Here is a 144,179-nt window from a genome sequence, read left to right as displayed (position 1 = left end):
GTGGTTCCTATGACTCAACAAAGAAGAAAAGGAAACAACTAACCAACTAAGTCTTCGCGCTCCATAGTCTTCAAACGATGTCTTCTCATGTCATAGTCTTCAATGAGAACATCTTCACATACCACCATTGTCTTCAATTTCTTCATACATTTTTAGGGGTCATCTCCGGTAGGTAAACCGAATCAATGAGGGACTACTACCTGTGTTATCCTGCAATTCTCACAAACACATTAGTCCCTCAACCAGGTTTGTTATCAATACTCCAAAACCAACTAGGGGTGGCACTAGATGCACTTATAGCTTGGAGGCCCAATACGTGTCTACAAGAATAAAGTTGCGTAGTAGACATCAACCCTACTTGGAACACAAAGACACAGAGATCCACCAACGCATGACATGGTCCGGCTAGACGAAGTGGCACGAGCCATCCTCTAGTACGATTTAAGCCGTGTAACCCTAGTTCGAACGAGTATACAAGGTGAGTTAGGGCCTCTCAGGAGATACCTAAGTATGTAATACATTCTGGAGCCATCTAACGCTAGATTTTCCACCTAGCCCCTTCTTCTGCAGTTGCCACCCCGGCTAGGAACTTGTAATCCAAGAAACACCTCTCTCCAGCGATCTTCTCGATCATCAGCGACCACTTGAGTCATGCAACAACCATAGGCAGGAGTAGGGTGTTACCTCTCCAAGGAGGGCTCAAACGTGAGTAATCTGCTTATCTCATGTCACTACAAAAAAAAGACACATCCGTGACATTTTGGGCCGAACGAAATTTTTTCGTGTGATACATATGACACTTCTATGACAATAATTGTGACAAAACCCGGTATCATCATAGATGTGGTGGGCTCCTACTTCTATGACAAAAAATCATGACAGAAAATGGGCTTTTCGTCCTGGGCGGGCCGGAGACGCAGCTGCATGACATTCTTTGGGCCATCCATGACGGAAAAAACCATGGTAGAAGCGAGGGGGAGGAAAATTTCGGGGAGTTCCCGGTTACGGTGGGAGGTCGGGGGCCGAGCGATGCGCGTTTCTCTCGTACACGTACGCGCATGTGTGCGAGGCGTTGGCTCTAACTGAACCCGAGCGAGGCGTTGGGCTCTAACTGAACCCGAGCGATTGCACTGCAGGCTACGCGTTACTGAACCCGAGCGATCGATCGATGGCTGTTAACTGAACCCGATCGAGCGATTCCTTCGCTACTGCTGCTAACTGAAGCCGATCGATTGGATGAACAGTGAGCGTTGCGGGGGGGGGGGGGTGGATGAACTGTGAGCGGTGGCGTTGCCTCTGGATGAACAGGACCCCGTGGTGTGAAGGGCTGGATGAACAGTAGACGGTGGAGGGGTGCCCGTGGAGGGGTGGTTGAACAGGACCCCGTGGTGTGGAGGGCTGGATGAACAGTAGATGGTGGAGGGGTGCCCGTGGAGGGGTGGTTGAACAGTAGCCGGTGGAGTAGCGCGCGGTGGAGGCTGGATGAACAGGAGCCCGTGGAGGCTGGAGGAGGTCGACGGTAGCCCGTGGAGGCTGGAGGAGGTCGACGGTGGAGATGAATAGTATCCCGTGGAGTCCCGTTTTGCGGTACGCCACACCCCTCCCGATGAACAGGACCCCCGTTTCGACCGTAGGAGGTTCGTTTCGTCCGTTTTGCGGTACGCCACACCCCTCCCGATCAACAGGACCCCCGTTTCGACTGTAGGAGGTCTGTTTCGTCCGTTTTGCGGTACGCCACACCCCTCCCGATCAACAAGACCCCCGTTTCGACCGTAGGAGGTCTGTTTCCTCCGTTTTGCGGTACGCCACACCCCTCCCGATCAACAGGACCCCGTTCCGAACATAGGAGGTCTGTTTCCTCCATTTTGCGGTACGCCAGGCCTCGTTTCCATCACCTGTTCCGTCCAAGCCCTCCCGATGAACACGACCACGCATTCCGTTCCGACCTAGCCGGTTGGCTCCCACGCGTTCCGTTGCCTCCCGATGAACACGACGCATTCCGTTGCCTCCCCATGAACACGACGCATTCCGTTGCTGTTGGGGAACGTAGTAATTTCAAAAAAAATCCTAGGCACACGCAAGATCATGGTGATGCATAGCAACGAGAGGGGAGAGTGTTGTCCACGTACCCTCGTAGACCGAAAGCGGAAGCGTTATCACAACGCGGTTGATGTAGTCGTACGTCTTCACGATCCGACCGATCAAGTACCGAACGTACGGCACCTCCGAGTTCTACACACGTTCAGCTCGATGACGTCCCTCGAACTCCGATCCAGCCGAGTGTTGAGGGAGAGTTTCGTCAGCACGACGGCGTGGTGACGATGATGATGTTCCACCGACGCAGGGCTTCGCCTAAGCTCCGCAACGGTATTATCGAGGTGTAATATGGTGGAGGGGGGCACCGCACACGGCTAAGAGATCTCAAGGATCAATTGTTGTGTCTATGGGGTGCCCCCTGCCCCCGTATATAAAGGAGCAAGGGAGGAGGAGGCCGGCCCTAGGAGGGGGCGCACCAAGTGTGGAGTCCTACTAGGACTCCCTAGTCCTAGTAGGATTCCACCTCCCATATGGAATAGGAAAAGAGGAAGGGAAAAAGAGAAGGAAGGAAGGGGGCACCCCCCTTCCCTAGTCCAATTTGGACCAGACCAAGGGGAGGGGTGCGGCCACCCTTGAGGCCCTTTTCCTTCTTCCCTGTATGGCCCAATAAGGCCCAATACGTATTCCCGTAACTCTCCGGTACTCCGAAAAATACCCGAATCACTCGGAACCTTTCCGAAGTCCGAATATAGTCGTCCAATATATCGATCTTTACGTCTCGACCATTTCGAGACTCCTCGTCATGTCCCCGATCTCATCCGGGACTCATAACTCCTTCGATACATCAACATACATAAACTCATAATAAAACTGTCATCTTAACTTTAAGCGTGCGGACCCTACGGGTTCGAGAACTATGTAGACATGGCCGAGACACGTCTCCGGTCAATAACCAATAGCGGGACCTGGATGCCCATATTGGCTCCCACATATTCTACGAAGATCTTTATCGGTCAGACCGCATAACAACATACGTTGTTCCCTTTGTCATCGGTATGTTACTTGCCCGAGATTCGATCGTCGGTATCTCGATACCTAGTTCAATCTCGTTACCGGCAAGTCTCTTTACTCGTTCCGTAACACATCATCCCGCAACTAACTTATTAGTCACAATGCTTGCAAGGCTTATAGTGATGTGCATTACCGAGTGGGCCCAGAGATACCTCTCCGACAATCGGAGTGACAAATCCTAATCTCGAAATACGCCAACCCAACAAGTACCTTTGGAGACACCTGTAGAGCACCTTTATAATCACCCATTTACGTTGTGACGTTTGGTAGCACACAAAGTGTTCCTCCGGTAAACGGGAGTTGCATAATCTCATAGTCAGAGGAACATGTATAAGTCATGAAGAAAGCAATAGCAACATACTAAACGATCGGGTGCTAAGCTAACGGAATGGGTCAAGTCAATCACGTCATTCTCCTAATGAGGTGATCTCGTTAATCAAATGACAACTCATGTCTATGGCTAGGAAACATAACCATCTTTGATTAACGAGCTAGTCAAGTAGAGACATACTAGTGACACTCTGTTTGTCTATGTATTCACACATGTATTATGTTTCCGGTTAATACAATTCTAGCATGAATAATAAACATTTATCATGATATAAGGAAATATATAATACTTTATTATTGCCTCTAGGGCATATTTCCTTCAGTTGCCTCCCCATGAACACGACGCATTCTGTTGCCTCCCCATGAACACGACGACAACGCTGTTTCTCCGTTCCGACCCAGCCATGTACACGAGCCTTGGCCATACGTATGCGCGAGTAGGCGTTCGAGACCCCGCCCGTATGTACACATACGTGGCCGTATTTTCTTTCTTGCACCCTGGCCGCTGTACGTACATGTACATGCTACGTGCGCGCCTCTACTACGACACGTGCGCGCCTCTACATCCACCAGTATATATGTACATACACGTTCGTGACCAGAATGACAACGCTACGTACGCTTCGACCAGGTGGGTCCTGACTGTCAGGCACTTCCTTGCGTGCGAAGATGTAGCTGGTGGGTCCCAGCAGTCAGGGGGGAAATGTTTTTTTCGCGAAATACGGTGGCCCGTCCGGTGGGTCCCCACTGTCAGGTGGAGGAATAATTATTTTGCACGTAATAAGGAGGCACTTCCTTGCTGCGGCCGTGGACCCAGCTGTCAGCCTCTCCACGTACAGTCCACGTCCGATGGAAGCCGTTCCTTGACCATGTTGACCACGCCGCGCCGAGAGCACCAGGGCGGTGGACGACGGCGAGGCTTAGGAAGGGGACAACACGGAGCCGGGGAAGACGCGGCAGTGGATGCCCACGCGTAGAGGAGTACGAGGGTTCACTGGTTCGCTACGGTGTGAGGATGCCGTCGCCGCAGAATAACAGGGGGTGTGGGTGAGTAGAGGGATGGCCTGGCCAGCAGTGGGAGTAGTAGGGGCGGTGAGGCCTCCGCCGCATCGCAGCTGGCCACGGGAGGCAGGAGCACGAGGCACGACCGGCGCTGGTTTGGGCAGATGGAGCAAGAAGACCAGAGGTTGAAGAAGCACTACGGCCGTTGGATGGACATCGTACGGTCACTGGAGCTAGAATCGTGCATATTGACTAAGTTGACAAAGCCCTCCGTCCCCGTCAACTTAGTAGGCCCACAAGTCAGCCTGCCACTATACTGGGTCCCAGCTAACAGGGGGAGTATTCATTTTTTTGTGCGTAATAAGGAGGCACTTCCTTGCGTGCGAAGATATAGCTGGTGGGTCCGAGCTGTCAGCGACGGTAACGTTTTTTCGCAAAATACAGAGGCCCTTTCGGTGGGTCCCTAATGTCAGGTGGAGGAATCATTATTTTGCGCGTAATAAGGAGGCATTTCCTTGCGTGCGGCCGTGGACCCAGCTGTCGGCCTCTCCACGTACAGTCCACTTCAGATGCATGTCGGTCGTTGACCACGTTGACCAGGCCGCGCCGAGAGCACCAGGGCGGTGGACAATGGCGAGGCCTAGGAAGGGAACGACACGGAGGCAGGGAAGACTCGATAGTTGTTTCCCACGCGGAGGGGAGTACGACTGTACAAGGGTTTACTGGTTCGTCTGCCGTTGCCGGAGAATAACAGCAGGTGTGGGTGAGTAGAGGGATGGCTAGGCCAGCGATGGGAGTACGGTGGGGCGGTGAGGCCTGCGCGGCAGTAGAGCCGGCCGCAGGGAGGAGGGAGCAGGCAGTCCCGCTGGCGCTTGTTTGAGCGGCTGGAGCAGGAAGAGCAGAGATTGAAGAAGCACGACGGCCGTTGGATGGCCATCCAACAGTCACTGCTTGTGCGTCAACCTTTTTTTAGGAAAGCCTCGAATCTGTGGAAAACAGCATACAGCCCATCTGCCATTATTTCTAATAATTTACAGCCCATTTGCTAATTATTAAGGGTTTTTTTGGAGCCCATATTCTTTTTGTTAGCATTACAGCCCATATTGTGGCCACGGTTAAAAAATTATACGAAATTTTGCATATTTCGGTGCGGTCTGAACTGTTTTTAATCCCGAAATTTCGACTCACATTCAAACTGATTTTAAAAATAAATGTATATCAATATAAAATCCAACAAATTCTCCACTCATAAAAATTAATGTAATTTAAAATCTCAAAATGAAAAAAAAGATATTTGAAACTAATTGCCGGTTTGATGTGTTTTAAAAATGTACAGCCCATTTCTCATTACTGATGGGCCATTTTCTCGGCCAGCCGAATGAAAGCTTTCCTCGTCTTGAAAGATTTGCAGCCCAACAGGCCTGACAAAGCGACTTACTTGGCAGATCACAAAAAAACTGGGCTGTGGCCGTGGACCCAACTGTCAGCCTCTCCACGTACAATACTCTTCCGATGGAATGTCGTTGACCACGCCGCGCTAAGAGCACCAAGGCGGTGGACGACGGCGAGGCCTAGGAAGGGGACGACGCGGAGCCGGGGAAGACGCGACAGTGGATGCCCACGCGGAGAGGAGTACGAGGGTTCACTGGTTCGGCTGCGGTGTGAGGCTGTCGTCGCTGCAGGGCCTGGCTAGCGGTGGGAGTAGTAGGGGGCGATGAGGCCTCAACGGCAGCACAGCCGGCCACTGGAGGCAGGAGTAGGTGGTCTCCCTGGCGCTGGTTTGGGCGGCTGGTGCAAGAAGAACAGCGATTGAAGAAGCAGCAGGACCCTTCGATTCAAATCCAACGGTTACTACTGCTAGAATCGTTTGTTGACTAAGTTGACAAGCCTTGCGTACGCGTCAACTTAGTAGGCCCTCAGGTCAGCCTCCCAACCGGTGCGCCCCAGATGTCAGTGGGAGGAATCATTTTTTTCGCGTAATAAGGAGGCAGTTGATTGCGTGCGGCCAGGCCAGCGGAGGGAGTAGGGTGGGCCGGGGAAGCCTGCGCGGCATCACAGCGGGCCACAAGAGGAGGGAGCAGGTAATCCCGCCGGCGCTAGTTTAGGCGGCTGGAGCAGGAAGATCAGAGATTGAAGAAGCACGTCGGCCGTTGGATGGACATCCAACAGTCACTGCTGCTAGAATCGTGTGTTCACTGACAAAGCCTTGCGTAAACAAGTCAGCCTCGAAATCTGTGGCATGTAGAGCCCATTTGCTATTATTTTTATAAATTTTACTCATTTTCTAATTCACATGGAATTTATTGCAGCCCGTTTTCCATTTTTAGAATTGCTGGCCATTTTCTGGTCAGTACCAGGGTCAAAAAATTAACTAAATATGTGGGAAATTTGAAAATTCGCAAAATTTTGCTGGGGAACGAAATATTCTTAATCCAAAAATTAATAGCCATACTAAAACAAATTTAAAAATAAATTAGTACTATGTCATGTTAAATCCAATGAAATAGGTATAAGATATCAGTGAAGAACAAAAACAAAAAAAGAAACTTATATCCCGTTTGCTATAATTTTTTTGGATTTTTCAACCCCTTTTGATATTACTTTTAACAGACACTGACCATACTCTTAAGCCAGGCCGGAATGCATCCCTCCTCATCTTGAAAGATTTGCAGCCCAGTAATTCGGAGAAAACAAATAGGCCTAGCTTGGGTATTCTTCAAAAAGAAATACTGGGCTACCTATTTTCCCAAAGAACTGGTGCATGAGCATTTAGCTTTATTTATTTATTTATTTACTTATTTATGTTTAGGGGACCACGAGCATGTTCCTGGGCCGGATTCATGTGAGAGCCTCCCTTCCAGTTAATTATGGGCTTCTCTATTGGGCCTTCATCAGTGGGCTGCATGTTATCAACAAGTGGAAAATGTGTTCCGTACGAAAAATAGCGTGCGCTATGTACGGTACGGGACACTAAAGGATCGAACCGTGCAACGACTTCCGAAACATTGTGTTTGTCGTTCTAACAACACATTTATTCAACCAACAGACAAAATATACTACCGATTGTACATTGAAAACAACAGCAGCAACAACCAGGGCTGGGGGTGTAACAGAAGCAGTAAGCAGGCCAGAAGAGTGAAGACGCAGCTCTCTCTTCCAAACCAAACATCAGCCATCATTACAAAAGGGCTACCAAAAAAGAACAAGTGTATGCATCAAACTAAATAAAGATTCTACTACACCAAGTGTACGCATCTAACTAACTGGCTCAGTTAGACGTTACTATTTATTAAGCTGTGGAGATTGGCTGACGGCTTGAACCAGATGGGTGCCTGACGGGGGAAACTCCAGCCAGCAGGTCGAAGTCTGATACTTGCGACCCTCTCTCCTACTTTGGGCTGCAGAGCGTGGCGGCACATATCAGGGTATGGTGCATGCAGAGACGCATGGTACGCTGTGTACACACAGTTTTGCCTGATGAACGAAACCGCGCTGCCATCATTATCCTTGCCGTCGGTTATCTCCTGGTTAATCAGATAATTCAGTCTGACAAACAGAGAGCGTGTACCAAGGCTACTTACCAGCCTCCAGTCAAAAATTCCCGAAGGCCCAGAGAAGCTAGGATCCTGCTCAAAGACCTTGCAGTGACTGTGATTGTATTCCGTGAAACAACACGTCCGGTACGTGCGAACGATCATCAATCTTTCGCCGTCGTCTGATCGAGCCAGGAACCACCTGCAACAGCCATGCGCTTTTCTTTGAAAGGTTCTGGGATTAGGAAGGGTAGGGACACCAGGCGGCCTACAACATCATATCAAGTTGGAGTCGAATAAAAAAGGGCTCTTGATTTAGTCAATCTTAAGAACAGCATGTTATGAGCATGAATATTTTTTCAGCAAATGTTGACAGTAATATAAGCAAGCCATCATGATATCATAGGAAAGTAACATACTGCTGTAACAGCCATTTGTAGCGATGACTGGAGTAGGCCAGCAATACGTCCAGCCATAGAAGGAGTCGACAGCGTAAATGAAGCCCTTGTGTTCAATGGCATCAGAGAACCATGGAGGATGTATGATCCTGCGACGGACGTGTAGATTTATCCACTTACCGCAGTGACCTGTCAGATAGGCGAGACCGCGGTTGAAGAACGCAATTAGCCTGAAGTCTTTATAATTCGCAGATCTTGTGGGCACTTGGCAGATTACAACCTTGAGCAAATCAAACTTGGTATCATGTTGGCTACTGTAAGATTCCGAGTATTCTGGGCCGCGGTGCCAAAGCAGTGCAGTGTTAATTGAAGGAAGGGGGATCAATCGCCGGGTGTAGACCTCCACGAGCATCCAGCTGCCGCGACCGTCGACGAGCACCATCCAAGACATGTTCATGCCGACCCAGTACATACCGTTAATGTAGTTGAGGCTGACGGGGATCGGATCACAGTCAAGGGGGTTGATGCTCGCCACCCTACGATCGTTATGCTGCATGACACGCCGTTTCTGAAGATCAGGCGGCATCAGCAAGCAAGGAGCTGGCTTAAAAAGCTCCGGCCTGAGGGCTTTGAGTAAACGGTACAGCCCCGACGAGCACGCGGCGAGCGGCATGGTACTAAGATTGTCCACATGCGAAACAATGAGCTTGATTACCTCTGTGGGGAGCGAATTCCAGCCACTCTTTCGTCGGACGCTGCTCGGTTCTGCCATTGCTAGTGCTTGGGTTTCGGACGAGGGGGGAGGCGCCTTAGCGGGCATGGAAGATTGGACGAGATTATGTGCGGACAAAGATGGAGAAGCGAATATGTGCTGCGGGAAGTGGACAGGTGATGATGACTACAGCACGCCGCTTGACTTACGAGGCACATACCAGCAGCATAGGGTCATGTCGATGCCAGACAACTTGCTTGAGTGATCACAGTACTGGTACTCCCTACAGTGCTATGCCCTAACTTGCTTGAGTAGAGTAGTAGAGTAGGACTCTGCTCTACTACTAGCACCGGAGGAGTAGTATATTCTAATCTAAAATAGTTACAAACTTCAATGCCCGAGCGTGGAACGACTACGAGCCGTGCTCAAAGACCGTGTCTACGTGGTGTTTGGACATGGGCGACAACCTCAACGCCAACGGTGCTGCTCCCGTTGCACCGTATGTGTTTCTGTCCTTCCTGTTCGAAATCGTGGTAGAATTCATGTTTCTACTCTGTATCCTACTACTATGCTAGTCCACATGATTAGTTTCATCTCTGTTATAGCCGTAATGATTTATTTTGTGCTTATTCGAATTAAATCTCGTAGTAACTTGCTCATATATTCAACTGGCGCAACGTCCCCTACAGCCACTCCCATTTCATGGACGGCCTGGTCGATGCCTCCAAGGAGCCCTTTGTCCACTGCTATGAGTGCCCGATGCCATTTTGTGGCTCGCTGGCGGACATGGTGCATCACCTCACGGATGCGTGTAGTGGTCACTGCTGGCCCTTGGCGGAGAACATCAAGTACGAGACATGCTACCCGTTCACCATGCCGGAGTCGCTGGAGGATCAGCGCCGCCTGCTAGTCTCAGAGGAGGACGGCAGCGTCTTCCTCTTGATCGTGGGCACCGACGAGGCCCGCGCAGGCCGCCGCCCCGTCTCTGTAATGTGCGTCAGGGGCGAAGCCGCTGACGCTGACACTGACACGAGGCCGATGTATGGGTGCGTGGTCAGTGTTACTACCCCTCCGGGTCGCGTGGGCGGAGACACCGGCCTCATCGAATGGACTTGGACTCTGGGGAGCTGGGACTATCCCGCCAATGTGGACTTGGAAAACCCATGGCATCCTTTACCCGCCGACGCGGTGCACGGGGACTCCAAGGAGGTTCACCTGGACATACACATTATCAAGTTAAATGTTGATCATTAGTTTTCGCTCAATGTAATCCGCTGTCTAAGCATGTGGAGACTTCCATGCAGGATCTTGCTCTATTGGAGTATCGCTCATGAATAAAAGTGTATCCGTTTATGGTTTAGTCTAGAATCTTCCATGTATGAATTTTTACTACAGTACTGGTGAAAGACTTACGATGAACCATTTCTTACATCTCCTCTGCCCCCTTGCAAGTCATCCTGATTTAATCCCTCCGTCTAGGTGTATAAGGGCATGGTTAATATTACTTAATAGTATAGCCAACTGTTGACTATAAGAAAGTGCCATGTCATCTGTAGCCAACATGTATAACAATCGATACTCAAAAACTAATTCTTAAAGATCATTTCTTGCAAAGCACAATAAGTGTTATTTCTTCACAAGTTTTGGATGCTGGTTGAATAGTTGAACGCTTTTGTTTGCAAAAGATACCTTTTTATCTATTTCACCCGGATGTTTGTGAGCTCTAGAGATGAAATAATATCCGAAGAAACCTATCGATACCTGTTACACATGAGATGACCCCCACATCCTTTGTCAAAAAAAACAACTCCCCGATCAATGCATTTCACTCTTCGGTGCAACGCACGGGCACCTTACTACTATAGATTAGTACGACCAAAAATTGAACTAACATTATATATAGTACGATAAATGCTGATGCATGTCACCTAAAATTATATCATTCAAAACTATGTTCAAATACGAATCCAACGATATAGTTTTTGTTGACATGCACTAACATTTTGTTAGTTAAATCTTCAGTCAAATTCAATGGGGGACTAATAAACCACGACTGATGTAGTACTCCCTCCGTTTTTATTTACTCCGCATATTGGAGTTGACTGAAGTCAATCTTTGTAAAGTTTGACCAAATTTATAGAAATGAATATAAATATTTAGCATAACAAATCTATATGATGTGGAAGTACATTCAACAATGAATCAAATGATATTGATTTGTTATTGTATATGTTAATATTTTTGTCTATAAACTTTGTCAAAGTTTGCAAAGCTTGACTTTGACCAAAACTAATATGCGGAGTAAATAAAAACGGAGGGAGTACAAGTGTAGAGGGCGGCGCTGCACGGGAGTCTCACCTCTCCCCCGCTCGTGGCGCGGCAGTAAAGCCGTCATATCACAAAACCCAACCACTCCCAGTAATAAGTGGCCTGGTAAAATAAATGGACAAGCAACCATCACATCCCTCCGTCTTTTTTGCATTTCATCTCTCTGCATTTACTTTCTCCGGTTCATCTCGCACACTCGATCCCTAGCTACTACTCCTAGGGCTAGTTCTTTTGGCAGCTTCCCCAGCTTTTCCCACAAGACTAGTCACAGTGGAGAGTAACAATAAGGCACCTCACTCATTTATTTGGGCTTCTAAACTACTACTCCGTCCTGGTTTATTCCTCACCATTGTAATTTGTGCTAAATTTTGACCAAAGATTTAACTGGTTTATTCCTCACCATTGTAATCCCTTCGTCTAGGTGTGTAAGTCATCTTACGAAAACCAAATAATCCCAAAACACTTAGGCGCGGTGCATTAACTTCTACTCCGTACCTCGTTTCTTGTTTCTTGACATATCAACCAATAAGAGATAAAGAGTGTGCATGCTTTTAATGACTTGAGATATCAAACACGACATGCAGTGGTTAGTTCATTGCATGCAATACTATTAATTAGCAAATAAACATTAACGTTTCTCGTTTTCTCCTCCTTGGTCACGGTGCACAGCCTAAGATGACTTACTCACCTAGACGGATGGAGTAGTGCATGTGACATGCACTAACATTTCATTAGTTAAATTTATGATCAAAATTTGACACAGATTACAATGGGGACCAATAAACCAGGACGGAGGTAGTAGTTATGGGATTACTAATCTAGAAGCCTAAAAGAACCGGCCCCTGGTACTCCTACTAGTAGTAGTACTCAAGTTGGAATTCCAATTGCACGGCACAACTTGTTAGGCAAAAAATTCGATACAGGGTGTAGGAAGCGGTTTGGGAATTTGCATGCCTTTCCAACCAGTGAGATACTCCGTACAAAGTACGACAGAGAAATAACCACAGAGAAGGAAGCTAAAAGTAAACAATCAAACGAGCATTTTTGCATTTGTTTTGCATTGAATCGTTTCACAAGCTTGACTAGTGTTGTTTTTCTACTTTTACAAAAACCGCATCGTAATGTTAAAACGTGCATTTGCACGTACATAAGTAATAGTAGTACTCCCTCCATCTAGGTGTATAAGTCTTCCCTCGTTCTTGGTCACGGTGCACAACCAAAGATGACTTATTGACCTGGACGGAGGGAGTAGCACAGTCTGCAAGCATATATCGAGAGAGACGTGTAGTGCGAACGTACTTGCAAAATGCGTACGAATACACAAGGTTTCCAAACTTTCCCTTTTACATACTTAATTAAGGACGCTAAAAATTCCTGAACGTTCGGGATTTATCATTTGCGTCCCAGAACTAATGAGATCGCCTTACAAAACAAAAATTATAGTCCTCCTAAAAGCCACGGCGCTCGCAGGAGCGCTTGTGGCGCGCCACGAGTGCCCTGGTGCACGGCCGTTTCCCAGTGCACCGACACAACGCCTCTTCCTCAGCCTCGCAACTCACGAGGTGCTGATTGGCGGCTTGCCGGCGGGCGAGCGCGATCTCACCGGTGTGGTGATCCGGCGCCAACAGGTACTCCTCCTCGCTGGAAGCGTGCACCTGGTCCACGTACCGCCAAGCGTAGATGAGGCGCTTGGGCCCGACTGCACTCAGGGCGTCGGCACGGGCGTCCTCCGCCACCCTCACGGCCCTCGCACGAGCCTTCTGCCAAAGAGCCAATTGCCGACTCTCTCGGACGCGACATAGGCCTCCCAGGCAGCTTGTTCCGCGGTGCGCTTCTCTTCCTCGGCCTTCTTCTCCGCCTCTATTTTGGCGCGCTCTGCTGGAGGCAAAGCCTCCCACAAGGCGACATCCATTTCTTTCCAAAGCTCCTCAAGGCTGGGGGGCTCGGCGGGCGGCGCGGCGTTCTCCTTGTAGCGGGGAGCTGACGCGTCCTCCGGCGCGCGTGCGGGCGAGATTGGGAACGCCAACGCGTCCACCTCGACGCGTCACGGCGAGGAGCGGAACGCCGACGCGCCCTCCTCAACTAGTGGCGGCGAGGAACGGAACGGCGACGCATCGCGTCGCGGCAAGGAGCGGAACGCCGACGCGTCCTCCTCGACTAGTGGTGGCGAGGAATGGAACGGCGACGCGTCGCGTAGCGGCGAGGAGCGGAACACCGACGCGTCCTCCTTGACTAGTGGCGGCGAGGAACGGAACGGCGACGCATGACCGTCCGCGTGGTGCAACGAGGGGCTCCTAGGGCTTGGGAGGGGCAATGCCATGGTGGTCGACGTGAGAGGGAGGGGGTGGAGATAGCGATGAACGTGAACGTGAGGGGGAGGAGATAGCGATGTCGTGGGAGGCGCAGTATTTATAGCGAGCAATGGCACACCTACGTAAGATATGGACTGAGCTGCACTGACTTAACTGCAGGTCCAGTTGCGTCACTGACATGTGGGCCAGACCCCTGTTGGGCCCATATGTCAGTGACCCAATGCACCTCCAGTTAAGTAACAGCTACGTGGGCATATTTGTTGGAGTAAATTACGGGGGAGCGAAGGGGTGGAAATATTGCTGGTCACAACGGATTGGACGAGCGTGGGGGGAGTAGAGTCATGCATGCAGATTTTTTCACACGGGGTGGAGTGGTGGGACTGCCGGAGGGAGAAGGAGAGTTTGGCAGGCATATTGTTTCCACACATGGAGAGGAAAAGATTTGGAGACGAACGGGCTTCCTGCAGGTATGGGGAACGGTGCATAATAAGTCATCTTGCATGCCAGGCTAGGTATAGTCTCAAGTCATTAAAAACATACACGCCCCACACATGTTCATATTTCAAGGTGCACTAAATTATTGCATGCGATGATTAAGGCTGGCCATAATGGTGGTATCTTAGCTAGTATCATGCACACGGGAATAGCAAACATGCTGATGTGGCAAAGAATTAAAGAAGAGAGGGGGGGTTAGAGTAACTAGTGTTCATGCATGCATTGGTAAACACATTTTTTTTGTGAAGAACGACAACACTAGTTGAGTACTTTTGCAGACTTCAAAAACTATTCCACCGCCTCTACTATCTTGCTAAGAGTAGGTGAAATTTTTGAATCGAGCCCTTTAAACTAGAAGGGAGGTAGTGGTACTCTAAGGCTGGTCATAGTGGGGAGTAACTTAGACTAGTAACATGCATATGTTACTAGTCTATGTTACTACCTCTATAGTGCATAGTATCATAGGTGGTCTCATTTATTGCCATGCATGACACATAGTAGCATCACATTTATTATGTTACGGTATCTACCTATGTTACTATAACCATCTCTCTCTTCTTTAATTGCCTACCACATTAGCATGTTTGCGAGTCCCAAGTGCATGATACTACTTATGTTACCCCCACTATGGCCAGCCTAATAGCTAACCTTGTTGTGATGACAAGATAGGACATGGCACGCACCTGGACGGAGGAACTAGTCTGCATTGTGCATTTAAGTTTTGTCTGAAGTCAATGTACCTCTACTTTCACCAGACTTATAGAAAAATGTGTCAACATTCACAATGTCAAATCAATATTTTTACACTTATTATAAAACGTAGTTCTTATACTCATTATAATCAGTATTGTAGATATTGATATTTTTAGTATAAATTTGGTCGTGGGATTTCATTGATGCCTGTCAAAGCGTGGAGGAAGCGGAGCTTAGGGCTTGCATTGCCAGTCTCTACATAGGTATTTCTCTTCATAATCCTGTAATTTTAGAGACTAATTGCGCTTTTGTGGTAGCGTCTCTTGCATCGGGGGACTATGACAGGTCTGCTATGCGTGACCTGAAGATGAAAGCGTTGAGCATCTCGAAGTTGATCAACAATCTTCAATTGTCAAAGATTAGCCGTTCAGCCAATAAGGTGGCACACTTAATCGCTAAGTATAGCTTTGACAATAGATTAGATGGTATTCTTGTAAATAATGTACCGCCCTGTGTGGTGAATATTGTATCGAATGAGTGTGGCTGGTTAATTAATATAAGGTGGTGTTCAAAAAAGTATAAATTTGGTCAAACACTTTGCAAACGGTTGACGGGAGTAAAGAGGACCAGAGGGAGTATCATGCATGCGGAGTAGGCAAAAAAATTGCTTGTCTAAAAAAAAGGCAAAAAAATTTGCTCATTTATAGCCGGTCGAAGTCTCAAAGGGCGCGACTGCGCGAGGGAGGCGAAGGTCGTGGGAGGCGCGACGTTTGATGGAATTAAGTGAAGTTACATCCACGCGCCAGCATGGCGTGCGAACAGGCAGAAGCTATACCGTCAGGCCTACGATATGGGTCTAGTAGACATGACATCTAGTGGGTCCCGCATAGTTCTCGAGATCTCTTTGGGGGCTTGCAGCCGTTTATCCACCGGGCAAGCCAGCAACCCCACGCCGTTCGCACGCCCTACTCATCCCCGTCTTCTACCTTACAACAGTTCGCTCCCAGTCGTCCCGTCCTTTCACATTAGTTCGCTCCCAGTTTTTTTTGCGGGGTACAACAGTTCAACTTCTGCTAACCCTCCTCCAAAATCCATGGCCTCCCAAATCTCCATGGTCGCCGCTGAGTACCAGGTTAGAGCCACCACCGGCGATCAGTTCATCGTCATCTACACACGTGGATCCGAGACGGTGAAAGCATGGCTTGCTCGCTTCCTACGCATGTTCAACAGTTCAACGGATGAGTGGGTCGCTGGGCTAGATGTTGAGTACACCACAGTCCTGGGACGAGAGAAGGATCTAAAGGACGAAGAGAGGAAGAAGTCCGCCGTGATCCAGGTTTGCGTACATAACGTTTGCTTGGTCTACCACATATGCCATGCCGACGTTGAGTGCCAGGATTTTAAGAACTTCCTCAAGGACAAAAGAGTGAAATTCGTTACTGTAGGCTTTAAGAACGACAGGGATGTCCTGCGTCGGATAGGTCTCGTTGTAGGCCAGCCCTTCGATATCCAGAAGGCAAGCCTGGTGTCCTCCTCTCAACCTTCAATGCTGACCCTGGCAGCAGCCATGATTGATCCTTCGTACGCTAAACTGAAGAAACCTCATCACGAGTTTCATCATGCATGGGAGTCGAAGACATTAGATGAAGATCACATCCTGTACGCAGCAATGGATGCCTACCTTTGTTTAAATATCTACAAGGGTTGGATGAAGAAGCAGAGCCCAGTGTCCGGTTCAAGCAAAGAAGCGTCGGCGAAGAGGAAGAGGAACAGGGACGAGGACGAAGTCGAGGACGTGGACTCGGACTCTGAGTAGGTGGCAGTGCCATCGCTCATGCCGGTTCTACTGCAGTGTCAAGCGGACTAGTTGCTTAGTTTATTTTCAAGGGTGTGTTGTGCTGAGGCCCCAGCAGAACTATGTTTATGTTCTTTCTTGTTATTTGAACTCTTTAGTACGTACAGTAGTACTAGTAGTATGTCTTACTATTGTTCTTCTTGCAGTTGGTACTACTGCTCGTATCTTCGTGTTCCTACTGTACTTAATATGTTCGTACTAGTAGTATAATTTGGGTCAGTCGATTTGTGAAAGAAGTTCGACGGAGCAAAGGAAGAAGACGGCAGAAGAGGTGAAAGAAGCCCTTCTAGCCATCCATGTTGCATCAAACGGCTCACATGAGTCGACTGACCCAAATTGCTCCTTCAGATTGCAGGATCCACGTGGCATTCAAGGTCTCGAAGGTAGATTCCGCGTCCGCACCCGGTTTGCGGGCTCGACGCGAGCGCGACCGGCTTCCGCCGCGACAGCCACCATGCGCGCCTCGTCCGCGCGGGCGGAGACGACAATGACACGCTAGTTCCTCCTCGCCGGCGTGCTGGAGCACGCGCTCGTTCTCCTCTTCGTACGCTGCATGCATAGACACGGCTCCACGAGCTGCTCGCGTGCTTGGAAGCGCGGCGGCATCGCGAGGAGGGACTGCAGACGACGTGAGCGGGCGAGCCTTCGGCTTCATGGCACAGGGATGGCGGTGACACGGCGGTGATGGGCGAGAAATTGTTGGCCGGAGCAGGCGGGCGCCGGCATGCGCAACGGCGGCGGCATATTGATGAGTGCACGTGTGGGAGCTTACTTTAGTTTTATATATAAGGTTGGTCAAACTTAAAAGAAAACCGTACTAGTACACGTAAACATTAGACTTAGGCATCGCTTTTATTAGTTAGTACCACAGCCACGATACGGAATCCTGTGCAAGCGCGTGAACCGCGGCCGCGTGGTCGATCGAACGGTGCGTCACCGTGTCGCGCTCGAAGGACATCCATCGAACCTTTTTGTGTGTGTGAAAACAATCCTCGAATATTACTCAACTTTTTTTTCCTGTGAAAGTTCTTGACGCTGCAATATTTCCATATATTTGAATTTAGCTCCAGTTCGTGTTTATTTGGATTTGGACGTTTTAGGTGCGCCCTAGTTTTTTAATACTGATTTTGTGTGTGTGACTGAGAGAGAACGTGTGTATGTGTCCATATGTGTGTTGTGGCGGAAGGGCAATGTGGAGACGGTGTGCGTGTGATACAGACATAGAGAGGTGTGAATGTGCAAATGATCATGCATGAGTGAGAGATAGACAGATGCCGATACGTTGTGTATACATGAGAGAACGGTCTTCTAGTTTACTTGTGTGTGTGTGAGAGAGAGAGATAGAGGGAGGGAGAGAGAGAGACAGAGAGAGGAGCATCCGTAACACAACAACCATCTCTCTCGATTCGTCCGTCCCTCGCACGGTCACATGCAACACATGACTCAACGCGAACATTTTGACACCCTCACCCGGCCCCTGCCCACCTCAAGGCCCGCACAATCTCTTCGTGAATTCCCATTTCTCTCCTTAGGTTTGTTTTCCCTCATTATCTGACACACACACACAGAGAGACACACGCAGCACAACACACACACACACACTCCCCCGAGCACACGATTCATCCCCATCCAAGGTTATACGGCGACCACTCTCGCTTGTGCTTCTTTGCACCCCAACATGCACAACACCTCAATCTTCAAAGAGGGCATCGAGTAGATCGAAGACGGCGACCACACCACGCTAGAGAATGCGGGGTCATTTGGAAGCAGGGTGATGTGACGATGGCTGACTGACTCCTCCCCCCACCCTCTCTCTCTCTCTTGCACAAAATTACCAATCCCTCTCTCCCCCGCACAAAATTGTCAATCCCTCAACCCACGAGATCCTTCCCCTCTCGTCCATGTTTTTCCAGCTCTCTCATCAAACATGTTGTCTCTTCTCCTTCCACGTATACAGAATCCAGATGCACACGCATCTCATGTATATTACATGTATCCATCTTTCTCATAGACCTAACTTCTTCCTCTCTATTTCTCTCTCTCTGTCTCGTTAGGTTTGTCTCCTACTCTCTCGTCCACATACATACAATCTTTCCCGCCCTATCTGCTCCATCTTCAAAAGCTCTCTCTGCACGTTTCATTCACACATTGGGATATGTCAAAATGTTGCTTCTATAATGGCTGATGTAGAGTTATGGTTGTTTTTGTTGCATCCTACAAAGTAATAACTATGAAATGCATTTAGATTCTCATTTGACTGGGATTATGAGAGTTTGAGCATGTTGTGAAGTACTATATACCTTGTATACATCTTGGGATTTGACAATGATTGTAACTATTGAATTGTATAGACCATTACATTCAAAGTCAATAGCCTAATATATTTATTTCACAATTTCAACAAATGATTAGTTCACTACAAACTAAGAAAACAAATGTGTACTCCGTCCGTTTTTATTTAAGTCCGCGTATTAGCATTGGTCAAAGTCAAGTTTTGTAAACTCTCCGAAAGCTTATAACAAAAAATATTAACATATACAATAACAAATAAATACCATTAGATTCATTATTGAATGTACTTTCACATCATACATATTTGTTATGGTAAATGTTTATATTTTTCTATAAACTTGGTCAAACTTTAGGAAGTTTGACTTCGTTCAAACCTAATATGCAGAGTTTACTACTACTACTCGCTAGTTGCTTAGCCGAATCACTCAACACGCCACACGGGGAGTCCAGTGTCACAAAATTTTGAGGTCAGCGGGGAAATCTCCCGCGACCCCGATTCGAGCAGTGGGAAGTTACCATCATAGCCTTCGGAACAGGCCTACGGATGACGCTTGGTAGGGGGCTGTTTTCGTAACTTCAGGTTCACCCTACCCAGCCAACCCCACCCCGGCACCCAGAGTAGTACACCTGAATACTCCCCATTTTCTATCCCCACCGCAAAATCGACTTCTCCATGGCACCGCAGCCTTCGTGCTCCTCCCCTTTACATCGGCGCACTCGTCCACCACAGTGCATATGCCTCATCGACGACCTCGTACGCCGCACTGGAGCCGGTCCACCGTCGTCGTCGTACACGGAGCCTCTTCCCCGGCATCGTCTTCCACGGTCTCGGATCTGCTTCCCGGAAGCCGACGCCAAGCGCAGAAGTACCACCGTCGTGGACAATGAACTGACTCCCGTTGCCGACCATGACTCACAGAGGCCGCAGCGACCATCGTTCTCCTCCTCGATTGGTAATGTGTGTATTGAATCACTTAGCAGTACATGTGCAGTTCCAATTTTGTTCATACCTACCCTTCAAATTTCCTGGGTGCTATTGTTCCCGTAAAAGTAATTGGTTATAGCCTCCATTGTCCAACAGAATATCAGCTTGTAATTGTGCGTCGCTCCTGTATTGCGCTAGTAGAGAAGAGAGTAGAGATAGCAGAGACGTCGGGAAAGGATCGCGCGCGCGCGGGAAAAAGCAGCCGGGCGTGCGCTAGTTTTGGCGCGCGGTGTCCGGCGCGCTTTATAAAATCCAACGCCCTCCCACCGCTCTATGCCTTGCCACCGCTCTCTCCCCGCTCTGTACCTCGCCACCGCTCTCTCCCCGCTCTCTCCCCGCTCTTTTTCGCCTCGCCGCCGCGTCGCCGGGAAACTTGGGGATACCGCGGCGTCCGCGCGCGCCCCTCCGGCGGCTTCTCCGCCGAGATCCGGTTCCGCGGGATGCGCCTCGGCCTCGGCAATTTCGACACCGCCAACGAGGCCGCCCGTGCGTACGACGCGGCGGTGTGGCGCCTCCGGTGGCCTCATAGAACATTGAACTTCCCCAACGTGCCGACGCGGGAGCGGGCGCAGGAGCTCGCGCCTCTGCCGCGGCTTAGGGAGCTGTGGCACCAACATTTCCCGCAGGACATCATCAACGAGCGTGAGTTCTACGCGCAAAGGAGGGCGGAGAGGGATAAGAGGAGGGCGGAGCGAGCCGCCTATCACGAGGACAAGCATAGGCGAAAAGCGGACGCTCAATTCAACATGAGGCTAGGAGCAGCGTCGCCCTGGGAATCCGACGACGATCGGTATCTTCACGCCTACAGTCAGACGTCGGAGGAGGACATCACCGAGGAGGAGTCGGACGACGAGGAGTAGTTGAATTATCTTTTTTTATCTATCTATGCTGAGAACTATCCTCTACTCTCTAGTATCTACTTGTCGATCTCAGCACTGTAAACGCTTTTCTAAAGCGCCGCGCGTTGCGATTCTGTTGGAGATGCTCTAACATGGCAGACGAGTGCTTTAATGTTGCCCACAAGATGCGCGAGTATTACTAGTAGTATATTTTTCTTGCCATGTTGAGATTTTAAAACCACGAGTGCGAACATGCAGAGGAGCAATGAAGACCAAACACGGGATATTCGGGACATCTTCAAGGAGCGTGGCAAGTTAAAGAGGAGCTGCACCGAACCTGTAAAACGAGCTTTGGTAAGTAACACCCTTTCAATTACTTTCGTTTAGCCTCGTGTTCTTCGATGTGTATATGTTGTAGTTTCTGTTTCTCTTAAGCGTGGTGTTCTTCGATGTGTAATAAGAAGAGTCTTAATCATCCTAATGCTTTCGTTTTTAGCTTGATGTAGGAAGTGGGTGTTCTCACCTTGTAGTCTGTTTTTATTTTTTTCCTTTTGAATTCACTTCTCCGAGTTCTGTTTATCTGGCTTCTACTAAATGGATCTAGGTTGCTCTGAGTATTGATCTAAAAAAGAAGTAACTTCATGTCAGGATGCAGTTCCTGCGTGGAGGGAAGTATGGTCAACCTCGAGATCAAGTTTCCAAAATGAGGCTGGATTACACACAAGGTGCCAGTTCCCTAATGATGCTGGATTAGACACAAGGTGCAAATTCCCAGATGATGCTGGATTACACACAAGCCAGGTGGAGTCGTCAGCTGTTCGTGTCCTCGTGGCATTAGTAAAGGCTGAAAGAAAGCGTGCAGCAGCCCTTGAGAATGTAGCTGAGTTCCTGAAGAAGCGAAAAGAGCAATCAGATGCTCTCTTCTCCCAAGCCAAAGAAGAGATGGAAGAAGCCAGAAACAAGCTAGCAGAGGCAGAGCAGGCTAGGCGCCTCCTGCTATCTAAAACTGTTGTCAATACAAAATTTCCTTCATAATAGCTAGGTTCAAATGTTTATCCAGTCAGCATGCCTGTTGTGATGTCCGTGCATCTACTGATGTGGCACAAAATGTTTTTTTCGGGTCATGTAATAACAACAATTACTTTCCAAACAATAACAGACGAAGCATTGGACATGGTATAGTTCACGCGCAAGCCCGACATTCCAAGTTCAACTTCCACATCAAACTCATGTTCACAGATATCTGCACATTCATACATAATGTCCACAACCATGATTCACTTCAAAGTCAAAAAAAAAATGTGAGGAGAGTTATAAATAAAGAAAATCCTCTACTAGTTCCTGCTACCAGTGCGAGCACAACAAGTCAAGACCATGCGTAAATTAATTATATTTTAGTCATTTTTTGTGTTCTAAAATGCCTGCCGGCTCGCGGAAGGACGTGTTGCCGGCACACGCATGGATTCAATGAAGGCAGGCGGGGCAGTCTTAAGCTGGTTGCACGCGGCGAGGAGGCGTGCTCAGCCGGGCCTGCAGCGAGTGCGGCCCTCTTGGCCGGCGCGCCGGTTCAATGCCTGCGCTATGAGAGGTCGCGTCCATGTCAGAGCAATCACTCCCTCTAGTCCTTTTTTGTTTGGGTATAACAAAATCTCGTTTTCCATTCACATTTTACAAGTAAAATTCGTGGACAAACTTTGACCCAAAGTACGATGGGGACTAGTAAACCAGAATGGAGGTAGTAGTTTTTTTAATCAAAGAAGGGTTTCCCCTTCCGATTTTCATTACTGAAAACCAGCATCTAAATCTAAACCATAGTATTTGCCCTAGAACTACCAGGTTCAACATCTCGCAACATAAACCCATACAACCTCCATCACAAAAAAAACCATACAACCATACGCCAAGGAGGTACGTAGTACTATGAATTCCATTTTCGCTCCATACCAATCATTCTAAAAACTACTTACTACTTATAACGCGCCATTGAAAATCGGAACTCTTAACCCCGCTAAAAAATGATATTTTAAACGTGGCTACTCGATCTGTGGCAACTGGCGAGCCACCGCGCTCCAAGTCGTTCACCTGTGGTCCCGACCATCAACTCCTACGGATCAAATTATCACGCGAGCTGACTATTCCTACAAAGGTGCTCCACCACGTAACCGGTAACCGCGAATGCAGCAATCGTGCACCTAGGGTTTTAGGGTTTATTTGTTAACGTCGCCTTTACGTAACACTCATGTGTGCGAGACAGCGAGAGGCCGACTGCGTGCGTGCGCCTCTTCTCTTCGTATATGTACTCCACCGTTTGTCTGGTGTCCAAAAAATTATAATCACTACTAGCAATTTGCCAATGCGTTGCCACACGATCAAAGTAGATTAATACATATTCACCGATTTGATAGAAAAAAAGTCTAGTTTTGAAATACGTATATCACTAAAAATATGTTATGTTTCACTCAAAATATATTCCTTTGGCGGTTTTGATGAGATAAGGGAGGAATGTTGTTGGTTTCAAGATTCGAGAAGTGGTATATGTCTAATTTCTACTCTTACTAGCAAGAAGCCCGTGCGTTGCACAGAACATCAAGATCTTGTGGGAGAAAAGGATGAACGAGGGAAGGCCTTATCTGCAAATGTGGTGAAGAGTGCGGGTAAATTGCCATATTTTCCTTCCTATCCGTCAGTAGAGACGTGAGAGATAATGAAAACCGTGTAATGTATAATGATAGGGAGAGTGTGATACTTCTCAAGGGAGACGTCGAGAGACCATGTTTGCGAGGATAGGAGAAACACGAAGTGAGCGTGCGGGTGAGCTGGAGAAAAGAGAGTGATAGCTACCTGAAGGAGCATGCATGCGAGAGAGATGGGCGTGAAAGGAGTGAACAAAAAAGGGATTCAAATATTTGAATTCGAGATGATGATACATGTAATCCATACTCGAACCAAAATTGATCTATCAAACATGCATACTCATATGAATTCACGCACATCTATGTTATTTAATATGTAGATATTACTGATCCATACATTTTAGTAGAACATAATTTGGTTAAAAAATTTCGAATTCAACCTTAAGATTTCGAGATCGTTGTATTTGTAAATCATATTATACATATAAAGGAGTAGAATTCTTTATTGTGCTTTTGAAAGTATATATAAAAAAATGACGTATATAGAATGTAATTCCAATTGAAAATGGATCCTGCCCGGAAAAAATAGAATACAAACGGGATTCGAATTGAGTTGGCACGGTAAACGTGCACTCTGCAAAATTTGAACAAAGCGGGGAAAGTCGCAGTAACCGCCCGAAACCAAAATCCGCGAGATGGAAATCACTACTGCCTATCCCTGCCACGCAAAGCCTATCTGTTGGATTTCTATAGGTTTCGATAGGGGTAGGTTTGTAATTTCACCCAAACATGATGTAACCGCCTCTCACCCGGATTCATACACGGTGGGCGCCAAAACACAGTGTGTCCTCGGCCGAAATCGACTCCCTCCCCGATTCATATTCATACACGGTGGGCGCCAAAAACAAACTCTCCTCGGCAAATATTCGGTGTATGCGAGATTACTGTCCTATCCCCAACCGACTAATGTTGCTGTGTGTAGTAGAAATTTGAAACGGGGGCTAAGTTTGTAAATTTCCTCGCATTTGAGACAAGCGCGCCGTGAATACATGGTTCCCCCCTTCCTCTCTACCTCCCTTTTCCCCATTCGTACTCCGTGGGCGCCAAAACACCCTCTCCACCCCACCCTCCTCCGTCCGCCGCCGTCCACCACCCCATCCACCGCCGTCCTCCTCCACCATGCCGGAGCTGATACCCCGATGCCGCCGTCCATTACAAGAGATTGACCTCTCTCATCCACGGCTTCGGACCGGGATCCTTGCATCCCGTCCTCTCGCTTCATCCCCGCCGTCGTCCACCTTGCCGGCGCCGCTCCTACGACCGTCTCGTCCACCGCGCCCCGCCGCCACCGTCTACCCTCCTAGATCTGCTTCCACGCCGCCGACAGCCATCGCTACCGCAGCACCGTCAAATTCTCAGCAGATGCGTACACGGCGCCGCACCAGAGGCGGTACTCTTTCGTATCTGCTCAACTTATTTATCGCAGCAAGAAAATAGATCGCCACTGCTTTACTATACTCCATGGCACGCTCAACACTATACTCCCAATTCTTATGGTTTTCCCCTTTTATATTCCACACTAGTTAAATCACAGTAGACTAAATTTCAAAATTGGGTCAGTCAATTTTTCAGAGCTCGCCGGAGTTCGCCGGTGCGATCGAAGGGGCTCGGGTGGTTGTGGGGCCTCGCCGAACGAACAAAACTCGACGCGGGTGGGGGTTGGGGCGGGGGTGGGGTGTGGGGGTGGCGGAGGAACACAGGCGGTGGGGGCCGGTGGTCCGGCCGGCGGCCCGTGCGGTGTTCTGTATGGGAAGAATCAGAGACGAGGAAGAAGAAGGGTTAGGAGACGTATGATCTTCATCCAACCGCCTGAAATGGTCGAGAGACAGCTGGGAGTTACATTCTTAATGCGCTCTGGTTCATCATGTGTGGGCACTGCGCAACCAACATTTTATTATCCAAAATCTGCTTGCTCTTCTTTACCATGTTCCTCTTCCGTTCTTCTTTAATATGTACTCTCTCCGTTCCTAAATACAAGTCTTTGTATAGATTCCACCATGGACTACATATGGAGCAAAATGAGTGAATCTACACTCTAAAATGTATCTGGATACATCTGTATGTGATCCATAGTGGAAATCTCTACCAAGACTTATATTTTGGAACGGAGGGAGTATGATAGTAGTACAGTATGTTCCTTGTACTGAAGATGAGTAGGGACATTTGCAGTGTAGAGGTCTATACGGTCGGTTGTGATGGACACTTTGAGCCTCTTTGATTCGTAGGATCTTGTAAACATAGGAATAGGATTTGTAGTGGCCTGCCCACTTGAATCCTATAAGAATAGCAAGGAAATGCGGGGAGCTGTGTCGCCTTTGAGAGTTACACTGATATTAACAGTACCACACCTTCACTTGAAGAGAGCTGGTATCCGAAGCCTTTCTAGCCGTACCGGCAATACTAGCACATATATTCCAGCAAGTTCCACTTTGCTGATTTTACTCTGATGCTTAAGGTTTTCCCGTTATATCTACACTATGATCTGCGTAGCTGCTTTGTGTCGCACTAGCAGCAGTCCACTCTTGAATCTAAACACTGCAATGACTTACAAAATTGGCACCAAGGCATTGAGTGCCATTCTGGATGCAATGAAACTCATGCACTCCCCACCTATTGATTCTTGTTCAGAATATGATCCTAATGACTATTCTAACCTTGAGGAGTCAAAGGCAGATGGCCTGTCCTGTTCACCCATCAAGGTGCCTGTTCTAATTTGGCAATGTTTTATTGATTGCGGGTATCTTGGATATGTTGTCTTGCATTTCTTCTACTTTGTTGCACCGCCATCTGCTTAGTTTACTCATCATATATGTCGAGATGCCATGCCCATCCATTATCAATACATATTCCATCTGTCATCATACCATGTTTTTCCACTCAAATGCTGTTCTTGTGCATCAGACATCAAAAAGGAAGAGGGTGATTGCCGAACCTGAAGGAGCACCAGCAAAGTCCTTGAAAAACGTGGTGGTGCCGGAGAAATCAGACAGCACCCCACTTATATTGGCTGTACAACCAGTGACACAAAACGTAGGACCGACTCCAGCAGACTGTACCCGGCCAAGTGTGTTTTTGGTGTTCCTGCAGGCAAGCTCTTGGGTTTCTTGGTTTCTAACAGAGGCATTGAAGCTAACCCGGAGAAGATCAAAGCCATCACCTCCCTGGCTAAGCCGGCGTGTATAAACAACGTCCAGCACTTGGCGGGTCGTATCGCTGCTTTAAGCCGTTAAGGCCATGCCATTATATCAGTTGATGAAGAAAACTGATGACTTTGTCTAGAATGATGCAGCTAACACTGCTTTTGAGGATTTGAAGAGACAGCTGGCCGAGCCCCCAGTCCTTGCTGCTCCGGTTGACAAGGAGCCTTTATTGCTGTATGTGGCTGCTAACACACGTGCCGTCAGTGTGGCCGTGGTGGTGGAGCGCAAGGAAGAGGGTAAGGAGCATCCGGTTCAGCGGCCGGTTTATTATGTCAGCGAAGTACTCATTGAGTCCAAGCAGCGGTATCCGCATTGGCAGAAGCTTGTTTATGGTGTGTTCATGGCAAGCCGGAAACTTAAGCATTATTTCCAGGGTCACCCCATCACTGTGGTCAGTTCTGCCCCCCTTGGAGATATCATTCAAAACAGAGAAGCCACAGGGAGAGTGGCTAAGTGGGCTATAGAGCTCGGACCTCATGGTCTGAAATACGTGCCACGCACTGCTGTTAAATCTCAGGCCTTGGTGGATTTCATCAATGATTGGACAGAGCTACAAGTGCCCGAACAAAAGCCGGATAACACATATTGGACTATTCACTTCGATGGGTCCAGGCAATTGGAGGGCTCGGGGGCTGGAGTCGTATTGGCTTCCCCTAAAGGTGACAAGTTCCATTATGTGCTACAATTGATGTTTCCTTGCACCAACAATGCAGCTGAGTACGAGGCCTTGCTCCACGGTCTTCGGATGGCTAAGGAGATGAGCTTGAGCCGGGTAAGGTGCTTCGGCGACTCAGACTTGGTGGCTCAACAAGTATCAGGAAAGTGGGACTCCAAGGACCCTCTCATGGAGGCTTATCGCCGTGAAGTTGATGCCATTGCTGGGCACTTTCAGGGTTATCAAGTAGAGCACATCGATCGCAGGAAGAACGAGGCGGCGGATGCTTTAAGCCGGCTGGGCTCTCAGCAAAAACCGGTGCCGCCTAATATTTTCCTGGATGTCTTGCATAACCCTTCTGTTAGGTTGCCTACAGAGGAAGACTTGGCTGTCCCTGACCCGGAGGCACGACTGGTGGCGGCTCTCCACATCATCCCGGACTGGACATTGCCCTATCTGGCTTACATGACCCGGGGAGATTTGCCTGAGGATGAAACTTTGGCCAGACAAATAACCCAGCGGTCTAAGTCAATGATTGTTATCAATGGTGAGTTGCATCGCCGCAGTGTTACGGGAGCGTTCCAGTGCTGTGTCTCCCCTGAGGAAGGTCAAGACATCTTGCGTGAGATTCATGAAGGGGATTGTGGCCATCACGCCGGCTCAAAGTCTCTTGTGGCCAAGGCTTTTCGTCATGGTTTTTATTGGCTGACGGCTCATGCTGATGCGGAGGACTTGGTCAGTAAATGTGATGGTTGCCAAAGGTTCTCGCGACGGGCTCATGTGCCGGCTCAGGAGCTGAGGATGATCCCAATTACTTGGCCCTTTGCGGTCTGGGGGCTTGATATGGTTGGGCCTTTTAAAAGGTCCAAGGATAAGAAGACCCACCTCTTGGTGGCAGTTGACAAATTTACCAAGTGGGTTGAAGCGGAGCCAGTTAGCAAGTGTGATGCAGCCACGGCAGTTCAGTTTATGAAAAAGGTGATCTTTCGTTTTGGCTTTCCACACAGCATTATAACTGACAATGGTACCAATCTATCCAAAGGCGCCATGGAGGAGTTTTGTCAACGAGAGCATATTCGACTTGATGTTTCATCAGTGGCTCATCCTCAATCCAATGGTCAAGCTGAGAGGGCTAATCAGGAGATTCTGAAAGGCATCAAACCCCGGCTTTTGGTCCCTTTACAACGGACGCCGGGTTGTTGGGTGGAGGAGTTACCCTCCGTGTTGTGGAGCATCAACACTACTCCTAACAGGTCTACAGGTTTCACGCCTTTCTTCATGGTTTATGGAGCGGAAGCAGTTCTCCCCAGTGACATCCATCATGACTCACCTCGAGTGGCGGCTTATGTGGAGGTGGATAATGAACAAGCGCGCCAAAATGCTCTTGACTTGTTGGACGAACAGCGTGATGTGGCAGCAGCTCACTCAGCGATTTACCAACAAGACCTGTGCCGTTATCATAGTCGCCGGGTTAAATCCCGGGTCTTCCAGGAAGGCGATCTGGTGCTCCGGCTCATCCAAGATCAAACAGATGCGCACAAGCTATCCCCGCCTTGGGAAGGGCCCTTTGTGGTCAGCAAGAATTTGCACAACGGGTCATATTACCTCATTGACATTCGGGAGCACAAAGATTCACGTAAGTCGGAGGAAGAGACCCGTCGGCCGTGGAACATAGCTCAGCTTCGGCCTTATTACACTTGAGCCACCGGCTCTCATAATGTACATATTTCTCTAAGCCATGTATATATTATGATAAGCAATAAAGCAGGACCTCTGTCCTTTTTTCTCCTCCAAAGGTGAACGTGTTGTTTTCATTGCAAGATCACATGATAACTTGAAGGGGGATCCGGCTTACGATCGTATTCGAATCTAGCCATACGCAATATAGTCACTTGGGGGCTTCCTGTTCAAACATAGGTCGTATTCGAACCAAAGAGAACATAGTTGTCGATACCCATTTGATTGGCAAAGTGCCGAGCTCGTTGGGGAGTTTTCTTTGATCATATCTGAATCACAGTTCAACCCCCTTTGGGAACCGACGTGGATTGTATTCGAATCAGCGTCGTTAAACAATTCTTAAAGTCATTTGGGGGCTTCCTATTCAAACATGGGTCGTATTCGAACCAAAGAGAACATAGCTGTCGGTACCCTCTTGATTGGCATCGCCACACCCACTGGGGGCTATATGATCGCATTCGAATCCTAGCATAACCCCTTTGGGACGGGTCTCTGGTCGTATTCGAACCGGAAGCCCCTAAGTTTTTCTGATTTATAGCGAGTTCTTCTGATTATTTCAAGTGTGCACGGCGGGTCTCACTTTGCCAGCTTAACTTTGATTCACAGTACTAGTCGAACACAATCGGCGTTATTAAGACTGGTAAACCGGAATTGAGGTACCAACCTTATTACCCGGGTTCTATAAGCCGGAAGGGGGCTTGCAGGCCGGTAAGTGTGTTATTACGGGTATATCAAGGACATAATTGAGGACCAGTCTTTTGTGATTCATATTCCGGGTTATATGTATAAAGACTATGATTCTCAGTGTGGTAAGCCGCCTAGAGACTTGTGATTTGTTTTTCTATGCAGGATAGTAAAAGACAACTATTTTGAGTTTAAGGAACATGAATAATCATTTATGACCTGGAGGAATATAAGGAAACAACTTCAAATGGAACTAAGCATTCAGCACGTGCACGATGGCACGACAAAGTTAAAATGGTCCTATTCTATTACAAGACTCATCGAGTCCAAAAGGGTGAAGCATTGTTTGACTAAACCGCCTACAGAGTTAAGATGCGTGCTGGGTTGAGGCTTCCGGCTCATCCCTCTCCGCTCCTCCGGCTGTTCCCAAGACCTGGAAAGTTGACGATTTCCAGTCAATGCCGCTCAGAGCTTCAAATTGAGCTTCCTCGTCAATTAACCCAGCCGGGTCAATTTCCAGGGCAAAGGTGTGCTTACGAGTCGGCGGGACTAAGCTGATGGCTTCATAACGCGGAGTGGGGATCCTCTGATTCTCTGCATCGTAACCCAGCTGGTACTTGGTCAGATCCGTGTCATTTCCAATCAGAGTGGCCACCGGGCGTACGATCTTCACGCAGGCTGCAAAGTCCCTTTGGTCGAAGGGGGTGCCGTCTTCCTTCAAGCTGGGATAGCCAAGGGCAATGTCCGCCGGGTCTAATTCTGGAAGGAACGCCTTGGCCCGGCTCAGAGCAGCTATGGCTCCGGCTCTTGCGGAGGCCCGTCGCAGCTCTTGGACACGCTGAGGAAGAACGGCAAGCCGGCGAAGAACTTCCGCCAGGTGAGTCGGCACCTCATTGGATAGGGCCACCACGGCCAAGGCGCGCTGTGACCCGGTGTAGAGTTGCTCCACCAGGGTGTACACGGCCTTCAACTTGGTCACCACACTTTGGTTGAGGTTGGCACTTCTGGGACCTGTTTAAAAGAGTAAGGTAAGCCGCTGGCAATGATGGGTTATGAGACATAAAGATTATAAACTGGACGAGAGCCGGTGGAATGACTTACCGAAGATTGCGGCAACCATCTGGGACACGTGGCGCTTTAAGCCGGAGAGTTCGGCGGTTTTCTCTGTCAGAGCCTTCTCTGCATGTTTGGCCCGGCTCACCAGAGTAGCCTTTTCTTCGGCCCAAGCTTTCCGTTCAGCTTCAAAATCCTTTTTTAGCTTCTCTTGAGCAGCAATACTGGACACAAATTTGGCGTTGGCCTTCCGGGTCTCAGTTTCTTGCGTCCTCAGGCGGGTCTTCAGATCGGAGATGTCAGCTTCAAACTTCTTGCAAGCAGCCTGCATAATTTCCGGGTTATAGGATGAACAGTTATTATGCAATTTTAAAGTCTCAAGCACTTTCCAAGCAAAGACACTTGGCACTTGGGGGCTAATGCATACCAAACATTTCTATTTACAGATTACCGGTTCATGCGAGTAAGCCGGAAGATAAGTCTACAACATATTCTATCATAAGTAGTAGACTTGGGGGCTAGAATATGGTAAAGATAACAAGATAACTATGCAGTAAGCAAGAAGAGTGGTACCTCAGACTTCTGCTGAATCTGATTCACCATGTCGATCTCTAAATCCCGGCTCTTGTGCACCTGACTGACATAGCCGGAGACGATCTCTCCGATGCTCAGATTGGCATAGTCGGTGAGGTCCAGATTGGCCCGGCGGCGCTCTAGCAGCTCTTCCTTGGCGGAGCACTTGGCCAGCGCAGTGGGTCTCCCCGGCTCAACAAACTCCGTCCGGGTGATTACCACGTCCGGGCCATCGGCCGGTTGAGCCAGGCTGGAGGTCTCCGGTTTAGCAGAAGTTTCTGCGATTGGCTTGTCGGTTGGAGCGGCGGCTGCAGGAGCAGAGGCAACTGGCGGTTCTTGAGCTGCAATCTCCGGTTCAGGCAAGTCCGGCTCTTCGACCGGCTTGTTCTTTTTCGCCCTCTTGCTGAGCTTTGCCTGGGCACTGAAAGGACAAAAAGGTTAGTACAAAAGTATGAGTAAAGATAAGCACAACAAGAGATGATCATCATTACCCGGGTACGGTCTTGAAGGCCGGCAGGTTTGATTGCATCGAGTCACCAGAGGAGGGTGAGGTTTCCTGATAGTTTGAATCGGAAGAATTGAGCGGTTGACGTATAACACCCGCCAAAGGATGAAAAGGGTACAAGTGGGAGATAACCTCGGTCCGGTGTTTCCTCGACGCGTCAGGTAAACCGGAGGAGAGGTCAGCATCCTTGTTGGTCCGGGTGTGCCGCCGGCTCTCATGAATCTGTTGCTTCAAAAGAAATTGAGGATCTTGATAAGCTAAAGGATGTGAAAATCTTACTTTCCGGGTTACCCTTCGGACTTTCAGCCTTGGCAAGGGCTCCGAGTCGGAGGAAAGTGTCATTACCTCTTCAACCACCGGGTTACTTGCTCCGGTGTCATCCTGTTGATGAACAGTATTGATAAGGTGGACAGAAATAAACAACAAATACAACAAGAGCTTACAGGCTCAGGGGTTACCTCTGACTCGGAGCTGTCGCTTAGTTGCAGCAGCTCTGAAGCAGTAGGCCTACTTCCCTTCTTGCGGGGAGCGGCTCTCTTGGCGGCTTTCTTAGCCTTCCTGGCCTTCTTGGCCGCCTCATGGTCATATTTGACCTGCCAGAATTTGTCATCAGCCTGAAAAATACAATGATGATTTCTTAAGGTTCGGATGAAAGTTATCTACAGAAGAAAATAAGATGTTCAGATCAGCGGCTTACCACTGGGGCCGGGTTGGTCTTGCAGAAGGGGCTTAAGCCGGTCCTCCCGCAGTCTGCCAAGCTCTCGTTCAAGAGAGCCTTGGTCATGTCCTCAGCAACGTCTTCAGGAAGATCGTTGCGGCTGTGTCTCAGGGGGTCATCTTTCCGGCCCGTGTACTCACACATTAAGCCGGGGCGGCGGCTTAAGGGGATCACCCGCCACGAGATCCAGACTCGGACCAGATCAATGCCATTAAGGCCATTTCCCAGGAGAGCCTTGATTTTGTTGATGGTGGGGATCAGAGGTTGGCGCTCCGCCTGAGTTAACTTGTCTGACAGAGGGTGAGTTGGTTCCAGACGCGAAGGGCGAAAGCCGGGCAGCGGGCTCTCGTCAGCCGGCGACGTGTCTTGGCAGTAGAACCACGTCTGGTTCCAGTCCTTTGGGTGGCTTGGTGGCTCGGCGTAAGGAAAAAGGCAGTCTCTCCGTCGCTGAATGGAGATTCCACCAAGTTCTAAGCTTGGCCCGTTGGCGCACTCATTCTGGCGGTTCAAATAGAACAGCTCTCTAAAGAGCAGAAGGCTGGGCTCCTCTCCAAGGTAGACCTCGCAGAACACTTGGAAGTTGCATATGTTTGACACCGAATTGGGTCCTATATCTTGTGGCCGCAGGTCAAAGAAATTCAGTACATCTCTGAAGAACTTTGAGCCGGGCGGTGCGAAGCCCCGGCTCATGTGATCCGCAAATATTACCACCTCCCCGTCCTTCGGCTGTGGTCTCTCCTCTGACGGGTCAGGGGCGCGGTAAGACATGACGTCCTTCTTGGGCAGGTAACCCGTCTTCGCAAAGTCTGCTAAGGTTTCGTCGGTGATGTTGGACCTCATCCAGTTGCAAGTGATGGGTGCTTTGGGAGCTTTGGGAGGCATGGTGCAAGTCGGAAGCCTATGATAAAAGGGAATGTCTGGTTTAATTATAAGCCAGAGGGAATTTACAGTTCAATGTTTAAAGTGGCGGCTTATGAAGGGGCCTAATGACATATGGCTAAATGCATCGGGTTATCTAAGCCGCTGAAGGAAGCGAGAGTAATTCAAATTGTCTACAACGTTATTATAAATGAGCCAGCAAAATTTCACGGCGCGTGGCTTCTTTGAGCTGGAAATGTAAGCCGCCATAGCTCAGCAGATGCAGTTTTTACTAAGTGTGGTGAAAACAAGTTTCACAGATCGTGGTGAAAATTTTGGATCAAAATGGTTGAATAAAAGGAAAGATTTCTAGACCTAAAACAGACGCCGAGGAAGTTCATAAGCCTGAACAGAGCCTGTACGCAGTAAGAAGGGATCTATGAACATTGGAATGGGAGTAAAACAACTACCGCAGCAGTCCTATGCAGTTGGAGATCAAGAAAGGCGGTAAAAATAAAAACTACCGGGACTTGCGAGGAACAACAAAGAACACGGGAAGAACTGCGGAAGCCTAATGTGGATCTACTCTACGGAGTGGCGAAGACTTACGGGTGCTGGCGAGTCGCGGGGATCGCCGCCGTTTTCTCTGGACGCAACAGGTCGATGCAGCGGCCGGAGTCGGTGAGGACGAGAAGACCCGCGATGGCGACGGCGACGGAGCTCGAGCGGAGGAACAGTGGCGTGAGGAGGAAGACGGGCTGCTGGAGGCTCATCGGGCCGGACTACTTATAAGGGCAAGCTCATAAGTGAGCGCGAGAAACTAGGAGGCCACGGCGCGGTTATCTCACCATAAAAATGCCTCGATTTTCGGGATGGCTGTAAAGATAAGATCTGTTGCGGATATGGTGGAGTAAAAAATGGACTTAATGGAAGATGACATCACGGCGGATTACCCGGAATCCATAGGATGACGTCACGCCGGGTTATGGCCTTCACACAATTGTAAGCCGGAGCTTTTCTGTCGAAAGAGTTGAAGATTGACATGAGCCGGCTCAAATCAATCTGGGGCCTAATGTTGAGGATATAACCCTTAGAGTCACCCGCCCGGCGGGGCCGGGTTACACATAAGGATCATCACCTAAAGCCCGGCGCCAAGCTTGAAGACGGTGGGCCAAAGATGGGCTTAAGACCCGGAGATGGCTTAAGGCCCGTAGTTACAACCGTCATTATGGTAGAACTTGTAGTATAAGGCAAGAATAGTTGAGAGTCCGAGCCGGACACTCTTATGAGCCGGCCGGGATTCTCAGAAGCTGCTGGGCGTCAACCTCTCTATATAAAGGGACGACCCGGCAGCGGTTTAGGGGCAAGAAAGATCTCATTGAGAGCCAGGCATAGCAGTTAAGCTCCCTGGTCATCGAAACCCTAATCAATACCACCTCAACTAGACGTAGGCTTTTACCTTCACCGTAAGGGGCCGAACCAGTATAAACCCTCGTGTTCCTTGTCCCGTTAACCCCTTCAAGCTTCCTAGCGGCGATGGCTCCACGACTAAGTCCTAGCTTGAGGACATCTGCCGTGACAATTCCACGACACTTACTTCACTGGCCACACCACTAGCCCCACCACACAGGACCTGCACTCCAGCAAACGGTATGCTGATTTCATTTGCCATAACACCAGCTGTACCATAGAAAAATCCCACTCCAGCAAAAAGTACAACAAGTCCACCGGCCGAAGACCTATCCCAACTGCAGAGACGGCCAATTCCTGCAGATTGGAACCCCATTCCATTTATTCCCATTTTAAAAGACAATGCTTTCAATGTTGTTAGGGACTACGTGCATATATTCCCATCATGGGAAGATTATTGTGAAGACAAACACCATTTTCACATCTTCCTGTCCAACTTACGTGTAAGTGCTATTATTCATGGTTATTATTTTCCTGTTTTCTGCTGATTGAACACATCAATGATTTACAATACATTGTTGTAACTAGGCGAGGGTCAATCTGGATAGTCATGACGAGCAAAGCTTGCTTGTGCTTTTCAAGGAAGCATTGCAGCAGTATCGGTGTTACCTGAGGAAATCACACTTTGATGGCAAGTCTATAAACGAATTTCTGGTGAAGTCTCCTGCGCTAAATTTAGAAGACATTGAATGGAAAAACCTTGTTATGCACTGGTCTCGTTCCCAGGATGAGGTACTGTCTATGAAATCACATGACAATTTGAACTTCTACTTTTTCGCATGTGCCTTACGGATTTTTTTGCAGGAAATCTGCTTGAAGAAGAATTCCGGTTTGACAAGAACGACAGGATATCGCAAATATGCTGCCCGCTGCTTTGCTCTTGTTAGTACCTGTTGTCCTGTATCACTGTACTTGCATACATACCTAGTTCATTATGTGACAGCAGTATGCATGATAGCTTGCTTATCAATTGTTCGCTCCAAATTATCTGATCTGTATGAATGGTTACATTAGTGTAGAATATATCCAATGCCAATGTTTTTTAGCTCTGCATTGTTCTTGTAAGTACATGCTGTCCTTTATCAGTGTACTTATAATGACAGGTAGTTGTTCATGTACCATCACTCTGCAGCTTATTTTCCTTTGCCCTCCATTTTCTACACATCAGATCTATATTTACTCTTACCATAAGGTTGGTACTGAAGAAGTTTAGCCGTGCATTGCTCTTGGCTGTACCTTTTGCCTATATCGCTGCACTTACATTTATAGCTACTTGGTTATGTAGCATCACTCTTCATCTTATCTTAAATATTCTCCATTTTTTCGTATATTATCACATCTATATTTACTCTTAACAAAATGTAGAATAAAGGCAATGCTTTTGAAGAAGATTCTATGGTAAACTTCTTGAATTGCCCCCCCATCAGCATGGACAAGGCCTTTATAGAGCCTGTCTTCACCAATAATGTAAGTTTGTCCATCTCAAGCCTTCAAACTTTGTTGTATATATTTGGTTAGGCATGACTGCAACAGCTGTTTATTTTTGGTGTTTGCATCAAATTGCTTGTTTAAAGTTTATTATGTAGTTCATAAACAAAAGTTTGTCCTTTCTCAATTTAAGTTTTCAGTTGTACAACCAAGTTCCTTCTCCATACCATGTAAATTAAACTATACAGAGCAAGTGATCTTCTTTTGCACTGCATGTATGCTTCTGTTCTTCATCCATAATCCAGTGGTGTGGTGAACCTACCCACTACAGCACAGTGTCATATTCTGCAATGTCTTAACTATGAACAATGTCATATCATTCTACTATTATTTAAACCGTCTCTTTATTTGCCAATCTGAAATGGTATAAATTGACAGCACACTAACCATTGATACTTATGAGTTCTTGATCTGTAATCCAGTGGTGTCGTGAAGCTGCCAACTCCTTCACAATGTCATTTCCTGCCATGTCTTGACCTGAACAATACCATATTGTGTTAATGCAATTTTAAACTGTGTCACTTTATTCGTCAGTAAGAAATGTGATGAATTGTCAGCACTGATACTTTTATGTGCAAAACCTGTCATCTGTTTGCTTGTTTATCTTTCAGAGTGAGGAAGATATAAGTGTTGAACAAGGCAGTCTCATCATCTTGCTCAGCTGCTTGCGCTGCAGCTCCCCAGCAGGGCTAACCTTTCTTGAACTCTATTGAAGTGCTGTCGGTTTTGTATATTATTTTGTCGGCGTGTTTATTTGCACTGGTGGCGATCTTTGATGCCCAGTGTATGTAATCTGCTGTCTGCTTGTGCTTTATTATCATAGTGGTGAACTTTGATGCCCAGTGGATGTAATATGCCGTAATTTCTTTTTTGTATAGTCTAGGTTTTTTCTTATTCACGATGCTGCAGTTATTTTACTGTATATATATATCCTGTCTTCGCAGTAAACCGGCCAAACCGTAAAATTACGGTACATAATCGGGCCGTCATGCAATCATGATGTAGGTTGGGCCTGAAACGTGCCGAACAGCCCACGGGCCGGCAGCAGCCCGAAAAATGAACCCCAGCCCATGATTGTGCGAATCAAATCACGGGCTTTTAACAGGCCAAAATTGTCTCGGTCCTTGTTTGGCCCAATCAGATATCGGCTGCGAGCAGGCCGGATGCAAACCGGGCCGTAGTTAGGCCCAACTATATGACGGGCTTTTAACAGGCCGAAATTAATATAGGGCCGAAATGTTAAACGGGCCCTTAACAGGCCAAAACTAATATCATGCCGAATTACTAAGTGGGCCTTTAGCAAGTGGGCCCAAAAGCATAGTGTCTAGTTGACGGGCCAAATCTGATATGGGCCATAATTGAGCCCAAAGCCTCTTAAAGGGCCGGACCTGATCTGGGCCGTAATTTGGCCCAGAACATGGTAGGCTTTTAACGGGCCGGATCTCATATGGGCCACTATTAGGCCCGGAGCGTGGCAGGCCATTAATGGACCGGATCAAATATGGGCCGGCATTTGGCCCAAAACATGGCAGCCAGTTAATGGGCCGGCCTACTAGGGTCCTCAAAATCTTGTGGGCCTACAGCTGGGCCGGCCCATTAATGTCGGCAAAATCTCGTGGGCCTTTAGCTGGGCCGGCCCATTATGATCCGCAAGAATCTTGTGGGCCTTTACCTGGGCCGGCCCATTATGGCACACAAAAATCTTGTGGGCCTTTACCTGGGCCAGCCCATTATGTCCCGCAAAATCTTGTGGGCCTTTAGCTGGGCCAGCCCATTATGGTCCACAAAATCTCGTGGGCCTTTAGCTAGGCCGGCCCATTATGGTCCACAAAATCTTGTAGGCCTTCAGTTGGGCCGGCCCATTTAAACTTGATGGGCCGGTCCACGTGTCAACATATCATAGGCGCGTCTCACCCGTTGGATGAGTGACACCTGTGCCAACGCGGACCTGACACGTGTCTCCTCCAGCCAATGATGATTTTACACGTGGAAAATCCCCATTGGTCGGGGTTGTTAACGGGTTATCGGATCCAAAACCCGACCTGATAGCTTAACGGCGTTCCGTTACGGTGGATGCCACATGTCGGTCACCCTTGACGAAAGCACTTCTGTGACGCGCGATTTATCGTCATGGAAGTGGACACTTCCATGATGATAATTTTGGTAATGTCATGGAACACTTCTACGACAGCACAGGTATGACTATCTTGATTCTGTCATAAATTTGTCATGGATGTACATGCATGACAAAAAACGCAACCTACTGTGACAAACACGTATCATCACCGAAGTGTATTTTTTTTGTAGTGTGTGCTACCATCCCACTCTCACTCCCCTCCGAACAAAATTTGTCATCACTCGATGGTAGTGCCGGTCTAAGAACACCGACAACAATGGTTGATAATGTTGGATTCTTAGGCCTTGATTGGAATAAAGGGGGGAAATTGAACAATATAAATTGTATAGGGAAATTTATCTGGCACCATCAAAAACAAATTAATTCATGTTATATGTTCATATGAGATTCCAATAGAATCAACTATTGCATATGAATTCTATAAGAAACCCACCTTATATATATATTTCTTATCTTTATGCCTACAATGCCCCGATTTTCCCTTTGTAACATTTAGAAGACAAAATTGTAGTTTTTATGTTCTTCTGGTTGATGTAAGAACTAAGGGTACATGAGTCACAATTGTGCTTCTTTATTTTGATTTCCTACATTCCAAATGGATCCTTTGTGTGTTATTTCCCCCAATTTTAGGTATACCCAAAAGGGGAATAAAGGCTTTGTTTGTTTGGGTTATGACTCAAACATAAGTTTTTGTGAGTTGGCTATTGTTTTTATCACTTACCTACTCGAGGACGAGCAGGAATTAAGCTTGGGTATGTTTATACGTCTCCAACATATCTATAATTTTTTATTGTTTCATGCTATTATATTATAAATCTTGGATGCTTTATGTGCATTTTTATGCTATTCTATACCATTTTTTGGGATTAACCTATTAAGACAGTGCCCAGTGTCAGTTCCTGTTTTTTGCTTGTTTTTGGCTTTTCAGAAAATTAATACCAACCAAAGTCCAAACATGATGAAACTTTACGGTGATTTTTCTGGACCAGAAGGGACCCTAGAAGGTTCGGGAGGAGGCCGGAAGAGATACATGAGAGCCACGAGCTCACAGGGCGCGCCCCTGAGCTCGTGGGCCCCATGCAACTCCGTTTGACCTAATTCCACCTCTATAAATTCACATATATTCCCAAACCAACAAAGAGCCACCCGAAACACTTTTTACAATGCCACAAGCTTCTGTTCTTCCGTGATCCCATCTGGAGGCCTTTTTTGGTACTCCGCCGGAGGGATCGATCATGGAGGGCTTCTACATCATCACTGCTGCCTTTCGATGATGTGTGAGTAGTTCACCACAGACCTAGTGTTGTAGGGTGAAACCCTAGCGGGGATCTTTTCACACTTGGAGGGGGAAAGAGGAAGAACACACAAGAACCAAAGGAGGAAATCACTCAAACAAACCCAAATAACACATCCACTAGAGTAGCATACAAGAGATCCACAAGCATACAAAGACAATTCAAGGAAAATAGCACTAGGGTAAAAGTTATTCCCACTAGGCGAGGTCTTGATATCCAAGAGGATCTTCTCCAAGAGGAGGGCTTGATCTCCAAGAGGAGGTCTAGGTCTCCAAGAGGAGGAAGATGAGCAAAGCTCTCTCTTTGTCTATGTAATACTTTTCTAACCTCTCAAATGAGCTAGGGAAGGAGTTTATATAGCCTAGGGACGAATTAGAAGGGGAGAGGGATACAAGGGTCAAACCCCAATTGCACGTAGACATTCTCGGAGGGGTCCGAGCACCCGGGGTAAAGGGGCCCGGGGACCCGGAGGTGGTACGACTGTAGGTGGCCGGGCACCCGGGAGCTAAGGGCCCGGGCACCCGGACCGGTCAGGGGCGCCGTGGCCTTGGCGCTGGGGTGGCCGGGCACCCAGGGGGCGAGAGTCTGGGCACCCAGGGTGGCTGCTGGTGCGGCATAGGAGGGAGGCCGGGCACCCAGGGGCGAGCTGGGCGCGGCCCAGGTGGAGGCCGGGCACCCGGGGTGGGCTGGGGCGAGGCCCAGGCGGCGGCCGGGCACCCGGGGTGGGTTGGGGCGAGGCCCAGGCGGTGGCCGGGCACACGGGGTGTCCAGGGTGTTTGGCCCTCCCCGTGGCTGCGAGTCCGGGCACCCAGGGTCCTTCTGTCCAGGTACCCGGGGTGTCCAGGAACTCCTTTCCTTCACACTTCTCGCTCCTTTCTTCCTTCTCCTCGTCCAGAGGTGCTCGGGTCTCCGTGCTAGACTCTTCATGATCATCACTTTGGTACCTAAGCATGCATAGTACTTCCGTTTGAGGTAGGACCCAACTCTCATGTGAATTTGAATGGAGCTCGAACCTTGGTTTCGATGGCATGTGCGCGAGCTCTTGTCATTGGTCTTCTTAGTGCTTGCGGTGGTGATGGCGTGTCCATGGGGATGGTCGAGTGGTGCTCCGCATCATCTCCCCCCGTTGGGAGAGATCCGTCCGCGGATCGTGATCTTCATCACCATGGTACTTGGTCAAGTCTTTGACGTTGAAGATGTCGCTTACGTTGTACCTGTCACGTGGGATGTTGATCTTGTAGGCGTTGTCGTTGTAGCATGCGAGCAACCTGAATGGTCCATGGGCTCTTGGAAGTAGCTTGGACTTGTGCTCCTTGGGGAAGCGGTCCTTGCGGAGATGTAACCATACAACATCGCCCGGTTGGAACACCATCGGTGACTTGTTGATGTTGAGCTTGGATGCGAGGCGGTGTACATGACGCTCGATCACGGACCTTGTTTCTTCGTGCATCTTCTTGAGGTAGGTGGCTCTTGCGCTAGCGTCCATGTCCACTCGTTCTTGTAGCGGTAGAGGAAGGATGTCCAACGGCGACAAAGGGTTGAAGCCGTAGACAACCTCGAAGGGGGACTTGCCGGTAGTAGAGTGTGTTGCGCAGTTGTAGGCGTACTCGGCGATGGGTAAGCACTCCTCCCACTCCTTGATGTTCTTCTTGGTCAACACGCATAGGAGAGTGGTGAGCGTCCGGTTTGTGACTTCCGTATGGCCATCGGTTTGAGGGTGATATGTCATGGAGAAGAGTAGCTTGATTCCAAGCTTGGTGCATGCTACCTCTTGAGCACTGCGTTGGTTTTTCCCTTGAAGAGGAAAGGGTGATTTAGTAAAGTAGCGTAAGTATTTCCCTCAGTTTTTGAGAACCAAGGTATCAATCCAGTAGGAGACCACACTCAAGTCCCTCGCACCTACACAAACAAATAAGAACCTCGCAACCAACGCGATAAAGGGGTTGTCAATCCCTTCACGGTCACTTACGAGAGTGAGATCTGATAGATATGATAAGATAATATTTTTGGTATTTTTATGATAAAGACTAAAAGTAAAGAAAGCAAAATAAACGGCGCCAGAAATAGCTTATTGACGGGAGATTAATATGATGGAAAATAGACCCCGGGGCCATAGGTTTCACTAGTGGCTTCTCTCAAGATAGCATAAGTATTGCGGTGGGTAAACAAATTACTGTCGAGCAATTGATAGAATTGAGCATAGTTATGATAATATCTAGGTATGATCATGTATATAGGCATCATGTCCGTGACAAGTAGATCGAAATGATTCTGCATCTACTACTATTACTCCACACATCAACCGCTATCCAGCATGCATCTAGAGTATTAAGTTCATAAGAACAGAGTAATGCTTTAAGTAAGATGACATGATGTAGATGGATAAACTCATGCAATATGATATAAACCCCATCTTGTTATCCTCGATGGCAACAATACAATACGTGCCTTGCTGCCCCTGCTGTCACTGGGAAAGGACACCGCAAGATTGAACCCAAAGCTAAGCACTTCTCCCATTGCAAGAAAGATCAATCTAGTAGGCCAAACCAAACTAATAATTCGAAGAGACTTGCAAAGATAACCAATCATACATAAAAGAATTCAGAGAAGATTCAAATATTGTTCATAGATAAACTTGATCATAAACCCACAATTCATCGGTCCCGACAAACACACCGCAAAAGAAGATTACATCGAATAGATCTCCACGAGAATCGTGGAGAACTTTGTATTGAGATCCAAAGAGAGAGAAGAAGCCATCTAGCTAATAACTATGGACCTGAAGGTCTGAGGTAAACTACTCACACATCATCGGAGAGGCTATGGTGTTGATGTAGAAGCCCTCCGTGATCAATGCCCCCTCCGGCAGGACGCCGGAAAAGGCCCCAAGATGGGATCTCACAGGTACAGTAGGTTGCGGCGGTGGAATTAGGTTTTCGTGGATGCTTTTGATGGTTTGGGGGTACGTAGGTATATATAGGAGGAAGAAGTACGTCGGTGGAGCAACGTGGGCCCCACGAGGGTGGAGGGCGCGCCTGGGGGGGGGGGGGTAGGCGCGCCCCCTGCCTCGTTCTCTCCTCATTGATTGCTTGACGTGGACTCCAAGTCCTATGGATCACGTTTGTTTCAAAAATCACGTTCCCGAATGTTTCATCCCGTTTCGACTCCGTTTGATATTCTTTTTCTACGAACACTGAAATAGGCAAAAAAAACAACAATTTGGGCTGGACCTCCGGTTAATAGGTTAGTCCCAAAAATAATATAAAAGTGTATAATAAAGCCCATTAAACATCCAAGACAGAATATAATATAGCATGGAAAAATAAAAAATTATAGATACGTTGGAGACGTATCAGTGCATAACGTCTTCCAAAAATTGCTTAAGAATTTGACGTCTCGTTCCGACACAATTGTCTTTGGCACTCCGTGTAACCTCAAGATTTCCCTACAAAAAAGATTTGCAACATGTGAAGCATCGTCTATCTTATTGCATGGGATAAAATGAGCCATTTTAGAGAATCGGTCCACAACAACAAATACGGAATCCTTGCCATTTTGAGTCCTAGGTAATCCAAGCACAAAATCCATGCTAATATATATCTTCCCATGGTTGATGTGGAATAGGAAGTGGCATATGTAAACCATGGGATTGAGATTGTGACTTAGCTTTGCGGCATGTAGAGCACCGGTTAGTGAAGCGTGAGACATCGCGGAACATCTTGGGCCAAAAGTAGTTCTCGGAGAGCATGGCGAAAGTCTTGTCGCGTCCAAAATGTCCCATGAGTCCGCCTCCATGAGCCTCTTGCAAAAGTAACAAACGAAGAGAAGACTTGGGGATGCATAGTTTGTTAGCTCTCATTAGATAACCATCTTTGATATAATATCTTTCCCAAGATGTATGCGTCACGCACTTAGCAAAAGGAGTAGCAAAAGTAACATCGTGCTCATACAAATCTTTGATATGATCAAATCCAAGAACATTCAATTCAAGTTGAGTAATTAACATGCATTTGCGGGAAAGAGCATCCGCCACAACATTCTCTTTGCCCTTAATGTACTTGATCACATAGGGGAAAGATTCAGTAAATTCACTCCATTTAGCATGTCATTTATTCAACTTGGTTTGGCCTTTAAGGTACTTAAGTGTCTCATGATCGGTATGTATGGCAAACTCATGTGGGCGAAGATAATGCTCCCAAACATGCAACACACGACTAAAGCATACAATTCTTTGTCATAGATGGGATAGTTAAGTTGGGCACCGAATTTTTTTTCACTAAAATATGCAATGGCTCGCTTTTCTTGCATCAAAACTCCACCAATTCCGTTACCACTAGCATCACAATGAACCTCAAAAGTTTTGTCAAAGTTAGGCAAAGCAAGAATCGGAGCATGAGTAAGCAAAGCTTTAAGCTCATCAAATGCGGTAGATTGCAAAGGTCCCCAAACAAAGGGTGCATTTTTCTTACTCAAAGCATGCAACGGTGCAGCAATAGTGCTAAAGTCTATCACAAAGCAATGATATAAACCCGCTAGACCAAGATAACTACGCACTTGTTGCAAATTAGTTGGTTGTGGCCAAGTTTTAATTTCTTCAAGTTTTGACTCATCAACTTGAACACCCTTTGAAGAAACAACGAAACCCAAGAAAACAAGTTTGTCAACACCAAAAGTGCATTTTTCCATGTTGGCATAAGGACGTTCCTTCGAAGAGTTTGCAAAACGGCCCTAACATGATTTACATGATCTTTGATGGATTTGCTAAATACAAGTATGTCGTCAAAGTAGACCACAACAAACACTCCAATGTCTGGACGAAGCACGAAATGCATAAGACGCATGAAAGTACCGGGAGCTTCCGATAAACCCATAGGAATAACTAACCACTCGTACAAGCCAAATTTAGTTTTAAAAGCAGTTTTCCATTCATCACCTTCTTGAATGCGTATTTGGTAATAGCCACTTTTAAGATCAATTTTTGAGAAAATGGTGGCACCGCTAAGCTCATCTAGCATATCATCAAGGAGAGGAATGGGGTGCCTATAACGAATGGTGATAGCATTGATGGGTCTACAGTCGGAGCACATGAGAAAACTACCGCCTTTCTTAGGCACAAGGATAATCGGAATGGCACAAGGACTTAAGCTTTCACGTATATGACCTTTGTCGATGAGTTATTGTACTTGCCGTTGGATCTCCTTAGTTTCTTCGGAGTTGACGCGTATGGAGCCTTGTTAGGAAGAGGTGCACCGGGGATGAGGCCGATCCGATGTTCAATGCCACGTAGAGGAGGAAGACCGGGAGGTAGCTCATCGGGAAGGGCATCCGCAAATTCCTGCAACAAGTTAGATAACACTAGAGGAAGAGGATTAGGAGTGTTAGTTTTTGCCACCTCATCTTTGCATAGTAGGACATAGTGGATGACACTCGATGGGTTCTCACACACTTCTCTCATCTCTCTTTTTGTGGCTAGGAGGACTAAGTTTTTCTCTCTTGGCGAAGAGTCACCCAATTTGGGCTTGTGGCGCTCACTTTCTTTGTGATGGTTCACTCTCTCACTAATATCTCCACGATGTGTGGATGCTTGCTTGTCGGTGATCACTTGGCTTGGTGACATTGATCATAACACGTACTCCTTGCCCTTCATCTTGAAGCTATAGTGGTTAGTTCTTCCACTGTGGATGACACTGCGGTCGAATTGCCAAGGTCTTCCCAAGAGAAGATGGCACATGGACATAGGAACCACATCGCACTCCAAGGTGTCCTCGTAGGCGCCGATCTTGAAGGAAACTTGCACCTTATGCTCCACTTGAATAGTGGCGGAGTCGCTTAACCATTGCACCTTGTAGGGACGAGGATGCTTCTTCTTGGCCAATTGCAGCTTGGAACATAGCTCTTCACTTGCCAAGTTGTGGCAACTTCCTCCGTCAATGATGACTTTCACGGAACGCCCGTTGATGCCGGCCTTGGTGTGGAAGATGTGGCACTGCTGGTCTTCTTCTTGGTGGTATTGGAGCGTCAAGACCTTGGAGACCACGAGAGAGGGACTTGAATCGTTGTCACAAAAGACTTGATCATCTTCATCTTCGCTCACGCGCCGGTGCATGGCCACGTGATCAAGGGCTTCCATTTCTTCTTCACTCATGGAGTCGTATGTGTCATCATCGTTGAAGATCATGGTTCACTTGTTGGTGCATTCGAAGGACTTGTGTCCTCGGCCCACATGTGAAGCACTTGATAGAACTTGTCTTGACGGGGTCATTCGGTGGCGCCGAAGATGAGGGAGTCTTAGATTTGTAGGTGGTTGCCGAAGGACGAGTCGAGGAAGGCGTAACTTGCTTGGAACTTGACTTGTCACCGGTACTTGGTGATGCTCTAGTTGAGGTAGGAGGTGCCGAAGTCGCGAGAGCTTGAGTGTAGGAGTCGTAGGTCTTGGACGAGTACTTGGCATATTTGAAGTCATCTTGCACTTGTTGCTCGGCCTTGGTCGCTTGATGAACTAGCTCGAGAAGGTTGGAGTATGGTTGGAAGTCGGCAATCCGCTTGATTGGGTGGTTGATGCCGTTCAAGAAGCGTGCCATAGTTTTCTCGTCATCTTCCTTGACATTGGCTCTTATCGTGGAAACCTCTATTTCTTGGTAGTATTCTTCCACCGTCTTCGTGCCTTGCTTGAGGAGTCGCAACTTCTTGAAGAGATCACGAGTGTAGTGTGTAGGCACAAAGCGAGCTCTCATGACATCCTTCATTTGCGTCCAAGTTGTGATTGGTGGTTCGCCTCTTGCTTGTCGTCGCTCGATCATTTGTTCCCACCAAAGGAGGACGTAGTCTTGAAACTCGAGGGAGGCCATGGCGATCTTCTTTTCCTCGTCATAGTTGTGAAGACAGAATATCTTGTCCACCTTCAATGCCCATGAGAGATATTCTTCGGGATCATTGCTTCCGGAGAACTCGGGCATGGTGAACTTGAGCTTGCCGTAGTGGAGTTCTTCGTCGTAGTGGAGGTTTTGATGTTGCTCTTGACAAGGAGGAAGGTCCTCAAATGCTCGTTCCTCGTGATGTCGCTCTTGTCGTGGAGGAGGATGAGGCATATGCGCTTGGTTTCTTCTTTCTTGTTGCTCTTCAAGTCGAGCGGCTTCATCTTGTCGTGCTTGACGAAGTGCTTCTTCTTGTTCACAGACTTGGCGGTTGCGCTCGTCAATGGATCTAGTGGCCTCATTGAGTGTGTGTTGTGCTTTGAGTGCTTGAGCTTCACGTTCAAGTGCTTGTGCTTCACGGTGCTCTTGTGCTTGTCGGATTGCATCACTGTCTTGAGGTGGTTGACGTTGCACTTGTGGACGTATTTTCTCTTGCTCCATTGCTTCTTGCGCTTGTTGTCGCACCCTTTCACGTGCTCGGACTCGGCCTTGTAAGCCATTGCCTCGGAATGGATTTTCTTGAGCTTGGCGATCTTGGGGATCATCACGTCGAGGAAAGCGAGCTCGTGGTGGACTTGCATCGTAAGAGGAGTAGTCCGAAGATTGCCGACGGCTTGAGTGGCGCCGTCTTGACGAAGATGTTGAGGAAGACGGGCATCTCACGATCATGTTGTGGAATTCTTCCATTTGTGTGGTGAACTTGGCGTCGATGTAGTCGCGGTTCCTTGCTTCCGATTGACGAAGGTCGGTGGCGAGTTGCTCAATGCGTTCACCTAAGGCTTCACTTTCTTGATGGAGAGCTCGTTGCGCGACGAAGAAGTGGCTCTTGGTGCCGTAGTCGCGATCATCACCTTGCTCCTCGAAAAGTGGGTTCGCCAAAGAACTTGGCCTATCCATCATAACCAAGTGGGGTGAGTAGGAAAATGAGAGAACAATACCGAAGTTACCTTTTCCGAGGATTGTGGATGTATCAAGTGTCGCTCAATGTAATGCCACAATAGGAGAATTGGTACCGGGTTTGTTTCTCACACCTAGAAAAGTAAAGCTTATGGTGTAGCTTGGTTAGTGCAGTGGCACAAAAATTTCAAGCAAATGTTAGTCAAGATATCGATAAGGTTGAGAAGGTTCACAAAATTGCAAGTAAAGCAAATAGATCAAACCCAAGAATATCACTAGGAACACACACACGGACGATAGATGGGATCCGCACAACCAAGGAATGAGCTCAAAATGCGTGACCACGAAAAATGCTCTTGTTATACGAATGCTAGAGAGACGCTAGCTCGATTGGTCAAATGGGCAAGATACGCTTGTGCACCAACCTATGAGAGAAACGTGCCGCCTTCAATCCCAACTATGCTATGTATGAGGTGACCAAGATGATATGTCGATGCAAAATGGCTCAATGCTATTGCTTACAAGCTCCTTGTTTCTCCTCTTTTGCTTAAAAGCTTTTCTTTTTTTGTCACGATGCTTGATGCTCGAGCCAAATATGATATGACACAAGTATGTAAGGTATGCACGGGAGAGACTTGGGGCACAATGATGATAGCAGGATCACTACAGTGCACAATAGCGTGGCCTGACAATTCTCAACTCGCTCGTCTCGACGGGTAAGTGAGACAAAATGGCTCGGGTTATCAATGCAAAAGCAAGGAAATGAACTAAGTGCCGTTGAGGTTACCGTCCTTTCTTACGGTTAGCGGTGTCAACGGTGAAGATCATTGGTGAAGACGACTCCGAGGTGATGATAAATGGCAGTGATGTCGATGTCACACATTCCTAAGTAGCCGAAACACCTTAGGAAACGAAAACTGCAACTCAAAATCGGTCAAATGTGGAAGGTGGGTGCTTTTATGATGAATTTTTTTTGATGGAGTCTAATGGTCGTGGTAATGATATATGTGGATGGGGGGTGTCAAGAGCTTCCAAACAAGCTAAAGAACACGAAAAGGAACTTGGGAGTTGGAAGTTATGGCCAAAACGGAGGTGAAGTTGGGCTGATTCGGGGGGGGGGGGGGTGCGGGCACCCGGGGTTGGGAGGTGCGGGTGGTCCGGGGCAAACAACCTGGGGGTTCAGGGTGCGGGTGCCCAGGGGTATCGGATTTGGGCGAAAAGTTTTGGGAGATGGGCAAATTCCGTGGATTTCATGGTGGGAAGGGTGGGGATTGATGGGTAGGGGCTAGATCCAGTTGCCAAACAACAAATCCATGGACCAAAACAACCAAATCTCACAAGATCCAACAAATTGCAAGAAAATTTTTTGGGACTATTTTTGCGGGGATTTTCCAATTAGGACGAAAAACAACAAAAGCAAGCTAGCAAATGGGGGGATGGGACTCCAAGATGTGAATCAACCTTGCTCGTGATACCAAGATGTTGTAGGGTGAAACGCTAGAGGGGATCTTTTCACACTTGGAGGGGGAGAAGAGGAAGAACACACAAGAACACAAGGAGTAAATCACTCAAACAAACCCAAATAACACATCCACTAGAGTAGCATACAAGAGATCCACAAGCATACAAGGACAATTCAAGGAAAATAACACTAGGGTAAAAGTTCTTCCCACTAGGCGAGGTCTTGATATCCAAGAGGATCTTCTCCAAGAGGAGGGCTTGATCTCCAAGAGGAGGTCTAGGTCTCCAAGAGGAGGAAGATGAGCAAAGCTCTCTCTTTGTCTATGTAATATTTTGCTAACCTCTCAAATGAGCTAGGGAAGGAGTTTATATAGCCTAGGGACGAATTAGAAGGGGGAGAGGGATACAAGGGTCAAAACCCCAATTGCACGCAGGCATTCTCGAAGGGGTCCGGGCACCCAGGGTAAAGGGGCCCGGGCACCCGGAGGTGGTGCGACTATAGGTGGCCGGTCACCCAGACCGGTCAGGGGCGTCGTGGCCTTGGTTCTAGGTGGCCGGGCACCCGGGGTGGCTGCTGGTGCAGAACAGGAGGGAGGCCGGGCACCCGGGCTGGGCTGGGGCGAGGCCCATGCGGCGTCCGGGCACCCGGGGCCGAGACGGTCGGGCACCCGGGGTGTCCAGGGGGTTTGGCCCTCCTCGTGGTTGCGAGTCCGGGCACCCAGGGTCCTTATGTCTAGGTACCCGGGGTGTCTAGGAACTCCTTACCTTCGCACTTCTTTCTCCTTTCTTCCTTCTCCTCGTCCATAGGCGCTCGGGTCTTGATACGTCTCCAACGTATACACTTTTTCTCACGCTTTTCCTCTTGTTTTGGACTCTAATTTGCATGATTTGAATGAAACTAACCCCGGACTGACACTGGTTTCAGTAGAAGTACCATGGTGTTGTTTTTGTGCAGAAATAAAAGTTCTCGGAATGGAACAAAACTTTGCGAGGATTTTTTATATCAATAATAAGAATTTCTGGAGCCAAGACCCACCAGAGAGGGGCCCCTGGTTGGGCACAACCCACCAGGGCGCGCCCCCTCTCCTGGCGCGCCGAGGTGGGTTGTACCCACCTGGTGGCCTTGCTGATGACCCCCCTGATACTATAAAATCACATTATTCCAGAAAAAAAATCAGAGAGAAAGAATTATCGCGATCCACGAGACGGAGCCGCCGCCAAACCCTCCTCTTCCTCAGGAGGGCAGATCTGGAGTTTGTTTGGGGCTCCGGAGAGGGGGATCTTCATCCTTCGTCATCACCAACCCTTCTCCATCGCCAATTCCATGATGCTCCCCACCGAGAGTGAGTAATTCCTTCGTAGGCTCGCTGGTCGGTGAGGAATTGGATGATATTCATCATGTAATCGAGTTAGTTTTGTTAGGGCTTGATACCTAGTATCCACTATGTTCTTAGATTGATGTTGCTATGACTTTGCTATGCTTAATGCTTGTCACTTTGGGCCCGGGTGCCATGAACACAGATCTGAACCGTTTATGAATTCAACATTATATCCATGTTTTGGCTCCGATCCTGCAAGTTATAGTCACCTATTACAGTTATGATCCGACAACCCCGGAGTGACAACAACCGGGCCCACTCTCGGTGATGACCGTAGTTTGAGGAGTTCATGTATTCACTATGTGTTCATGCTTTGTTCCGGTTCTCTATTAAAAGGAGGCCTTAATATCACTTAGTTTCCAATATGGATCCCGCTGCCACGGGAGGGTAGGACAAAAGATGTCATGCAAGTTCTTTTAATAAAGCACGTATGACTATTTACGGAATACATGCCTACATTATATCGATGAACTGGAGCTAGTGCCGTATCGCCCTAGGTTATAATTGTCTCATGATGAATATCATCCAACAAGTCACCGATCCAGTGCCTATGAATTTATATTATACTGTTTCTGCTGCGTTACTACTGCTATCATCACTGTTACACTTGCTACAAATTACTGCTATCACTACTATCAAAACTATCAAACTACTTTGCTACTGGTCACTTTGTTGTGGATAATTAATCTCCAGATGTGGTTGAATTGACAACTCAGCTGCTAATACCTTCAAATATTCTTTGGCTCCCCTTGTGTCGAATCTATAAATTTGGGTTAAATACTTTACCCTCGAAAAGTGTTGTGATCCCCTATACTTGTGGGTTATCAAGACCTTTTTCTGGTGCCGTTGCCGGGGAGCATAGCTATATTTGTTGAGTCAATTGGGATTATTATCATATTATCACTATCAAGAATCTTAAGGATCCAAGGACTAAGATATTTCCCTCAAGTACGAGGGGAGGTAAGAAACTGCCATCCAGTTCTGCTTTAGATTCACCATTTGTTATGAGTAAACTTGCAACACCACTACATGCTATCAACTCTAATATGTCGCAAGTTATTGATGATGCTACTTCTACTATGAATGATGCTTATGATGATGCTAGTACCTTGCTTGCTAATGATGATGTGCCACTTGCTAATTTTCTTGATAAACAAATCGCTAGAGTAATACAATTTTGTTGAATCTGATGATGAGCTTGAAACTGAAACTCCTGAAGCGCCTGCTAGAACTAGCCTTCCTAGATATGAATTGCCTAAGGTACCAGAAGGTTATGTTATGAGTGAAGAAACAACTAGAGATATTCTTGCTTGCAATGATAGAGATGATCTAGAGAAATTACTACAAAAGTATAAAGAAAAATATCTGAATGCTAGAATGAAATGTGATCCTAAGTTTGCTACTTCACCTATCTTTATTGATGATAAGGATTATGAATTCTCTGTCGACCCAGAGTTTAATTACTTTGGTTGAATCTGATCCTTTCCATGGATATGAAACTGAAACTATTGTGGCACATCTTACTAAGTTGAATGATGTAGCCACCCTTTTTACTCATGATGAGAAAACTCGCTACTACTTTATTCTCAAATTATTTCTTTTCTCATTAAAGGGTGATGCTAAATCTTGGTACAATACTCTTGCTCTTGGTTGTGTGCGTAGTCCCCAGGATATGGTTTATTACTTCTGTGAAAAATATTTTCCTGCCCATAAGAAACAAGCCGCTTACGGGAAATATTTAACTTTGTGCAAACTAAAGAAGAGAGTCTCCCATAAGATTGGGGGAGGCTTTGCAAATTAATTAATGCTTTGCCTGATCATCCTCTTAAGAAAAATGAAATACTTGATATCTTCTATAATGGACTAACCGATGCTTCTAGGGACTTCCTAGATAGTTGTGCTGGTTGTGTTTTCAGGGAACGAACTGTTGAACAAGCTGAAGAATTATTGAATAACATATTGAAAAATTATGATGATTGGACTATTCCTGAACCACCGCCTAAACCCACTCTGAAGAAGAGGGGTATATTATATCTCAGTCCTGAAGATATGCAAGAGGCAAAGAAATCTATGATGGAAAAAGGTATTAAAGCAGAGGATGTTAAAAATTTACCTCATATTGAAGAAATCCATGGGCTTAATACACCACCACTGCCTAAGGTGGTAGAGGTAACTTCTCTTATGAAGTTCAATGAAAATGACAATCCTCACAATATGCATCCTAGTCAATGCCTTTATGACTTTGAAAACTACATTAGAAAACAAGATCACTTCAATGCAAATGTTATGAAACAATTGAAATATAATTCTGACATGATTGCTCGCTTGAGTGACTTGTTATTTAGAATTTCAAATGATGTTAGAGGTGTTGGAAAACATGCTTCTATGGTTCAAACCCAGTTAGAACAAGTTGCTAAATCACAAAGAGAATTACTTGATGAAATGAATCATAATATGCATGACTTTGCTGTTAGAGTCACAACTAGAGGAGGTAAAATGACTCAAGAACCAATTTATCCTGAGGGACACCCAAAAAAATAGAACAAGATTCACAAAGAGCTAACACTAGTGCACCTAGTCCTTCTAAAAATAAAAATAAAAAGACAAATGATAGGACTTTGCATACTTCTAGTGAACCTGAAATAGAAAAACCTCCTGATAATGATAATGAAACTTCTATCTCTATTGCTGAAACTCAATCTGGTAATGAACACTCACCTATTGATAATGAAGAACATAATAATGAGGTTCATGAAGACTCTCAACCAACCAATGATAAAGAACCAGATAATGATGTTGAGATAGAACCACCTGTTGATCTTGATAACCCACAACCTAAAAATAAAAGGTATGATAAAAGAGACTTCATTGCTAGAAAACACGGTAAAGAAAGAGAACCGTGGGTTCAAAACCCTATGCCTTCTCCACCCAAGTCAACTAAAAAGAAAGATGATGAAGAATTTGAACGCTTTGCTGAAATGCTGAGGCCAGTCTTTTTGCGTACTCGCTTGACTGACACCTTGAAAATGCCTCCTTATGCAAAGTATATGAAAGACATCATCACAAATAAGAGAAAAATACTGGAAGCTGAAATCTCCACTATGCTTGCTAATTATACTTTCAAAGATGGAGTACCTAAAAAACTTGGAGATCCGGGAATACCAACTATACCTTGCTCTATCAAAAATAATTATGTGAAAGCTGCTTTCTGTGACTTAGGAGCTGGTGTTAGTGTTATGCCTTTCTCTTTATATAAAAGACTTGACTTGAATAAACTCACACCTACTGAAATTTCTTTGCAAATGACTGACAAATCAACTGCCATACCTATCGGTATTTGTGAGGATGTGCCCGCTGTCATTTCTAATGTTACTATTTTGACTGACTTTGTTATACTTGAGATGCCCGAGGATGACAACATGTCGATTATCCTTGGTAGACCCTTCTTGAATACTGCAGGGGCTGTTATTGATTGCAATAAAAGCAAGGTCACTTTTCATGTTAATGGTAATGAGCATACGGTGCACTTTCCGAAGAAACAATTCCAAGTGAATGGTATTAATGTTATTGAAAAATCTCCGACAATCATTATTGGAAGTTTTCAAATACCTCTACCTACTGTCAAAAAGAAATATGAAATGCTTATTGTTGGGGAAATGCATATCCCCATTGAGGTAACTTAGTGATTTAGAAAGTTCTTTGGTTTCATGCTAATCGAAAGCGGTCGTTAATATGACCTGATCAACCTTATTAATGGATCATTTTTGAGCGGTATGAAGTTGATGAATTTAGTAAGCACTACCTTCTGTCCCTACTTTTTATTCTCTGTTTTTATTAGTTAAATAAAATAAAATGCCATGTTTTGTCTGTTTTCTGAATTTCCTGTGCAATAAAAAAAGACCCAAAAATAAAAGTTCTCAAAATGCCCTGAAAATTTTATATGATTTTTCCTGAATATTTAAGAACTTTTGGTGCAAAAATTACCAGAGGGAGGTGCACCAGGTGGGCACAACCCACCTGGGTGCGCCAGGACCCGCAGGCGCGCCCTGGTGGGTTGTGGTCCCCACGTGGGCCCCCTCACTTATCTCTTTAGCCCACATCATCACTCACCTTCAGAAAAAAATCCCCATTGCTCTCTCTCCTGTGTTCTTGAGCTCAAACCTGCGGATTTCGATCTCTTTGCTCGAAGCTCCATTTCCGAAACTGTTTCGGGATATTGTTGCTTGGTATGTGACTCCATCATTTGTCCAATTAGTTTTTGTTTTAGTGGTTTATACTTTGAATAATTAGCTACTCTTGGTGCTGCTGTAGATGTGCTTGCATGTTCAATTCTTAGTGTTCTAAGTAGTTTGAATGCTTGTTATGGCCTCTATGTATCCCTATGAGTAGTTGCTATCAATTTTGTAAAGTTTTGTTGGAAAATTTTTGTGAACTAAAAATTCAGATTTTTGTTCATAGGAAAAATTGTACGCGGACATGATGTACCTATTTGGAAGGAGTTCTTCGAGGAGACGATCCTCGGGGGCATCTTCTAGTGACAGTCATGCTCGCCGGTCCTATGTTGAACCAAGTGAAAGTTCCACGCGGGATGCCGCCACCAAGACATGTTTATGGCCTAGCGATGAATATATGGTGTGTGTGGGCATCAAGGAGGAATTTGAGCAATATGTTCACAATGCCGGTCTCGGTCCCTACCTCTCAGATAAGTGTGAACAGCGCCATCTTCTCACTAAATCATTTGTCAAAGGATTTAAATATTTCCACGTGAGTCTAGGGTGTCGTTTATGCTTTATGATGAACCATTTACTATTCCACTATAGAATTTTGCTCACCATTGCAAACTTCCATTTTGGGGCTCTCTTGATGAGCCAGCAAAAGCTGAGTATGAGACCTTCTTGACTAGCCTTTGTTATGGTGAAAATAGAGGAGTGAGACAAGGAAGAATAAAGAGCGTTCACTTTCCCGCAATTCAGTACCTTGCATTATTTAACGGGAAATGCATAGTAGGCAAGCAAGACTGTAGCATACTTTGTTCGCCAGACTTGAGCCTCATTCACACCGCTCTCACTGGTGAAAGGAATTATAACCTAGGAGCCATTGTTGCACATAGACTTCAGCATAACGCCAAAAGTGGCTGGTTCTATGGTGGAATTTATGCCACACGTTTAGCACGAGGACTGGGTGTTTCACCTTTGCCCTTCGACCCTATCCTACCCACTCGATATTTAGATTTTGATGTCTTAAAGGAGCATAAGATTCTCAAGGGAAGGGTTGATAACTTCACTTATAATTTGTTGTTTAACCAATCACATGTTGTGGACACATATTTGCCTGCGCCTGCTCTCTTTGTTGTCATAGCAAGGGGAGATATGTTGTTCTTGAGAGCGAGGCCCGAGCTTACAACGTAGCAGTGGTGGCAGCCTGGCAGGCCGAGGCATCCACACCAAGAGCCTCCGTGAGCTACCACGCCGACTACTATCCTCCAGGCTATTGATCGATTACCAACTTAAGCCAAAAGCCTAAGCTTGGGGGAGTACGTGTTCTCACCGACTTTACATTCATGTTCACATTATTCCATTTATCGGTGCTCACACTTTTTCATTGTATCATCCATGCTTAGATTTATTTTCTTGCTTTCTTCTTGTGTGTTTGAAAAACCTTAGAAAAACAAAAAAAATTAGTTGTAGTGATGTACTTTCTATGCATGCTTAGTAGTAGCACTAAAAAGAAAATCCAAAAAGATTTCCTTGTTCTTCTTTTGCTTGTTGGGAGCTTTCCCGTGTAAATAGTTTTTCTCGTTTTTGCTTTTTATTTTGCTTGTTGAAGAAAACCAAAAAACTCCAAAAATATTTCAGTGTGTTTCTCTGAATTTCTTTTCTTTTTATTCGAGTTGTACCGAGGAGAAGACCATGATGAAAATGTTGAGTGGCTCTCATATGAATAATTGTTGAACTAATAAAGAGCCCATTTACCTTGTCTTCTCCTGTTGAATAAAATGTTTGCAGATTCCAGCTTAGTCCATGGCACTCTTGCACTATTATTATTTTCATATCGTTCGGTCGTGCAAGTGAAAGGCAATGATGACGATATCCGATGAGCTGGCCGTGGCAAAGAGAAACTGGTATGAACTCGACTTGTTCTGTTTGTGTAAATATGTTTAACCTAGTATCCAGGCTTTAGCCCATTATGATTAAACATGTTTGCAATGACAATTAGAGATTATAATTTCTCATGCCATGTATAAGTAGCTGAGAGTTAATAATGATTTATCTTGGATATCAACATAGCGTTAAGATGATTGTGATGTAGTATGATGATATGGTATCCTCCTCCGAATGTTCGAGTGGCTTGACTTGGTACATGTTCATGCATGTAGTTGAATCAAAACCAACATAGCCTCTATAATATTTATGTTCATGGTGTTCATATCCTACTCATGCTAGTGTCCAATGTTACTTACGCATAATGCATGGTTATGATCGTTGTTGCTCTCTAGCTGGCCGCTTCCCAATCTTAATTGCTAGCCTTCGCCTATACTAAGTGGGAATTCTGCTTGTACATCAAAAACCTTGAACCCAAAGTTATTCCAGATGAGTCCACCATACCTACCTATATGCGGTATTACCCTGCCGTCCTAAGTAAATTTGCATGTGCCACCTCTAAAAACTTCTAAAAAAATTATCCATTTTGTGTGCCTGGATCGTTCATGGAACGACAGGAGGTGGTCGATATCTTCCGTGCTAAGCAAGTTATACTCAGGTCGAGTGTTTATTCACTCGCCATCGCACGAGGAAATGGGCGATAATAAGGATTCCCAGTCCCGAACTAAAAAATGCAAATAATTAAACAAAACTCCCCCGGGACTGATGTTGGTATGGACGACACTCATTGTTTCGGACAAGCCGTGGAGTGTGATTGATGGTGGAGGGGGAGTAAACCTTTACTTTCCGCTTGGGAACCGCCACTAGCGTGCTTAGCATGGAAGATGTTGATAACTGATAGTCGTGAAGTGAATGAGAAGGGGGCATGTCCCAAAATATCATTTATCTCTATTTTAAAAATTGAGCTCTGGCACCTCTGCAAATCACTTCTTCCCTCTGCGAAGGGACTTTCTATTTACTTTTATGTTGTGTCACCACCTTCTAAACACAAGCGCCAGAAACTGAGTAGAGCACAACTGTCATGATTTATGCATTGTGTGTAGCTAATGTTGGGTGCATCATGACTGGATCTTTTGTACCATGAATTACAATGTTTAGTCGCTGCTTGAACTTTGGAGGTGATCTGCACTTATGTTTTGCGGTCTCAGAAAGGGCTAGCGAGATACCAGTATTGTCATATTATATCATGATTGTTTTGACAAAGTGTTGCCGTTTGAGATATTTTATTATTAATCACTAGCTGATTATGTCATTGATATGAGTAATTATAATCTTTAAGAGTTATTGTTGACATGGTTAGCTATAATGTTGGCTGAAAACCTAGGTGCTGTTTAAGCTTATTTATGCAAACAAGAGCAAAAGAGTTCGTAAAAGTTTTTCTTTCTCACTTTCAGTTTATCAACTGGATTGCTTGAGGACAAGCAAAGGTTTAAGCTTGGGGGAGTTGATACGTCTCCAATGTATCTACTTTTTCTCACACTTTTCCTCTTGTTTTGGACTCTAATTTCATGATTTGAATGAAACTAACCCCGGACTGACGCTGTTTTCAGCAGAACTACCATGGTGTTGTTTTTTTGCAGAAATAAAAGTTCTCGGAATGGAACAAAACTCTATGAGGATTTTTTATATCAATAATAAGAATTTCTAGAGACAAGACCCACCAGATAGGGGCCCCTGGTTGGGCACAACCCACCAGGGTGCGCCCCCCTCTCCTGGCGCGCCCAGGTGGGTTGTACCCACCTGGTGGCCCCGCTGATGACCCCCCTGATACTATAAAATCACATTATTCCAGAAAAAATCAGGGAGAAAGAATTATCGCGATCCACGAGACGGAGCCACCGCCAAGCCCTATTCTTCCTCGGGAGGGTAGATCTGGAGTCCGTTTGGGGCTCTAGAGAGGGGAATCTTCGTCCTTCGTCATCACCAACCCTTCTCCATCGCCAATTCCATGATGCTCCCCACAGGGAGTGAGTAATTCCTTGGTAGGCTCGCTGGTCGGTGAGGAGTTGGATGAGATTCATCATGTAATCGAGTTAGTTTTGTTATGGCTTGATCCCTAGTATCCACTATGTTCTTAGATTGATGTTGCTATGACTTTCTATGATTAATGCTTGTCACTTTGGGCCCGGGTGCCATGAACTCATATCTGAACCGTTTATGAATTCATCATTATATCCATGTTTTAGATCCGACCTTGCAAGTTATAGTCACCTATTACAGTTATGATCCGACAACCCCGGAGTGACAACAACCGGGCCCACTCTCGGTGATGACCGTAGTTTGAGGAGTTCATGTATTCATTATGTGTTAATGCTTTGTTCCGGTTCTCTATTAAAAGGAGGCCTTAATATCCCTTAGTTTCCAATATGGACCCCGCTGCCACGTGAGGGTAGGACAAAAGATGTCATGCAAGTTCTTTTAATAAAGCACATATGACTATTTACGGAATACATGCCTACATTATATCGAAGAACTGGAGCTAGTGCCGTATCGCCCTAGGTTATAACTGTCTCATGATGAATATCATCCAACAAGTCATCGATCCAATGCCTATGAATTTATATTATATTGTTTCTGCTGCGTTACTACTGCTATCATCACGGTTACACTTGCTACAAATTACTGCTATCACTGCGACTGTTACCGTTGCTGCTGTCACTACTATCAAAACTATCAAACTACTTTGCTACTGATCACTTTGCTGCGTATAATTAATCTCCAGGTGTGGTTGAATTGACAACTCAACTGCTAATACCTTCAAATATTCTTTGGCTCCCCTTGTGCTGAATCTATAAATTTGGGTTAAATACTTTACCCTCGAAAACTGTTGCGATCCCCTATACTTGTGGCTCTGTGCTAGCCTCTTCATGATCATCACTTTGGTACCTAAGCATGCATAATACTTCCGTTTGAGATAGGACCCAACTCTCATGTGAATTTGAATGGAGCTCGAAGAGGAAGGAGTTAACCTCGTTTCAATGGCACGTGCATGAGCTCTCGTCATTGGTCCTCTTAGTGCTTGCAGTGGTGATGGCGTGTCCATGGGGATGGTCGAGTGGTGCTCCGCATCAGCTAGGGGTCCATAGCTAGTATTTAGATGGCTTCCTCTCTCTCTTTGATCTTCAATACAATGTTCTCCGCGATCTTCTTGGAGTTCTATCCAATGTAATCTTCTTTTATGGTGTGTCTGTTGGGATCCGATAAATTATGGGTTTATGATCACGTTATTCATTGAAAGTAATTCAATCTTTTCTGAACTTTATTATGCATAATTGTTATAGCTCTGTATTTCTGTCCGATCTATCTGTTTGGTTTGGCCAACTAGACTGATTTATCTTCAGCGGGAGAAGTGCTTTTTAATGGGTTCAATCTTGTAGTGTCCTCAACCAGTGATAAAAGGGGTAGCAATGTATTGTTGGCATTAAGGGTAAAACAATGGGGTTTAATCATATTGCTTGTGTTTACTTTGTCTACATCATGTCATCTTGCTTAAGGCGTTACTTTGTTTGCCATGAACTTAATACCATAGAATACATGCTGGATAGTGGTCAATTGGTGGAGTACCAGTAGTAGATGCAAGCAGAAGTCGGTCTACTTGTCACGGACGTGATGCGTGTATACATGATCATTGCCATGGATACATCATAACTATGTGCTTTTCTATCAATTGCCCAACAGTAATTTGTCTACCCAGTATATGTTATGTATTCAAGAGATAAGCCTCTAGTGAAAACCAAAAATACTTTGCTGCAATTTTATACTCTTTATTTTACTTCTATTTTTATCTATCTATCACTATCAAAATTAATCCTTGCAACATGCTCACTGGTACTTTGACATCACTATAGGTAGGTCTCCGTGGGTCTTGGGCAAGACGACTTTGGTTCACACGTGAAAGTGCTTCGAAAGGCACCGGCTCCCATGGTGAAATTCTTGCTGAAAGCACAGCTACGTGCTGGCAACTATGACCAATAGAGTCAGACACAGAGCGTCATACTTCTTTATCTTGTGATGGTTGAGGAGTTTCTTTCTCATAGGGTGCGGGACGCTTGCGGAGTCCGTGCCTTCCGTACCACCACAGACGAGTTCAAGGGGATTGACAACCCTCTTGCCTGTGTTGGGTGCAAGTATTATCTTTTTTGTGTGTAGGTGCTGCAGAAGAGAATTTTCTTAGTTCTCCTGTTGGTTCAATAACCTTGGTTCTCATTGAGGGAAATACTTATCTCTACTATACTGCTTCACCCATCTTCTTCGGGGAAAATCTCAATGCAGTTTACAAGTAGCAGGAAGAATTTCTAGCGCCGTTACCAGGGAGACATCATCAAACTCTCATTAGGTTCCTACATACAAACTATCATCTACTTGCTCTAGTTTTTATTTGCCTCTCTTTTCATCTCCCTCCACTTACCATAAAAATAAAAATAAAAACACAAAAATATTTTACTTTGTTAGTTTGCTCATTTGTTTGTTCGCTGGTCACTATGTCTCAGGATAAACTCCCTGATAGTTCTTACCATAAAAGGTTGGCTTACATTGAGAACACTACTAAGAACTTCATGTTTACGTTGTATGAGCACAATAAATTCTTTGTTGAAGAACTTAAAGAACACTCTACCCTGTTAGATGTTATTAGTAAACAACTTGATTATGTTAATCAAGAAGTTGCCAACCTCCAATCTCAGCTTGCTCGCACTAAAAATCTATTAGGAAAGATTTCCGATAAGCAAACTACTGATATGTCCATTTTGCATCATGTTTACCTACTGTTATTTATAATGTTTTTATGCATAATAATGCTTTTTCGAGTACTTCTAATGCCTTTTCTCTCATAATATGCAAGGTACACACAAAGAGGGATAATTTCGGCAGCTGGAAATCTGGACCTGAAAAAGCTACGACAGGCTACCTATTCTGCACAACTCCAAATGAGCTGAAACTTCACGAGGATTTTTTATGGAATAAATAAGAAATATTGGAGCAAATAACCACCGGAGGGGGGCCACCTAGTGAGCACAATACACTAGTTCGCGCCTGCACCCCAGGCGCGCCCTGGTGGGTTGTGCTCAGCCCATCCGACCTCCGGTGCCCATCTTCTGGTATATAAGTCATTTTGACCTAGAAAAAAATAAGGAGAGGACTTTCGGGATGGAGCGCCGCTATCTCGAGGCAGAACTTTGCTAGGAGCACTTTTACCCTCCGGTGGAGCGATTTCGCTGAGGGAACTTCCCTCCCGGAGGGGGAAATCATCATCATCATCACCAACAACTCTCCCATCTTGGGGAGGGCAATCTCCATCAACATTTTCAACAACACCATCTCCTCTCAAACCCTAGTTCATCTCTTGTGTTCAATCTGTGTAGCGGAACTATAGATTGGTGCTTGTGGGTGACTAGTAGTGTTCATTACATCTTGTAGTTGATTACTATATGGTTTATTTGGTGGAAGATTATATGTAAAGATCCAATATGCTATCTAATACCACTCTGATCTTGAGCATGATTATCATTTGTGAGTAGTTACTTTTGTTCTTGAGGTCACGGAAGAAATCATGATGCAAGTAATCATGTGAACTTGATATGTGTTTGATATTTTGATAGTATGTATGTTGTGATTCCCTTAGTGGTGTCATGTGAACATCGACTACATGACACTTCACCATATTTGGGCCTAAGGGAATGCATTGTGGAGTAGTTATTAGATGATGGGTTGCGAGAGTGACAAAAGCTTAAACCCTAGTTTATGCGCTATTCCGTAAGGGACCGATTGGATCCAAAAGTTTAATGCTATGGTTAGAATTTATTCTTAATACTTTTCTCGTAGTTGCGGATGCTTGCGAGGGGGTTAATCAGAATAGGAGGTTTGTTCAAGTAAGAACAGCACCTAAGCACCGATGCACCCACATATCAAATTATCAAAGTAGCGAACACAAATCGAACAAAGTGACTAGAAGAAATTCCTGTGTACCCTCAAGAACGCTTTGCTTATTATCAGAGACCGTTTTGGCCTGTCCTTTGCCTCAAAAGGATTGGGCTACCCTGCTGCACTTTTGTTACTACTATCATTACTTGCTCGTTACAAATTATCTTGCTATCAAACTACTGTGTTACTTACAATTTCAGCGCTTGCAGACATTACCTTGTTGAAAACCACTTGTCATTTCCTTCTGCTCCTCGTTGGGTTCGACACTTTTACTTATCAAAAATGCTACAATTGATCCCATATAATTGTGGGTCATCAAGGATGTTTTCTGGCGTCGTTGCCGGGGAGTGAAGCGCTCTTGGTAAGTGGAAATTGGTAAGGAAAAATTATTACTACGTGCTGAAATTTATTGTCACTTGTTACTATGGAAAACAATCCTTTGAGGGGTTTGTTCGGGGTATCTTCACCTCGACCGGAACCACAGTTAGTTACCCCGCAACCTACTGCACCTACTGAAAATATTGAATATGAAATTCCTTCGGGTATGATAGAACAACTGCTAGCTAATCCTTATGCAAGAGATGGAACCGAACATCGTGATATGCACTTGATATATGTGGAAGAAATTTGTGGATTGTTTAAGCTTGCAGGTTTACCCGGAGATGAAGTTAAGAAGAAGGTTTTCCCTTTATCTTTGAAGGGAAAGCATTGGCATGGTATAGGTTATGCGATGATATTGGATCTTGGAATTGGAATCGATTGAAATTGGAGTTTCACCAAAAAAATTATCCTATGCATCTAGTTCATCATGATCAGAATTACATATATAATTTTTGGCCTCGTGAAGGAGAAAGTATCGCTCTAGTTTGGGGGAGGCTTAAGTCAATGTTTTATTCATGCCCCAATCAGGAGCTCTCAAGAGAAATTATTATCCAGAATTTTTATGCTCGGCTTTCTCATAATGATCGATCCATGCTTGATACTTCTTGTGCTGGTTCTTTTATGAAGAAGACTATTGAATTCCGGTGGGATCTTTTGGAAAGAATTAAACGCAACTCTGAAGATTGGGAACTCGACGAAGGTAAAGAGTTAGGTATTAAGCTCAAGTTTGATTGTGTTAATCTTTTATGAATACAAATGCTTTTCAAATATTTAGCACTAAATATGGACTTGACTCTGAGATAGTAGCCTCCTTTTGTGAATCATTTGCTACTCATGTTGATCTCTCTAAGGAGAAGTGGTTTAAATATCACCTGCCTATTAAGGAAGAAATTAAAGAACCGGTACTAGCTAAAGAGGAAACTATTATTTATAATGTTGATCCAGTTGTTCCTACTGCTTATATTGAGAAACCACCTTTCCCTATTAGGATGAAGGAACATGCTAAAGTTTCAACTGCGGTCAACAAAAGTTATATTAGAACACCTAAACCTGATGAAAAAATCAAAGTAGAACCTAGTGTTGCTATGGTTAAGGATCTCCTGGAAGAAAATATAGATGGGCATGTTATTTAATTCTGTGATGAAGCTGCTAGAATTGCCAAACCCGATAAAAAGGATAAACATAGACCTGTTGTTGGCATGCCTGTTGTCTCAGTTAAAATAGGATATCACTGTTATCATGGTTTATGCGACCTAGGTGCTAGCGTGAGTGCTATTCCCTTTAACTTATATCAAGAAATTGTGAATGACATAGCACCCGCAGAGATAGAAGGCATAGATGTTACCATTAAACTTGCTAATAGAGATACTATTTCACCAATTGGGATTGTTACAAACGTTGAAGTCTTGTGTGGGAAAATGAAATACCCTATTGATTTTCTTGTTCTTGGTTCCCCACTAGATGATTTTTGTCCCATTATCTTTGGTAGACCTTTCTTGAACACTTTTAATGCTAAAATAGATTGTGAGAAACAAACTGTCGGTGTTAGCTTTGGTGATGAGTCTCATGAGTTTAATTTTTCCAAGTTTAGTAGAAAACCTCATAAAAAAGAATTGCCTCGTAAGGATGAAATAATTGGTCTTGCTTCTATTGATGTGCCCCCTACTGATCCTTTAGAACAATATCTGCTAGACCATGAAAATGATTTACATATGCATGAAAGAAATGAAATAGATAAGATTTTCTTCGAACAATGTCCTCAGCTTAAACACAATTTGCCTATTGAAACTCTAGGAGGTCTTCCTCCACCTAAAGGTGATCCTGTGTTTGAATTAAAACAATTACCAGACACTTTGAAATATGCTTATATTGATGAGAAGAAGATATATCCTGTTATTATTAGTGCTAACCTTTCAGAACATGAAGAAGAAAGATTATTGAAAGTTCTAAGGAAGCACCAAGCTGCTATTGGATATACTCTTGACGATTTAAAGGGCATTAGCCCCACTCTATGTCAGCACAAGATTAATATGGAACCTGATGCTAAACCCGTTGTTGATCACCAACGTCGGTTGAATCCGAAGTTGAAGGAAGTGGTAAGAACGGAAATATTAAAACTTCTGGAAGCAGGTATAATCTATCCTATAGCTGATAGTAGATGGGTTAGTCCTGTTCATTGTGTCCCTAAGAAAGGAGGCATTACTGTTGTTCCTAATGATAAGAATGAACTTATTCCACAAAGAATTGTTACAGGCTATAGAATGGTAATTGATTTTAAAAAATTAAACAAAGCAACTAGAAAAGATCATTACCCTCTGCCTTTTATTGATCAAATGCTAGAAAGATTATCTAAGCACACACGTTTTTGCTTCCTTGATGGACACTCTGGTTTTTCACAAATACCTGTTTCTCAACCTGATCAAGAAAAGACCACTTTCACTTGTCCCTTTGGAACCTATGCTTATAGACGTATGCGTGTTGGTTTATGTAATGCACCTGCTACCTTTTAAAGATGTATGACTGCTATATTCTCTGACTTTTGTGAAAAGATTGTTGAAGTTTTCATGGATGACTTTTCTGTTTATGGGAAGTCTTTTGATGATTGTTTAAGCAATCTTGATCGAGTTTTGCAGAGATGCGTGATGTCGCTTTAAGCTATGTCGGTATTTCCCCAAAGAGGAAGGGATGATGCAGCACAGCCGCGGTAGGTATTTCCCTCAGATATGAAACCAAGGTTATTGAGCCAGTAGGAGAACCAAGCAACACAACGTAAACAGCCCCTGCACACAGATAACAAATCCTCGCAACCCGACGTGTAAAAGGAGTTGTCAATCCCTTTCGGGTAGCAACGCCTCAAGATAGGCAAACGGACGTGAGATAAAATTGTAGTAGATTGATAGATCGAACGCCAAATAAAATAAATAAGAATAAACTGCAGCAAGGTATTTTTGTATTTTTGGTTTAGTAGATCTGAAAATAAATGTAAAAGAAAAGTAGATCGCAAAGGCAAATAATATGAGAAAGAGACCCAGGGGCCGTAGGTTTCACTAGTGGCTTCTTTTGAGAAAAATAGCAAATGGTGGGTGAACAAATTACTGTTGGGCAATTGATAGAACTTCAAATACTCATGACGATATCCAGGCAATGATCATTATATAGGCATCACGTCCAAGATTAGTAGACTGACTCCTGCATGCATCTACTACTATTACTCCACACATCGACCGCTATCCAGCATGCATCTAGTGTATTAAGTTCATGGAGAAATGGAGTAATGCAATAAGAATGATGACATGATGTGGACAAGATCTATCTATGTAGAGATAGACCCCACCGTTTTATCCTTAGTAGCAACGATACATATGTGTCGGTTCCCCTTCTATCACTGGGATCAAGCACCGTAAGATCAAACCCACTACAAAGCGCCTCTTCCCATTGCAAGATAAATAGATCAAGTTGGCCAAACAAAACCCAAATATCGAAGAAGAAATACGAGGCTATAAGCAATCATGCATATAAGAGATCAAAGAAACTCAAATAACTTTCATGGATATAAAAAGATAGATCTGATCATAAACTCAAAGTTCATCGATCCCAACAAACACACCGCAAAAGGGTTTCATCATATGGATCTCCAAGAGACCATTGTATTGAGAATTCAACGAGAGAGAGAAAGCCATCTAGCTACTAACTACGGACCCGAAGGTCTACAAAGTACTACTCACGCATCATCGGAGAGGCACCAATGGAGGTGGTGAACCCCATCCGAGATGGTGTCTAGATTGGATCTGGTGGTTCTGGACTCTGCGGCGGCTGGATCAATATTTCGTTGACTCCCCTAGGGTTTCTGGAATATTGGGGTATTTATAGAGCAAAGAGGCGGTCCGGGGGGCACCCGAGGTGGGCACAATCCACCAGGGCGCGCCTAGGCCTCCTGGCGCGCCCTGGTGGGTTGTGCTCTCCTCGGGGCACCCCCCAGGCGCAGCCAGGGCCCATTATATTCCTTCTGGTCCAAAAAAAGCTCCGTAAAGTTTCGTTGCGTTTGGACTCCGTTTGATATTGATTTCCTGCGATATAAAAAACATGGACAAAAACAGCAACTGGCACTTGGCACTATGTCAATAGTTTAGTACCAAAAATGATATAAAATGACTATAAAATGATTATAAAACATCCAAGATTGATAATATAACAGGTTGGAACAATAAAAAATTATAGATACGTTGGAGATGTATCAATGCGAGCAAACAAATCTTGTCTTGAATTGGGAGAAGTGCCACTTTATGGTTAATGAAGGTATTGTTTTGGGCCATAAAATTTCTGAAAGAGGTATCGAGGTGGACAAAGCTAAGGTTTATGCAATTGAGAAAATGCGATGTCCTAAAGATATCAAAGGTATTCATAGTTTCTTAGGTCATGCTGATTTCTATAGGAGATTTATCAAAGACTTTTCTAAAATTTCTAGGGCCCTTACAAATCTTTTGCAAAAGGATGTTCCTTTTGTTTTTATGATGATTGTTTAGAAGCCTTCGAAACACTCAAGAAAGCCTTAATTTCTGCACCTATTGTTCAACCACCTGACTGGAACTTGCCTTTTGAAATTATGTGTGATGCTAGTGATTATGTTGTTGGTGCTGTTTTAGGACAAAGAGTTGATAAGAAACTAAATGTTCTTCATTATGCTAGTAAAACTCTGGACAGTGCAAAACGAAATTATGCTACCAATGAAAAAGAATTCCTAGCAATGGTGTTTGCTTGTGATAAATTTAGATCCTACATTGTTGACTCTAAAGTTATTGTTCACACCGATCATGCTACTATAAAATATCATATGGAAAAGAAAAATGCTAAATCTAGACTTATTCGATGGGTTCTCTTGCTACAAGAATTTTATTTGCATATCCCTGATAGAAAAGGAGCAGAGAACCCCGTAGCTGATAACTTGTCTAGGTTGGAGAATGTCATTGATGACCCACTACCTATTGATGATTTCCTGATGAGCAGTTAGCTGCAATAAATGTTTCTCATAACACCCCTTGGTATGCTGACTATGCTAATTAAATTGTTGCTAAATATTTACCACCTACTTTCACATACTAACAAAAGAAAAAAAATCTTCTATGATTTAAGACATTACTTCTGGGATGATGCACATCTTTATAAAGAAGGAGTAGATGGTATTATTAGACATTGTGTACCTGAGCATGAACAGGGACAAATCATACGGAAATGTCACTCCGAAGCTTATGGAGGGCATCATGCGGGAGACATAACTGCTCACAAGGTATTGCAATCGGGGTTTTATTGGCCTACTCACTTCAAGGATGCTCGTAAATTCGTCTCATCTTGTGATGAATGTCAAAGAATAGGTAATATCGGTAAGCGTCAAAAAATGCCTATGGATTATTCACTTGCTGTTGAACCATTTGATGTTTGGGGATTTAATTACATGGGACCTTTTCCTTCCTCTATTGGGTATACACATATTTTGGTTGATGTTGATTATGTTACTAAGTGGGTAGAAGCTATTCCAACTAGTAGTGCTGATCACAACACCTCTATTAAAATGCTTAAGGAAGTTATTTTCCCAAGGTTTAGAGTCCCTAGATATTTATTGACTGATGGTGGTTCACACTTTATTCATGGTGCTTTCCGTAAAATGCTTGCCAAGTATGACGTTAACCATAGAATTGCATCACCCTATCATCCTCAGTCTAGTGGTCAAGTTGAACTTAGTAATAGAGAAATAAAATTAATTTTGCAAAATACTGTCAATAGGTCCCGGAAGAATTGGTCTAAGAAATTAGATGATGCACTTTGGGCCTATAGAACAGCATATAAAAATCCTATGGGTATGTCTCCTTATAAAATGGTTTATGGAAAAGCTTGTCATTTGCCTCTTGAGTTAGAACATAAAGCTTATTGGGCAATCAAAGAACTCAACTATGATTTTAAACTTGCCGGTGAAAATAGGATATTAGCTCATTAGATGAATGGAGAACCCAAGCTTATGAAAATGTCAAGTTATTCAAAGAAAAAGTTAAAAGATGGCATGATAAAAGAATCCAAAAGCATGAGTTCAAAGTTGGAGAATATGTTCTTTTGTACAACTCTCATTTCATATTCTTTGTAGGAAAACTCCTCTCCAAATGGGAGGGACCCTATGTTATCGAGGAGGTTTATCGGTCTGGAGCTATCAAAATAAATAATGCTGAAGGTACTAACCCGAAGGTTGTTAATGGGCAACGAATAAAACATTATATCTCAGGTACACCCATTAATGTTGAAAGTAATATTATCCAAACTATGACACCGGAAGAACACATGAAATAGACCTTGTGGAACTCTCCAGAATCGTGAAAAAGAGGAGGTACGTGATACGGTAAGTAGGCGGACTTCGAAAAATCTGCAAAAAAATTCCTGTCCGTTTTGGAAAATAACAAAAATTAGGAAAATAAGAAACAACCAGGAAGGTCACCCTGGTGGGCACAAGACACCAGGGCGCGCCTGGCTTGCCAGGCGCGCCCAAGTGGGTTGTGCCCACCTCGGGTACCTTCTGGACTCCGTTTTTCTCCCGTTTGCTTGTTTCCCATGATAAAAAAAATCTTTATATACTCCCCGAACCTATTGACCACCGTATCACGGAGAAATATTCTGTTTTCCTGATAGATCTGAAAATATGTCATCCCAAGACTCGGAGGGTGAGAGCTATGTTGCTGATTTTATCACAAACCCCAAGTCTTATGGGGATGTGGAGCATTATGGCTGGACTTCGGAGGAAGAGGAAGACTATTACCCTAGGGAGAAGGAGGAGACGAGCTCAGACGAGGATGAAGCCCCATTGCCTCAACCTGGGACATGCATGTGGAATTTAAGAAGTCAAGCCTCCCCAACAAAGCAAAGAGGCCTAATGTTTAGTTTATACCCTTCCGCCTTTTGCAAAAAAAAGCAAGATTTATGCAAAAAGGTACTGGAGCTTGAGCAGGAGATCGGTGAATTGAAGGAGGAAAATTCTGTCCTCAATCGTAAGCTGAGGAAGAAGGTCAAACCCTCTACTTCATCACCACCACCTTCTTCTTCATCACCAATAGAAAACTAAGTATCGGGTATGGGCACTCCCCTTGGATTCCGCCAAGCTTCGGGGAGGTGCCCCAGTATCGTATCATCCCCACTATCTTTTACCTTTACATATTTTAGTTCGATCTTTAGTTATCTTTTGCTTTAGATGAATAAAAGTTTAGTTCAATCCTTTCTTTTTGAGAGTTTGTTTAGTAATCTATCCTTGTAATCGTGTGCGATTATATAATAAAATTTAGTTTGAGTTTTTGCTTTCTTTACTTTCATGTTCCAATAAAAAGAAAGGAAATAAATGAAAAAGATCGTATGCTAATCTTATGGTAGGTAATGACACCACATAAGGAAAAGTATAAGTAGAAAATTTTATTAGAGATTGACAAACATAGCATTGGTCAATGATGCAACTCATGAAAAAATTAATAAGGGAAGAGAAGATTCACATACAAATACACTATCCTGGAAATCTTTTGTGATTGCGAGCCCCCCATCAAAATATTATATGCCAAAATTGTTGACGTTGGACAAGAAAGACAACATAATCATATATGTTTGTTCATATTCACATAGAAGTTATATTGTCATAGATCCTTCAACATGTGGTGCTTGCCCCCCCATCTTTGCTAGCCAAAAACTCCGCACCAAGTAGAGATACTAGCGCATCCAAAAACCCTTAAACCCAAATCTTATTTTTAAGAGTCCACCATACCTACGTAGGTATTGAGCAAGATCCCTCAAGTAAGTTGTCATCGGTGCAATAAGGAAATAAAATTGCCTCTAAAAGTGTTAGATCATTTAGTGTAAGAGAAAATTGAGCGTTGTACGAACTTGTGATAGCAAAGAATAAAAGCGACAAACTACATAATAAAGGTTGCTATCATAAGGGGTAATATAACGTGACGTTCTTTTGCACTAAGGGGTTGAGCATACAAACAAATAAGCGCATGGAAACCTCAGGTTCCCTCTGCGAAGGGCATATCTTTTACTTTTATGCAAAAGTCAAAGTTTTTCTCTCTATTCCTTTTTATTTTTCTCCTTTGGCAAGCATCATGTGGTGAGAAAGATCTAGGAACATATTGTAAGGGAACACAGTAATTTCAAAAAAATCCTACGCACACGCAAGATCATGGTGATGCATAGCAACGAGAGGGGAGAATATGTCCATGTACCCTCGTAGACTGAAAGCGGAAGCATTAGCACAATGCGGTTGATGTAGTCGTACGTCATCACGATCCGACCGATCAAGTACCGAACGCACGACACCTCCGAGTTCTACACACGTTCAACTCGATGATGTCCCTCGAACTCCGATCCAGCCGAGCTTTGAGGGAGAGTTCCATCAGCACGACGGCATGGTGATGATGATGATGTTCTACCGACGCAGGGCTTCGCCTAAGCACCGCTATGATATTATCGAGGTGGGTTATGGTGGAGGGGGGCACCGCACACGGCTAAGAGATCAAGAGATCAATTGTTGTGTCTATGGGGTGCCCCCCTCCTCCATATATAAAGGGGGGAGGAAGAGGGGGCCGGCCAAGGGGAGGAGGCACGCCCAAGGGGGGGCAATCCTACTCCAAGTAGGTTTTGCCCCCTTTCCTATTCCAACTAGGAGAAGGGAGAAGGAGGAGGTGGAGAGAAGGAAGGAGAAGGGGGGCCGCCGCCCCCTTCCCTTTCCCAATTCGGATTGGGGCAAGGGGGGCCGGGCCACCTCCTGGCCGCCTCTCCTCTTCCACCACTTGGGCCCATGAGGCCCAATAACCCCCGGGGGGGTTCCGGTAACCCCCCGGTACTCCGGTATATATCCGATAACCCTCGGAACCATTCCGGTGTCCGAATATAGTCGTCCAATATATCAATCTTCATGTCTCGAACATTTCGAGACTCCTCGTCATGTCCGTGATCACATCCGGGACTCCGAACTTCCTTCGGTACATCAAAACACATAAACTCATAATATAACCGTCATCGAACTTTAAGCGTGCGGACCCTACGGGTTCGAGAACTATGTAGACATGACCGAGACATGTCTCCGGTCAATAACCAATAGCGGAACCTGGATGCTCATATTGGCTCCCACATATTCTACGAAGATCTTTATCGGTCAAACCGCATAACAACATACATTGTTCCCTTTGTCATCGGTATGTTACTTGCCCGAGATTCGATCGTCGGTATCTTTCAATCTCGTTACCGGCAAGTCTCTTTACTCGTTTCGTAATACATCATCCCGCAACTAACTCATTAGCTGCAATGCTTGCAAGGCTTATAGTGATGTGCATTACCGAGTGGGCCCAGAGATACCTCTCCGACAATCGGAGTGACAAATCCTAATCTCGAAATACGCCAACCCAACAAGTACCTTTGGAGACACCTGTAGAGCACGTTTATAATCACCCAGTTACGTTATGATGTTTGGTAGCACACAAAGCGTTCCTCCGGTAAACGGGAGTTGCATAATCTCATAGTCATAGGAACATGTATAAGTCATGAAGAAAGCAATAGCAACATACTAAACGATCGAGTGTTAAGCTTACCGAATGGGTCAAGTCAATCACATCATTCTCCTAATGATGTGATCCCGTTAATCAAATGACAACTCTTTCTCCATGGCTAGGAAACATAACCATCTTTGATTAACGAGCTAGTCAAGTAGAGGCATACTAGTGACACTCTGTTTGTCTATGTATTCACACATGTATCATGTTTCCGGTTAATACAATTCTAGCATGAATAATAAACATTGATCATGATATAAGGAAATAAATAATAACTTTATTATTGCCTCTAGGGCATATTTCCTTCAGTCTCCCACTTGCACTAGAGTCAATAATCTAGATTACACAGTAATGATTCTAGCACCCATGGAGCCTTGGTGTTGATCATGTTTTGCTCGTGGAAGAGGCTTAGTCAACGGGTCTGCAACATTCAGATCCGTATGTATTTTGCAAATCTCTGTGTCTCCCACCTGGACTTGATCTCGGATGGAGTTGAAGCGTCTCTTGATGTGCTTGGTTCTCTTGTGAAATCTGGATTCCTTTGCCAAAGTAATTGCACCAGTATTGTCACAAAAGATTTTCATTGGACCCGATGCACTAGGTATGACACCTAGATCGGATATGAACTCCTTCATCCAGACTCCTTCATTTGTTGCTTCCGAAGCAGCTATGTACTCCGCTTCACATGTAGATCCTGCTACAACGCTTTGTTTAGAACTGCACCAACTGATAGCTCCACCGTTCAATATAAACACGTATCTGGTTTGCGATTTAGAATCGTCCGGATCAGTGTCAAAGCTTGCATCGACGTAACCACTTACGACGAGCGCTTTGTCACCTCCATAAACAAGAAACATATCCTTAGTCCTTCTCAAGTATTTCAGGATGTTCTTGACCGCTGTCCAGTGATCCACTCCTGGATTACTTTGGTACCTCCCTGCTAAACTAATAGCAAGGCACACATCAGGTCTGGTACACAAGATTGCATACATGATAGAGCCTATGGCTGAAGCATAGGTAACATCTTTCATTTTCTCTCTATCTTCTGCAGTGGTCGGGCATTGAGTCTTACTCAACTTCATACATTGTAACACAGGCAAGAACCCTTTCTTTGCTTGATCCATTTTGAACTTCTTCAAAACTTTGTCAAGGTATGTGCTTTGTGAAAGTCCAATTAAGCGTCTTGATCTATCTCTATAGATCTTGATGCCCAATATATAAGCATCTTCACCGAGGTCCTTCATTGAAAAACTCTTATTCAAATATCCCTTTATGCTATCCAGAAATTCTATATCATTTCCGATCAACAATATGTCATCCACATATAATATCAGAAATGCTACAGAGCTCCCACTCACTTTCTTGTAAATACAGGCTTCTCCAAAAGTCTGTATGAAACCATATGCTTTGATCACACTATCAAAACGTTTATTCCAACTCCGAGAGGCTTGCACCAGTACATAAATGGATCGTTGGAGCTTGCACACTTTGTTAGCTCCCTTTGGATCGACAAAACCTTCTGGTTGCATCATATACAACTCTTCTTCCAGAAATCCATTCAGAAATGCAGTTTTGACATCTATTTGCCAAATTTCATAATCATAAAATGCGGCAATTGCTAACATGATTCGAACAGACTTAAGCATCGCTACGGGTGAGAAAATCTCATCGTAGTCAACCCCTTGAACTTGTCGAAAACCTTTTGCAACAAGTCGAGCTTTATAGACAGTAGCGTTACCGTCAGCGTCAGTCTTCTTCTTGAAGATCCATTTATTCTCGATGGCCTGCCGATCATCGGGCAAGTCAACCAAAGTCCATACTTTGTTCTCATACATGGATCCCATCTCAGATTTCATGGCCTCAAGCCAATTTGCGGAATCTGGGCTCACCATCGCTTCTTCATAGTTCGTAGGTTCGTCATGGTCTAGTAACATAACCTCCAGAACAGGATTACCGTACCACTCTAGTGCGGATCTTACTCTGGTTGACCTACGAGGTTCAATAATAACTTGATATGAAGTTTCATGATCATCATCATTAACTTCCTCACTAATTGGTATAGACGTCACAGGAACCGGTTTCTGTGATGAACTACTTTCCAATAAGGGAGCAGGTACAGTTACCTCATCAAGTTCTATTTTCCTCGCACTCACTTCTTTCGAGAGAAACTCCTTCTCTAGAAAGGATCCATTCTTAGCAATGAATGTCTTGCCTTCGGATCTGTGATAGAAGGTGTACCCAACAGTTTCCTTTGGGTATCCTATGAAGACACATTTCTCCGATTTGGGTTCGAGCTTATCAGGTTGAAGCTTTTTCACATAAGCATCGCAGCCCCAAACTTTAAGAAACGACAACTTTGGTTTCTTGCCAAACCATAGTTCATAAGGCGTCGTCTCAACGGATTTTGATGGTGCCCTATTTAACGTGAATGCGGCCATCTCTAAAGCATAACCCCAAAATGATAGCGGTAAATTAGTAAGAGACATCATAGATCGCACCATATCTAGTAAAGTACGATTACGACGTTCGGACACACCATTACGCTGTGGTGTTCCGGGTGGCGTGAGTTGTGAAACTATTCCGCATTGTTTCAAATGTAGACCAAACTCGTAACTCAAATATTCTCCTCCACGATCAGATCGTAGAAACTTTATTTTCTTGTTACGATGATTTTCAACTTCACTCTGAAATTCTTTGAACTTTTCAAATGTTTCAGACTTATGTTTCATTAAGTAGATATACCCATATCTGCTTAAATCATCTGTGAAGGTGAGAATAACGATACCCGCCGCGAGCCTCAACATTCATTGGACCACATACATCAGTATGTATGATCTCCAATAAATCAGTTGCTCGCTCCATAGTTCCGGAGAACGGCGTTTTAGTCATCTTGCCCATGAGGCATGGTTCGCAAGTACCAAGTGATTCATAATCAAGTGATTCCAAAAGTCCATCAGTATGGAGTTTCTTCATGCGCTTTACACCAATATGACCTAAACGGCAGTGCCACAAATAAGTTGCACTATCATTATCAACTCTGCATCTTTTGGCTTCAACATTATGAATATGTGTATCACTACTATCGAGATTCATCAAAAATAGACCACTCTTCAAGGGTGCATGAACATAAAAGTTATTACTCATATAAATAGAACAACCATTATTCTCTGATTTAAATGAATAACCGTCTCGCATCAAACAAGATCCAGATATAATGTTCATGCTCAACGCTGGCACCAAATAACAATTATTTTGGTTTAAAACTAATCCCGAAGGTAGATGTAGAGGTAGCGTGCCGACGGCGATCACATCGACTTTGGAACCGTTTCCCACGTGCATCGTCACCTCGTCCTTGGCCAGTGTCCGCTTAATCCGTAGTCCCTGTTTCGAGTTGCAAATATTAGCAACAGAACCAGTATCAAATACCCAGGTGCTACTGCGAGCTCTGGTAAGGTACACATCAATAACATGTATATCACATATACCTTTGTTCACCTTGCCATCCTTCTTATCCGCCAAATACTTGGGGCAGTTCCGCTTCCAGTGACCAGTCTGCTTGTAGTAGAAGCACTCAGTCTCAGGCTTAGGTCCAGACTTGGGTTTCTTCTCTTGAGCAGCAACTTGTTTGTTCTTCTTCTTGAAGTTCCCCTTCTTCTTCCCTTTGCCCTTTTTCTTGAAACTGGTGGTGTTATTGACCATCAACACTTGATGCTCCTTCTTGATTTCTACCTCCGCAGCCTTTAGCATTGCGAAGAGCTCGGGAATCGTCTTATCCATCCCTCGCATGTTATAGTTCATCACAAAGCTCTTGTAGCTTGGTGGCAGTGATTGAAGAATTCTGTCAATGACGCTATCATCCGAAAGATTAACTCCCAGTTGAATCAAGTGATTGTTATACCCAGACATTCTGAGTATATGCTCACTGACAGAACTATTCTCCTCCATCTTGCAGCTGTAGAACTTATTGGAGACTTCATATCTCTCAATCCGGGCATTTGCTTGAAATATTAACTTCAACTCCTGGAACATCTCATATGCTCCATGACGTTCAAAACGTCGTTGAAGTCCCGGTTCTAAGCCGTAAAGCATGGCACACTGAACTATCGAGTAGTCATCAGCTTTGCTCTGCCAGACGTTCATAACATCTGGTGTTGCTCCTGCAGCAGGTTTGGCACCTAGCGGTGCTTCCAGGACATAATTCTTCTATGCAGCAATGAGGATAATCCTCAAGTTACGGACCCAGTCCGTGTAATTGCTACCATCATCTTTCAAGTTTGCTTTCTCAAGGAACGCATTAAAATTCAACGGAACAACAACACGAGCCATCTATCTACAACAAACATAGACAAGCAAAATACTATCAGGTACTAAGTTCATGATAAATTTCAGTTCAATTAATCATATTACTTAAGAACTCCCACTTAGATAGACATCCCTCTAATCATCTAAGTGATCACGTGATCCAAATCAACTAAACCATAACCGATCATCACGTGAAATGGAGTAGTTTTCAAAGGTGAACATCACTATGTTGATCATATCTACTATATGATTCACGCTTGACCTTTCGGTCTTAGTGTTCCGAGGCCATATTTGCATATGCTAGGCTCGTCAAGTTTAACATGAGTATTCTGCGTGTGCAAAACTGGCTTGCACCCATTGTAGATGGACGTAGAGCTTATCACACCCGATCATCACATGGTGTCTGGGCACGACGAACTTTGGCAACGGTGCATACTCAGGGAGAACACTTTTATCTTGAAATTTAGTGAGAGATCATCTTATAATGCTACCGTCAAACAAAGCAAGATAAGATGCATAATAGATAAACATCACATGCAATCAAATATAAGTGATATGATATGGCCATCATCATCTTGTGCTTGTGATCTCCATCTCCGAAGCACCGTCATGATCACCATCGTCACCGGCGCGACACCTTGATCTCCATTGTAGCATCATTGTCGTCTCGCCAACTATTGCTTCTACGACTAGTGCTACCGCTTAGTGATATAGTAAATCAATTACAGGGCGATTGCATTGCATACAATAAAGCGGCAACCATATGGCTCCTGCCAGTTGCCGATAACTCGGTTACAAAACATGATCATCTCATACAATAAAATATAGCATCATGCCTTGACCATATCACATCACAACATGCCCTGCAAAAACAAGTTAGACGTCCTCTACTTTGTTGTTGCAAGTTTTACGTGGCTGCTACGGGCTGAGCAAGAACCGTTCTTACCTACGCATCAAAACCACAATGATAGTTCGTCAAGTTAGTGCTGTTTTAACCTTCTCAAGGACCGGGCGTAGCCACACTCGGTTCAACTAAAGTTGGAGAAACTGACACCCGCTAGCCACCTGTGTGCAAAGCACGTCGGTAGAACCAGTCTCGCGTAAGCGTACGTGTAATGTCGGTCCGGGCCGCTTCATCCAACAATACCGCCGAACCAAAGTGTGACATGCTGGTAAGCAGTATGACTTGTATCACCCACAACTCACTTGTGTTCTACTCGTGCATATAACATCAACGCATAAAACCTGGCTCAGATGCCACTTTAGGGGAACGCAGTAATTTCAAAAAATTTCCTACGCACACGCAAGATCATGGTGATGTAGTCCACGTACCCTCGTAGACCGAAAGCAGAAGCGTTAGCACAACGTGGTTGATGTAGTCGTACGCCTTCACGATCCGACCGATCAAGTACCGAACGCACGGCACCTCCGAGTTCTACACACGTTCAACTCGATGACGTCCCTCGAACTCCGATCTAGCCGAGCTTTGAGGGAGAGTTCCGTCAGCACGACGGCGTGGTGATGATGATGATGTTCTACCGATGCAGGGCTTCGCCTAAGCACCGTACGATATTATCGAGGTGGATTATGGTGGAGGGGGCACCGCACACGGCTAAGAGATCAAGAGATCAATTGTTGTGTCTATGGGGTGCCCCCCTCCTCCGTATATAAAGGGGGGAGGAAGAGGGGGCCGGCCAAGGGGAGGAGGCGCGCCCAAGGGGAGGGAAATCCTACTCCAAGTAGGTTTTGGCCCCCTTTCCTATTCCAACTAGGAGAAGGGAGAAGGAGGAGGTGGAGAGAAGGAAGGAGAAGGGGGGCCGCCGCCCCCTTCCCTTTCCCAATTCGGATTGGGGCAAGGGGGGCCGCGCGCCACCTCCTGTCTGCCTCTCCTCTTCCACCACTTGGGCCCATGAGGCCCAATTACCCCCGAGGGGGTTCCGGTAACCCCCCGGTACTCTGGTATATATCCGATAACCCCCGGAACCATTCTGGTGTCCGAATATAGTCGTCCAATATATCAATCTTCATGTCTCGAATATTTCGAGACTCCTCGTCATGTCCGTGATCACATCCGGGACTCTGAACTTCCTTCGGTACATCAAAACACATAAACTCATAATATAACCGTCATCGAACTTTAAGCGTGCGGACCCTACGGGTTCGAGAACTATGTAGACATGACCGAGACATGTCTCCGGTCCATAACCAATAGCGGAACCTGGATGCTCATATTGGCTCCCACATATTCTACGAAGATCTTTATCGGCCGAACCGCATAACAACATACGTTGTTCCCTTTGTCATCGGTATGTTACTTGCCCGAGATTTGATCGTCGGTATCTCAATACCTAGTTCAATCTCATTACCGGCAAGTCTCTTTACTCATTCTGTAATACATCATCCCGCAACTAACTCATTAGCTGCAATGCTTGCAAGGCTTATAGTGATGTGCATTACCGAGTGGGCCCGGAGATACCTCTCCGACAATCGGAGTGACAAATCCTAATCTCGAAATACGCCAACCCAACAAGAGCTTTGGAGACACCTGTAGAGCACCTTTATAATCACCCAGTTACGTTGTGACGTTTGGTAGCACACAAAGTGTTCCTCCGGTAAACAGGAGTTGCATAATCTCATAGTCATAGGAACATGTATAAGTTATGAAGAAAGCAATAGCAACATACTAAACGATCGAGTGCTAAGCTAACGGAATGGGTCAATTAAATCACATCATTCTCCTAATGATGTGATCCTGTTAATCAAATGACAACTCTTTGTCCATGGCTAGGAAACATAACCATCTTTGATTAACGAGCTAGTCAAGTAGAGGCATACTAGTGACACTCTGTTTGTCTATGTATTCACACATGTATCATGTTTCCGGTTAATACAATTCTAGCATGAATAATAAAAATTTATCATGATATAAGGAAATAAATAATAACTTTATTATTGCCTCTAGGGCATATTTCCTTCACATATGTCCAGTTGAATATGGGTAGCATGAGTTATTATTGTCGACATCACCCTTGACGTGAATACGTTGGGATGCGAAACTATAAGCCCCTATCTTTCTATGTGTCCGTTTGAAATGTTTTGCTCATGTGTATGCGGTGAGTGTTTGCAATCATAGAAGACTATATGTTGGTGTAGTATGTGGACTTGCCTAAAGGCTTCGATACGTGACCCTTCCTGAAAAGATGATGAATTGTAGTTGCAAAGTTGAATGAGAACATAGTTTGTTGGTTTCCAATAGAGTTTATGCTTTATACTTTGATAGTGTACTTATTCATGAGAAGTCTATGATAAAAGTTCTATGTTAAAGTTTATTGCTGTTATAATAATTCACATGATGCTTCTATGTCCGTATTTTTTTATCGACACCTCTCTCTAAGCATGTGGACATGTTTTTTGATTTTGATTTTCGCTTGAGGACAAGCGAGGTCTAAGCTTGGGGAGTTGATACGTCCATTTTGCATCATGTTTACCTACTGTTATTTGTAATATTTTTATGCATAATAATGATTTTTGGAGTAATTCTAATGCCTTTTCTCTTATAATATGCAAGGTACACACAAAGTGGGAGAATTCCGGCAGTTGGAAATCTGGACCCAAAAAAGCTACGTCAGGCTACCTATTCTGCACAACTCCAAATAAGCTGAAACTTCACGAGGATTTTTATGGTATAAATAAGAAATATTGGAGCAAATAACCACCGGAGGGGGGCCACCTAGTGCGCACAAGACACAAGGGCATGCCTGGCCCCCCACCTCCGGTGCCCATTTCTGGTATATAAATCATTTTGACCGAGAAAAAATAAGGAGAGGACTTTCGGGATGGAGCGCCGCCGTCTCGAGGCGGAACTTAGGCAGGAGCACTTTGCCCTCCGGCGGAGCGATTCCTTCGGGGGAACTTCCCTCCCGGAGGGGGAAATCATCACCAGCATCATCACCAACAACTCTCCCATCTTGGGGATGGAAATCTCCACCTACATCTTCAACAACACCATCTCCTCTCAAACCCTAGTTCATCTCTTGTGTTAAATTTGTGTACCGGAACTATAGATTGGTGCTTGTTGGTGACTAGTAGTGTTGATTACATCTTGTAGTTGATTACTATATGGTTTAATTGGTGGAAGATTATATGTTCAGATCCAATATGCTATCTAGTACCCCTCTGATCTTGAGCATGATTATCATTTGTGAGTGGTTACTTTTGTTCTTGAGGTCACGGGAGAAATCATGTTGCAAGTAATCATGTGAACTTGATATGTCTTTGATATTTTGACAGTATGTATGCTGTGATTCCCTTAGTGGTGTCATGTGAACATCGACTACATGACACTTCACCATATTTGGGCCTAAGGGAATGCATTGTGGAGTAGTTATTAGATGATGGGTTGCGAGAGTGACAGAAGCTTAAACCCTAGTTTATGCGCTATTCCATAAGGGACCGATTTGATCCAAAAGTTTAATGCTATGGTTAGAATTTATTCTTAATACTTTTCTCGTAGTTGCGGATGCTTGCGAGGGGGTTAATCATAAGTGGGAGGTTGGTTCAAGTAAGAAAAACACCTAAGCACCGGTCCACCCACATATCAAATTATCAAAGTAGCGAACACGAATCGAACCAACATGATGAAAGTGACTAGATGAAATTCCCATGTACCCTCAAGAACGCTTTGCTTATTATAAGAGACCGTTTTGGCCCGTCCTTTGCCTCGAAAGGATTGTCTACCTTGCTGCACTTTTGTTACTACTATCATTACTTGCTCGGTACAAATTATCTTGCTATCAAACTGCTCTGTTACTTACAATTTCAACGCTTGCAGACATTACCTTGCTAAAAACCACTTGTCATTTCCTTCTGCTCCTCGTTTGGTTCGACACTCTTACTTATCAAAAAGGGTACAATTGATCCCATATAATTGTGGGTCATCAACTACGCTAGTGAATAAAATGGTCGCTAAACCAGAGTCACACCCTCTTAGCAGTGATGATGAGGATATTCAGATGATTGGTGTAACACCCACTAAAATATTTGTTTAGTAATATAAAACTTGATGAGAAAGGGACTATAGATGATTCAACTTTAGCTAGAAGGCGTCCCAAATGTTCGGAGGGTGATGATCTTAATGATAAAAATGATAAAAGTGGGTTTGGTGAGGTCAAGACTTTAAATAGTGATATGCCCACTACTTTGGATTACAAGGACTTTAATTATGATAATTGTTCTTTGATTGAGTCTATTTCCTTGTTGCAATCTATGATAAATTCACCTAATGCTTATGAACAAAATAAAGCTTTTACTAAACATATTGTAGAAGCTATATAAAAGCTCATGAACAAAAGCTAGAATTGGAGGGTTTTTATACATTGGAAATTGCATGATGACTGGGAACCTACTATTAAAGTAAAGATTAAAGATTATGAATGTAATGCTTTGTGTGATCTTGGTGCTAGTGTCTCTACTATACCAAAATATTAATGTGACATGCCAAGTCTCACCGATATGGATGAATGTTCCCTTAATTTGCACTTAGTGGATTCAACTATTAAGAAACCATTGGGTAGAATAAATGATGTTCTCATACTTGCTAGTAGAAATTATGTGCCCGTGGATTTCATTATGCTCGATATTGAATGCAATCTGTCTTGTCCTATAATACTTGGCAAGCCTTTCCTACAAACCGTAGGTGCTATTATTGATATGAAAGAACGAAATATAAGTTTCCAATTTCTATTAAAGAAAGGGATGGAACACATCCCTGGGAGGAGAATTAAACCACCATATGAATCTATTATGAGGGCCACCTATGGAACTAATGTGAATAATGACAATACTTGAAACAATGCATTGCGCCTAGCTAGGGGCGTAAAACAATAGCGCTTGTTGGCAGGGAACCCAATAGTTATCTTAATTTTTGCTTTTATTTTTTGTTTTGGTGTGTTGACACAATTATTTCTACTGTTATGATTGTGTTCTTTGCCAAGTAAAGTCTTTGGGATGATATGGTTGATAGTTGACTTGATTCTGTGAACAAACAAAAACTTTTATGCCCAGTGCTGGAACTACTATAATTCACTGGGACGTGATAAATTTTTTGAAATTTTTACAAATTATTGATATACAAATTGCCCACGTTATTTTTTAATTTTCCAGATTTTATGAAGTTATAGAAGTATGATTTTTGTTCAGGGCATTACGAACTGTTCTGTTTTAGACAGATTCTATTTTTATTGCATAATATGCTTGTTTTAATGATGCTATGGATTATATCGGGGGTATAAGTCATGGAGAGGTTAGAATACAGTAGGTATTATGCAAGAATAAATTATGAATGGGTTTATAACAATACCTAAAGTTTATGATTTGTCTGTTATACCGACGGATCTCACGAGGTTTCTATTGAGTTTTGTGTGCTAAAGTTTCCAAGTTTTGGGTGATATCACGATGGATGAAGGAATAAGGAGCGGCAAGACCATAATCTTTGGGATGCCCAAGGCACCCCAAGGTAATATTCAAGGAAGACCCAATCGTCTAAGCTTGGGGATGCCCCGGATGCACTAGTGCAGAAAAGCCTAGCAATGGCGTGCCAAAAACAGCCTTGCTGGTGTAGGAGCCCCACGCCACCAATATGGCGCCAGTGTTAAAATATAGCGGTGGCGTTGGTGCCTACGCCAGTATAGTTACTGGTATCTATGGCGTTGGTTAAAGTGGCACGATGGTAATATCAAATATACCTACGACGTTGGTACATCTCCACACGTCATAAATATGGAGAAACATTAGAGGCGTTGCATATCCTTCCGACGCCATTACTTAGTTTGAAAGCATAGGAAAAAGGTACCACATCAGCCAAAAAACAGTGTCGGGGCAGCTTTTTTAAGATAAAAAATATTTCTAGCTAGGTAACATTAATTAAATACATCAACGATAATTATGTGTAGCACTTAAAATTAAGATAGCTAGGCAAAGTTTTGAAGTACGATAAGATGACAGAATGACATGTGTAGCTGATCGAGTAGTTTATAGAACCACAACAGCATAGCTAGCTGTTACTATCCCATCAATAATAAGGATCATTAGTGTATTTCTTCGTCGGATCTGCAAGAGACACCGGTCCGTCAGCATCGCCACCCTGCTTATTAAGACGTGTTTTTATCTCCTCCGAGCTGGCAGGTGCGCCGCTGTTGAAAACGCCGGCATTGTGGATGACATCCTTGTTGAGGATGGTAGAAAACTTGACCTAGACGTGTTTGAACTCATCTCTACCATCTCCCGGGCTAATTTCCTCCAGTTTTTCCCCAACGCGATGATGTCAGAGTTCTTTTTAAGGCGTTCTCCCTGCCGTATGTAGTCCTCCATGTGGTGGACTACGTAGTTGCCATATGTATCACAGAAGAATAGTGTGTACCGAGTACCGAATGGCTTACTTCGGATAGTAGGGCACTAGAAGGCAATCTTTTTCCATGTTGGCAAGCATGAAGTCTGTTAGTAGTTCCTCATAGCTTGAGGCGATCAGGGAGGTTGAGATTGCTCTCGTGCATGAGATAGGGGTCCGCTACCACGACAACCTTGTTCAACTCGCATATGGTAGTGTAGGCGGTATTGATTGCTCATAGGCGTATTAAGGAAGGACCAAGCTTGTATAGGTGGAATAGGTTGAAGATGTCTTCGAATGGCTGATGTCGGCTTGAACTACGTCGGTATTTCCCCAAAGAGGAAGGGATGATGCAGCAAGAAACGGTAGGTATTTCCCTCGGTGATGAAACCAAGGGTTATCGAACCAGAAGGAGAACCACGCAACACTACGTAAACGGTACCTGCACACAAAGAACAAATACTTGTAACCCGACGTGTAAAAGGGGTTGTCAATCCCTTTCGGGTAGCGGCGCCAGAAATTGGCACGTGGATGGGAGAAAGTTGTAATAGATTGATAGATGCAAATAAAAGCCAATAAGATTCAGCGAGGTATTTTGGGTTTTTGATAATATAGATCTGAAAATAAAAGTTGCAAATAGCAATATAGATATGAAAGTATATGATGAGAAAATAGACCTGGGGCCATAGATTTCACTAGTGGCTTCTCTTGAGAAAAATAGCATACAGTGGGTAAACAAATTACTATTGGGAAATTGATAGAACTTCAAATAATCATGATGATATCCAGGCAATGATCATTATATAGGCATCACGTCCAAGATTAGTAGACCGACTCCTGCCTGCATCTACTACTATTACTCCACACATCGACCGCTATCCAGCATGCATCTAGTGTATTAAGTTCATGGAGAAACGGAGTAATGGAATAAGAACGATGACATGATGTAGACAAGATCTATTTATTTAGAGATAGACCCCATCTTGTTATCCTTAATAGGAACGATACATACGTGTCGGTTCCCCTTTTGTCAGTGGGATCAAGCACCATAAGATTGAACCCATCACAAAGCACCTCTTCCCATGGCAAGAAAAATCGATCTAGTCGGCCTAACTAAACCAAAGATTCGAAGAAGAAATACGAGGCTATAAGTAATCATGCATACAAGAGATCAAAAGACTCAAATAACTTTCATGGATAAAAACATAGATCTGATCATAAACTCAAAGTTCATCGGATCCCAACAAACACAACACAAAAAGAGTTACATAAAATAGATCTCCAAAAGACCATTGTATTGAGAATCAAAAGAGAGAGAGGAAGCCATCTAGCTACTAACTACTGACCCGTAGGTCTACAATGAACTACTCACGCATCATCAGAGAGGCACCAATGAGGATGATGAACCCCTTCGTGATGGTGTCTAGATTGGATCTGGTGGTTCTGGAACTTGCGGCGGCTGGAATTGATTTTCGTCGACTCCCCTAGGGTTTCTGGAATATTGGGGTATTTATAGAGCAAAGAGGCGGTGCCGGAGGCCACCGACCGAGGTGGGCACAACCCACCTAGGCGCGCCTGGGCCCCCTGGCGCGCCCTGGTGGGTTGTGCTCCCCTCAGAGATCCACTCAGGTACTTTCTTGGCCCAACAGGTGTCTTTTGGTCCAGAAAAAATCACCAAAAAGTTTCGCTGCGTTTGAATTCCGGTTGGTAGTGATTTCCTACGAAGTAAAAAACAAGCAAAAAACAGCAACTAGCACTGGGCACTATGTCAATAGGTTAGTCCCAAAAAATGATATAAAGTTGCTATAAAATGATTGTAAAACATCCAAGATTGATAATATAACAACATGGAACAATCAAAATTATAGATACGTTGGAGACGTATCAGCATCCCCAAGCTTAATTCCTGCTCGTCCTCGAGTGGGTAAATGATAAAAACCGAATTTTTGATGTGGAATGATGCCTAACATGTTCATCACATATTCTTTTCTTTGTAGCATGGACATTTGGACTTTTATATGATTCAAAGCGATTGCCTAGTTTTGAAATAAAGATTTCAATACTCAAGCATATCAACAAGTAACCATGTCTTCCAAAATATCAATACTAAAGCAAGTTATCCCTAGCCCATTATGCTCAATCATTGATCCATTCATGAAACACACTCGCATATTAGCTATACCCAATGCGCAAGTACGATCATAGTGCCCCATAGTTGGTGCTTTATTAGAGAAAATGGAGACTCAAATAAAAATAAAAATTGCATCAAGTAAAAGAAAGGCCCTTCGCAGAGGGAAGTAGGGATTTGTAGAGGTGCGAGAGCTCAAAGTGAAAAAGATAGAGATAAAAACATTTTGGGTGGCATGCTTTTCCTGTCAATGAAAACGATCGAGTAGTTCCCAATACTTTCCATGCTAAATATATCATAGGCAGTTCCCAAACAGAAAATAAAGTTTATTCCTTTTTCAACCATACTTTCACTTTCCATGGCTAGCCGTATTCACGGGTGCCTTCCATACCAACACTTTGCAAGGAATTTAGTATTTGGCAACATAAAGTAAATTCATTTTTCATTTTGGGACTGGGCATCCCTAATACCTTTGTCGTACTCTCATGCAATGACAAGTGAATAAACACTCATCTTGAGAATAACACATCTAGCATGGAAATATATCAGCCACCCCCTACCTTTCATGAGCGGTACGAGCACACAAAATAGAAGTTTATTTTGAAAACTAGAGATGGCATATACAAATTTGCTTAGAAAGGCAAAAGAATACCGCATATAGGTAGGTATAGTGGACTCATGTGGCAAAACTGGTTTAAAGGATTTTGGATGCACAAGTAGTGATCATACTTAGTGCAAATGAAGGCTAGCAAAAGATTGAGAAGCATCCAACCAAGAAACGAAAAATCTCATAAGCGAGCATTAAGCATAACTAACACCAAATAATGCACTACAAGTAGGATGTAATTTCATAGCATAACTATTGACTTTCGTGCTTGCATAGGGAATCACAAACCTTAACACCAATATTCTACTAAAGCATAATTACTCATCAACATGACTCACATATTATATCAACATATCACAAAACCATTACAAGGAATCAAGTTTATTTTGTCCAATGATCTTCATGAAAGTTTTTATTATATCCCTCTTGAATATCTATCACTTTGGGACTAGTTTCATAAGTTGCTTTTGATAGCTCAAACAAATCTAAGTGAAGAATACGAGCATAAAATTTTCTTCTCTCAAAATAATTTAAGTGAAGCAAGAGAGAATTTCTTCAAAAATACTAAAGCAGACCATGCTAAAAAAGATATAAGTGAAGCTCTAGAGCAATTCCATAGCTCACAAAGATTTAAGTGAAGCATAGAGAGCAATTCTAACAAGTCATAGCATAATTTTGGCTCTCTCAAATAGGTGTGTCCAACAAGGATTCATGACTAAAATAAGAAGAAAAACAAGCAAAGACTCATATCATACAAGACGCTCCAAGCAAAACTCATGATATGTGACAAATAAAAATATAGCTCCAAGTAAAATACCGATGGTCGTTAGAAGAAAGAGGGGATGCCACTCAGGCATCCCCAAGCTTAGTCGTTTGCTTCTATTTAGATAATAGCTTGGGATGCCATGGGCATCCCCAAGCTTAATCTCTTCTTACTCCTTATTCCTTCATCCATCGTAATATCACCCAAAACTTGAAAACTTCAATCACCCAAAACTCAACAAAACCTTCGTGAGATCCGTTAGTATAAGAAAGCAAATCACTACTATAAGTACTGTTGCAAACCCATTCATATTTTATTTTTGCATTATATCTACTGTATTCCAACTTTGCTATGGCTTAAACCCCTAGTAAGAGTCCATAGATCAATCAAAATAAGCACACAACATAAAGAAAACAGAATCTGTTAGAAACAGAACAGTCTGTAGCAATCTGAATATTTTCAATACTTCTGTAACTCCAGAAATTCTGAAACATTAGGAAAATGTGAGCAATTTGTATATTAATCTTCTGCAAAAAGAATTAGTATTTTATCACGCTTCTGTTAAAAATGAGAATAATTTTTGTGAGCGCAAAAGTTTATGTTTTCCAGCAAGATCAAATCAACTATCACCCAACATGATCCCAAAGGCTTTGCTTGGCACAAACACTACATTAACACAAAAAGCACAATCATAACAGTAGCATAATTTTGCAAACACTCAAGAACAAAAAGAAAAAGACAAAAATAAATTTTATTCATTGGGTTGCCTCCCAACAAGCGCTATCATTTTACGCCCCTAGCTAGGCATACCGCAAAGATCTAAGTGTTGTCATTTTTAGTTTCATTTTCCTTAGAGGTTTCTTTGTCAGGAGGTTTTGCAAAAACAACATAGAACGCCTTATCCATAGAGGCTTTAGCACTATCAAGTTGCTTATCATCATATCCTTTTTGATTTCCGGCAACAATCCAAGAATAGTGTTGATTAACATCATTGAAAACTTGTTGGATTATATCTAAAACAGGCACTTCCTTTTTAAGATGGGATAATTAGATTTATGCCCCTAGTTGTGTCCCACTCGTCTGTTTTACCCCTAATTCCCAAAAGTCACCTGTTCTGTCCAAGTCACTTTGATCCTCTTATGCTTTTGCCCTTTGACCGTTTGACCGCCAGTTTGAAAACTTCATAACTAATTCATACAAAATCAAAAAAAATGCAAATAAGATACCAAAATGTTCAGAAAAACATCACCTATATGTCAGTGTCATTTGCATTCATGAAAAAATTGTTGGAAAGTGCACATCCGAGTTTTAGCTCTTTTGATACCACCATGAATAGTAAACTCTAAAAAAATCAAAAAAAATCAAAAAAATATGGTGGCAAAGAACGACAAGTGTTCTAAGTGCTTGCCAAGTTTCATTAGGGAACGACATTCATGGAAGTCGTGGCAAAAAAATAATCTATTTTGGAGTGCTGATTGTTTTTTTGCTGCGGCACCCACAAATGTTATTCCCTGATGAAACTTGGCAGGCACTTAAAACATTTGTCATTCTTTGCCACCAAATTATTTTTGAATTTTTTGAACTTTTTTATATTTTACTATTCATGGTGGTAGCATAAGAGCTAAAACTCGGATGGGCACTTTCCAACACTTTTTTCATGAATGCAAATGACACTGACATATAGGTGATGTTTTTCTGAACATTTTGGTATCTTATTTGCATTTTTCTGATTTAGTTATGAAGTTTTCAAACTGACGGTCAAACGGTCAAAGGGCAAAAGCATAAGAGGAGCAAAGTGATTTGGACAGAACCGGTGACTTTTGGGAATTAGGGGTAAAACAAACGAGTGGGACACAACTAGTGGCATAAATCTAATTATCCCTTTTAAGATTATCATCAAAGATTTGATTATCCCCAAGCAAATGTCTTAGCACATAATCACTATTATAAAGAATTTCATCTATCACCGTTTTTTCATGATTCATACCATAGAAATAAAAAATTCCCTTGCTTCCCGTACTATGTAATCAAATTCATTCATAAGAACAAGGGTGGCCAAATTTTTAGCCTTGGGATTCTTTATAACGGGTAACTCCAAAAACAATCTTTGCAAGTTAGGATGAGTACGGATAAATTGATTTTCAAGTTTCAGAACTAGTGCTGAAATAGCTTCCGCATAAGATTTAGTCCTCTTAAGTATAGGAACATCATCACGACTTAAATTTCCAACAAAATTGAAAAATTCTTGGATACGTTCTTTTCCTATAACATTCCCTTGCCCCGAAACAAAAGTTTTAGCATCTAGATTGCCAGATCATCCAATTTTAGGAGTTAGGCCATCATCTGTTTCTGCCATACCAAAGTCACTCATGGTGACGAATCTAGCAAAAAAATCCAACAAGAAACGTGAACGAGAAAGAGGGAAAATAAAATGGCAAACTTTTGTGAAGTGGGGGAGAGGAAAACGAGAGGCAAATGGCAAATAATGTAAATTGCAAGGAGATGAGATTTGTGATAAGGAACCTGGTAGATGTTGATGATGTCTCCCCGGCAACGGCGCTAGAAATTGGCTAGTTGATGGGAGACGAATCCTCCCCGGCAACAGCGCCAGAAATTCCTTTTGATGCGGCTTGAACTACGTCGGCATTTCCCCAAAGAGGAAGGGATGATGCAGCACAACAACGGTAGGTATTTCCCTTTGTGATGAGACCAACATTATCAAACCAGTAGGAGAACCACGCAACACTATTAAACGGTACCTGCACAAAAAGAACAAATACTTGCAACCCGATGTGTAAAAGGGGTTGTCAATCCCTTTCGGGTAGCGGCGCCAGAAATTGGCACGTGGACAGGAGAAAGTTGTAATAGATTGATAGATACAAATAAAAGCAAATAAAATTCAGCGAGGTATTTTTGGGTTTTTGATAATATAGATCTGAAAATAAAAGTTGCAAATAAAAAGGCAAATAGCAATATAGATCTGAAAGTATATGATGAGAAAATAGACCCAGGGGCCATAGATTTCACTAGTGGCTTCTCTCGAGAAAAATAGCATACGGTGGGTAAACAAATTACTGTTGGGCAATTGATAGAACTTCAAATAATCATGACGATATCTAGACAATGATCATTATATAGGCATCATGTCCAAGATTTGTAGACCGACTCCTGCCTACATCTACTACTATTACTCCACACATTGACCGCTATCCAGCATGCATCTAGTGTATTAAGTTCATGGAGAAACAGAGTAATGCAATAAGAACGATGACATGATGTAGACAAGATCTATTTATCTAGAAATAGACCTATCCTGTTATCCTTAATAGCAATGATACATACGTGTCGGTTCCCCTTCTGTCACTCGGATCAAGCACCGTAAGATCGAACCTATCACAAAGCACCTCTTCCCATGGCAAGAAAAATCGATCTAGTCGGCCTAACTAAACCAATGATTCAAAGAAGAAATGCGAGGCTATAAGTAATCATGCATATAAGAGATCAAAAGACTCAAATAACTTTCATGGATAAAAACATAGATCTGATCATAAAATCCAAGTTCATCGGATCCCAACAAACACACCGCAAACAGAGTTACATCAAATAGATCTCCAAGAGACCATTGTATTGAGAATCAAAAGAGAGAGAGGAAGCCATCTAGCTACTAACTACGGACCCGTAGGTCTACAATGAACTACTCACACATCATTGGAGAGGCACCAATGAGGATGATGAACCCCTCCGTGATGGTGTCTAGATTGGATATGGTGGTTCTGGAACTTGCGGCGGCTGGAATTGATTTTTGTCGACTCCCCTAGGGTTTCTGGAATGTTGGGGTATTTATAGAGCAAAGAGGCGGTGCGGGAGGCCACCGAGGTGGGCACAACCCACCTAGGTGTCTTGCATCTATGGAAAAAATGGAGCATGGATGGTTGCATAATTATAAGTTGTTCTTGACAAAATGTCTTTCTGAAACGACATCAGCTATTTGCTGGACATGTCGTGTGTGCATATATGCTTAATATTCTTTTGTTGTTGGTGAGCAACTAACGAAGGAGTACTTCTTCGGGAGCCTCCACAAGGGTCATCTGCGGTGGACTGAGAGCGCGCCACTTGGCGCACTCTCATCCGCCACCACGTCTCGGGTTTTGGGTGCTCCCAACGGTTTTTTATTTATTTTTATTTCTCTGCACCTGTTTTCGGCTTTTTAGATGTTTTTTTGGTTTTTTGTTTTTTCGGCTTTTCCGTTTTCACCGGTCATTCTTATATTTTGGACTAAAAAAATGCGATTTTGGACAAAAAAGTGCGCAAAAAACGTGTTTTCATTTTTTTTCCCGCAAGAGTCACGGCCGTGCCTCTCGAAAACGAGATAAAAACGCTCGTTTTTCCCCTTCAGCGAAAGGCACTTCCGTGCCTCTCGAAACGGAAAAAATGCACTTTGCTTTTCTCCTTCCGCGAGAGGCACGAGCGTCCCTTTTACAAACAATGAGAGGCATGGATTTGCTTCTGCGAGAGGCACGTTTCCGAGAGGCACGGCGTGCCTCTCGAAAATGGAAAAAATGTGTTTTCTTTTTTTCCTACCACGAGAGGCACGGATTTGCTTCCCCGAGAGGCACATCCGCGCCTCTTCCGAAAAAGAAAAAAAACGTGCTCCCGGTTCGGGTTTTCGTCTTGGTTATTTTCATGAAAAAAAGTTTGTCAAAACCTATTAACATGGGATCTAGTTTTGAAAAATCTTGACGCGGGGAATCCAACGGTGAAGACAGTTCGAGATTTGGACACACGGTTTAAGAGATAAAGCGTTTTGAGTAAACAGATCTATGGAAAAAGGGAAAACTCTGAGGTTGCGAACGTTCTAAATCAACTGGTTGATTTCTCGCTAGCGCAAACCGCCTCGCGCTCCAACCACGTGTCCCTCTGTGGATGCACATACCGCTCCCTCTCTTCCCAACTTATCTCTTCAACGGCCGTATTCTTTCTCGCTCGCCCTCTCTCCCGCATCTCATTCCCTCCACCGATGAGGCATCCGGCAGTGCCACCGCAATTCGCCGTCACATCACAGCAGCCATTGCCGTCGACACTGCATCGTAGCACCACGCCATAGCCGACGGCGCTGCTCCGCAACATCCCCGCAGCATCACACCTTTCCGCTGTCGCCGTGGCCGCCACGCGCGTCACGGCTTCCGCCATGGCTGACGCGCTGCATCGCAGCACCCGTCATCGGCAACATTGCATGCAACATCTGTCATGACCGCTGGCGCTGCATCGCAGTTTCCGCCATCCTCGCCACACGCAGTTTCCGCCATGGCCGCCGTGCTGCGTCGCAACACCATCCCGACAATGCTGCATTGCAGCATCCGCCATGGCCACTGGCGCTGCATCTTAGCTTCCGCCAGTGTCACCGTTCGCTGCGTCGCAGCACGCGTCGCCGCCGTTGGAGCTTTGCAGGGAGGCGACCGATGTTGGGATGAAGCTCCAACGAGGCCGACCAGTGCTGCAATGAAGCACGCCGGAGCTACAATGAAGCGCGGCGGAGCTGCAGTGAAGCACCGTGGGGGTCGTCGAAGCTTCGTCGGGGCTGCAATGGAGTGCCGTCAGTGCTTCGTGCAACACGCCGTGCTGCCATGGAAGCTGTTGCACTATAATGGAAAACCTTGTACACAGAGGTATAGTAGTAGCGCTGGTTAGAACAGAGCGCTATGATAATCCCCAAGTGCAAGGAATCATCATAGCAATTCCCAAAGGTGGAAGTGATAAGTATGGAGTGTCGAACCCACAAGTAGCTAAAGGCAAGATCAATATTCTCTCAAGTCCCATATGCCACGGATACGACTCTATGAAACGAGAAATAAAACTATGTTGTGGGTATGAAGAGGATAACTTTGCATGATATTGGAGAACTAAAATATAAAAGTAGGCGATGTTAATATAAAATTAGAATATATTACTATATATTATAAATAGCGAGTGTGGAATAATGATGGACCGGTGTGCTGAATTGTCCTAGGCAATTGTTAACAAGATCGGTAATCATTATTGCAATTTCATATGAGGGAGAGGCATAAGCTAACATACTTTCTCTTCTTGGATCATATGCACTTATGATTGGAACTCTAGCAAGCATCCGCAACTACTAAAGATCATTAAGGTAAAACCCAACCATAGCATTAAAGCATCAAGTCCCCTTTATCCCATACGCAACAACCCCCTTACTCGGGTTTAAGCTTTTGTCACTCTAGCAACCCACTATAAGCGAATCATGAACGTATTGCAACACCCTACAACGGGAATCCCTCACGTGTGCGCGGCACGGAAGGCACCATAGGACAGCACCAAAATAAAACATACAACTCAAACCAATATATATCATCAATCAATGTAGCGATCCGACCTCAGACGGTCAAATCTCTGTGCATAAGTGTCATCCCTAGTGAGGGAGTCCTGGACTAAGGGGTCCTCGGGCGTCCGGCCTGTTAGCCATGGGCCGGACTGATGGGCTGTGAAGATACGAAGACCGAAGACTGCACCCGTGTCCGGATGGGACTCTCCTTGGCGTGGAAGGCAAGCTTGGCGACCAAATATGTAGATTCCTTTCCTTGTAGCCGACCTTGTGTAACCCTAGATCCTCCTAGTGTCTATATAAACCAGAGGACTTAGTCCGGAGGGGGATATACTCATTACCATAGTCATACATGCTAGAATTCTAGGGTTTAGCCATTACGATCTCGTGGTAGATCAACTCTTGTAATACTCATATTCATCAAGATCAATCAAGCAGGAAGTAGGGTATTACCTCCATAGAGAGGGCCCGAACCTGGGTAAACATCCCGTCCCCTGTCTCCTGTTACCATCGACCTTAGACACACAGTTCGGGACCCCCTACCCGGGATCCGCCGGTTTTGACACCGACATTGGTGCTTTCATTGAGAGTTCCACTGTGCCGTCGACGACAGGATTGATGACTCGCCTCGTCCTTAAAGACAATATCACCGCCGGAGGAGAACTGGCCCCAGGCCAAACCCTCCGGCTGGGCGGCTTCACCATGACCGCATGTTCGGCCGTTAAGCCGATGATGACCTCTCGGGCCATCGAAAATCCCCTTCGTATCGACCCCAAACACTCCAAGCAGATGGATCCGGCGGAGTTTTCGTCTTTAAACGAGCTCCTTGATCGCATCGCCGCCCTGGGAATCGCCACATATTACGATCGGATCGGGCTTAAACCCGACCAAAGAGAAATCAAATCTCCACCAGTCACCCACCAGATAGCGGTAGTCGAGAGCAAGATGGCGACTCTTCCCCTATACTGAAGACGGACTATGTCCGGATCGCCGACCCTACAGAGCCGGATACCCACCAGCAAAAGGAGGTGACCGGCCTTCCGAACATAGAATCGGACGGCGGGCATAAGCAACCAGAAGATACTCTGGAGCCCGGACTGCTAAGTCTGGAAAACCTTTAGACTCCGGATCATCGATCGGGTCAGGGTCTGAATCCAATTCCACCCACCCACCCAGACATGAGCATAAAAACAGCAGACTCAGGAAATGGTCCACCACTTCTGGGCCAGATTCCTCCTTGTCAAGGACAAGGTTAAAGATTGCCGCAAGGAGGACGCGATATCAGCGTTCTGCAACAATTGCACGGATGAAGGAATACTCAACGCCATCAACCGCCGTCGCTTCTTACACTTCGCTGACTTGGCAACTATCGTGCAGAAGCACAACACAATGGAAAGCGCCTGGAAAACTCAGGCAACCCGTTGGGAACCATCGGCCCCCACTCAACCCCTCATTTAGGCGAAAAGGGCACACCCTTGTAGCACGCCCGGTCCCAAAGTAAAGAAATATAAGTCCATTACGGGGCGCGAACCGTTCTGGAAGGATGGCTCGATGGGCCATGCAAAATACACGCAACACCGGACAACATACCAACACACAGCCTTATAGCATGTTGGATACTCCGGCAAGTGGCCAAGAGCGGCGAGAATATCCTTACCAAGAATATCCCAGAACAACACCCCCAAGAAGACGACGACCCCAGAGTATTGACGATCTTCGAGACATTCGCCTCAAACAATAAGCACAAAAGGGCACTTCGCAACCTCGCCAAAGTCTGTCAAATCGCCGCGATAAACCCTTGGAACGACACGGTTATAACCTTTAATGCCGGTGACGAACCGAAATACAAGATAGTTTGAGCGCCAGCTACATTAGTCCTCAGTCCCATCATGGACAGCTTTAGACTCACCAAGGTCCTCATGGACGGCGGCAGCGGACTAAACCTCATCTATGAGGATACACTCCACACAATGGAAATAGACAGAAGCCACGTCAAGCAAAGCAGCATGACCTTCCGAGGAATCATTCCCAGTCGGGAGGCGCGGTGCGCGGGAAAAATCATACTTGACGTGGTATTCGGCACGCCGGAGAATTATCGGTCCGAAGAAATAACCTTCCAAGTGGCCCCTTTCAGCAGTGGATATCACGCCCTGTTGGGGCGAGATGCTTTTACACGCTTCCATGCTATACCTCATTACGGGTACACGAAGCTCAAAATGCCCGGGCCCAACGACATAATCACTCTTGTGAGTGATCCGGACATAGCACTCCGCACTGAAAACAAAACCGCATCCCTAGCCCTCGAGGCATTATCTAAAGCCCTCGCGGCCGAGGAATTAACTGCACTGCGCTCCACGGTGGATAGGGACGATGTGATCTTAGACAAATGACCCAAATCCACCTCCTTCAAACCGGCAGAAGAAATAGTCAAATTCCAGGTCCACACAACGAACCCAAGAAGACATCATGTATTGGGGCACAACTAGACCCAACGGTCGACGCCGCGCTACGAGATTTCCTTCGTGAAAACTGGGATATATTCGCCTGCCACCCTTCTGACATGCCTGGAATCCCACGCGAACTGGCCGAACATAGCCTCAATATATTAAAGGGATACAAACCAGTCAAACAAGCACTGCGGCGCTTTTCCGAACCCAAACGCCAAGCTATGGGGGAGGAGCTGGCCAAGCTAATTGAGGCCGGATTCATTAGAGAAATAAAACATCCGGACTGGCTGGCAAACCTGGTGATGGTACCAAAGAAGGACAAATTCTGGCGCCTGTGCGTCGACTTTAAAGACCTCAATAAGGCTTGCCCTAAGGATCCCTTCCCCCTCCCCCGCATCGATCAAATCATTGATGCTACCGCAAGACACGACTCACTATGTTTCCTTGATGCATATTCCGGATACCATCAAATCAAAATGAAGGAATCCGATCAAGCCGCAACAACATTTATTACCCCATATGGGCCATTCTGCTTCAACACCATGCCCTTCGGGCTAAAGAACGCCGGCGCCACATACCAACGCATGATTCAAACATGCCTGGAGAAACAGATCGTCAAGACAGTTGAAGCCTATGTGGACGACGTCGTCATCAAAACTAGGCACATTGAAACACTAATACACGATTTACGTCTCACATTCGACAACCTGCGCGCGTATGACATTAAGCTCAATCCAGAAATGTGTGTTTTCGGCGTCCCCGCGGGAAAACTGCTGGGCTTCATCGTTTCCAATAGAGGAATTGAAGCAAATCCAGCCAAAATTTGAGCTCTGTCTCAATTGGCTACGCCAACGGACCTCAAACAAGTCCAAAAACTCGCGGGTTGCATGGCAGCTCTAAGCCGCTTTATCTCCAGATTGGGAGAAAAGGCACTGCCACTCTATCGCCTTTTACGGCGAACCGATCACTTCGAGTGGGCGGACGCGGCAACAGCCGGACTGGAGGAAATAAAAACCCTTCTAGCGAGCAACCCAATCCTGGCCGCGCCAAACGTCGGCAAACCCATGTTATTATACATATCGACAACACATCAGGTGGTGAGCGCCGTCCTCGTCGTTGAACAAGAACAAGACGGACACAAATTCCCGCTTCAGAAGCCAGTATACTACGTATCCACTGTCCTTACACCATGCAAATCCCGGTACCCCCATTATCAAAAGATAGCATACGCGGTCTTTATGGCATCCCGAAAGCTACGTCACTACTTCTAGGAGTGTTCGATCATGGTGGCTTCCGAAGTACCACTCAACGACATAATAAACAACCGCGATGCCACGGGTCGGATTGCCAAATGGGCCATTGAGCTCCTTCCATTTGATATTATATACAAACCACGTCGAGCTATTAAATCCCAAGTACTCGCTGACTTCGTCGCCGAATGGACAAAGGCCGAACTCCCTAAAGAGTACGGCACATATTCCAATTGGGTTATGTATTTCGATGGCTCCAAAATATTGGCAAGGCTAGGAGCGGGCGTCGTTTTAACGTCCCCTACTGGAGATGTTGTTCAATACGTAGTCCAAATACTATACACAGACTCCAACAACGCAGCCGAATACGAGGCCTTATTGCATGGTCTCCGGATGGCTGTCTCCATGGGCATACAACGTCTGGAAGTGCGCGGGGACTCAAACCTTGAAATATCTCAAATAAATGGAGACTTCGATGCCAAAGATCCGAAGATGGCAGCTTATCGTAATGCCGTCATAAAAATGTCGGCTCGGTTCGAGGGGCTCGAGTTCCATCATGTGGCTCGAGAAAGTAATCAAGCGGTGGACGTTCTTGCTCGTATCGGCGCTAAGCGCGACCCCGTCACACCTAATATCTTTCTGGAAAGGCTTTTTAAGCCATCCGTGGTGTGGCAGGGGGAAAACTACAACACCAGTCCGGATCCGAACATAACCCTAGATTCCGAACAGACCGATATATTCGGAGGCTCAGCTACCGAAATAACACCGTCGGCGCATCTCATCATGGCAGTCATTCCCCCATGGACCGAACCTTTCCTGGCCTACCTTAACAGGAAGGAACTTCCTGAGGATCAGAATGAGGCCCGCCGCATTGTCCGGCGTTCGAAGGCCTACAAGGTTCATGACGGAGAGCTCTATAAGAAAAGCGCCACCGGAGTCCTTCAAAGATGTATCTCCGAGGAGGAGGGGCGGCAGCTTCTGGCTAAGATTCATGCCGGTCTCGCCGGGCACCACGCCGCAGCTCGAGTCCTTGTTAGCAAGGCCTTTCATACAGGGTTCTATTGGCCGACGGCCCGAGCGGATGCACAGGACCTTGTCCAACATTGCGTTGGATGCCAACTCTTCGCGAACCAAAGCCATATGCCCCCCACCGCCCTACAAACAATCCCCATCACTTGGCCTTTTGCGGTCTGGGGACTGGATATGGTTGGACCCCTTAAAGGAGGAAGCCATAAGAAAAAACATCTGTTGGTCATGGTGGATAAATTCACCAAGTGGATAGAAGCCAAACAGTTAAAACGGCCGAGTCCGGGCCAGTAATAGACTTTATATGCGGCGTCGTACACCATTATGGTGTTCCACACAGTATCATCACGGATAACGGCTCCAACTTCACAGCCGACGAAGTGAAAACCTGGTGCACTAATCTGGGCTTCAAGCTTGATTACGCCTCTGTCTGTCATCCACAGACAAACGGTCAAGTCGAAAGAGCTCATGGTCTTATTATGAGCGGCATTAAGCCTAGACTAGTGCGGTCTTTGAAGGAATTAGACAAGCACTGGGTTGATGAGCTCGACTCCGTACTCTGGGGGCTGCGGACCACACCCAATCGCACTACCGGATACACACCTTTCTTCATGGTGTACATCGCAGAGGCAGTACTGCCCTGTGACATTATTCATGACTCACCTCGAGTGCGCATGTATGAAGAGAGAGAGGCCGAGTTCGATCGGCAGGACAACTTAGATGCCTTGGAGGAGGAGTGCGACGTCGCAAAAGCCCGTTCCACATTTTATCAACAGCAGGCTCGCAGGTATCAAAGCAGAGAGGTGCGGGCCAAAACTTACAACGTCAGTGAACTCGTTCTACACCTGCTGGAGAAGAAAAAGGACAAACTCAAGCCCAAGTGGGAGGGTCCCTTCATCATCAACGAAGTTCTCACCAGAGGGGCGTACCGCCTGCGTGATGCGTCAGACAATCGACTAGAGCCGAACCCCTGGAACGCGGCCAGACTCCGAAGATTCTATCCCTAGCGCCGAAATCTTTGTTCGTCTCCTTCCCCCTATTGTTTCCGTTATTTTTTCTCTCTCTTTTCGTTTTTTCTCTTTAGCTTTAAAAGCTTTCGTACGGTTAGACCGTGCATCCCCGACGCATACATCTTGAAGTATGTACGTCTATTATACCTGGGGCTTCTTGGACAGAAGCTTGTTATTATTATTATTTTCCGAGCATCAAGCTCTTCACATATGTGTTTTCTACCATATGTACCTTTTCTTCGCCATTATATGCATCGATATGACTTAAGTTTTGGCCAAGCTGGGTTGCCTGGCTCCTGTGCTTATGCCCTACGTTCCCGTTAGTTCGGCTAGGGCATAAAGGGAGCACCTCTGCGATTGTTACTGCCGGGTCATCCGGAGGTGTACCTCGGACTAGGTGAAGCCGAAAGCTAGCGTTCTTAAGGGAATATTCGGTCGGTGAACTAAAGATGTTTTTGCATTCGTCCCATCGTGAACCCCCAGAAGCTATACACATTGTGATTTTTTTGTCACAGTTCGGACATGCACATCGATGCATGCACACCCAGGGAAAGGAACCCTTAACGGAACTATTCTCTCTGGAAGATGTTTCTTACACTCTTAATGTAATATAACATAACTAGCCGGATAATTGTCTGTTCAAGCAACTATGACCCCTACGCCTGGTTTCCATGCATACCCGGTCTACTCGGCCGTTTTGGTATTCGGAAACACTCTGCACCTTCGGGTCGAGAGGTTGAAGCAAAAAGGTCTGCCATGACAATTGTTTTACAATTCGGCTAGAGTTACATATGCAAAGGAAACTACATAGTCACTTGGACTCAAAAACTTCCTCCTCTATGCCGTCCAGCAGGCTATCTAACTTACAATCCTGCTGGGAATACTTGGCGGCTACTTCTACTTGGTTATATACTAAACTAACGGGAATTTCTTCCCCATTTGACCCTAGCGGTCCGACCCGGGCCATGTGATTTGGATCCAGCCTGGTGTACCGCGTTTTCACCATGGCCCAGGCCTCTCGTGCACCTTCTCGGCAGGCCGATATCTTCCATAGTCGGATACGCCGCCGCGCTCCCTTGAACAGCTCTACAAGCTTCTCCATACTCCCTGGAGGGGAGGCGGATGGCCATAAGGCCTTGGCTACACTCCGCATTGCCTGCCGAGCCTGCTCGTGCAATTGCGACAGCCCTTGAAGAAGATCACTTGATGATCCGGACACATCCTCTTCGGGACGGCCTGTCAGCATACCTGCAATCATAGCTATATCATCTACTTTTACCTCCAAACTGTTATAAGGTAAATTCGGCCACGTACTGAATATGCCGCCTCACAGCTTTTTGTTCTCCTTCATGGAGTCGGCTAGCTGAGCTCGCACGTCTTTCAGTTCTTCGCCCAGTTTGGTATTTGAATCTTGGAGTTTGTTTTTCTCCTGTCTGACTCGGGCCAACACCCGCTCGCCCGCGGCATGCATTCTTTTCTACTCTTTTTCCTCCAGTTGATCCGATGATCCTGTTATGAGATAAAGCCACGATGTTAGCACAGTCACTATACAATAATTGTTTCTCGATGGAGGGGAAATATTACCGGAGGACACCTCATTGGATTTTTCCAGTTCGGCGGTCACTGCGTTTAACTGTGTCCGGCACCTTTCTAGCCCTTGGGCCAGCAAGTCGTTCTTCTCCGAAAGAACCTGATTATGCAGCGATCCTCAAATCAGTTGTCCCAACTACTTTAAGTCTCGGGGGCTACTGGCATACAGTTATCATACTGAGTCACAGTAAACTTACCTGCACATCTTTTAAATGCTGCTTTGTGCCTCCGCTAAGCCCATCTTGAGCAGCTCGGATGTATACACCAGCCGAGCTGAAGGCATTAAACGCCTCTTTCGAACAGCGGGGGTCTCGTAAAATGGCCCTCCAGCGCCGATGATTCATGGCGCTCTCCACTTCCGAGTTGGTGACGGACATGTTTTTCGAGCCCTCGGCCGAAGGACAGTCCGGCGTCACTCCCACATCGCCCCCCGTCCCCTCAGCTGGGGCTGGATCCTGGCTGTTGGGAGTATTACTGCCCAGACCCCCGGACACAGTCCATCGGACTCCTTTCCTGATATAGGACGAACATGAAAGTCACAGTTGGATGTGACTATTAAATAACATATTTGCAAACCCATACCTCTTTGACGAGGGCTCGCCCGTGTCTTCATTTGCCTTCCTCTTTGAAGGCTTGCCCGGTGCGGGAGCCGCTCTCGTCGGAGTCGCTCCTGGAGTAGCACGGTATGTCGAACGCCTCCCTTTTGAAGCACGAGACAGTGCGGTGGGTGAGGCGGAATGTGGGAACCCTTTCGGGGGAGATGTCTCCTGACTACTTACGTGTGAAGCAGGGAGAAGACCAGGGTAATCGGCGATGATGGCCACTTCAGTGCCATCATAGCTCGCCTGGTAAAACACGCCATTCTCGAGCACCACGAATATGTCCAGATCCTCTTTGAATCCGGGGTCAAGGTCCTGATTGTGGCCCTCGGGCTGCGGGGCAGGGCTGTAAAGCCCTTAGGAGATCTTTTGCCAGTGCTGTTATGAATGGGTAGGTTGTTATTCGTTAAACAGGGAGTGAAATGAGTAGAGCAGAAGAGCTGGGGGCTTAACCAGCTAGGAGGATTGTACATGGAATATCCTTCTCTGTGTGTGATGTGCAGGAACTCCTCTTCCTCACCCTTGAACAGTTCAGCCAATATTTTGGCTAGGGCAGCAGGGGTGTCCGGACCTTTCCTGCCGCAGCGGGAGGCGTCATCTTCCCCATTGTAGTTCCACATAGGAAGTCCTTTGTATTGGAGTGGCTGGACCCCCCGCACTATGGTGGTCGCCATTACTTCAACTATCATATATCCGGACTGGGCGAGCGTCCTGATCTTGCTTAGGAGTTGGCGAACTTCCGCACTATCTTCCTCCTCGAGGCTCCGAGGGCGCCAGCTGTGGCGTTTCTTCAGAGGAACACTTGTAAACTCGGGGAGACCCCTCCGGACTGGATCTGGAAGTATGATGTCATCAATGTAAAACCCTTCAGAGGTCCACTCTTCGGAAGCTTTAATTTCTTCGGTGTGCCGGATAGGTACCGGGTCTCAGCAATGCGCCATATTTCGGCCCCGACCACTTCAAATATCGATCCCTCATGGTTGCGCGGGACAAGACAAAACAACTTTCTCCACAGATCAAAATGGGCCTCACAGCCCAGGAACAGTTCGCATAAAGCGACATACCAGGAGATGCGCCTCGTTCTCCTGAGCTCGTGGGTAGGTCGGCCGTCGCGAGAGGTGGCCGGACGCGCCGGCGATCGCCGTCGGGGCGATCCCCTCCCGCTGCCTCGCTCGACCCCGAGCATGAGGAAGAAGAAGGCCAGGAGGGCCCCGCCCGCGTTGACCCTACCTCTGGGCCCCACCTGTCGGCGAGACGGGGAGCGCCACGTTGGATAAGTGGACGCGCCCCAGCCGCGAAGTCGTTTTCCCCACGCGAAACTGTATTGCTGGATAATGCGCTTTCAATCACCGAAAGCGTATTCTTCCTCTTCTTCGGGTTAGAATGTGCTTTCCTTTCTGGAAAGCGTATTTCTGAGAAAGACGCGATCTGTTTTTCTGCTAGGGCCCCGTTTGTAATGATTTTCTTTACAGATTGGTCCCTGATAATTAAACGGTCATATCTTTTTACCCACAACTCCAAATGAGGTGAATCCAAAGCCCACGTCTTCGTTTCGTCGAGCCCGTTCCGTTGATGTCATTTTCATAATATTTTCACACAATGAAAATGACCTTTTTGCCCTTGCCCGTAAACATCCCCCTCTGAGAAGGAACTGTTTCCGGCAAATCTTTTCGCGATCACTTCGCACTTCTTCCCGGAGTATTTGTCGACCCCCAGGCAAGCCAACCTCTTATCATGAGCCCTGAACTTGCATGTTGACTTTGCTTGCACCTTGTGTGTGTGTAGTTGCAGTTGTTTTATATCGTTTTCATTGGCAGTTATTTCTTTATGCCTATCTTGCATGCTTGTGTTTCATGATACCTTTGCCATGTTAATTAGAATGTTATTATTAATAATGCCATGCCACTACTCTACTTTATTTGCATGTCATCGTTATAAACTGTTATGAGGATTGTAATGCACCGTTGATATAATATTGTCGTGTCCTTTATGTTATAGTTGTGCACTTGAGGAGTTCAATATTTTGTTCGTGCATTTGTTTGCGGCATGTTGCACTCATGTTAAATATGTTCATGATGATGGAGAAGGAAATAAAATGACTTAATAATAACAAACCTCCTCCGTCATCGATGGGATCGAGTCATAGTGCCGCCAAACCGAACTTTTTCAGTGCAGCCACATTTGCCTTATGGGAGGCCTTAATGCGAGCCATTGTCGTGACCTCTCACCGGTGCCTCCCACTAGGGAAGGTTATGGGCGTGCTTACCCTGATCAGGTAAGCGGACATAACCTTGTGTGCTCGTTTTTGAGATTTTTGGTACCAGTCCCCGAGTGGGAGTGTCTCCGAGTGGGAGTTGACCACGACGGTGGTCGGGGTGTCTTTGGTAGACACAGGGCCACCCAGGACCAGCCCGTTGGGGATTGGGTCGGAGTGGCCGGGAGAGCGTCATGGCAGTAGGTTGGTTTCGTCGGAATGCCGTTGGTCCACCCGAATGGGATGACGAGGCCATGGGTTCTGTGGTGTGGGTACAGTGTGCTACCTCTGTAGAGTGTATAAAGTCTATCGATAGCAACAGTTCGTAGTAGGTCCCACTATCAGGTCTTGGTCGAAATGGAGGACAAACCGAAATAATTATGTTGGTAAATAAATATGTGATAACAAGAATATGGTAACTTGAACTATGAGATAGTCGTGAGGAGTCACGAAGATATTTTGATGATGAGATAAGTGGTTGTGATCGCCGTAAGGATCACGAGCCAAATATTGGTCGTGGTTGTGATCGCCGTAAGGATCACGGTTGGTGACCAAGTGTTGATCATGGTTGTGATCGCCGTAAGGATCCCGAGTTGTTCTTGAGAAAGACCACTTTGGTGGTGTGTTTGTGATCCAGAGATGATCACAATTGATAAGAGAGTCCGAGGGACTCGGTGCACAAGTTTGGTTGCATTGCTAGAATAATATATCATTATTTGCATTTAAAGAACCATGATAGAACAGAAGATGATGGCATAATGTTAACATTCTATGTCTGCATTGGATATTATTGGTAGTTTATTTTCAGCATAGTTTCTTGATGCCATGCTATGCTTTGATTGACATGTTAAGTTATGCCATGATTGAGATAAAATTCTATGTTTTGCTATTACAATGTTATAATCATGTTCTGATGTGCCATGTCATTGCCATGTTAGTAGATGTTATGATTTTTTTCATGCTTAGTTGATTTTTATCATGCCATGTTTAGTAATTGATATGAGATAGGGTGTTGCATGCGCTCGGTTCTTGCTTTGTCTGCAGCTTGTTTGGATGCTATGTATTTGGTTGTCTTGCAAGTACATTCAATGTACTGACCTGGCGTGTCATGCCAGTTTTGTAGGTCGTACCCGTATTGCTCGCTTGATCCGTCGTGCTAGGCCGTAATCTTGCAAGTCCTGTGAGTTGTGGAGCCCGGCCAGAGTTGTTATGCTGCCAAACCAAGACTTCCGCCGCCATTTTTATCAGACTTCCGCTGTCATTTAATAGCCTTAGGGCTATGCCAGATAATTGTATTCATCAATGATGTAATCTCATATACATGTATTTGATGAATATTTTTGTACCTGGAATGCTGTATTATGGACCTGTCGTGCGTCAGGTGTTATCCTGGGCTGACGTGCGAAGGCCCCCTGCTCCATGCGGATCGGGGTGCCATAGGGCATGGTATCAGAGCAGCCAGGCTGGCATAGGTTATCCTAGTATTAGATCACCGCTACCATTAACCGGTAATGGCCCTAAGGGATTTGACCCATCCCTGCATACGGCATGGCCACTGTTAATCAACAGGTGGCGCAGTCGGGACCGACACGTCCTCACCCCGCTGTCCCCGCCTAGTTAGTCGTGGCGCGAATAGCAACCATATCCTTTCGGGTCGGCCACACCGCTCACCCTTCGCCATTAAGGGAAAGGGGCCACACCATGCGGGCATGTCTCGCATAGCTGCCTATAAAAGCCCCCTTTCCGCTCGCCGTATTGCTCACCCCTCAGTCAACCATGTCCCTACAGAGAAGCCTAGCTAGTAGCACTCCAGCCATGACTAGCACCTTCAAAGCTCCCAAGTTTCACAGCCGCACCGGTGCCGTCAACCACCCCGGCTTTCCACCCCTTCTTGCTGAGATGCTCACCAAAGCCTTTGGCTGTAAGGCTAGCCCCGATTACCTGGTGTTCCAATCATCACCCGTCCCTCACCTTCATCGCTTCGATGCAAGAGTGTGCATCAGCCTAGCAGCGGATGGCCAGCCGTTGGTTTTTCAGGGTAGAGCTATGCCTACCTCTGATTTAGCCATTCAGGCCGCTGCTGTGGAGGCTATGCTTCACCTCCGAACCAGATACCCGCATATGGCAGCAAGGCATGATTTCTGCTTCTACCCCATTGTGACAGAGGTAGGAATGCAGCCTTCTCCCGCTAGCCAAGGAGATGACCCCGCAATCGCTCGCCTGGTGCAGTATATTACCGCCCAGGGGATGATGATTTCCTAGATGCTTGCCGAGTTTCGAACTCTGGACAATGATGCGGTGCGAGTCGTCAAGGAAGCTTACCGTGAGGCTCGTAAATTCGCATCTCAAGTCATTTGTCCAACGCCATCCGAACCAGTGCTGTCCTCTCAATCCGTGTTGTGGCCTAGACCCAACATCGTCACCCTCGACAAGGCTCTTTTACAGATCCACCAGCAGCATTTGCTCGGATCAATTTCAGCCACACCCCCAGTAGCCGAACCCCAACCCATAGTAGTGTCAGATGATGAAGATGGAGATTGGCTCAGTCTTCGTCCTCCCGGAGAGCCCCAGCAAGGCAAATCCTCTGCATGACCTCAGTCAAGTAGTAAGATGATCAGTCTGTCGGTTCATCCTCGGTATGAGGGTAGAACTATGTATCCCTAGATGAGTTGCTTCGTTTAGCGCGTAGCTCGTTCGTGTTCTGTTGTCTGCTGGTACTGTTGTAGTCCGTATGCTGTGTTCTATGTATGTTTTTGTTCTTTTGTTTTTGTGTTGTTTTTTGCTTGTCTCTCTGTCAAGCAGAAATGTTTGACAGGGTTGACATTGTGTTGCTAACAAGATTTTAATTAGTAGATCACATACACTAAATTAACCCTGACTCGTCTCGAGTCTATAATAAAATGCGCGCTGGTGTAGGTATATGTATACCAGGAGTACATATACCCACTAGCATTAAAACACCATAGAATGATTTTGCCTGGTGTGTTTTCCGTTGCATGTTTATTGCCTCTGTCTGTTTGCTAGTTTAGATTTTTCTGCATACTGCACGCATACCCGGTTCACCCACGAGTACATTCGGGCAGTACTCGGGGAAATGCAAAGTCACATATCCCTATCTATCTGTGCATACACCGTGTGCCGGATTTCCAACTCTAGAAACCCCGCAGAGGCATTTCCGCTTGGAAATTCCTCGTCTCTAATTCTTTTTCCTGATTTCATTTCCGGAGAAACACTGCCAATTTTATTTCACTCGATCCAGTACATCTACCCCGATACAGGTTTCACCCTTGATTCTACCTCGACACCTACGTTTCGTGGAGGAATCCGCGAATTTTTTTCTCGGTGCCCCCAACTCGTTTGAATTTAACCAAAGGGTTAAAAATTAACCCCGAGGTTTTTCTCCGGAATTGTTATTCTTTCGTTTGTGCTATAACCCTAGGAATCTCGAGGACGAGATTTCTTTTTAAGGGGGGAAGAGTTGTAACAGCCCCAAAATTGGGTTATCAACTTTTGTGCTGTTATTCTCTCCTGGCACTCATTTTCAAAATTTTCTCCTGAGTTTGCTGGATGACCCTGAGAAAATGTTGTCATTTCCAACCTTTCAAAATCCTGCTCATGTCTTTTTTAGTGGGCAAGACCTCATTTGCATCAGCTCAATTCCTCTTAAACCCTAATTCCAAATTTTTGGAATTTGGATATGCCCTTGTGATTACAAATGATCCACCATTTTCCTTGTTCTGTTGATCCTCCCAATTGATCCCAGAGATCATCCTATCTTTCTTAACCTTGGATATGCAAAAATATTGCTAAGTCCAATGCAATATTTTTGAATTATGATTCATTCCTTTTCTTGCCTTTCTGAGGAATAAAATCCAAAGGCATATCTAGCATTCTCCTAAATTCATGAGAATTGGTGGAGTTGATTCTTATGCCTAATCCAAGCTCTGGCAAGTATATTGGCCATAATTAAATAAGGAAAATTGCTTTTTCCTATTTAATGCCAATATTGCATTTCTGCCAATTTACAAAGGAACTACTATTTTTATAGCAGAGAAAATTCCCACATAAATTGTGGAGCTTGTCCTTGCTATATAATCACTAGTTCCATCCTAATATCATGATTCCACAGTTCGAAATTTGGCACATGATCCAATGCAAGTTTCTGCCTTCTCTGAAATTTTGCAAAGGAAGTGCTTTATTGCTAAGTCCAATTGAGCTGAAATTTGGCAGGGTGTTTAACATTGTTAAATAACCCATGGATACGAAAGATGAGCTCAATCCATTCACCCTAGCTCCCTGTGCAATTTTTCAAAGTTTCTGACCAGAACACAAGTTTGTTAAGGAAGTACCTTCATAGTGTTTCGAAATGGGATGAAACTTTTCCATCCTCTCAAGTATCTCAAATAATTATCCTCCACCCAAATTCAGTTCATTTCATTGAACTATGTGAGCACATGAGCAATTCTTGTTTTCTGTCCAAATTTTCAGTTTGTGAAGCAAGTGTATTTTATCTTGCTCCATTATGGCTGATAATTTTTCCAGGCCTTCTCCTACTCATATAACCTATCTCCACAAGATTGTGGCTCATTTCACTTGACCAATTGCCCTGAGGATTTTTCTGAAGTTTTTGGACAGAAATGATAGCTGTGAAGGAAGTACCATTTTGGTGAGTCCATTTGGTATGAACTTTTTACAGCATCATGGTATGTTCACATCATCAGGCTTTGGCAAGTTATAGCCCAATCCATCACTCCTAGTGAGTGTTTCACCATGATTAAGTTTCTGGGTCAGTTTTGGTGGTTGTACAGCAACTATGGTAAATAGTTGTCCATTTTACCTCAAAACTCCCAGGACCGTAGTCCTTTCTACCCCAAGCCTCCCGGACATCAAGTTTACCATTTACCCTCTCTGGTTTAATCTCTAGGATGTTGCCAAGTTTGTAACAGCAAACTTGTGGAGCTTGTTTCACTCATCTCCATTTGTCTCTGCCCGATCTTTCACCATGGTAACACTCCCCGCTGGAAGGACTACGCGGTAGACATGAATTTACATCAGTTAAAACCCCAGAGCATGCCATGCCAGTGGTGACAACGCGTGTAACCAGCCAAAACGGTGGTCTAGCCACTGTGGTCGTCGGCATCGCTGCCCCGACCGCCTCTGGCCTCGCCATTAATGTCCAGTAGCCCCCCCTCGTCGTCGTCTTCCCTCTGGACCGCTGCCCCCTTCGTTTTCTTCTCCGGAGAGCCGTCCCAACGACCGGAATAGTGCGCTCCTGTGCATCGTCGTCTTCCTCGCCGATGTCTTCTTCCTCCGTTCGTCCCCACGCCTTCCTCGTCTCCGTGACCCTCGGGCGTTCGTCTTGATCCCCCTCGTCGCCTTCCCGTGCCTCCCCGTGAGCCTTGGCCGCGCCTGTGCCCTCACCGGCGCATGGACACGTCGCACGCCACGTGCCACCTCGCCCCCCCTTCCCGAGCTCTCCCGCGGCTATAAGTAGAGCCCTCGAGCTCTTCCGTAGCCACAACGCCTCTCAAAGCCTTCCCACTCGCCTCGGAGCTCCACATCCCCCTCCATGGCCGAATGGCCGCCGCCGATCCCCCTCGGCCATTCTCTCTCTCCGGCCGTCCCCTGCCCAGTCTGAGCCCATGGATGGACGCGCGACTCCCCGTCGATCCTTCCTGGCTCGCCGCCCCTCCGCTTCCCCCACTAGAACCCCATGCCCACCAGAGCCCGAAGCCCCTCTCCGCCGTGTGCCCTGCTGCTTCTTCTCCCGCGCTCCTCGCCGGCAACCGAGCCCACCAGGAGATGCGCCTCGTTCTCCTGAGCTCGTGGGTAGGTCGGCCGTCGCGAGAGGTGGCCGGACGCGCCGGCGATCGCCGTCGGGGCGATCCCCTCCCGCTGCCTCGCTCAACCCCGAGCGTGAGGAAGAAGAAGGCCAGGCGGGCCCCGCCCGCGTTGACCCTGCCTCTGGGCCCCACCTGTCGGCGAGACGGGGAGCGCCACGTTGGATAAGTGGACGCGCCCCAGGCGCGAAGTCGTTTTCCCCACGCGAAAGCGTATTGCTGGATAATGCGCTTTCAATCACCGAAAGCGTATTCTTCCTCTTCTTCGGGTTAGAATGCGCTTTCCTTTCTGGAAAGCGTATTTCTGAGAAAGACGCGGTCTGTTTTTCTGCTAGGGCCCCGTTTGTAATGATTTTCTTTACAGATTGGTCCCTCATAGTTAAACTGTCATATCTTTTTACCCACAACTCCAAATGAGGTGAATCCAAAGCCCACGTCTTCGTTTCGTCGAGCCCGTTCCGTTGATGTCATTTTCATAATATTTTCACACAATGAAAATGACCTTTTTGCCCTTGCCCGTACACAGCCCCCTCCGAGAAGGAACTGTTTCCGGCAAATCTTTTCGCGATCATTTCGCACTTCTTCCCGGAGTATTTGTCGACCCCCAGGCAAGCCAACCTCTTATCATGAGCCTCGAACTTGCATGTTGACTTTTCTTGCACCTTGTGTGTGTGTGTGTAGTTGCAGTTGTTTTATATCGTTTTCATCGGCAGTTATTTCATTATGCCTATCTTGCATGCTTTTGTTTCATGATAACTTTGCCATGTTAATTAGAATGTTATTATTAATAATGCCATGCCACTACTCTACTTTATTTGCATGTCATCGTTATAAACTGTTATGAGGATTGTAATGCACCGTTGATATACTATTGTCGTGTCCTTTATGTTATAGTTGTGCACTTGAGGAGTTCAATATTTTGTTCGTGCATTTGTATGCGGCATGTTGCACTCATGTTAAATATGTTCATGATGATGGAGAAGGAAATAAAATGACTTAATAATAACAAACCTCCTCCGTCATCGATGGGATCGAGTCATAGTGCCGCCAAACCGAACTTTTTCAGTGCAGCCACATTTGCCTTATGGGAGGCCTTAATGCGAGCCATTGTCGTGACCTCTCACCGGTGCCTCCCACTAGGGAAGGTTATGGGCGTGCTTACCCTGATCAGGTAAGCGGACATAACCTTGTGTGCTCGTTTTTGAGATTTTTGGTACCAGTCCCCGAGTGGGAGTGTCCCCGAGTGGGAGTTGACCACGACGGTGGTCGGGGTGTCTTTGGTAGACACAGGGCCACCCAGGACCAGCCCGTTGGGGATTGGGTCGGAGTGGCCGGGAGAGCGTCATGGCAGTAGGTTGGTTTCATCGGAATGCCTTTGGTCCACCCTAATGGGATGACGAGGCCATGGGTTCTGTGGTGTGGGTACAGTGTGCTACCTCTGTAGAGTGTATAAAGTCTATCGATAGCAACAGTTCGTAGTAGGTCCCACTATCAGGTCTTGGTTAAAATGGAGGACAAACCGAAATAATTAAGTTGGTAAATAAATATGTGATAACAAGAATATGGTAACTTGAACTATGAGATAGTCGTGAGGAGTCACGACGATATTTTGATGATGAGATAAGTGGTTGTGATCGCCGTAAGGATCACGGGCCAAATATTGGTCGTGGTTGTGATCGCCGTAAGGATCACGGTTGGAGACAAGTGTTGACGTGGTTGTGATCGCCGTAAGGATCATGAGTTGTTCTTGAGAAAGACCACTTTGGTGGTGTGTTTGTGATCCAGAGATGATCACAGTTGATAAGAGAGTCCGAGGGACTCGGTGCACAAGTTTGGTTGCATTGCTGGAATAATATATCATTATTTGCATTTAAAGAACCATGATAGAACAGAAGATGATTGCATAATGTTAACATGCTATGTATTCATTGGATATTATTGGTAGTTTATTTTCAGCATAGTTTCTTGATGCCATGCTATGCTTTGATTGACATGTTAAGTTATGCCATGATTGAGATAAAATTCTATGTTTTGCTATTACAATGTTATAATCATGTTCTGATATGCCATGTCATTGCCATGTTAGTAGATGTTATGATTTTGTTCATGCTTAGTTGATTTTTATCATGCCATGTTTAGTAATTGATATGAGATAGGGTGTTGCATGCGCTCGGTTCTTGCTTTGTCTGCAACTTGTTTGGATGCGATGTATTTGGTTGTCTTGCAAGTACATTCAATGTACTGACCTGGCGTGTCATGCCAGTTTTGTAGGTCGTACCCGTATTGCTCGCTTGATCCGTCGTGCTAGGCCGTAATCTTGCCAGTCCTGTGAGTTGTGGAGCCCAGCCAGAGTTGTTATGCTGCCAAACCAAGACTTCCGCCGCCATTTTTATCAGACTTCCGCTGTCATTTAATAGCCTTAGGGCTATGCCAGATAATTGATGAATATTTTTGTACCTGGAATGCTGTATTATGGACCTGTCGTGCGTCAGGTGTTATCCTAGGCTGACGTGCAAAGGCTCCCTGCTCCATGCGGATCGGGGTGCCACATGTCATGAATCACTCAACCAAACCACGTCTACGAGCATAACATAGCAGTATAAGCATAAAGCAGAATTAACTCCCCGGGTTTGATAATGAAGACAATGGGTTCTACCTCATCAACTACTTCCCAAATACCCACATGTTAAGGGCTCCTACTCATGCAATGTTTGAGGGTTGAAACTAATGCATAGGAAACTGGGTAATAAGGGGTATGATCCAAGTGTTACTTGCCTTGCTGACGATCTGCAAACCCTAGAGACTCGTAGTAGCACGCTTCGCACTCCGGAAATTCTATCGCAAACAAACAATAGCATACATAAGCACTCAAGCATAGATGCAAGGGTAAAACTTAGATGAGAAAGTCCAATCTGAAAGTTCAACTGAAGTGCTTCGATTTGCAAAAAGAATCAACCAAATCGGAGCTACGAAACTCAAACTACGGTCAAAAGAAGTTCGAATTCAAATCTGCTTGAAACCAAATTTTAAATTATCAAAATCTTGTTCAAGTTGGTTAACTGGAAAGAGGGGTTCGAGACGAAGATTTTGGCGTTGGTTTCACTGGATTTGGACAAACGGTTAAAAAGTTGCGAGGGTTTGAAGATCAGGGGCTAATCTGTGATAAAAATAATCGCGGATAGGTCCTTGGCCAAAAATAAAATAAAAAGAAAAAGACTACGGCGCGAACGTCCGCTAACAGAGGCAAACGAGCGAATTTGTTCATTATAAGAACTAAACGAACGAACGTTCGTAGAATAAAACTAACCGAAGAAAACCGAGAAAACCCGATCTAGAAAAAAAAAGACCGATCTAGGGTTTACCGAAAAGAACCGAACGGTTTTATACTGTTTAACTGGAAAAGACCGTCGGCGAGATCCGGTGGGCGGCGGCGTGGCGTGCGGTGGCGTGGGATGCGGCGCGGGGCAGCGGCGGCGCGGTGGAGCGGTGACGGCAATGGCGAAGGCGCGGTGGAGCGACGACGGCAACGGCGGCGACGCGGCGCTGGCGGCGGGCTGCGGCTTGGGACGAGGTGGGGAGGGCGGCGGCAGCGCGGGTTATAAAGGGGGGCGGTGGCTGCTTGGGGGAGGGGGCACGGCCTTGGGAGGCGTGTCCCGCGCGGACATGGCGGCGGTGGCGCTCGGGAGTCTGGTCCCGAGTCGGAGCGGGAGGCGGCGACGCGTTGGGCTTCGGCCCGCTCAGCTGGCCCGACGCATTTTTTCTAAAATAAAATAAATTCTGCCGAAGAAAATCCTAATAAAAAAATTAAAAAAATTCTAAAAATACCAAAAACAATTTTCGCCCTCTAAATAAAATATTTAGAACAAAGTGAACATTTTTCTGGCCTAAAAATGCAATTTTAAAAAATGCATATTTTTCTAATTCAAATAAAAGGTCGAATAAAACCCAAATAAAATATTTATTTGATTTTAACATTTTTCCTCCAATATTACTTTTATTTTGGAGAAGTCATTTTATCTCCTCTCTTTAATTTTTTTATATTGGAAATATTTCGGAGAGAAAAATTATTAAAATCCAAATGATCCTCTTTTCAAATTTGAGAAAATTCAAATGTGAAAAATAAATGAAATCCCCAACTCTCTCCGTGGGTCCTTGAGTTGCTTGAGATTTCTAGGATCACAAACAAAATGCAAATAAAATATGATATGCATATGATGACCTATGTACAACATCCAAATTGAAAATTGGGATGTTACAAACCTACCCCCTTAAGATGAATCTCGCCCTCGAGATTCAGGTTGGCTAGAAAATAGGTGTGGGTGGTCTTTCCGTAGGTCTTCCTCTCTCTCCCAGGTGACTTCATCCTCGGTATCGTGGCTCCACTGAACTTTGCAAAACTTGATAACCTTGCTGCGTGTAACTCGGCTGGCAAACTTAAGAATCTTGACGGGTTTCTCTTCGTAGGTCAAATCACTGTCCAATTGTATTGCTTCCAGGGGCACTGTGTCTCTCAGAGGAATATCAGCCATCTCAACATGGCACTTCTTCAACTGGGAAACATGAAACACATCATGAAATCCACACAGTCCTTTGGGTAACTCCAACTTGTAGGCCACTTCCCCCATACGTTCCAAAACTCGGTATGGTCCTACAAATCTCGGGGCTAACTTTCCCTTAACTCCAAATCGTTTAACTCCTCGCAGAGGTGACACCCGAAGATATGCTCTGTCTCCAATTTCATAGACTACCTCCTTGCGCTTTGAATCTGCATAACTCTTCTGCCTGAACTGAGCTACCTTCAGCCTGTCTCGAATCAACTTAACCTTCTCTTCGGACTCCTTGATCAAATCTGGTCCAAACAACTGAAGGTCTCCAACTTCATCCCACATTAACGGTGTCATGCACCTCCTTCCATACAAGGCTTCGAAAGGTGCCATCTTCAGACTAGCTTGATAACTTTTGTTGTATGAGAACTCCGCGTACGGCAAATTATCATCCCAACTAGATCCATAATCTAGCGCACAAGCTCTCAACATGTCCTCCAGAATCTGATTAACTCTCTTAGTCTGTCCATCTGTCTGCGGATGAAAGGTTGTACTGAACTCTAGCCTGGTACCCAAAGTCTGGTGCAGCTGATGCCAAAACTTTGAAGTAAACTGAGTCCCTCTATCCGATACAATGGTCCTCGGAACTCCATGCAGACATACGATCTTGGTCATATATATCTTGGCCAACTTCGCACTCGTATAGGTGGTCTTCACTGGGATAAAGTGAGCCACTTTGTTCAAACGATCCACTACTACCCAGATAGAATCATATCCCGATCGGGTCCTGGGTAATCCGGTGATGAAATCCATGCCAAGCTTATCCCACTTCCATTCGGGTATCGGCATAGGCTGCAGTAATCTTGCTGGCTTCTAATGCTCTGCCTTCACTCTCTGACATACATCACATACGGCTACATACTCGGCAATATCCTTCTTCATACCAGTCCACCAGAAACGCTCCTTCAAATCCAAATACATCTTGGTGTTTCTGGGGTGTATCGAGTATGGTGAGTCATGAGCCTCCTGAAGTATTAACTTCCCGATCTCTGCATTATTGGGTACATAAACACGGTCCTCAAACCACAAAGTTTCGTGCTCATCCTCACGAAAACCTTTGGCTTTTCCTTTACTCATTTTCTCCTTTATCTCAGCAATCTCCTTATCATCCTTCCGAGCCTCTCGAATCTTTCCCAATAATGTTGAGTGAACCTCCATTGCTGCAACAAAATCTCTTGGAACTATCTCCAATCGAAGTTCCGTGAGATCATCAACTAACTCCTGCGGTAATCCTCCGCTTATGAGGGTATTGACATAACTCTTCCGGCTTAAAGCATCTGCTACGACATTGGCCTTGCCTGGATGATAGTGCAACTTCATATCATAATCCTTTATAAGCTCCAACCATCTCCTTTGCCTGAGATTCAACTCCTTCTGTGTGAAAATATACTTCAAACTCTTGTGATCCGTGTACACATCACAATGATTTCCAATAAGAAAGTGTCCCCTGGTCTTTAGTGCATGAACTACAGCTGCTAACTCCAAATCATGCATGGCATAATTCAACTCATGTGGTCGAAGCTGGCGCGAGGCATATGAAACAACTCTTCCGTCTTGCATAAGTACACCTCCAAGTCCTAAGCGAGAGGCATCGCAATACACTTGGAAATCCTTGCATATATTCGGCAGAATCAACACTGGGGCTGTAACCAAACGTTTCTTCAACTCCTAGAAACTGGCCTCACACTCTTCGGTCCACTTGAACTTAGTGTCCTTCTTCAACAACTCCGTCATAGGCTTCGCAATCTTGGAGAAATTCTCAATAAACCTTCGATAATATCCCGCGAGTCCAAGAAAACTGCGGATCTCTCCTACTGAGGTGGGTGCCAGCCAATCAGTGACTGGTCTACTGCTATACCTTCTCCTGATATAACATGTCCAAGGAATCCAACCTCCTTCAACAAAAACTCACATTTGCTAAACTTGGCATAAAGCTGATGTTCCCTGAGCTTCTCGAACTAAATGCAAATGCTCCTTGTGCTCCTCTTCATTCTTCGAGTATACCAAAATATCAGCAAAGAACACCACAACAAACTTATCCAAGAACTTCATGAACACCTTATTCATCATACTCATGAAATAGGCAGGGGCACTAGTCAATCCAAATGACATAACCGTGTACTCATATAGCCCGTACCTTGTAGTAAAAGCTGTCTTAGGTATATCCTGTTCTCGGATCTTCAGCTGGTGGTATCCTGATCGCAGATCAATCTTGGAGAATACTTTAGCTCTTGCAGCTGGTCAAACAAATCATTGATCATCGGTAGTGGGTACTTGTTCTTGATCGTCACTTCATTCAACGCACGATAATCAACAACCATTCTCAAAGATCCATCCTTCTTCTCAACCAAGAGCACTGGGGCTCCCCACGGTGATGAACTTCGTCGAATGTAACCTTTCTCCAGTAACTCCTTAATCTGCTTCTTAATCTCCTCCAGATCATTTGCGGGCATCCGGTATGGTCTCTTCGATCTCGGTCCGGTGCTTGGCAACAGCTCTATCAAAAACTCAATGTCTCGATCCGGCGGCATGCCTGGTAGTTCCTCTGGAAATACATCTGGATAATCCTTCACTACAGGCACTTCCTCCTGAACAACTCCTGAGAGGGAATTTACTTGGGTTCTCCTAGGCGCATGCCTGCATACATACTTAAACCTTTTTCCCTCCGGGGTGGTGAGAAGTACCGACTTACTAGCACAGTCAATGTTCCCTCCATACTTCGATAGACAATCCATGCCTAGTATTATATCCAATCCTTGTGACTCCAAAATTACTAGGTCAGAGGGGAAAACATGGCTGCCAATGGTTAAGGGTAACCGATCACACTATCGGCTGGCCATATACTCTGCTCCTGGCGAGCTTACTAACATGGGTGACCTAAGGGCTAAGGTGGGTAGCTTAAACTTGTCCACAGATCCCCTTGATATGTATGAATGCGATGCACCAGTATCAAAAAGAACAAGAGCGGTAAATGACTTAACCAAAAAATTACCAATCACCGCGTCAGGCTGATCTTCAACCTCCTCCACGTTGATGTGGTTCACCTGACCTCTGGTGAAGGGATTTGGCTTCTTCCCAGAGCTTCCATTCCCATTGCCATTCTTCAACTCAGAACAATCGTTGGCGTAATGCCCAGTTTTCCCGCACTTGTAACAGGTGACATGACTCAGATCCTTCTTAGCGGGTGTTGCTGGGTTGGAACGGTTCTGGTTGCTGCTTGCTCCATTCCCATTTCCATTCCTGGGACCACTGTGGTTATGGGAACTTCCTCCATTGTGAGTGTGTCCTCCATGGTTATGGGTAAATCCTCCCGGGTTAGGAGTAAAACGAGGTTTCTGCGCTGGTCCAGAGTTATACGTCCCTTGCCCATATTTCCTTTTGCGGCTCTCTATCTGCTGCTGCTTCCCTTCAATCATAAGGGCCCTGTCTACCAACTCCTGGTAGTTAGCAAATGTTGCCACCATCAACTGCATGCTTAGTTCATCATTCAGCCCTTCCATAAACTTTTCTTGCTTCACGGCGTCTGTGGCCACATCATCCGGGGCATAGCGAGCTAGCTTACTAAACTCATCCACATACTGCCCCACAGTATGATTTCCCTGGCGTAAGTTGCGAAACTCATGCTTCTTCATGCTCATAGCTCCAGTTGAGACATGTGCAGTGCGGGACACTTGCTGAAACTGATCCCAAGTAACATTGGCTATAGGGAAAGTGGCTGTGTAATTCTCCCACCATGAGGCTGCGGGTCCATCCAATTGATGTGCGGCAAAACGCACCTTCTCAGCATCTGTGCAACCTGCGGTGGTCAACTCCCTTCCAATCTGGCGTAGCCAGTCATCAGCAACAATCGGCTCGGTGCTACTGGAAAACACTGGCGGATTCAACCTCAGAAAACGGGCTAAGTTGTCAACTGGAGGTGGTGGCGGTGGGTTGTTGTTGTTGTTGTTGTTGTTGTTTTTGCCTTGGTTCTGGACTAGTAGCTGCATCAAGGCATTCTGTTGTTGGATCAACTGAGTGAGCTCCAGTGGGAAGACAAATCCGGGGTCACGTCTCGGAGGCATCTGATGGGTTTAGAGGGAAGAGATTAGAATAGAGTGAGGTCTAGTGAGAAAGCACTACCCATATGCACATGAGACAAACACATTCATATCACACCACTCAATTCAAACAAGGGCATACAATCGATCTAGCTACCGTTACTAAATACCCGGACTACTAATATATACATGGGGGAAATACTACTAATAATGTGGTGGTTATCTAAAAAATTTGATCGGTGGAAGACTCCATGATATCCACTCCAGCTTCGTCTTCATAATCATCGTCACTACTGTCGGGGTCGGAGTCGGTGTCGTCGATGATGATGTAGTCCTCGAGATGGTCGTCATCTCCTCCTGGCGCGGGGTCTCCCATGAATACACCTAGCTTCCTTGTCAGGTCGTCATTCTTCTCCACTAGTATAGTGATTTCCTCCTCGTATCCGTCGCGTGTAGACTTGAGTTCCTCTTCAAGCTCCATGTTCATGGTCATCACCTTCTTCAGATCTAGCATGCTTGCGCACATTTGGTTTTCCTGGCGTCGAATGTGCTGGTTTAACTCCTGGATGAAAGCTGCAATGGACCTGTCCCTCCTGGTGCTGATCATCTCCCATTGCTCATCTCGGCGCCCACATATCTGGTAGATGGTGTCCTTAAGATCCTTGTGATAAACTTCGCCGATGCGTCCCATGGCGATGTGGGCTGCCATGCTTTTTCCTAGACTCCAGGTTGGTGCATCAAAGGAAAACTCTATGGGCTCAGTGACTGGCATGAATGTCCTTCCTGGAACTTGAACTCGAATCAGCCAACGCTCCTCTTCTAGTAAAGTGGTGGTGTAGGTCCCGGTGAAGCTTGGTATTCCGATGTTCAGGTACCTAGTGACTTCCTTCAAGTGTCCCCCGAAAGGTGTGTCTTCATCTGGTTGAGCAAACTTGTTCCTCGAGTCCGCCATCTATAGAGTGGAAAATGGAGAGGAGTCAGAAATGTGTAGAGAAGAGTGACCTATGGCTTAGCTTAGTGGTCGTGTCCTACAATCAGCGTGTGCTCTGATACCATCTTGTAGCGATCCGACCTCAGACGGTCAAATCTCTGTGCATAAGTGTCATCCCTGATCGGTAATGCTGACACACACAGTACTTGAAGGATTATAACAGAGTGCAATCACACACTAATTACATCAAATGTCTCAAAAGAGAACTTATTACAATAATATGGCTTAAGGCCATCTAAATAAGATAACTGCGGAAGCATCAAAGGTAGGTGAGTCCATCAACTCCAACGGCATAGCTGAGTGCATGACAATGACCTAGCGCACCTTACTCTTCATCTGAAAAGTCTGCAACATAATACGTTGCAGCCCGAAATGGGTCAGCACATGGAATATGCTGGCAAAACAACACTGTAGAGCAATGAACAGGTAAAAGCTATCACTACATGCACATATGGCTGGTGGAGGCTCTACGGTTAACATGTTTTTGCGAAAAGCCACTTTTTCCCTACAACAAAGGAATATATTTTGTTTAACTATCATGGTAGTTGATAAACATTGAGAATGGTAACCCCATCTCAATCCCAATTAAACAGTATTAATAACCCAACAAATTAATTTACAGTGATGAGATCAACATGACCAATTCAAGAACCAGATACTCAAGATGTCCGTAACCGGGGACACGGCTAACCATGATTAGTTTGTACACTCTGCAGAGATTTGCGCACTTTTCCCCACAAGACTCGATCTCCTCCGTTGGATTTCTCGCACTACATGGTGTTTGAGAAACGGATGACCGAGACACAGTCTTTCAGAAGCATTAACTCTTTCGACGGGTAAACCGTACCACCTACATCCCCTACATCTGCTAGTTTACCACTAAAAGAGGTCACACGACATACTCAACTATGCCAGAGCCCATAATGGCTTGTGGCTGCACACGGAAGTTTCTAGCATGAATAATCTTATGATCCCTTTGAGCCTGGGTGGCGAACCATAGGATGATCACACGGATGCCCCGGGATCTCCTTGGACAACACTGGATTCCCCAGGTGCCCACCAACAATCCACCCAGATGGGTATTAAAGTAGCCACCTTAAATAAATCCTTAGTTTCTAAATAATTCCCACAGCTGTCATGAATCACTCAACCAAACCACGTCTACGAGCATAACATAGCAGTATAAGCATAACGCAGAAGTAACTCCCAGGGTTTGATAATAAAGACAATAGGTTCTACCTCATCAACTACTTCCCAAATACCCACATGTTAAGGGATCCTACTCATGCAATGTTTGAGGGTTGAAGCTAATGTATAGAAAACTGGGTAATAAGGGGTATGATCAAAGTGTTACCTGCCTTGCTGACGATCTACAAACCTTAGAGACTCGTAGTAGCACGCTTCGCACTCCGGAAATTCTATGGCAAACAAACAATAGCATACATAAGCACTCAAGCATAGATGCAAGGGTAAAACTTAGATGAGAAAGTCCAATCTGAAAGTTCAACTGAAGTGCTTCGATTTGCAAAAAGAATCAACCAAATCGGAGCTACGAAACTCAAACTACGGTCAAAAGAAGTTCGAAATCAAATCTGCTTGAAACCAAATTTTAAATTATCAAAATCTTGTTCAAGTTGATTAACTGGAAAGAGGGGTTTGAGATGAAGATTTTGGCGTTGGTTTCACTGGATTTGGACAAACGGTTAAAAAGTTGCGAGGGTTTGAAGATCAGGGGCTAATCTGTGATAAAAACAATCACGGATAGGTCCCTGGCCGAAAATAAAATAAAAAGAAAAAGACTACGGCACGAACGCCCGCTAACAAAGGCAAACGAGTGAATTCGTTCGTTATAAAAACTAAACGAACGAACGTTCGTAGAATAAAACTAACCGAGAAAACCCGATCTAGAGAAAAACCGATCTAGGGTTTACCGAAAAACCGAACGGTTTTATACCGTTTAACCGGAAAAGACCGGCGGCGGGATCCGGCGGGTGGCGGCATGATCAGGCGAGGCGGGGCGGCGTGCGGCGGCGTTGGCGACGGCGGCGCTGCGCGGGATGCGGCACGGAGCGGCGGTGGCTAGCTGTAGCGGCGGCGGCAACGGCGGCGGCGCGGCGCTGGCGGCGGGCTGCGGCTTGGGACGAGGTGGGGAGGGGCGGCGGCGGTGCGGGTTATAAAGGGGGGCGGCGACTGCTTGGGGGAGGGGGCACGGCCTCGGGAGGCATGTCCCGCACGGACACGGCGGCGATGGCACTCGGGAGTCCGGTCTCGAGCCGGAGTGGGAGGCGGCAACGCGTTGGGCTTCGGCCTGCTTGGCTGGGCCGTTGGCCCAGTCGGGCGACGCGTTTTTTAAATAAAATAAATTCTGCCGAAGAAAATCCTAATAAAAAATAGAAAAAATTCTAAAAATACCAAAACTAATTTTCGCCGTCTAGATAAAATATTTAGATCAAAGTGAACATTTTTCTGGCCTAAAAATGCATATTTTTCTAATTCAAATAAAATCTCGAATAAAACCCAAATAAAATATTTATTTGATTTTAACATTTTTCCTGCAATATTCCTTTTATTTTGGCATTTTATCTCCTCTCTTTTCTTTTTTTATATTGAAAATATTTTGGAGAGAAAAATTATTAAAATCCAAATGATCCTCTTTTCAAATTTGAGAAAATTGAAATATAAAAAATAAATGAAATCCCCAACTCTCTCCGTGGGTCCTTGAGTTGCTTAAGATTTCTTGGATCACAAACAAAATGCAAATAAAATATGATATGCATATGATGACCTATGTATAACATCCAAATTCCATGACGATTTGATGACAGAATCAAGATAGTCATACCTGTGGTGTCGTAGAAGTGTTCCATGACATTACCAAAATTATCATCACGGAAGTGTCCACTTCCATGACGGTAAATCGCGTGTCATGGAAGTGCTTTCGTCAAGGGTGACTGACACGTGGCATCCACCGTAACGGGTCGCCGTTAAGCTATCGGGTCCGGTTTTGGATCCGATAACCCGTTAACTACCCGGACCAATGAGGATTTTCCATGTGTAAAATTGTCATTGGCCGGAGGAAACACGTGTTGGCTAACCGTTGGGACTGATGTCACCCATTCATTGGACAGGAGGTGCCTATGATAGGTTGACACGTGGCACGACCCAACAGAGGCCCATTCCGGTGAAAAGGTCGGCCCGTTTGACTTGGTCAAAAGGTAACAGGTCGGCCCACGGAAAGCCTTTTAACGTCATGTTCGTATATAGCCCACTTACGGCCCGTTAACTCACGGCCCATTACGGCCTATCGGAATTAAGCCCAGTAGCTTCATCTGGGCCGTCCAGTATGATTCCAGCCTGTTTTAACTTCCGGCCCATGTATGACCCATGATGTCTTTCGGCCCATACGAGGCCATTTGTAACTCTTGGCCCATTAACGGCCTGTGGTTAATCTGGCCCACAATGAACAGTGTATCGCTTTATACACATTAACGGCCCATTATTCCATTGGGCTGTTTCCAACCCGTGTTATCTTTCGGCCTTCTCAGGGCCCATTTATTCTTGGGCTTCTTTCCAGCATTCGATTACTTACGGCCCGTTACTGGCCTTTTCTGCTTGTGGGCCAAATTTAGCCTGTGGTTACAATCGGCCTGTTAATCCGTTGGGCCATTTTCATAGCGTCATCAAATACGGCCATTAGCGATGGCCCGTTATGGTCGGCCCATGAATGGACAATTCCAAATCTAGCCCATTTACGGCCCATAATGCGGTCTGTTATTGGCCCATGTTTGGCCGATCGATCATATGGCCCGTAGAAGGCCCATTGATGCTATGAACCTTAGAAGGCCCATTGTTTCTACGCCCTTAGAAGGCCCATTGTTTTTACGGTCCTTAGAAGGCCCATTGTTTCTACGGCCCGTAGGAGGCCCATGGTAACTACAGTAAATATGTAGCCCATGGTTATTGTGGCCTAGTTTTAAAAAATAGGTTATTGCGGCCACTAGCAAATCGCAGAAAAAGAATTGCACTGACTACAAGCAAACAAATAAACAAGACAACAAGGAAATAAATAAGCAAGCAACTTACGCTAGGCTATCACGGCTATTACACATATTACATCCACTGGGCATCAAAGTTCGCCACAAGTGCAAATATAGGGAACAGAGCCGCATATCATATACACTGGTTGTCAAAGTTGGCGACCAATGCAAATAAACGCAGCAGCAAAACAAGTCCAGAACTGAAACCACTTTAGAATAGCTCAAGAAACAATATCATGGGTACCCATAATGCTGGCAAGATGCTTAGCAAGCTTATTAACATTCTCTTGTTTGGCGCTTAAACCCTCCAGCGCTTGCTGTTGCACCAGAAAGTATGCATCTGAATTCTGCAGGGACTTCCTCAGTCCTTCAGCTTACTGTCGCAGCACATCTGATCGATGTCTTTCAACTTGTAGTTGAGACTCAAGAAGACGAACTGATTCAGGCAGCGAGTTCGAAGAGCTTGTGCCAGCAGTAGTGGCCAGTAACTCGAACACTACATCAAGACAGGACTTTTGGGTTCTCTCACTGTCGTCAAGATAGTTTTTATCAGCTTTCTTGGAGACCAACAGGGATGTCTCACTATCTTGAACCTTATCTGCATTACTTCCTTTACCATTGCATAAAGGGGTACTGTTCTCCAATATTTTGTCCACATTCTAAAAGAGAAACAAGCAGACACATCACAGGTTTGCTGTGTTGTATATGAAACTCATTTTGGTAAATCAGTTTAGTAGTAAAGTGGACAGGATAACATCATGAAACAAACATATATCTATGTACCATGGTCACTTTATGGTCTATATCATTCTAGTTTTTGTTGCCAAATCAAGATAGAGACACGGTTCAAATAATATTTGTTCAAGACAAAGCAGAATAGACAGAATATAAGTGTGGGAAACTATAGAGCAATAACAACACTTGTAATGTGCATGACATGAGAACATAACTGTTTATTCAATTGAAACTGAAATCAACATAGAGCAAGTTACAACAGCAAACTGGTTAAAGAAACAGGTTTAAAAGATACCTGTTGCGCCGTTGGAGTTTCAATTCCATCCTTCAAATTTGAAAATAGTTGGTATGAGTAAATACAGTGATGCAAGAGCAAAGGAGTATGAACCATAGATACAAAACCTGACCTGAGAACAATTCTTCTTCTCCTTTAAGCGTTGAGTTGGGATTTGGAGTGGTGGTCCTCGTGCTTTGGGCACTGCAGTTCCCTTACTAACTGCTCATGTTTGGGTGCTCTGTGGTGGAGATGGTGCTGTTTCAACTGGAACTGGGTTACTATCTGCTGGGGTTGGGGTTAGAAGGGGTGTAGCTGGTTCTCTGTCCAACTGGGTAGGGGTACAATCTGCGAGAGTCTGGGTTATGTGTGGTGGGGCTGGTTCTTGGGCAAGTACAATCGTGGTTCTATCTGCATCAACTGGTAGCACTATCTTTTCTGAAGACCGTGTTGTTACTCCCTTAGATATTGCCATCACCCTCTCCAATTCAAATGGCTGATAGACAAGAAAAGTAATTGAATGTACAGACATTGTATGATAGACAGGTGCAATGGATAGTGGGGAATAAAAGAGGGCATGAAATAATTCACATTTATGTTGTCTAACCAAACAGGATAGCATGACACAATTTCACATATATGGTGGCTAACTAAACAGGATAGCATGACACAATTTCACATTATGATGCCTAACTAAAAAAGATGGAAAGACATAGTTCAAAATATGATGACTATGTAAACATGATGAGATGATATAACTATGTAATGTGTTTATTAAATAGGTTGGCATGCCATAATTCACATACATGCCGCCTATGGAAACATGATAGCATGATATAATTCACGGATAGAATGACATAATTCAAAATATGATGACTGTAAACACCAAACAGGATGAGATGATATAACTATATGATGTCTTTATTAAATGGGTTGCCATGCATAATTGAATTACTTTTCTTGTCTATAAGATGGCAATGCATAATTCACATATATGGTAATTAGACACAAACCGGTGGCATTCACACAAAGCATGTCTAAACTAATCAAATGACATAGCAACGCAAGACACCATACGCATGATATGAGCAACATAACCCTGCCAAGTTAGAGCATACACCTCGGGGGGGGGGGGGGTAGGACTGGTCATCTGTCTCTGAATCCTCCTCTGAGGAACTATCCGTAACCAGCAAGATATGCGCTTCGTCAGATAGCATAGTATGCTCTGAAGACCTTGTTTTCACTCCAGAATTTTCCATCACCGTGTCAAATGGCTGATGCACACGAAGAGTAGTTGAATGTAGTAACATGGTTGACAAATGTAATATGTAACAAAAAAAGGATGGCCTGCTATAATTCAGATATAAGATGACTGGCTAAGCAGGATGGCATTGCAAAATTCACATATATGATGCCTGGCTAAACAAGATGGTGTTGCATAATTCACATAAACAATGAATAAACTAAACAGATGGCATTCACACAAAGCATGTCTAAACTAAGCAGATGACATATTTGATGTATAAAGTAAGCAATGCAAGGCACCATATGCATGATATAACCAACATGAGCATGCCAAGTTAGAGCGAAGACCTCAGGGGGTAAATAGGAGTGGTCTTCTCCTTCTGAATCCCCCTCAGAACAGATATCTTCCTCTCGATTACAATCCAAAATGGGTGGAGGGGGGCTGCCTTTGCGCCTACCATGGAGCGACGTCTGCATGAAATTTTCTTGCCACGCAAGGCTCGTCTCTTTTGCTCCACATGTTCAGTTCCATTGTGTACAATAACTGACATGCATAGGAATAAAACATAGTGAGATTATGTAAGGAGTGCATGCAGAAATCCAGAGTGATGGTAGCAACCTGTGGATAGACCCAGAACCAATGATAGCAGGCAGATAATGGCTTCAGTTAAAAAATACAGATAATGGCTTCTTTACTGTTTGTTTCCCACCCAACATGAAACTCATAGTAGACACCAGAGATTAACCAGATAGTAGATAGATACTATTGATTGCGGCCCCGATATGTACCCCACAACCATTTAAAAACTCAAGTTTGACCATTAGTTTGGAGCTGACTCAGAGTCTAATCGGTGAACAGGATGATAAAGTAGCATGTAATATTAAGCGATGCATAACGTATGCAGACACGAAAGAGTGCGACCTCTCTTGCGGACCCGTCTAGTCCTCGAGGTCATCTGCTCGGTTGATGATGGTAATGCATTTGTCATGGCTGCCGGCGGCGGGAAAGAAGATCTGAGGCGGCGAAACATAGTCTGGAGGCCGGATCCCTGCTGTGCTGGACCCTTCTGTCGTTGGAGCAGCTGAGCTGGGGTGGATGACGGTGCAGCAGGAGCGCGACAAACCACACAAGGTTTTCTTTGACAACTATCTGTAAGAGAAGTAATTCTGTAAGGGCTCGTTTGAATTGGAGGATTCTAACAACGCATGGATAGGAAATACACAGTAATAGGATAGGAATGCACGTGCAAAACATAGAATTTAAAAACACAGGATTTCTGCCAATTTGGGTGTTTAGTTCACAAGAATTGGAAGATCACAGGATGCAAAGAAGCGTGGTGAGATTAGGTCAAACCGCAAGAAAATGAACGGTTATAATGCTATTATGCTACTATCGTTTAGTCTTGTGCTTCATGAATAGGAATTTGAAAAGGAGAACAAGTAGATATTAAAATTCCTACGATTTTCCTTCGAGGAGACACTAAAGGAACAAATCCTACATTTTTCCTTTGCTCCATTCCTTTGAACCAAATGCATGAATAGTAGTACCATAGGAAACTTTCCAATTCCTATGTCCTTCACTTTTCCTTTCAAGCACTGGCGATTCTAGTAGGCAGGCTTGAGCAAGGAAAATCCTACACTCAAAAAATGTTTTTGTGCTACTTCTACTACTTTGGACCTAGGCCACTGCCCTAATAGCTCAACTCCCAAGCCCATCGACAAATGCACAGCTCAAACGCGCAGAGATAAATAATGATGGCGTTCATGAGAGTCCATCACGGATAGCTAAGTTGCCTGGTACTTCACTTCTTGTCATATAGTAGGAGAAACTAATCATATTTCACGTTACTACGTGTGCTCAGTGGGCAAAATATATAACATGTAGAGTAAAAAAGAGATGCAACAAGTGTACAACCTCTTTGGCGAAGCCATGTCGATCTCAGTGTGATTGGGTTGGTCGGTGAGGATGATCCGGCTGACTTGGCTGTCGGAGGAGGGGAAGAAGATCTTATGCATCTTGAGATGGATCCCGGGGTACTGCTCCGCTGTGATGGAGGTTTCGTCATTGGAGCAGCTCCGGTGAGTTGTACGACGCCAAGGCTGAAGCAGGAAAAGAGAGACAACGTTAACCTGAGTGGAATTCTAATAGCATCTCCAATAGATGACGTAAAATACATAACCACAAAGTGCTAGATGTAAAATACATCAGCCGCTCATCTATGAACTTAACTGTCAAAACTGAATTTAACTGTCGAAACTGAACTTAACTGTTGAAACTGAATTTTGCTGTTGAAACTGAATTTTACTACCGAAACTGAACACACTAGTAGCAGAAAAGCAGTAGCAGCAGCGCGTGCGAGAGCCGGGGCAGCTGGTCGTGTAGTAGTTCATCTTCAACCTCCACCCCCTGAGCTGCCAGCCACCACCGGCCAAACCGCTGCCCCCCTTCGCCCGCGGCCGGCGGTGCACCGCCCCGCCTGCCCCGAAACCAATCCCACCGCTGGTCCGCTGCCGCCCCGGCCATCCCTCTAGGCCCCCCGTGCCGAGCTTTTTCTCTGTCGATCCCCATGCCACCGCCCCACCACCGCCGGTGACCACCGCCCCCACCCTGAACCCTAAGATAGATAGTGGGGTACCTCTCCGGCGAGCCCCCCTCCCCGCTGCGGCTGGTTCTTCCTTAACTCCGGCGAGCCCCCCACCCCCTGAAAATTGACTGACCCAAAAGTCTATTCAATCGACTGAAGTGTAGCTAAATCGGAGCAGCGTCGCAGGCAAGAGCAAGAGCGAGAGCAACAGCGCGAGCAAGAGCAAGAGCAGACCAGGCAGGGGACCGAGAGCAAGAGCAGAGCAACAACGCGAGCGAGAGCTAAAGCAGCAGCAGCTCATACTGATGTGGATGTCGCCGCCGTGGAGGAAGTGGGCCGGCGACGCCGCCGTGGATGGAGCCGCGCAATGTTGGCTCAGGACCAAGCGCCGGCAGCACCATGATATCGAATCAAGAAGAAAATGCGGCGATTAGTGTACAACCTCTTTGGTGGCACCGATTAGGCCTCAGCTTCATCCGAGGAAATGGTGATGATGCTGCTCTTCCGGTGGTGTAGGTGAAGATGGCGGTGTGGGAATGGAGGTGGCGCGAAAGACGGGGGGAACATCGGGGCAGCTCCTTGGAGGTGGGGGACGGGGTGGCTGAACCGGTAGGACGACAAGATCGACAACGGATCCTCATCCGATACGATGGATGAGGGACGTCGAGGTGTTGCTATGGACGACATCATCAGGGAAGAGGCTCCAACTGGGTGGCGGACGGAGGAGGGTGTGGGGCTTCGCGGGTTTTCGCGGCCTCGGTGTACGAATGGTTGGGCTGATGGGAGTGGGGAACCATGGCTTAGGGTCGCACTTGTCCGAAATGTGGGGTAAGTTACGAAAGTACCCCCACCGATTTGTGCTAGGCGGTTCTTTCAGTTCAGGGGTATCACGGGCATTTTGCATGTCGGGATTCGCAGGAGGTGGGAGTTTTCGCGCGCGTTGTAATTTTGGGATAGCAAGGCACGGGTTCAGATGGAGGGAGTTTTCGGAGCACAACAAGACAAAGATATATCTTAAATATTTTGGGGTAGCAAGGCGCGGGTTGAAATTTCCGGACAAGCCTAACGTATATTGTACCAAATCAATTCGCACTTCCGTCGATGGAAAAACAAAAAGAAATCAATTCGCACCACGCAAGAGAATCTAGTCCCGTGTACTGTACCAAATCAATTTGCACTACAAATGCCATTCAAAACTTTGAATTCATGTTATGTTCAATTAAAATATTTCGCTACGTGTATAATGCATGCAAGCTGCTACTCAAATGAACGTTTTAGTGCATTCAAAATGTATATACTACCGCTTCAATATGAACTAAATTTGAATTCGTTTCTCTATTTGAATAAGGTCTACAATAATGATTGTTGTGAAGTCAAACCATTTGAATTCATTTCTCTATTTTAATAAGATCTACAATCATCATTATTGTCAAGTTAAACCATCATTTGTGTATTATCTTCACAGCACACCACATGATTGCTGTCGAGTTAGATATGAACTATGTGTACTATATGAACACGAACTCGATTTTTTGAATCCACCTTATGTTGATTTCAAATCACGGTACATTTCAAGCTCTAGCTAGAACTTCATAATCTAAACCATGTCTCATATGTATAATGTGTTTATCACATAATGTATGGTGCCCCACCCACTACGCCTACAAGTATTTAGATGTGAGTTGCAACACCACACATTATCACAAATTCAAATAAAATGTGAGATTGTTTGACATATAGTATTGTTTAGATTGTTCGATATTTAGTTGTAAGCTGCAAATGCCACACATTATCACAAATTCAAATAAAATGTGAGATTGTTTGATGTATAGTATGGTTTAGATTGTTCGACATTTAGCTGTGATTTGCAAACGCCATGCATTATCACATTATGGTATAACATGTGCAAAACCACAACGCGCGTATCACCGCTATATTCATGCATGCGTATGTTTATAACATTATGATCTCCTATTCAAATATATGAATCCACTTTCATATCAAATTATGATCTTTGTTAGTCTCTTACACCCACACAATCCTCTAACCTTTGTAGCTAGCACTAACTTTCTCTCGTGCATGCACACGCCCTCCTCGCCCTCCCCCTCCCTCAGCATTCTATCCATCATAAACATTCATTTTTTTTCTTTAGGTCGTTCTCCCACAGTCTCCACAACTCCTTTCCGACACACACCAATCGATAAACCTCTCCTGCGATGTCTGCCTACAACATACACACGCACCTTCCATCGATCGCCTCCTTTCTGTGTCCATGCCTCGTGTCTCTCATACGGTCCCACACACGTGTAAACTCTCGCCCCTCTTTTCATCGATCTCACAATCGCACACTCCTCCCCCTATCTAGCTAGTAGCTCGGCCTCTCGCACCACCTCCTAGCAGCTCCATGCTCTCTGTCTATCTGTCTCGTTGGGCCTTATTTGTCTCTAACAAATGGATGTACACCGACCGATCTCCCGCTATACATATAGCTAGCTAGGTCCTTATAACTCATTTTCCCCCACGCGTCGATCAATCTACCTCATTACTTATGTCTCTCCCTTCCTCCGACAAACAACAATTGATCTATCGATCTAGTTAGGTTTGCTTACCAAACTCATGGTTCCCCTTCATCATCCATGCATGCATCCCGACACATCTATCACGCATAGGCACACACAGAAACACATCCCCACTCTTATTGATAATATTGCAGTTCTACCCTTAGTTTGTCTAGTAGGCCTTTCCCACCATCTTCAAGAAGCAACTCCATCACCCATCCAGCAGTCTACCCCTCTCCCTCCCTCCCTCTCCTATCTCTCTCTCTGTCCCAACCTATTTCCCATCCTTCATTTATGTATGGATGTCAACCGATCTCCCTCAAGACATAGCTGGGCCTCTCCTTCTCAATACATAAACGAGTTGTTCTACCTCTGTAGTTAGGCCTCTGCCTCCCACCTCCCCCCACACACACCGATACATCGAGCACTCTAGTCATGTCTCGCTGCCACACACAAACTTGCCCTGTGCCCTCTGACGTTCCGGTAGGTCAGTCGCCCTATATCTTTGACTTGCACACACACAATTGCAATGGCTCTCTTCATCGATCTCGCACCCACCCACTTGATCCTCTCTTCGACTCTATCGATATCTATGACCCCTCCATCTCTTCTCGTGGATTGCCCCTCTATATATGATATAGATAGCACTACAAAAAAAGACACATCGACGATAATTGTGACAAAACCTGGTATCATCATAGATGTGGTGGGCTCCTACTTCTATGACAAAAAATCATGACAGAAAATGGGCTTTTCATCCTGGGCGGGCCAGAGGCGCAGCTGCATGACATTCTTTGGGCCATCCATGACGGAAAAAATCATGGTAGAAGCGAGGGCGAGGAAAATATCGGGGAGTTCTCGATTACGGTGGGTGGTTGGGGGCCGAGCGATGCGCGTTTCTCTCGTACACGTACACGCGTGGGTGTGAGGCATTGGGCTCTAACTGAATCCGAGCGAGGCGTTGGGCTCTAACTGAACCCTAGCGATTGCACTGCAGGCTACGCGTTACTGAACCCGGGCGATCGATCGATGGCTGTTAAATGAACCTGATCGAGCGATTTCTTTGCTACTGCTGCTAACTGAAGCCGATCGATGCTGCCTCTGGATGAACAGTGAGCGTTGTTGGGGGGGGGGGTTTGGATGAACAGTTCCCAGTGGTAGGTTGGATGAACAGGACCCCGTGGTAGTAGAGGCCGTTGCCGCTGGATGAACAGGACCCCGATCGAGCCGGTTGGGGGTGGATGAACAGGACCCCGTGGAGGGCTAGTTGAACAGTAGCCGACGGAGGGCTGGATGAACAGTAGCCCGTGGAGGGGTGGTTTAACAGGACCCCGTGGAGAGGGCTGGTTGAACAGTAGCCGGTGGAGGAGCGCGCGGTGGAGGCTGGATGAACAGGAGCCCGTGGATGAACAGTCGCAGGTGGAGGCTGGAGGAGGTCGACGGTGGATGAACAATAGCCCGTGGAGGCTGGAGGAGGTCGACGGTGGAGATGAACAATGTCCCGTGGAGTCCCATTTTGCGGTACGCCACACCCCTCCCGATGAACAGGACCCCCGTTTTGACCATAGCGCTCCAACACAAGTCTGTTTCCTCCGTTTTGCAGTACGCCACACCCCTCCCGATCAACAGGACTCCGTTTTGACCGTAGGAGGTCCAAGAGAAGTTCGTTTCCTCCGTTTTGTGGTACGCCAGACCCCTCCCCATGAACAAGATCCTGTTTCGACCATGGCCGGTCGAACACAAGGCCGTTTCCTCCGTTCTGTGGTATGCCAGGCCTCATTTCGATCGGCTGTTCCGTCCAAGCCGGTTGGCTCCCAATGAACACGACGTATTCCGTTGCCTCCCGATGAACATGACACATTCCGTTGCCTCCCCATGAACACGACGACGACGCAGTTTTTCCGTTCCGACCCAGCCATGTACATGAGCCCTGGCCGTACGTATGCGCGAGTAGGCGTTCAAGACCCCGTCCATATGTACGTACGTGGCCATATTTACTTTCTTGCACCCTGGCTGTACGTACTTGTACATGCTACGTGCGCGCCTCTACTACGACACATGCCCTTCCTTACTCGGCCATGGTTCATCGTTGTAGCCTGCAGACAGACCGATCGACCAGTATGTACGTACACGTTCACGACCAGAATGACAACGTTACGTACGCTTCGACCAGGTGGGACCCGACTGTCAGGCACTTCCTTGCGTGCGAAGATGTAGCTGGTGGGTCCCAGCAGTCAGGGGGTGAATCATTTTTTTGCTCGTAATATGGACGCACTTCCTTGCGTGCGAAGATGTAGCTGGTGGGTCCCAGCAGTCAGGGGGGAAACGTTTTTTTCACGAAATACGATGGCCCATCCGGTGGGTCCCTGCTGTCAAGCGGAGGAATCATTATTTTCCGCGTAATAAGGAGGCACTTCCTTGTTGCGGCCATGGACCCAGCTGTCAGCCTCTCCACGTACAGTACTCTTCCAATGGAAGTCGTTCGTTGACCACGTTGACCACGCGGCGCCGAGAGCACCAGGGCGGTGGACGACGGTGAGGCCTAGGAAGGGGACAACGTGGAGCCGGGGAAGACGCGGCAGTGGAAGCCCACGCGGAGAGGAGTATGAGGGTTCACTGGTTCGGCTTCAGTGTGAGGCTGCCGTTGCCGCAGGGCTTGGCCAGCGGTGGGAGTAGTAGGGGGCGGTGAGGCCTCCGCGGCATCACACCCGACCACAGGAGGCAGGAGCACGCGACACGACCGGCGCTGCTTTGGGCGGCTGGAGCAAGAAGACCAGAGGTTGAAGAAGCACTATGGTTGTCGGATGGGCAACATCGTACGATCACTGGAGCTAGAATCGTTCATATTGACTAAGTTGACAAAGCCCTCTATCCCAGTCAACTTAGTAGGCCTACAAGTCAGCGTCCCACTATGCTGGGTCCCAGCTAGCAGGGGGGTATTCATTTTCTTGTGCGTAATAAGGAGGCACTTCCTTGCGTGCGAAGATATAGCTGGTCGGTCCGACCTGTCAATGGGGGGAACGTTTTTTTCGCGAAATACAGAGGCCCTTCCGGTGGGTCCCAGCTGTCAGGTGGAGGAATCATTATTTTGCGCGTAATAAGGAGGCATTTCCTTGCATGCGGCCGTGGACCCAGCTGTCAGCCTCTCCATGTACAGTCCACTTCTGATGGATGTCGTTCGTTGACCGCATTGACCACGCCGCGCCGAGAGCACCAGGGCGGTGCACGACGGCGAGGCCTAGGAAGGGAATGACATGGAGCCAGGGAAGACTCGGCAGTTGTTTCCCACGCCGAGGGGAGTATGAGGGTTTACTGGTTCGTCTGCCGTCGCCGGAGAATAACAGCAGGTGTGGGTGTTAGAGGGATAGCTAGGCCAGCGATGGGAGTACGGTGGGGCGGTGAGGCCTGCGCGGCAGCATAGCCGGCCGCGGGAGGAGGGAGCAGGCAGTCCCGCCGGCGCTTGTTTGAGCGGCTGGAGTAGGAAGAGCAGAGATTGAAGAAGCACGACGGCCGTTGGATGGACATCCAACAGTCACTGCTCTCGTGTGTTGACTAAGTTGACACGGCGTTGCGTGTGCGCCAACCTTTTTTTAGGAAAGCATACACGTCAACCTGTACTAGGCGCACAAGTCAGCCTCAAATCTGTGGAAAACAGCATACAACCCATCCGCCATTATTTCTAATAATTTACAGCCCATTTGCTAATTCTTAAGAATTTTTTTGGAGCCCATCTTGTTTTTGTTAGCATTACACCCAATATTTTGGCCACGGTAAAACATTATACAAAATTTTGCATATTTCAGTGCGGTCAACTGTTTTTAATCCCAAAATGTCAAGTCACATTCAAACTATTTTGAAAAATAATTTATATAAATATAAAATCCAAATAATTGTCCACGCATAAAAATCAATGGAATTTAAAATCTTGTAATGAAAAAAAATTGAAAGTAATTCCCGGTTTGATGTGTTTTAAAAATGTACAACCCATTTCTGGGCAAACCGAATGAAACTCTCCTCGTCTTTAAATATTTGCAGCCCGGCAGGGCCGATAAAGCAAGTAGGCCTCGTTTGGGTATTTCTTAAAGAAAATAGAACTGGGCTAGCCATTTTCAGCAAGAAAAAAACACAACTGGGCTCATGATGTGGTAAACATAAATAAAACCCTGGCTAGACGGGCCACAACCCCCGCACAGCCCCGTTTTAACCCTGATCCGTTGCTAAAACTAGCATAAATAACAACTGCTTGTTCCTAAAAAAAGTAAATAACAACTGCGCGACCTGCTGGGTCCCTGGTGTCAGCCGCTCGTTGTGTAATTCTCTCGTTTATTGACTACGTTGACATAGGTGAGCCCCAGATGTCCAACCATTAGGAGGAACCATTTTTTGGGCTTGTAATAACGAGGCACTTGCTTGCGTACTGCCATGACGCTAGTGGGTCCCTACTGTCATCCTCTCCACGTACAATCATCTCCTTGTTCCTCTCGGTTGTTGACAATGTTGACAACGCAAGAGGGAGGCACACCGCGCACGGCGAGCGAACCAAGGCTGAGGACGATGGCGAGGCCTCGGATAGAACGAACAGGAGCCGTGGCAGATGCGCCGGTCCAGTCACAGGCGGAGGGGAGTACGAGGGTTGACTGGTTCGGGTGCGGATGCGTGTTGGGGCTGACGTCGCCGGAGAATAACATGACGTGTGGGGGAATAGAGGGAGGGACTGGCCAACGTTGGAGGGTACGGTAGGGCGGCGGAGGCGCAGCCAGCCATGGGAGGCGGGAGCAGGCGGAGCCGACGGGGTGGTTTGGTCTGGGCGGCTGGAGGAAGAAGCCAAGAGATAGAAGATACACGATAGATGTTGGATGTCAATCTAACGGCTTGTAGGCAAAATCGTTTGTTGACTAGCTAGTAAGTCGACACCACCTTGGATAGCCTATTTCCTCGTGGGTCCCAAATGTCAGAATCCAAATCTGTCACGGTCATGCAGCCTTTCCTATGAAAATTTACAGCCCATTTGGTGTGCTAGTTCGAAATAATTTTGTGGGTGCTGGTGGGGGCTAATCACTTGGCTTCTGTAATGCACAGTGAGCTCAAGCAGCCTGCGAGAGCGATGTTATTTCCCTTGGTTGGGATTTGTTACAATATTTCACTCTAAATTAAACGAATGGCAAGCCATTTGCCTTGTTTCAAAGAAAATATGACAGTCACAGCCGAGTTGAAAAGGGCAAGAACATCTAACTCCAGCTTACAAACTGTACAAAAGCATGAGGGTTAATTTTTCATCAGGTTTAGACAAACCCCAGGTTGAAAAGGGCAACAACAGCTAACTCCAGCCTTGTTTTCGGCAGTCACAGTCAAATGGACCGGTCAGGTCCATAGAATGAACATCCTGGGTCATAACATTTACTGGATTATGACCACAATATGTTGTAAATAGAAGCCCGACACGTTCAGAAGCTCTTTTGCCCACCCGAAACTCCTTTTTTTGCTCTTCGACATACCCATCCGTCAAAACCGTGCTGCTGATAAACTTAAGCCTGATGGACAATACTAACCTCGCATTCAGCAGGAAGAATGTGACAAATCTAGTGTTTGCATGGTTGGCTACATATCGTTCTAGCCTTATTGTCTTCAATCGAATGTCATGAGTGAGGGCGTCCTGGATTAGGGGGTCCCCGGGCGTCCGGGCTATGTGACATGGGCCGGACTGGTGGGCTGTGAAGATACAAGATAAAAGGCCTTCCCCCGTGTCTGGATGGGACTCTCCTTTGCGTGGATGGCAAGCCTGGCGTTCGGATGTGAAGATTCCTTTCTTTGTAAACCGACTCTATACAACCCTAGGCCCCTCCGATGTCTATATAAATCGGAGGGTTTAGTCCGTAGAGGCGATCATAATCATACAAGCTAGACATCTAGGGTTTAGCCATGACGATCTCGAGGTAGATCAACTCTTGTAACCCGTATACTCATCAAAGTCAATCAAGCAGGAAGTAGGGTATTACCTCCATTAAGAGGGCCCGAACCTGGGTAAACACCGTGTTCCTTGTCTCCTGTTACCATCGATCCTCAGACGCACAGTTCGGGACCCCCTACCCGAGATCGGCCGGTTTTGACACCGACGTTGGTGCTTTCATTGAGAGTTCCACTGTGTCGTCGACAGAAGGCTCGATGGCTCGTTCGATCATCTACAGCGATGCCGTTTCCGGGGAAGCCTTCCTCCCTAGCCAGATCTTTGTATTCGGTGGCTTCGTTCTGCGTGCCAATTCGATTGGCCACCTCGAATAGATCGACAGCTATGCCCCTGGTCATCAGATCAGTTTCAGGAATCTAAATTATGTCGCTGATATCCAAGGAGACTTGATCTTTGAAGGGTTCGTGGCCCCGATCACTGCTCTGGCCCTAGATCCGGAGCAAACCACCAGGTCCGAAGATGGGGGCTTGGTACCCACCAGACTCTTCACCGCAAATTACATTATCGAGGATCCGGAGGCGATCGAGTCCACGACGAACTCAGAATCCGACCAGGTTCCCCTATCATCGAAAGGCCGGACTCGCCCTCGGACTCCAGACCCAAACTCTCGAAGTCCGTGCTAGACAGGCATGGCCAGGAAGCTTTCACCCCGGCCGGCCCCATGAACTCTCGCTCCCCCGTCCAAATGTCACTCTTAAGCGAGGCTCTGGACTTAATGCGGTCCCTCGCCATTACAGAGGAGCCACTCCCAAATTACGCCCAGCTCGGACTAGGGGCTAAGAGCGGGGAATTTTACGTCCTACCCGCCACCCACTTCATAGCCACTGTCGTAGATTTAACCGACACGTTGGACTACGGCTCCGAAGATCGACGACATGGACGACGATGCCGGAGACGAACAAGGCCAAGACCCGCCGTTTATCGGACGTTGGACAACCACTTCCTCATACGACATGTATATGGTGGAGATACCCAAAGAGGACGACGACGATGGCAAGAAGGATCCGGTTGAGGACAAGCCTGCTGAAGCACCTCCAAAGCGTCGACGTCAGCGGCGCCGCTCAAAATTGTGTCACGAAAAAGACAGCAATACCGGCACCGGAGACAATAACAGCCCGGAGAATGCCGAAGGCCCCGAAGCCCCTGTCGAGCCAACATCCGAACAAGATGATTGGGAGGATGGGCAAGTTAACCCCGACGATCCGGTCGGGAATGAGGACTCGGAGGATAGTAACTACCTACCAATCTCCGAGGAGGATGTGAGCCTCGGCGATGAATACTTCATCGTGCCGGAGGAACCCCTCAAACAAGAGCGCTTTAAGCGCCAGCTAATCACCACTGCGAGAAGCCTAAAAAGAAGCAGCAACAACTCCAAGCCGAACAGGATATGCTCAATGACAGATGGACTAAAGTCCTGGCAGCCAAGGAATATGGCCTCGAACGCCCAACCAAGAGCTACCCGAAGCGCAAGCTGCTACCACAATTTGACGACGAGGCCCTTGAGCCAATACCGCCAACGTATAAACCCGCTGACGAACCTGAACCGACCACCATGTGGACGGGACAGACCGGCCACTTACGCCGAACACCAGTCCGCGCCACCCCGCCATCAAGGCAAGGAGGCAGCGGCCCCGGGCTATACCTATGACCTACGCAAGGACCTGGACAATAGAGTCGGTCAGACAAGATCAATATATGGATCAAGGGGGCGTGCTCCAACGCGAGAGGATGGCCATCAGGCCTGGCGCGACAGGCACAACCTCACCCGGGCTGAAAACCACATACGGACTTCACCCGAACTGCGCCGCGACATCGCCCGATGCAGAGGCACAGCACACCCCTTATGCTTCAGCGATGAGGTGATGGAGCACCAGTTCCCAGAAGGGTTTAAAACCATGAACATCGAATCATACGATGGTATGACGGATCTCGTAGTATGGATCGAAGACTTCCTTCTCCATATCCACATGGCTCGCGGTGACGATCTCCATGCCATAAAGTACCTCCCCCTAAAACTCAAGGGACCAGCACGACACTAGTCAAATAGACTCCCGGAAAACTCCATTGGTAGCTGGGAAGATTTGGAAGACGCCTTTAGAGACAACTTCCAAGGTACCTATGTTCGGCCTCCAGATGCCGATGACCTCAGTCACATAGTCCAGCAACCCGGAGAGTCAGCCCGAAAACTCTGGACCAGGTTCGTAATTAAATAGAACCAAATTGTCGACTGTCCGCACACCGAAGCCCTCGCGGCCTTTAAACATAGCGTCCGTGAAGAGTGGCTTGCCCGACACCTCGGCCAAGAACAGCCGAAGTCTATGGCAGCTCTCACCGCACTTATGACCCGCTTTTGTGCGGGAGAAGATAGCTGGCTAGCTCGTAGAAGCAACAGCACCAGTGACCCTGGCACCTCCGAAGCCAGAGATGGCAACGGTAAGCCACGATGCAACAGACACAAGCATCGGAACAACAATGAAGATACCGAAGACACGACGATCAATGCCAGATTCAGTGGCTCTAAACCCGGTCAGCGGAAGAAGGCATTCAAAGGAAACAAAGACGATCCATCTAGTCTTGACTGAATACTAGACTGGCCTTGCCAGATCCATGGCACCTCTGATAAGCCTGCCAATCATACCAACAGGAACTATTGGGTCTTTAAACAGGCCGGCAAGCTAAACGCCGAACACAAGGGGAAAGGGCCGCCAGCGAGGACGACGATGAGGAACCTCGCCCAGCAAACACAGGGGGGCAAAAGAAATTTTCCCCCGAGGTCAAAACAGTGAACATGATCTATGTCACTCATATCCCCAAGCGGGAGCACAAGCGCGCACTAAGGGACGTGTATGCCCTAGAGCCAGTCACCCCAAAATTCAACCCATGGTCCGCCTGTCCGATCACCTTCGATCGTAGAGACCACCCGACCAGTATCCGTCATGGAGGTTCGGCAGCTTTGGTCCTCAATCCAATTATTGACGGATTCCATCTCACGCGGGTCCTTATGGACGACGGTAGCAGCCTTAACCTACTTTATCAGGACACTGTCCGCAAAATGGGTATTGATCCGTCAAGAATCAAGCCCACTAAAACCACCTTTAAAGGAGTGATACCCGACGTAGAGGCCTGTTGCACAGGATCCATAACGCTGGAAGTCGTCTTCGACTCGCCAGACAACTTCCGAAGCAAAGACTTGATCTTTGACATCGTCCCCTTCCGCAGTGGCTATCATGCACTGCTTGGACGAACTGCTTTTGCCCGTTTCAATGCAGCCCCGCACTACGCTTATCTTAAGCTAAAGATGTCGGGATCACGTGGCATTATAACAGTCAATGGAAACATGGAGCGCTCCCTCCGTACTGAGGAGCATACCGCGGCCCTCGCGACCGAAGTGCAGGGCGGCCTTATTAAGCTGAATACTGCATCAACAGTTAAAACCCCGAACACTGTTAAGCGAGTCCGGTCTACCATGCAGAGTGATAGTCCGACTCGACCAGAGCTCGATTAACAATTCGGCCTCCGCCAGTGCACTAACCTGGTAGTGGCATATGCACCGCGCGTCCATAGTTACGCTCTAAAAATACCATGGGCAAGGACGGAGGAAAATTAAAAACAAAGTCCGCAATGTGGCTCGACCCTATTCAGACCATCATATTCTTCGTTTTCTTCTTCTTATTTTTGTTTTTCAGGTTCTTTATAACCCAAATCACTTTTCGATGATACCAAGGGCCCTTCTTACAGGACCCTCATGTATGCTCGATCGTTTATCCTCTCAAAGGATCATACACCAAGGCAACGAGCAGCGCAGACATGTGGCAGAGTATCCAAAGGATCTTCAAGATCATCCTCTCCCTTTTAGGACCTGTATACTGCTTTCCCTTGTGCCCGACATGTAAAATATCCCAGAGGCTTATCGCACCCTTTGTAAAACTACGTTTTGACGTATCAATCAGACTATAACGGAAACAGTTTTGCCCAACCTTGTTCGGTATTGGCTTATTTCTTAAATATGTTCTCCTCCTTCACGTCAGACTGGCATATACACCTTGGTACGACTTAAATCGCAGGGGCTTTATTCAGCCGTATATTTTTTTTGAAAATAACAAGTCCGAGCACCTTTATAGCGTACTTTGGCATCCCGAATATGGCATTATATGCATCGGCTCTGAATCATGTCTTTGGTCAATAGTTGGGTTGCTCGGATCCTGTCATTACCACGTTATGTTCCGCATGTTCGGCTAAGGTAGTAAAGGGAGAACTACTGCGATTGTGTTTACGGTTCGCCCAGTCAAGCACCTCAGTAGAGAAAGCCGAAAGCTGACTGTCATGATGTGGTGAGAGCTGGTTAGCAATACAGCGACTTACTAAATCTTTAGCGATCCTTTATGTATTACACGAAGGACTGGCCATCTTCCAGTCACACGTGTAAGGCACCCAAGTTCGGATAGCCACATATGCACCAGGGGCTATTTTGCAACCCCCTTGTCAAACTCCTATGGCTAAGTGAGAGTGGTAAAGCCGCATAGTCCGATTGCCTGGTTCGCTGCACTGACACCTCCTTTACGGACCAATACATTGGGTTAACGTGTGGTCATGTGCTATTTCGAACACCCCCGTAGTATCTACGTGGGGACTGAAGCCGACGACTGGCAAACTCTCTGGCATACGAACGACCACACAGGAGGAAAATCACTTGAAGATAAACAACATAAATATATTACAAATCTTGGGTTCATACAACATCCGGGCAGTTCGGACACATTCACTCGAACATGATGTCTTTTGAGCACTGGCCCTCTATCAAGCGGGCACCTTCTAGGACATCTTCAAAATAGCGGTCCGGTGTACGGTAGTCCTTGCCTCCGGGCGGACCTTCGACGGCCACGATGGTGGCCTTCATTTTTGCCCAGTGCATCTTGACACGGGCAAAGGTCAGCTGCACACCTTCTATACACGACGACCGCTTGACCGCGTCAATACGGGGCAGTGCATCAACAAGTCGCTGCACTAGGCCAAAATAGCTGCTCGGAATGGGTTTGGTTGGCCACAGCCGGACTATGACATCCCTTATGGCCAATCCAAGCATCCTATGTAGCTCGGCCCACTGTCCCATCTGGTCATTCAGCAGCATGGGGCGCTCCCGCGCCACGAACTGTGACCAGAATAGCTTCTCCGTCGCGTGCCCCTCCTGGGCCCAAAAGAACTGCGCGCGTCGGTAGCGCTCTTCGGAAGATCCGCAAAGGCATCTAGAGCACTCCACAGTCGCGTGAGTAAAACATGCGTCTGATTGCCAATTTTACTCTGTAAGAGAAAGCGCTTACCAGCCGCTATGTGTCCGGCCTGCTTAATCTCCTTGCGCGTCACTCGGGATTCGGCCCGCGCCTCCTCAGCCTCTTTAAGGGCCTTGGCAAGGCCGGTCGCCTGGGCTTTACTCTTCTCCTCTAGGGACTTGCATTTATTGGCGGCGTCCTTGAGCGCCTGCTCCACTTCGGTCACCCGCTCCTCGTATTGGCAGCGGACGACCTTCTCGGACTTCATGTCCTCGGTCGCTTTATCAACGTCCGCCTTGTTCACCCTTGCCTGCTCCTTGGCCTGGGCAAGCTCACCCCTCTGGATCTCAACCGCAGCAGCGCTGCCTACAATCATACACATAGCAGCGCATGAGCTTTGACTCAAGATCTGCATAATACAGGCATGAACGAAATGTTCTAAAACATACCTTGCGCCTCATCAAATCTCTTGTTGATGCCGAGGAGATCCTCATCGGCCAGTCTCAGCTTACTTTTAAGGTCGGACACTTCGGCGGCCTAGGCGGCCGCCGCTAATAGTGAAGCCTGCATTTCAACATACAAAAGTACATTATCTCCTGCAAAAATTATTGATCCTTTGTTCGTCCCTTTTCTTTATTTTAAAAAAAGAGACGACCAGAGTCTCAGGGGCTACTATCTATACAGATGCATCATTTTCATAGGAAAAACGGCCAGGAATATTTCATTGCATACCTCGAAGCCTGTTAGCAGGCTAGTAAAGGCCTCGTTCAGCCCGCTCTTGACAGATTGAACCTTTTCAACCACCACACCCATTAGGGTGCGGTGCTCCTCCACGATGGAAGCACGTTGTAGTGCCTCCATCAGTGTGTCCGGCACCTCCGGATTAGTAGAGGTTGTCACCAGAGTTGGCGCTCTCCCCTCCTTTGAGGGGGGTCGCTTATTCGATTCCGGAGCCACTTGGGTTTCCGGAATAGTGTTCGGCTGGGGGCCGAACTGGTCAAGGCCCCTGCCGTCAGTCGCTGTGGGGATTGTCCGCCCCGTGTTTTCGGCGGCCAAGGTGTTACCCTCAGGCGCTATTTCGGCGGCCTCCCGTACCACCCTGTGGCCTGGAGAGGCCCTTCAGGACAACACTTCGACGTCTTCTGTGGTGATAGGCAGGGAGGCTCGCGAAGGCGACTCGCTCTCCATCATCCTTGGATCCAAAGAATTTCCCTCCGATGATTGTTGGGGAAGATCACGGGTCGGACTACACCACATAATGTGTTAAATTACAATCATAAAGATTGAGCATAGGAAAGGCACCCGCGTATACTTACGATGAGGCAAGGGGCTTCGGCCTGGGGCACCACTTTGGGATGGTGTCGGCATCCGAATCCGAGCCATCCGGGAGGGATATCTTCCCCCTCTTGGGCGCCTTCGCTTCTGGATCTACAGAGGCCGCCCTTTTCTTGCTTCTCCCCTTAGGGGGAGAATTGTTCTCTGCTTCCTCCTCCTCCTCTTCATCTTCATCCTCCTCATGGGAGGAGTGAGTTTCGGTCTCTCCGGACACTGCGTCCGAAGTACTCTTTCGGCGGGGGCCACTTTTGGCCTCCTTGCTCTTTTTCTTGGGACTTTTCTCCAGCGCCTGATAGGGTGCCGGAACCAGCATCTTCATTAATAGAGGATCAGCTGGGTTTTTGGGGAGCGAGGCCGGACACCTGATCCACTCCGCT

Source organism: Aegilops tauschii, chromosome 2 (genome assembly GCF_002575655.3).
Source record: "Aegilops tauschii subsp. strangulata cultivar AL8/78 chromosome 2, Aet v6.0, whole genome shotgun sequence".
Classification (NCBI taxonomy): domain Eukaryota; kingdom Viridiplantae; phylum Streptophyta; class Magnoliopsida; order Poales; family Poaceae; genus Aegilops; species Aegilops tauschii.
Note: the sequence above shows the minus strand (reverse complement) of the source record.